At 43.6% G+C, this 144,179-nt stretch overlaps 3 protein-coding genes across 5 annotated transcripts; all 3 read right to left on the reverse strand.

Annotated features, from left to right (window-relative positions):
- Nucleotides 1–12,030: 12,030 nt before the first annotated feature.
- lrit3a (info leucine-rich repeat, immunoglobulin-like and transmembrane domains 3a) lies at nt 12,031–63,798 on the reverse strand. Its single transcript, XM_068007138.1, has 4 exons — nt 63,683–63,798; nt 58,052–58,521; nt 20,306–20,611; nt 12,031–13,082 (listed from the first exon to the last, which is right to left on the reverse strand). Exons 1-4 carry the CDS (start codon nt 63,796–63,798, stop codon nt 12,031–12,033), a joined length of 1,944 nt encoding a protein of 647 aa, XP_067863239.1.
- A 41,232-nt stretch (nt 63,799–105,030) lies between these two features.
- rrh (retinal pigment epithelium-derived rhodopsin homolog) lies at nt 105,031–118,877 on the reverse strand. Its single transcript, XM_068007153.1, has 7 exons — nt 118,546–118,877; nt 117,915–118,105; nt 111,548–111,647; nt 110,161–110,314; nt 106,679–106,847; nt 105,325–105,503; nt 105,031–105,239 (listed from the first exon to the last, which is right to left on the reverse strand). The coding sequence occupies exons 1-7, from the start codon at nt 118,715–118,717 to the stop codon at nt 105,134–105,136; spliced, it is 1,071 nt and encodes a 356-aa protein (XP_067863254.1). The 5' UTR covers nt 118,718–118,877; the 3' UTR covers nt 105,031–105,133.
- Nucleotides 118,878–122,050: 3,173 nt separating this feature from the next.
- On the reverse strand, nt 122,051–143,074 carry gar1 (GAR1 homolog, ribonucleoprotein). Of its 3 annotated transcripts, none has more exons than XM_067991026.1 (7): nt 142,585–143,074; nt 131,552–131,803; nt 130,550–130,704; nt 128,709–128,768; nt 128,146–128,290; nt 126,160–126,225; nt 122,051–122,419 (listed from the first exon to the last, which is right to left on the reverse strand). In XM_067991026.1, the coding sequence occupies exons 2-7, from the start codon at nt 131,787–131,789 to the stop codon at nt 122,403–122,405; spliced, it is 681 nt and encodes a 226-aa protein (XP_067847127.1). In that variant the 5' UTR covers nt 131,790–131,803; nt 142,585–143,074; the 3' UTR covers nt 122,051–122,402. The 3 variants fall into 3 exon arrangements, with proteins under 3 accessions (XP_067847127.1, XP_067847133.1, XP_067847141.1); XM_067991032.1 differs by lacking the exon at nt 142,585–143,074 and adding an exon at nt 142,451–142,578; XM_067991040.1 differs by lacking the exon at nt 122,051–122,419 and having other exon boundaries at nt 126,152–126,225.
- Nucleotides 143,075–144,179: the final 1,105 nt, after the last annotated feature.

The following is a 144,179-nucleotide window of genomic DNA, read 5'->3' on the forward strand; positions in this document are numbered from 1 at the left end:
TCTGGCCCTGTCAGAATTTTATGCTTCAATGAGATCCCCTCTCATTCTTCTAAACTTGAGTGAATACAGGCCGAGTCAACCCAATCTCTCCTCATACGACAGTCCTGCCATCCCAGGGATCAGTCTGGTGAACCTTCGCTGCACTCCCTCTATGGCAAGTATATCCTTTCTTAGGTAAGGAGACCTAAACTGCACACAATACTCCAGGTGTGGTCTCACCAAGGCCCTGTATAACTGCAGTAAGACATCCTTGCTCCTATACTCAAATCGTCTTGCAATGAAGGCCAACATACCATTTGCCTTCCTAACTGCTTGCTGAACCTGCATGTTTGCTTTCAGTGACTGGTGTACAAGGACACCCAGGTCCCTTTGTACATCAACATTCCCCAGTCTATCATCATTTAAATAATACTCTGCCTTTCTGATTTTCCTTCCGAAGTAGATAACTTCACTTTTATCCACATTATACTGCATCTGCCCTGTATTTGCCCAGTCACTTAACTTGTCTAAATCGCCTTGAAGCCTCTTTGCATCCTCCTCACAACTCACGGTCCCGCCTAGTTTTGTGTCATCAGCAAACTTGGAAATATTACATTTGGTTCCCTCATCCAAATCATTGATATATATTGTGAATAGTAGTTAAACTTAATCAGTTATTAAACGTTCCTCTAATTGAGACGTACCTGCTCCATCTCCACGGTGGGTGGCTCCGTTCTCCAGAGTGCCCAAGGCCTGTAAAAACTGAGCCTCTTGCCCAAAGCTCCCTCCTGGAATCTCTATCCACTCGCCCTGTTCCTGATCCTCACCACCCCCCCAACCCCAAGCAATGATAGACCTTCCTCGCTCCCTGCTTCTTGCTGTTGCCTATTGCCCCAAGCTCCCATATCTTACTCTCCGCTGCTGACCCGCCCCCAAGAAAAGTCTTATTTCTGACCATAAACCAGAAACCTGCTTTACTTTCTTTAAAGCACTTACTGGAACTGGTGTTTTCGACTTCCTCCCAAAATGGGCGCAAAGTTGACAGAGCGGCCTCATGCCCACCCCAAGCCAGCATCGGGAGGCCCAAAGTAGTTTCAGGTTCATTTGACTGCAGCCGGTGAGCGGCAGACACGAAACGGGCGTTTCACTGCAGCTCACTGGGTGTAGGAGGACAGGAAATCAGCCAACTCCTACCCTGAACCGGCCATCAGGTGGGCCTGGGTGGATGGAGGGGAGCCAATCCTGGAGGGGGGCGAGCACAGGCTGACAGTGGGCCACAGTATTTTTGTGGAGCTAGGGGAAGCACTCCTCTTCTTCGAAAAGAGAAAAGTTTTGGTGGCCTTTTGTCGAGCTGTCCCTTTAAGGACAGCTGGTTAGGCTGCTCTGCCTATTTGTACTTGAAAATCGCAATCAGAGTCCTACTACGGCGTAGGACCCCGATATACATATTTAAACAGCCTCTCGGCCGAAACGGACAGGTGTGGCTGAGTACCCATTTACAGGCTCACCTGAAAATTGTATAGGCAGACCTGAAGTGTCCAATGGACGGCAATGGTGCCTCCTGACTTTCAACTGCTGGCTGCAAGATTTCAGGCAAGAAACGGGCAGGTGGCAGTTAGAATGTGTCCCCTCTGTGTTTCCACTAAGTTGTGAAAGCACAATCAGTGTTTTAAAGACAGAGAGAATGAGAAGTTAGAGAGAATGTGACCTGGTATGTTCCAATCCAGACATCAGTCCAATCTCAACCCACCCCTGGCCTGTTTACAGTCATCAGACATCCCTCCCCCAGCAAGTAAGGGAGAGTGTACAGAACATGACCGGACAGATGGTCTGAGAGAGCAGGGCAAAGACCAAGGGAAGTCTAGATTAAACTGCATTTATTTCAATGCAAGAAGTCTGATGGGCAAGGCAGATGAACTCAGGGCATGGATGGGTACATGGGACTGGGATGTTATAGCTATTACTGAAACATGGCCAAGGGAGGGGCAGGACTGGCAGCTCAATGTTCCAGGGTACAGATGCTATAGGAAAGATAGAGCAGGAGGTAAGAGAGGAGGGGGAGTTGCGTTCTTGATTAGGGAGAACATCACGGCAGTAGTGAGAGAGGATATATCCGGGGGTTCGCCCACGGAGTCTATATGGGTAGAACTGAAAAATAAGAAGGGAGAGATCACTTTGATAGGATTGTACTACAGACCCCCAAATAGTCAACGGGAAATTGAGGAGCAAATATGTAAGGAGATTACAGACAGCTGCAAGAAAAATAGGGTGGTAATAGTAGGGGATTTTAACTTTCCCAACATTGACTGGGACAGCCATAACATTAGGGGCTTGGATGGAGAGAAATTTGTTGAGTGTATTCAGGAGGAATTTCTCATTCAGGATGTGGATGGCCCGACTAGAGAGGGGGCAAAACTTGACCTCCTCTTGGGAAATAAGGAAGGGCAGGTGACAGAAGTGTTAGTGAGGGATCACTTTGGGACCAGTGATCATAATTCCATTAGTTTTAAGATAGCTATGGAGAATGATAGGTCTGGCCCAAAAGTTAAAATTCTAAATTGGGGAAAGGCCAATTTTGATGCTATTAGACAGGAACTTTCAGAAATTGATTGGGAGAGTCTGTTGGCAGGCAAAGGGACGTCTGGTAAGTGGGAGGCCTTCAAAAGTGTGTTAACCAGAGTTCAGGGTAAGCACATTCTTTATAAAGTGAAGGGCAAGGCTGGTAAAAGTAGGGAACCTTGGATGACTCAGGAGATTGAGGCCCTAGTCAGAAAGAAGAAGGAGGCATATGACATGCATAGGCAGCTGGGATCAAGTGGATCCCTTGAAGAGTATAGTGATTGCCGGAGTAGAGTTAAGAGAGAAATCAGGAGGGCAAAAAGGGGACATGAGATTGCTTTGGCAGATAAGGCAAAGGTGAATCCAAAGAGCTTCTACAAATACATAAAGGGCAAAAGAGTAACTAGTGAGAGAGTAGGACCTCTTAAGGATCAACAAGGTCATCTATGTGCGGAACCACAAGAGATGGGTGAGATCCTAAAATAATATTTCACATCGGTATTTACGGTTGAGAAAGGCATGGATGTTAGGGAACTTGGGGAAATAAATAGTGATGTCTTGAGGAGTGTACATATTACAGAGAGGGAGGTGCTGGAAGTCTTAACGCGGATCAAGGTAGATAAATCTCCGGAACCTGATGAAATGTATCCCAGGACGTTATGGGAGGTTAGGGAGGAAATTGCGGGTCCCCTAGCAGAGATATTTGAATCATCGACAGCTACAGGTGAGGTGCCTGAAGATTGGAGGGTAGCAAATGTTGTGCCTTTGTTTAAGAAGGGTGGCAGGGAAAAGACTGGGAACTACAGACCGGTGAGCCTGACATCCGTAGTGGGCAAGTTGTTAGAGGGTATTCTGAGAGGCAGGATCTACGGGCATTTGGAGAGGCAGGGGCTGATTAGGAACAGTTAGCATGGTTTTGTGAGAGGAAAATCATGTCTCACGAATTTGATTGAGTTTTTTGAAGGGGTAACCAAGAAGATAGATGAGGGCTGTGCAGTAGACGTGGTCTACATGGACTTTAGCAAAGCCTTTGACAAGGTACCGCATGGTAGGTTGTTACATAAGGTTAGATCTCACGGGATCCAAGTTGGATTGACGGCAGAAGACAGAGGGTGGTTGTAGAGGGTTGTTTTTCAAACTGGAGGCCTGTGACCAGCGGTGTGCCTCAGGGATCGGTGCTGGGTCCGCTGTTATTTGTTATTTATATTAATGATTTAGATGAGAATTTAGGAGGCATGGTTAGTAAGTTTGCAGATGACACCAAGATTGGTGGCATTGTGGACAGTGAAGAAGGTTATCTAGGATTGCAACAGGATCTTGATAAATTGGGCCAGTGGGCCGATGAATGGCAGATGGAGTTTAATTTAGATAAATGTGAGGTGATGCATTTTGGTAGATCGAATCGGGCCAGGACCTACTCCGTAAATGGTAGGGCGTTGGGGAGAGTTATAGAACAAAGAGATCTAGGAGTACAGGTTCATAGCTCCTTGAAAGTGGAGTCACAGGTGGATAGGGTGGTGAAGAAGGCATTCAGCATGCTTGGTTTCATTGGTCTGAACATTGAATACAGGAGTTGGGATGTCTTGTTGAAGTTGTACAAGACATTAGTAAGGCCACACTTGGAATACTGTGCACAGTTCTGGTCACCCTATTATAGAAAGGATATTATTAAACTCGAAAGAGTGCAGAAAAGATTTACTAGGATGCTACCGGGACTTGATGGTTTGACTTATAGGGAGAGGTTGGATAGACTGAGACTTTTTTCCCTGGAGAGTAGGAGGTTTAGTGGTGATCTTATAGAAGTCTATAAAATAATGAGGGGCATAGATAAGGTAGATAGTCAAAATCTTTTCCCAAAGGTAGGGGAGTCTATAACGAGGGGTCATAGATTTAAGGTGAGAGGGGAGAGATACAAAAGGGTCCAGAGGGGCAATTTTTTCACTCAAAGGGTGGTGAGTGTCTGGAACGAGCTGCCAGAGGCAGTAGTGGAGGCGGGTACAATTTTGTCTTTTAAAAAGCATTTGGACAGTTACATGGGTAAGATGGGTATAGAGGGATATGGGCCAAGTGCAGGCAACTGGGACTAGCTTAGTGGTATAAACTGGGCAACATGGACATGTTGGGCCGAAGGGCCTGTTTCCATGTTGTAAACTTCTATGATTCTATGATTCTATGAAGATCCCATGTTGTCAACCCGGGTCCCAGTTTGAAGCCAATTTTAAATGCAAAAAGTATTAAAGATACTGGGATAGAATTTCTGCAGGTGGAGGTGGGGGTATGGGTGAGGGTTCCCTTGATCTCTCACAGTAACTTCAGTCGAATATCAGTGGATTTCAACGATCTTCCACTGAAATTAGGGTAGACGATTGGGTAACCCCCATGGAGAATACTGATGACTGTGTTTGTCCTTATAGTTAGAAAGTACAGTAAAAGTGGGATTTTGCACTTAAAACACAGCTATCAGACTCTGTTCTCCCTTTCCAATGCCACCAAAGGATGGGATTCCCGTTTCCCAGTGCAACAGATTCTGTCAACTCCTCAGCGCTACCAGAACCTATCACACCCCCTCCCAAGTGCTACCAGCCCTGGGACAATCTGTCACCAGTCCTGACATATGGATAGATCCCTCAGCCTCCAGTGCTGACAGACCCTGATACCTCTCCCTGACTGCCGCAAACCCTGGGATACCTTTCTCCCCACTCCAGCCAGATCTCTGGAATCATCTAGTGACCCAAGCTCCCCTGGTGCTACCAAACCCCAGATTCCCCTCTGCAGTAGTCTCATACCCCAGGACAACTCCTTGCTCTGCCCCCTGCATTGGTAGCTGTCGCTGACTGCCAATTTTTGATTGGATTTTTTAAAAATACTGATTGATAGCTATTGTTCCTTCCAGTTATGTGAAACATTCTTTACCAGTTAAGTACTAACTGGCTATTGTTTTAGGAATTACAAAATTTGAGCCAATTAGGTGTGTGAGACACAGAACATTGCATATACATAGGTGTGACACAGGAAGTGTGATGGCTAAACATGCACTGTTAGTCAATGTCCTGTGGTGTTGCACAAGATAATTTGGAGAATATGGTCACTCCCTTACTTGTACCTCTCTGTCGCTCCTCCTCTACTTCTATCTCTCTTTTCTGCACTTCTGCTTCCCTCCCCATAACTATTCGTTTTACTACTCTCGATGTCATTTTCTTTTCTTCTTTTCTTTGGATGGGAGGTGGTGGACGGTATGACCTGGTGAGGCAGGGAAAGAAGAACCAATGGCTGCTCGCTGCATATGGTGTGGTGGTTCTGAGGAAGATGTGGCTTCCGGTGGCTTCCTTTCTATTCCTTCTGCGAATCCAGGATTGCCCTAACCCTTTCACTCCCATTTGAACTACCCACTCAATCCCTGTATCTTCTCTTTCCCCCTGCTGCGCTGTAATTCACCTCTCACTTCATGCTGCATGTAGTCCTCCCCATTCCCACTAGCTCTCCTAAGGGCATGTGGCGTGAGGCCAGAGGCACTCTGACCCTCAACCCTCCTCCCTACCCTTCCTTCTTATCTGTTACCACAGTGGTTTTTTTGAAAATTGAATTAACATGGACTTAAACTTTATGGTCTTGAAATCCTGCAGGGCTTCTTCTGATTTCCTGGCATAACATCAGTGGGAGCCCAGTGAAACTCCAAGAGAAAGAGCATAAGAGGCTGAAAACTTCCATTCGCACTGTTTCTCTGGGGGTTCTGCCGATCTCCCATTGAAGTTACAATGAACATGCAGCTCATGAAGTCAAATGTTTGGTTACCCCTGCATACTCCTGTGGTATTGCCTGTGGTAAGTCACATGATGCGTTGTTTTACAAGGAAAGGAGTGTTAAACCAATGCAATGCACCATGTATTATTCTGCTGCTAAGGGGAAGCTGTATTCTATTAGGAGTCACAAAGTCTAAATCAGCTTTAATTGTTGTGTGGTGAAGGAACTGTGGATATTGGAAAGGTTCATCAGTTTCAGACTGCTGGTCAGAATATTAAATTATTATCTTTCTCTTTTTTAAACATAGATATACAGTATAGATATTTCATACTTAGGGGCAGTTATGCCAAGTGATTTATTGATAGTGATACATTCCAACATCTGATTTGCCACCGAGCTTTGTTGCGATAGCTTCAATTTATTGTGAATCAGAACTCCCCAGATCGCCTTCATTTTCCCGATACATTATTTTCTTTCCATTTTAGTAATAGTCCCTTCCTGGGGTTTTTTGGTCCCCATGTGAAGCACTTTGCATTTCTCTACATTGAATTTCATCTGCCACTTGTCTGCCCAATTCCCAAGTATATTCAAAACCTCATGTAACTTATCCTGTTTAGCTTTGGAGTCTACCACCTTGATTACCTTTATATCATCAGCAAATTTAGCCATCATGTCTGTGACTCCTAGCCCCAGATCATTTATTCTTTCAAAGTTGGGACAAACTGGATTAATTCACCAATCTCACACTCCCAGAGGGGAACCATCCCACTAACCATCCACTGCTGCGTCTGAGGCCCTGGCAGTGGCGCTGGGGTCCTGGAAACATTGCCCACAATTTGAAGGCAACTATATGATTTTAAAAACATTCAGGAGTTTAGTTATCATCCATATTCTGAAGTTTTAACATATTACCCCTAAGTAGCCACTCTCCTTTTGAAGTAAGTATTTATAAAAGTATCACAGTGTCCTCATACTGTGTTATAAAATTAAACATCCAAAAATTATTGATGCTAGTAGATTTCCAGCAATGTTACTCACAGTGAGTCAGCGGATGCTACGTTTTATAATGTTGGCCCACTGAGCCCTGATAGTAACCATCCCTCTCACTCTTGGCAGAATGAAAGATGTTCCTGTTCCACTCAACAGTATGGGGGGAAAATTTGATAGGGTCCGTTTTTGGATGTAAGTAGCATGATGTGCTATTACCCAGTGCCCAATGGCCCCTGCGCAGGCAAGACGCAAGTTTCAGCCCACCCGAGGACTTACCTGCAATCAGCCTTCCATTCCAAGCCTTGGATGTGGAATCAATGCAATTCACAGTTTCCACCACCAGAGGGAGCTCAAGCACTTAAGGGGAGGAAGTTTCTTAGAAATCTCTTAAAGGTAGCTGGTACCTGTTATTTGCTGAAAATAACAGTCTACTGTCTGCACGGAGTCTGAACGGAGATCAGACTTCGCACACGTAAAACACAGATGCAGATCCCATCCCTGTGTACACTGATGAGTTATGTTAAAACATTGAATAAAGGTTGCGCACTACTAAATCCCACATCCTCCAATCTGCACGCCAGATCTCACCAATCTGCCGATCTGAGTTGGTACCAGGCCTGCGAGAGTGCATGCACCAAGGTTCTCTGCTGGTGCACCAGAGTCCTTGGTGCAAGAGGTGGACAGAAGGAGGGACATCCTATATCCGCAATGGGTGGGGGGGGGGCAAGAGGCCATCCAGACAGAAACCTAAAAGGCAGTGGGAGGCAGCGGGGGGGGCGAAGTCAATGCCAGGCGCACAACATCATGAACATGGATGCAGTACAGGAAGAAGTTCAATGCTTTGACATGAGTGGTCAAGTTGAGTGAGGTCAACGGTCAAGTGGCGTCACCTACCAACTGCACCACGCACTACACCCCCATCACCCACATACCAACAAACTTTTTCCATCAGTACTCAACTCTTCCAATCAGATGCTTCCTCTCACCCTTACACATTACCACTGTTGCAAGCCGCCCACCCACAACTCACAAGCCACACACACTGGCAGCTATTCAACCATGACAGGCACATTACCCAGGCACATGTCCTGCTTTCTTGCAGGAGAAGGTGGCACATATCAGGAGGCAGCAAATGGCAGTGGCATTTAGCCCCTTGAGCCTGGTCTGCCATTCAATGAGATTATGGTGGACCTGTGACCTAACTCCATATACCCGCCTTAGCCCCATATGCCTTAATACTCTTGGTTCATAGAAATCTATCAATCTCAGATTTAACTTTCACAAGTGAGCTAGCATCAACTGCCGTCTGTAGAAGAGCGTTCCAAACGTCTCCCACCCCTTGCGTGTAGAAGCATTTCCTAACTTCACTCCTGCACGTCCTGGCTCTAAATGTTAGGCTACGTCCCCATGTCCTAGTATTCAAGTCTAGGAGACCTCCAAAAACGGTTACAAATGTCTCGGCAGCCAGAAGCAACAATCCAGCCACTAACCTGTAAATCCTGCATGGACCCTTTAAATAGCGCTGGCGGGGGGGTCCTCCAGGCACTCTAAGACATGTTCAGATGGTCGGGGTTAAGACTGTGCGTTGAGTTGAGCGTTAAGCCCCAAAATGGTGTCTATCACTTTAAATCAGCGTTGCACACTGATTGAAGCCATTTTCTCCCTACTTTACATGATTCCAGCATTTGTTATCTGCGCCTGCGCTAACTCCTATACCAAGTTGGCGTCCAGTGCACATCACACTGGAAACATGCGTGCACATCCAAGACGCCACCTTGGATGTTGGAGAGGCCGTGTAGCTCCAAAATAACGGGCGCTACACTGCCCAATTTAGCGCCCTATGTGTGTCTCTCTCTGCTTCAATGGGCTCTCTCTCCAACCCTTCCTTTAACAGGGTCTTCCGCTCCTTAACAGATTCTACGGATAGAAATTGGTATGCGTTTACGCCTGAACATACCAATTTAGCAGTGGGACTTCTGCGGTCAATCCTGGGCAGAAGCCTTAAATAAGCATTAGGCCCCTTGCATATGTTAATGAGAAAGCCTGACGCCTGTTTTAGCATCCCTCAAACTGGGTTTCCCTTAATGCAGTCGGCATTGAGCCTTCTGCATTCAGGATAATCAGGTTTACATAAAGGGACTGTTGGAGGCCACCATCAAAAAGGTAAGTTTCTTAAAAAATTCTGCTCTGAGTGTGGATCCAGGGGGAGTAGGAGTGCTCCTCCCAGCTCCACATCAGCCCTGAAGACCATTGCAGTACTCCGAGCAGACCCCTCCCAATCAGTCCCCCTTCGATCGCCTCCTCCCACCCTCCCCCCAGGACCTACCTACTGAAGTTGTTCTCCATTTCACCGGTGAGCTGCCTGAGGATGCACAGCTTGCCAGTATAATTTAAATGAGGTCTGAGGCCCAATCCTCGATCGGGTCTTGAACCTATCTGTTCCAGGATTGTTTACAGTGCCCAGTTTACGCCAGCAGGCCAGTGCTCTTCAATTTCTACCCCTTTCTCTCTACATACTGCAACAATGTATCTGTCTATTTTCTCGTGCCCTTGTTCAAAAGGGTTTCTTTCTCTCCACTGAATAGGTTGTCTTTTTGCCATTTCTGCTTCAGGAGAGTATTTCTCTGTCTCTGTCTGCCTCATCAAATTTGTCTCCAAGAAAGTTTCTCACCTCCTCCCGATAGGTTTTTCCCTCTCTAATGCCCATTCTGAACAGGGTCTCTTTCTCTCATTCATCCATCTCATAACAGCATATGTCTGTATATCTCTTCTCTCCACATTCTCTGGGCTACAGCGCTGCTGAAATGAAGTCAGAAGTTCATTCATCAGAGACGAACTCCTACACATGTCCATACTGCTTTTCATCGCCTTCTCCTCCTTTACATTTCTTCTTCTTACCTTCTTCACTTTCAATTTTCTTTTCAATGCCCTTTCCTCCATTATTTGTTATCACTGTCCTACCTATCCTTATTTCCCCATTTCTTTTCAGTTTCCCTTTGTCTCTCTCCTATCTTATTCTTCTGCTCCATCTCTCTCCTCTGTTTGTTCCTGCAACATTCTTTTCCCCTATTACCTGCAGCTTTCACATTGCCACGTGGGAAGACTATGGGATGGGGGGGGGGGGTAGGGAGCGGGGTGAGTCATGGAAAAAGCACGGTGAAAGGATAGTTTTGTTGGAGGATGCTTCTGGGAATTGCATCAAGATTGGAAGGCAAATTAACAAACTTGAGCAGATGGACTCCTGGCATGGTTGAGGGGAATGGCTATCTGGTGGCTCCTGGGAATTCCGCCACCAAGGAAGCAGATGGACAAACTATAGCAAACATCTGCACATGCTGGTGATGGGGTGGGGGGGGGGTGGTGATGAGATGGATATGGCCACACAAAGGCTCCTCTGCAAAAGAAAGTCAGAGTAGCTTCTAGTAATTCCCATCCTAGGATTGAGATAAGGAAAATTCAATGCAAATTTCGCATAGCTATTTGCTAGGAGAAGGTACTTCCAACTTGGAGCAAAATCTGCCCAGAGTCAAAGATATTCAGAAGGCCTGGCAAGATATATTATGCTACTTGTGAAATTGGGTCGGGACATTTTTGAAATAAGGTTCTGGATACGTTTGTGTGATTTTTTGGGGGGAAATTGTTGATGTATTTATGTAATAAAACTTATCTTTAGGCGTGAGCTGGGTGAGGAACTGTCATGGCAACTTTATCTCGGATAATTTATTTTGCTGGAATACGATTAGAGAAAATTGATGTTGGGGAAAAAGATTTAGTATAATGTGATTGGTAAATAATGAAAGTATAACAATAGTAGAAAATATACCAAATTAACAAGGAGAAAAACACACAGAGCTCGAGAGTCCAGCACTACCAGGAGTAAGTCCGCCGGAGTCCAGTGGAGGGGGTGGACATTTGGTTGGGAGCCGGTTGTGCCTGGTCCCGGCTTTTCCTTCCAGTTTTCATTGAGCCCTGTTTGGGGCAGAACCTCTGTCCACCCCAAAAATGTCCCATGACATCAGAAAGGCCAACCAGTTGGAGGGAATTTCCACACCAGGAATTTCCTTGTCCCCGATCTCTTTTCCAACAAGCTCCTTGTACCCAGGAAGCCAACGCACCTGTGCTCGGAATGGCAGATGTGGGCCCCATCTGGGGGGTCAAGGCTTGAGTCCCAGTCCAGGCCCCAAAGCAAACTGACAGTTCTAATTGTTAGATTGGCCTCCTTATAAGGTGAGTTGATGGCGCAGGGTAAAAAAAAAATTGTTGGCCATTGGCACCAGCAGCTGTATTAGTAGCTGGCCAGCACAACATACTGCCCACACTTTCTGGCAGATGCCAAAGATACACGCATAGTGGCACTGACACTATCAGTGATATTTAAATTAAGTGAGGTCCCCCGACTCCGGATACTTTGGCAGGGTTAGAAGTGGAGATCACCGACAGATGCTCCCGGCACTTCCGCACATTTTCAAGGTCAGAGACTTAAACACTTAACCAGTGAGGAAGAAGAAAATCGACAGTCTTGATGCTCACAATGTAAATGATGGGCACAACAGACACAAGAAATTTTATTATAAAGATGTACCTTGTGAAGATTTGCATTCAGTATGAAATAACGCTTCATATATTGAATGAGGTTTGAAAACCTATTTTTATATAAATGCATGTTTCTCACTGTACCATGTACACATTAACAGACAAACAACCACCTGCAAAAATCACAAAAATGTTATTTTATTTACATTGGTCAGTGTGTTGCCCAAATTAGCAAAGATACTCAGACCTAGAACTGTCACTTTTGAAGGTCACCTGTGAATCTATGCTGGATCTTGAGAACAACAGTAGTCTTTGGGATTCAGTATTACGCTGAGCCCACAGATCATTCACTCTCCTCACTGGCTGTGGTTTGAATGACAGTGTTTCAAATTTCACATAAGAATCTTTCATTAGCTCCTGTTCTCCTCTTTCTTTCCTTTTGCAGTGGACTTTGACGACTGCATAGCACAGCATAAAAAGAAGTCCTACTGCAATAACACACCCTATGCTAACAACAATAATAATCAACAGGGTTTGATGGCCACTTGTGTTGGTTTCTCCCTCTGTTGAGAAAACTACACATTGTTCTTTTTTGGGTTGGATTCCCTTCGGGCATATGCATGCCATATATTTTGTGTTTGGCGTCAACCCGCCTATTGAGATTTTGCTTTTGCTAGGGTCTATATCGATTTTCTGCACATCTTTTTCGCCATACTTTGAGTAGACTACATTTAAGGCAGTGCCACTTCTATAATCTGAAACCTTCCAGGTCACGAAGACTTTCTGATCCGTCTCACTGATAACTCTCAAATTTTTAATAATAACATTTTGTTCTGGTGCTTCAGTCATATTTAAAGACGGAACTTCTTTTTTGTTCCCATTGACTTGTTGAGTTTTTCTGTTTGAATTTTCCTCTACTTGCACCTTGGTAAGCTTATTTTCATCTGCCACAGGCTTGGCTTGGTCAACATATGTGACCTTTTTCTTAGCTGATGCTGTGGTGGAGATAGGCGACAGTGTTTCAGTTGTCAAACTTTCCATCTGTTGTTCCATTTTCACTTGGGTTGAATTCTTTTGTTCTGAACTCAATTTCTTAAAAATGTTCCTCCTCTGGGGAGAAGCTGTAGTAACGGTTCCTACAACAGTGAGAGTGATGGATGCTTCTGATGCTCCCGCCAAATTTTTTGCTTTACATCTGTAGTCACCAGCATCCTTAAAGGAAATTCCTGTCAAACTTATTATCGACCATCGGATCCCGTCTGCTGGCGATTCTTGTATGACTGAAAGAAATGACATTTTTAATGTAGTTGAGAAATGAATTAGCACAGCATAATATCACTCTCTCCAAAAATACCTCTAATTGGAGTTTTCAATCGAAGGGTTTTAATGGGCCGGAAATTGCTCCGAGCAGCGAACCAGCAGTGCTCGCCACTCATTCGATTTAAAGTCACCCACTAAGTTACCGCATTCTTTGTGGTGGCAACTTCCTTGTAATCCAATTTCAAGAAACTTCAGCATTCTTTCCCGGGCTGTCTGAGTGGTGAAAGGAGTGCTAAGGTCCCTCAACCAATCAGCTTGAAGCAAGCCACGCTGTGAGAACCAGGAAGTGCAGTTCATTCACAAACCGCGCAAACTAACAACCAGGAAGTGCCAGACAAGGTTAGTAAATGCACAATAAAATGAGATAGAGAAAGCAAAATAAAGACAGGGCAAGATTAAAAGACTAAGATAAAAGTGACGGAAAGCAAAAGTTTTTTAAAAATTTAAAATTTTCAGTGCCAGAGAGGTTGTTTGGCAGTCATTAATATTTACCACATTGTTAAAACTTAGTTTAGACTTAAAAAAACTCAGTGAACCTGTTTTGTGGTGAAATTAGTACGTTTCCAGCTGGGAAGTGCAGCAAGTTGGCGCTGGTCTATTGATTCCATTGATTGCAGCCGCGAAGTCCCTTTAATGCGAAACTGACAGATCACCGGTGAACCAGGAAGAGCAGGTTCCAGATTTCCACGTTTGACTGCGCATGTGCAGTTGCTGGAACGTGCTCTTCGATTTCATCTCTAATATCGCCCGTTATTTTAAAAGCAATTTCCAGCCCATTATTTTTGTCATAGCTAAACACAACTGAACCAAAATTCAAATTATACTTGATATAGTCCTATTAAGTAATTAAAAAATAAACAAATATTGAGACTCATCCTACTGAAATATTATTATTTAACATACTGAATTTCTAGTATAAAAAAAATTCTAAGAGGGTACAAATACAACATAATGAAATAGTAAAATAATGACAGACAAACTGAAGACAAAAATATTGTTGCAGCTATTGCAGAAAAGTTCAGATAGGGGCAATGGAGGAATGTGCAATGCCTGTCCTGCAGACCAAACTTGGCTCACTTCCCAATTTCATAAGACCCATGGAGCAGCTCTTTACTGGTTTCGGTAGCCAAACCTTTAGCCACTTCCCCTAACTTCTTTCTCACTTCCTGCTTGGTGTCCTCTGATCTCCTGAAAAGTGCCTTGAGATTTTTCTTACGTGAAAAGCTTTATAAGTGTGAGTTGTTCATAACAAGTGGACTCTTGTAAAAAAAAAAAAGGTTGTGATGTAAAGAATGTACTCTGGGTGGGGGACTTCAATGTCCATCACCAAGAGTGGCTCGGTAGCACCACTACTGACCGAGCTGGCCGAGTCCTGAAGGACATAGCTGCTAGACTGGGCCTGCGGCAGGTGGTGAGCGAACCAACACGAGGGAAAAACTTACTTGACCTCGTCCTCGCCAATCTACCTGTCACAGATGCATCTGTCCATGACAGTATTGGTAGGAGTGACCACCGCACAGTCCTTGTGGAGACGAAGTCCCGTCTTCGCACTGAGGACACCATCCAACGTGTTGTGTGGCACAATCACCGTGCTAAATGGGATAGATTGAGAACAGATCTAGCAGCTCAAAACTGGGCATCCATGAGGCACTGTGGGCCATCAGCAGCAGCAGAATTGTATTCCAGCACAATCTATAACCTCATGGCCTGGCATATTCCTCACTCTACCATTACCAACAAGCCAGGGGATCAACCCTGGTTCAATGAGGAGCGTAGAAGAGCATGCCCGGAGCACCACCAGGCGTGCTTAAAAATGAGATGCCAACCTGGTGAAGCTACAACACAGGACTACATGCGTGCTAAACAGCGGAAGCAACATGCTAAAGACTGAGCTAAGCGATTCCACAACCAACGGAGCAGATCAAAGCTCTGCAGTCCTGCCACATCCAGTTGCGAATGGTGGTGGACAATTGAACAACTAACGGGAGGAGGAGGCTCTGCAAACATCCCCATCCTCAATGATGGCAGAGTCCAGCACGTGAGTGCAAAAGACAAGGCTGAAGCATTTGCAACCATCTTCAGCCAGAAGTGCTGAGTGGATGATCCTTCTCTGCCTCCTCCTGATATCCCCACCATCACGGAAGCCAGTTTTCGGCCAATTCGATTCACTCCACATGATATCAAGAAACGGCTGAGTGCACTGGATACAACAAAGGCTATGGGCCCCGACAACGTCCTGGCTGTAGTGCTGAAGACTTGTGCTCCAGAACTAGCCGTGCCTCTAGCCAAACTGTTCCAGTACAGCTACAACACTGGCATCTACCTGACAATGTGGAAAATTGCCCAGGTATGTCCTGTCCACAAAAAGCAGGACAAATCCAATCCAGCCAAATACCGCCCCATCAGTCTACTCTCAATCATCAGCAAAGTGATGGAAGGTGTCGTCGACAGTGCTATCAAGTGACACTTACTCACCAATAACCTGCTCACCGATGCTCAGTTTGGGTTCCGCCAGGACCACTCGGCTCCAGACCTCATTACAGCCTTGGTCCAAACATGGACAAAAGATCTGAATTCCAGAGGTGAGGTGAGAGTGACTGCCCTTGACATCAAGGCAGCATTTGACCGAGTGTGGCACCAAGGAGCCCTAGTAAAATTGAAGTCAATGGGAATCAGGGGGAAACTCTCCAGTGGCTGGAGTCATACCTAGCACAAAGGATGATGGCAGTGGTTGTTGGAGGCAAATCATGTCAGCCCCAGGACATTGCTGCAGGAGTTCCTCAGGGCAGTGTCCTAGGCCCAACCATCTTCAGCTGCTTCATCAATGACCCTCCCTCCATCATAAGGTCAGAAATGGGAATGTTCGCTGATGATTGCACAGTGTTCAGTTCCTTTCGCAACCCCTCAGATAATGAAGCAGTCCGTGCCCGCATGCAGCAAGACCTGGACAACATCCAGGCTTGGGCTGATAAGTGGCAAGTAACGTTTGCGCCAGACCAGTGCCAGGCAACAACCATCTCCAACAAGAGAGAGTCTAACCACCTCTCCTTGACATTCAACGGCATTACCATTGCCGAATCCCCCACCATCAACATCCTGGGGATCACCATTGGCCAGAAACTTAACTGGACCAGCCACATAAATACTGTGGCTACAAGAGCAGGTCAGAGGCTGGGTATTCTGGGGTGAGTGACTCACCTCCTGACTCCCCAAAGCCTTTCCACCATCTACAAGGCACAAGTCAGGAGTGTGATGGAATACTCTCCACTTGCCTGGATGAGTGCAGCTCCAACAACATTCAAGAAGCTCGACACCATCCAGAACAAAGCAGCCCGCTTGATTGGCAACCCATCGACCACCCTAAACATTCACTCCCTTCACCACCGGCGCATCGTGGCTGCAGTTTGTACCATCCACAGGATGCATTGCAGCAACTCGCCAAAGCTTCTTCGAAAGCACCTCCCGAACCCGCGACATCTACCACCTAGAAGGACAAGAGCAGCAGACACATGGGAACAACACCACCTGAATGTTCCTCTCCAAGTCACACACCATCCCGACTTGGAAATATGTCGCCGTTCCTTCATCGTCGCTGGATCAAAATCCTGGAACTCCCTACCTAGGAGCACTGTGGGAGAACCTTCACCACACGGACTGCAGCGGTTCAAGAAGGCGGCTCACCGCCACCTTCTCAAGGGCAATTAGGGATGGGCAATAAATGCCGGCCTCGCCAGCGATGCCCACATCCCATGAACGCATAATAAAAAAAATGATAATGAGCAACTTATGAGGGAACATTAATAAGCGCAGGATATATTTCTTGTAAAGTATAATCATTTTTTTAGTTAGTACAAAAATTTACACTCTTCTATCTGGTAGGAGAAATTTCATTTTCAATCTCCTTCCCTAATTTCTATGGAGATTCAAATTTTGGGCAGTAAAGTCAGCAGAGCTGCTCGACGACACACTCAGTGAGTTTTGAATTTTAAAATTACTGATTCTTTCCATGAGAATTTCTTGTTGACAAATCTCATATCAGCTGTGCACCTCTCTGCAACTTTCAGCCTGGAAATAGCAGGTCTCCATGGAATTGCGACTGGAAAACTAAACATAAAGAGGGTTAAATTGGTCTCGGGAGGTAACGCAAATCAGGTGACAGCGAATCGGCAGCCCGTTTTACACTATTTGTCTTCAATGGAAAAGAAAATCAGGCGGATTGTAAAACAGGCTGACAATATGCTATTGCCTATTTTGCGTTAGCTCCTTAAACCAATTTCACCCTCAAAATGTTTCCTATTAAATTGCAAGCTGGTAAAGTGGCTTGTTAGCCCTTGCTGTACAGGTGTCTCCAGCCAATTTTATACTCCATGGCCAGACATTTTTAAACATTTCAGCTCACATACTGTGAACTTGGAAAGCCATTTAATACCACAATAATAATTTTACTGAGTTGTTAGGGCGAACTTTATTGTCGTGATATATTAATGAAATATATATATAAAACTGTAGTAAACAATGGTAAAACCAAAGAAAATCTGTCTCTATTCTCTATTATCCTTATTTTCTAATATTGACAGAGAGTTTCCCCTTGTTTGCGCTAGTTATATCAGCGCAATCCGCCGAACCAATAAAAAAGATCGGGGAATTTTAAGCATAAGTGAGTTATACCCAAAACTCATTTCCGCTTGAGTTTCCGCGATCTTTAGCAGTGGTTTAAAAATCACTGCGCCCGACGCCAGCCCCGCCCACAAAACTGGCCACGCCCCCAGATCGAGGATGGCGAGTTTCCGGCGATTTTTAAAAATTCGTTCATGGGATGTGGGCGTCGCTGGCGAGGCCGGCATTTATTGCCCATCCCTAATTGCCCTTGAGAAGGTGGTGGTGAGCCGCCTTCTTGAACCGCTGCAGTCCGTTTGGTGAAGGTTCTCCCACAGTGCTGTTAGGTAGGGAGTTCCAGAAATTTGACCCAGCGACAATGAAGGAACGGTGATATATTTCCAAGTCGGGATGGTGTGTGACTTGGAGGGGAACGTGCAGGTGGTGTTGTTCCCATGTGCCTGCGGCCCTTGTCCTTCGAAGTGGTAGAGGTCGCGGGTTTGGGAGGTGCTGTCGAAGAAGCCTTGGCGTGTTGCTGCAGTGCATCCTGTAGATGGTACACACTGCAGCCACAGTGCATTGGTGGTGAAGGGAGTGAATATTTAGGGTGGTGGATGGGGTGCCAATCAAGCAGGCTGCTTTGTCCTGGATGGTGTCAAGCTTCTTGAGTGTTGTTGGAGCTGCACTCATCCAGGCAAGTGGAGAGTATTCCATCACACTCCTGACTTGTGCCTTGTAGATGGTGGAAAGGCTTTGGGGAGTCAGGAGGTGAGTCACTCGCCGCAGAATACCCAGTCTCTGACCTGCTCTTGAAGCCACAGTATTTATGTAGCTGGTCCAGTTAAGTTTCTGGTCAATGGTGACCCCCAGGATGTTGATGCTAGGGAATTCGGCGATGGTAATGCCGTTGAATGTCAAGGGGAGGTGGTTAGACTCTCTCTTGTTGGAGATGGTTATTGCCTGGCACTTGTCTGGCGCTAATGTTACTTGCCACTTATCAGCCCAAGCCTGGATGTTGTCCAGGTCTTGCTGCGCGTGGGCACGGACTGCTTCATTATCTGTGGGGTTGCAAATGGAACCCCACTGTGCAATCATTAGCAAACATCCCCATTTCTGACCTTATGATGGAGGGAAGGTCATTGATGAAGCAGTTGAAGATGGTTGGGCCTAGGACACTGCCCTGAGGAACTCCTGCAGCAATGTGCACATTTGCGGCCATTTGAGGAGGGTCTTCAAATTAAGCTCATTTTCTTGGGCGCACAGTCACTAGTAGGCACGTTTTAAAAGTTTATACGTATTAAAAAATATTTAACTTACTAAGAAACTGACTAGTGTACACCAACAAAACTGTTTAACGATTCAGTATAGTTTTTCTTAAGTCATTTTTAGTGATTTAAAATCAGGTTACTCACAGGTGGAGGACTGGACACTTCTATTAAAATGTTTACTTTTTGTGATAAACCCATTTTCAGCCGAATTAATAAAATTGCACCAGGTTATCACTTTTAAATACATCTTAAATACATCAATGAATATTCTTTAATGCAAAGGAAAAAAAAACAATGATTACGTTCTACTATGCTGCCCAATTGTGCTGATTCATGGAAGATTTTACGTTTGTGATTATGCAAATACATTTTAGCGGAAATTTGAACTGTAACCTAACTGGTGCAATTTCAAGCGCATTTTGCGCCCAATTTCCCGATTGTGCCCAAAGCGGAAACTCTACCCCCTTATTTCTCATTTACTTTGTCTTCTCAGATAAACTTACCCGTTTTGTCTGCCTTCGTTGACTCACAGTTATATATGGAGCCAGTACTCGCATCTTTAAAAACTAGTGTCAAAGTATATTTTTTCAGCCAATAAAGGAATGGGTTTGACCAGATTGCTTCATTAAAGCAAGAATCAGATGAGAGGAGGGGTATTAATTAGTAAGTTTTAATTTGCTCTCTTTTTTTCGGGTGGTTATCTTATTATTTTCCTATTTTTCTTCCTTTTACTCTCCCCAAGCTATCCACTACAGCACATCAAGAGAGCAGGCAAATGGATCACTCCTGGGCCTCCTCCAATACTTCTTTGAACAATAGGACCTGTGGTTGACCTTCTGTCTGTTCTTTCCATTCTGGAGATGCCTGACTTCCTCTCAGCACCTCTCCACATTGAAGATTGGGAATTCAGTAAGAATCTGCATCCACAACCTCACAGCACAATGCATTAGTGCTCCAACACATTCATTTCATTCTCAACTCTGGCCTCTTATGCATCCCCCCTTCCTTCACCCCACCATTAGCAGCCGTGCCTTCAGCCATCTAGGCCCTAAGCTCTGGAATTCCCTACCTAAACTCTTCTGTCTCTCCATCTCTCCATCCTCTTTTAAGACGGCCCTTAAAACTTACCACTTTGACCAAGCGTTTAGTCACCTAATGGCTCCTCCTGTGGGTCAGTGTCAATTGTTCTGGATCTGATTATGATCCTGTGAAGCACCGTGGGGCAATTTACCACATTAAAGATGCTATATAAGTGCAACTTGTTGGTAATTTTGACTTGTATACTCTAAATATACATTTACAATGCATGAGTGAATTACCTGTATAATTAACTGGTAAGCCATCTGCCCTGAACCAGACAAGCAATGGGGTTGGATAGCCTGTTGAATCACAGCGGAGCAAAACATTACTTCCAAGTGGTGATGTAATTTTGGTTGCTGAAGTTATGACTGATGGTTTGAGGCACTGTTCAAGTTCAACTCTCTGGAATAAAACACCTGCAACATTTTCAGGCTCACTGCATGTCACGAGTGGATCCATGAGAATTACTGACGTTTCCTCTGACTTAGAAAGTTCAATTAACTTTGATATCTTACAGTCACAGAACCATGGGTTGTCTTGGAAACCTAAAGAAGAGAAAGATATTTAAGGCCATTGTTCTTTGTTAAAAATGTAAAATAAACACATGGATTTTTTTTCTAAAGTCCATAAAATCCTTGTTTTGTGACCCATTCCCAAGAATATTTACTCAAACTAAAATTTGTTATTGAAAAAAAATCCTTCAGTAAAGATATTTAATTTTCATGTATGCAGAATTATTATCTAGTTTTCCGGAGATTTTAGCCTGCCCAATCAAAAAGTACACTTGTTTCATTTGGCTATTGCATGTAATAAATCTAACAAGGTCTGTACAGGACCATTCAACAATACTTTTTTAATTAAATGCTTTCTTTATTCCACAGGAGCTGGCCAGCATTACAACTTTATAGAGTTTCACTTATGTTTGATTTTAAAATAATAATCAGTATGATGGAGACACCGAACACTCTGAGTTACCACGTTCCCAGCCTTTCCAAAAAAAAACAACCTACAAGTGAGGAGCAATTGCAGCCAGAAAGGGCTAAGTATTTAGTTAAGCATTAATTTAAGTAATTATCAACTGAACTCTAATTTACATTTTTTACTATATAATGGCTTTAGGGGTCGAACAGACACTTTCAAAACATATTGGGCCTGAATTTTCTGTCAAATTAATGGCAAGGCTAATGGCGCTCGCCGTTATTTATGAATAAATGGTACAGCAACTAATGTGGCTAAATGTGAATATGTAAAAGTTGCTGTCTGAGTTGTGCAGCTCCGCCTTTAGCTTCATGAAAGCAGCATCTTGCCCTTAGCCCCCACTTTTTTAGGAACTTGCTGTATTTGTTCATTAATTGCCTATTAATTTCGTCATATAAGTCTTGTCATTACAAGCATATGTACCCTTTTAACAACGTGATAAGTGTTAATTACTGCCAATCAACCTCTCAGGCACTGAAAATTAACTATTACAAGTGTAATAAACACAGGAAGGACTGAGAAGGAGGGTGAAGTAAATGCCGCTTTCATGAAGCTAAAGGCGGAGCTGCACAACTCAGACAGCAACTTTTACATATTCACATTTAGCCACATTAGTTGCTGTACCATTTATTCATAAATAACGGCGAGCGCCATTAGCCTTGCCATTAATTCTCATTCCTTCAGGATTTGGATTTTTCAGGGAGATTTTTAAAGTGTCAAATTTTAAATTTTACATTTTTTTTCTTACTTTTCCTTTGTCTCTTTTTTCTCTCTCTTAATCTCTCTTAATTTTCCCTCTCTTTAATTCTCTTTCTTCCTGATTTGACTTTGAATTCACCCTCTTTACTTCACCCTCCTTCTCAGTCCTTCCTGTGTTTATTTCCCAATCCTGAAATCTCATTAATTAAGGAGATACACAGTTGCTTGCCCTGTTCACTCAGGTCCCAGATGCCCTGTTTCCCTCACTATACCATTATCAGCTCGCACTTTCAGTAACTTTGTGGGCAAAAATGTTTTGAGCTGAAGTGTGCAGGGGCAAGTCTAAATAACGGCAAACACCGTTAGATGCCCTGCTACAACAAATTCTGGCCCATTAAATAAAAATAATAAATTAGAGTGAGTAAATTGAAAAAGTTCTATAAACAATAACTTAAAAAGAATTTTGATTGGATTAAATGTATAAATAGGTATGGCAGGATCATTGTTATAGGAACACAGGAACAGGAGTAGGCCACTTAGCTCCTCGAGCCTGTTCCTCCATTCACTGAGATCATAGCTGATCCATGACCTAACTCCATATGCCCACCTTAGCCCCATATCCCTTAATACTTTTGGTCAACAAAAATCTATCAATCTCAGGTTTAAAATTAACAATTGTGCTAGCATCAACTGCCATTTGCGAAAGAGAGTTCCAAACTTCTACCACCCTTTGTGTGTACAAGTGTTTCCTGACTTCACTCCTGAAAGTCCTGGTTCTAATTTTTAGGCTCTGTCCCCTAGTCCTGGACTCCCCAACCAGCGGAAATAGTTTCTCTCTATCTACCCTATCAGTTCCCCTTAATATCTTGAAAATTTTCATCAAATCACCCCTTAATCGACTCAAGGAATTACAACCCTAGTTTGTGTAATCTCGCCTCGTAATTTAACCCTTGGAGTTCAGGGCCTAAATTTTATCAATGAGGCGGGGTCTCAGCGGGGGGGTCAATAAGCGGGTGGGAAACCGTGCATGTTCCTGAGCGATTGTGACTCAATTGAAGCCGCTTCATTCAACTTCCGGGTTTCGCGTCCTCAAGCTGAGCAGCGGGCGTACTGCGCACCGCATGGCGCGATTTAAAGCCCACTATTTACAGGGCCAATGCAACGATGCATTTTGAAGGAGAAAGGAGTAAGAATGGAAGGACATAGAGGAAAGGCAGCACCCAGGTTCTTGGACACTGCCCTGGAGATACTACTGGCTGTGAGAAGCAGGAGGGAGGTGTTATACCCACCTGACAAGAGGAAGAAACCTGGTTCTACCACCAAGAAGGCATGGCTGGAGGTTGCAGAACAGGTCAGCAGCAGGAGCGCGGTGCCCTGATCTTGGATGCAGTGCAGGAAGCGATTTAATGACCTAACCAGGTCAGGAAAAGTGAGTACACTTACTGACTCACCTGCATTCTGTGGTGAACATTACCTCCCCTCACACTGCCCTGTGAAGCCTACTCCATCACATCATTCCTCATACCACTTAAGGCTCAGTGTCAAGTTACCTTCACTTTCTGTGCACTTCTTCACCACCCCCCCCCCCCCCTCCAATTTGTGCACCACCTCTCCCACTCACCCCAATCCTGATGCAATGCGATCAGTCTATCTGATAGTCAACCTTGTAAGGATTTTGGACATTGGGTCAAACCCCATTTTACTCTTTTGAACTACTGGATGATTCAAAATAAAGGGTTAGCCAGTCCCTTTAAGGATTTGTACATTCATTTGGATAGTCCATTTACAGTACATTTGAAAGCAAGGGATAACTTGCCTTTGACATTACAGTATAAATGCACAATTGCAAAACAGCAAAGCGTAGGCCATTTAAACTGGACAGTTGGACATCAGTTTAACACTGCAAGAGCATTGCAGTACAGAAATTAGATAGGCTGCGACTTTCAGTAACAACTTTTTTTTTTATTCGTTCATGGGATGTGGGTGTCGCTGGCGAGGCCAGCATTTATTGCCCATCCCTAATTGCCCTTGAGAAGGTGGTGGTGAGCCGCCTTCTTGAACTGCTGCAGTCCGTGTGGTGAAGGTTCTCCCATAATGCTGTTAGGAAGGGAGTTCCAGGATTTTGACCCAGCGACGATGAAGGAACAGCGATATATTGATAAGGAGAAGCTTCCAGAAGGTTTTCAATGTCAACAACAACTGCGAAGGACAAAGAACTGATAGGACACCTGGCTTCACGTACAGAGAAGGATGTAAGGGGTTCATACAGTCCATGAGTGGTTCAACCAGCCGTCCATTTTAATGCAATGGACAAATTGGGCCTTCTCGTAACTTGGTTCACACCCATTTGCTCAGAAGCATATAAAGATAAGACATAGTAGCAGGCAAAACAACAGACAACATCGGAGAAGCTGGAAGAAACTTCAAGAGTTAACGACTGCAGCATGAGTTCCTCCAATGAGACTTTATTTCTGAACTTTGACAAAAAGACTTTGATTCTGAGCTTTGACCAAACCACTTTGTCTCTAAACTTTGATGAAAAGACAAACCTTGATGAGAAGAACCTCAACACATCACACAACACATCACTCAACGACGCACCTGTTACCACAGCAACTGACACCCTACTTCCAGACCTAAACGACTGCTTTGATGCATAATGTCGTATATTCTACTTGCTCGCTTTGCTTCATGCCTGCTTATGTGCTCTTTTAAATCATTAAATAAAGAACGTTGTGAACCCTCACTTGTAATATTGGGTAGAGTAATCCTTGTATTGCTTGAGTTGCTTTATACTTGCTATGTGCTCCTTTTAAATCACTAAATAAAGAATCACTTTGATTCACAAAACTACTGCGTCAGGTGACTTTCTTTGTCTGAACTACCATCCAGGTCCACGAACCTCCGGGAAAGACCCTAAATTACCTACATAATGGTGCCCGAATGAACAGGGACTTGACATAGTTCAACAAAGAAAGCGTACCAGTGCATGTGAAAAGACCACACAGAACAAAAGCTGAAGAAAAGATCCTTGGCCAACGTCCAGAGAGACGCAGGAGGATATAACAAGCAGGGTGAAGAAAATTACTGGAGCCACATTTAGACAGAAAACAGGAAACAGAGTTTTCTGGGCAAGAATGGGTGGAAGGCATAAACTGAGAGAAATTATTCTGCAGCTTAGGTAAGGCGGGTGGAATATAAAATGGAAGCAGCGGTTCAAAAATACATAGCAAAGAAGTTGCCAAAGAGTGAGGAATGGTTCCCGATTGAGGACCATCGGGTAGACAGACCCCTTCAAAGTATATGATGATATGAGGATACATATGTTCGCAGAGAGGCCGAAATTTTTTAAAAAGCTAAAGCCGTATGGCTCTTAGCCTTCAGTAAACAAAAAAAAGCGATGATAAACACAAGGCAGGGTTAGAAGCAAAAGTATTGGATTTAAAACGGGACCTAGAAGAGGTAAAGGCACAGTTGGTGAGCGCTATGACAGAAAAGGCAGGTTTAGACACTGAAGTATCAGAACTAAAGCGGGCATTGGAAGAGGCAGAGAAAAAGTTAGAAGAGACACTTGATGATGCGAAATGAGAGGGACAAAACAATGAAACACATGTCCAAACTCTACAAGGTTATGTAGAGTACTTTCAGACCCAGGCAGTCGTGAAAGAAACTGAATTAGGTCGCATGCAGGAAGTTCAAAGTGAGACATTACAGCACTTGCACAAAATAGTTATGGAACGAGATGATCTAAAAGCAGCCATACAAGTACAGAGCATCAATAAAGAACTTTGTAGAGGAACAGAAATATCTCATTCCCATTATAGACATAAGATAGCTGAGTTAGAAAAAAACCTGCAAGTAAAACAAGGAATTATCTGCACCATGAAGGGAGATGCTAGTGATAGTGATTTAGATGACCAGGATTGGGGTGAGTTAAAGAAAGATCTGCATGGTAGGCTTATCATCAAGATTGCAGCCCATGGAATAAAGGGGGCAGTAGCAACATGGATACAGAATTGGCTAAGTGACAGGAAACAGAGAGTAGTAATGAATGGTTGTTTTTCAGACTGGAGGGAGGTGTACAGTGGTGTTCCCCAGGGGTAGGTGCTGGGACCACTGCTTTTCTGTATATTTATTAATGACTTGGACTTGGATGTACAGGGCACAATTTCAAAATTTGCAGATGACACAAAACTTGGAAAGGTAGTAAACAGTGAGGAGGATAGTGACAGACTTCAAGAGGATGGACAGGCTGGTGGCATGGGCGGACACGTGGCAGATGAAATTTAATGCAGAAAAATGCAAAGTGATACATTTTGGTAGGAAGAACAAGGAGAGGCAATATAAACTAGAGGGCACACCTCTAAAAGGGGTACAGGAAGAGAGAGATCTGGGGGTATATGTTGAAGGTGGCAGGGCAGGTTGAGAAAGCGGTTAAAAAAACATTTGGGATCCTGGGCTTTATAAATAGAGGAATAGAGTACAAAAGTATGGAAGTCATGATGAACCTTTATAAAACATTGGTTCGGCCACAACTGGAGTATTGTTTCCAGTTCTGGGCACTGCACTTTAGGAAAGATGCGAAGGCTTAGAGAGGGTGCAGAAAAGATTTACTAGAATCATTCAGTTACATGGATAGACTGGAGAAGCTGGGGTTGTTCTCCTTGGAACAGAGAAGGTTGAGAGGAGATTTGATAGAGGTACTCAAAATCAAGAAGGGTCTAGACAGAGTAGATAGAGAGAAACTGTTCCCATAGGTGGAAGGGTCAAGAACCAGAGGACATAGATTTAAGGTGATTGGCAAAAGAACCAAAGATGACGTGAGGAAAAACTTTTTACACAGCGAATGGTTAGGATCTGGAATGCACTGCCCGAGGGGGTGGTGGAGGCAGATTCAATCATGGCCTTCAAAAGGGAGCTGGATAAGTACTTGAAAGGAAAAAATTTGCAGGGCTACAGGGATAGGGCGGGGGATGGGGACTAGCTGGATTGCTCTTGCATAGAGCCGGCACGGATTCAATGGGCCGAATGGCCTCCTTCTGTGCTGTAACCTTTCTATGTTTCTATGATTCTATCAACCATGGGATGAGCGACCCCCCTCCTACGGTACCAGTGCCCCTCCAATGGCACCTATGGAGCAGGTCAAATACAATGTAGATGCCCAAGGCGTAAGAGGAACTGTGGCCAGCAGATTGACTGTCCTTTATACCCCACAGTAGCTACAGGAAATGTCCAAGCCAATTCCCAAATTTGATGGAAAGGGAGATGTGGTGAAACATACAACAAGTTGCAGAGGTTAGTGGGATGGACAATGCTGAAAAGGTTTGCTTGTTGCTGTGTACCCTGGGATCAACGGTAAATGGCGCACTCCCTCAGGGTAGAAAACATGGCAGAGGAACCTGGGCAGAAACTCAGTCGTCCGTACTCACTCCCATTGGCTTTAATAGGGGGGATCCCAGCGAAGTATTGGCTAAGTGAAAGCAAGAACACAATGAGCATCCTGAGGTATATGCCAATGGCTTATGACAATACTATGATAGGGTCTATGGGCTAGGACTAGATCGAGCTGCCCCGGCAGACCGTCCCACTAAGGCTAGTTTTTTGAGGACTTTGATTAGTCACACACAACCGTGACTGCGAGCGACGTGGGCGGATTTTGACCCAGAAAATGAAGCCCAGGCTGACCCTTTAGTTCTGAGACGGATGGTACTGAGATGGGAGAACAGAAATGTGATGGGTAAACCAAAACAACCAGTATGTACCATGCAAGCTGCAACGTGGAAAATGAGGGTCCTCAGAGAGAGGGAACCAGAATAAATCCCTGGGCTGACAAACAATGTTACAATTGTGGGAAAATAGGATGTTGTACTAAACTTTGTAGAGCACCCCCTCGCCGGAACCCTGCCCCACAAGGGGAGCAGAACTCGGAGGGAGAAAAACCAGCCAAGCTGTATCCCAGTTTGGCAGACTTAGAAAACTGTATTACCACAGCGTTAAAAGGGGTAATACTACCTACTGCCCCTCCTGCTGCAGTACAAGGGGTGCCCAATGCTCCTATCTGCGTAATCGATCAACAAGGGATTCCAGCAGTTAATTTGCACCCCCCCCCCACCCCCTAAGGACAGAGACAGGCCTCTCCTAAATATTTTTGCCCGTTACAGTATGACTTACATGGACGACCATATATGACCCCTGAGGTTAGAGGCCGCTGCGGCATATATTTGGTTGACACGGGAGCATCCAGAACTATAATTATAACGTATTGAAGCAGACAAATGATCTTAACTCTACCTGAACATGTCTCCCGTGGCCTCTGAAACATGCCATGGAAATGGAGGTGAGTTGCAGCCGACCGCCATTTGGACCTTGACACCAGTGATTGACACGTGAAGAAAAGATAGGTTTTTGCAGCAGGGCAATCAGTTCTCTCAGACAAACCTTTAGCTGGGAGTTCTTTGTGTTTAGGCTGAGATTTCTTTGTTCATACTCAGAATTCCTGTGTTCACACATATTTACCTACATTTTGGACCCCCTCAAACTGACACCATCAGGATGGGGGGGTTGCAATGGATTTATTCAGCACTACATCTGAGGAGGAGGCACATCACCATTCACGGCAGGCATGGAGTGCAGTCCTGGGAGTTGTAGCTCCACAAGACAGAGGTGCACCACAAGAATCTGCAGAAGAGCAGAGAGGACACCAATGGGAGGCCGAGGTCGCAGGAGGCACTACCCTCGTGAGAGTGTCTACAGGCACAGGCTGAGCTTCCTGGACCTCTCTGAGGAGCAGTGCCTACACAGGCTCAGATTGAGTCGCCAGGTGGTCGCAGACATCTGCAGGCTCCTTCATGCAGTGCTGCTCCTGGATGGTCCTGGTGGCCACGCATTGCCCGTCGGAGTTAAAGTCACCACTGCCCTCAACTTCTTCGCCTCCGCATCCTTCCAAGGCACCACCGATGACATCACTGGGCTCTCTCAGTCATCTGCACACAAGTGCATGAGGCAGGTCACCGACAGTTTGTTTCACAGGGCCTCGCAATATGTAACTTCCCCGTGGACGACCTCAGTCGACTGCTTTGATGCATAATGTTGTATATTCTGCTTGCTCGCTTTGCTTCATGCCTGCTTATGTGCTCTTTTAAATCATTAAATAAAGAACGTTGCAAACCCTCAGTTGTATTATTGGGTGGAGTAATCCTTGTATTGTTTGAGTTGCTTAATGCTTGCTATGTGCTCCTTTTAAATCACTAAATAAAGAATCACTTTGATTCACAAAACTACCGCGTCAGGTGGCTTTCTTTGTCTGAACTATCATCCAGGTCCACGTACCTCTAGGAAAGATCCTAAATTCCCTACACCCTAGGATGCATTTCATTAAATGTCAGCCTGACCCAGAACAATGCATCCATCGGGTGACTCCATCACCCTCATTCACTCACATGTTTGTACTTTGTCCCCTTGTGGGAAAAGAGAGCGCAAAATGCAAGGTCGAGGAGTCAGACTGGAGGGTGGCCTCCACAAATCGTGACCCTTACAGAAGAGAAGGAGGAGGTCTTAACAAATTAGCAGAATGGTGGAGTCCCTGGCCGCCAGGGCTCCTGCAAACGTCTGGTGACAGAACTTTAATATCCCTCACACACAAAATGGATTGATGTTATCAATGATTGACCTGTTGCACACCTCAGTATTCTCATTGCAACATTACTTCTGTGATGAATCATAATATTGCTGCATGTTCTCTTCCAGGGCAGTCAAGGAGTTATGACGTGGATGAGGGTGATTCCTCAGAGGAGCTCCCTGCCTCTGAGGGTGCACGGTCACATCTTGGCGAGCCATCTACCAGCGCAGATACTCACACCTCAGTGGGTCCTATTAGAGAGGTAGTTGGTTTGTCAGCTGGTGAGTCACCACAAACAAATGAACAAGAGCAGACACTGGTGGCAGGGGCAGCGGTGGAGAGTCCGCATCGATGGGCACACTCCTCTCCAAACTCTACTCAGCTTGGCACAGATGCTGATCCCCGGGGGCCATCCTTGAAAAGGAGAGTTATAGAATCTTAGAATCATAGAAATTCAGGGCACAGAAGAAGGCTATTCGGCCCTTCATGTCTGTGCCGGCCGAAAAAGAGCCATCCCGCCTAATCCCACTTTCCAGCTCTTGGTCCGTAGCCTTGTAGGTTGTGGCACTTCAAGTGCACGTCCAAGTACTTTTAAAATGAGTTGAGGGTTTCTGCCTTTACCAACGTTGTAGGCAGTGAGTTCCAGACCCCCACCAACCTCCGGGTGAAAAAATTTCTCCTCAACTCCCCTCTAATCCTTCTACCAATTACTTTAAATCTATGCCCCCTGTTTTTTGACCTCTCTGCTAAGGGAAACTGGTCCTTCCTATCCACTCTATCTAAGCCACTCATAATTTTCTACACCTCAATTAAATCTCCCCTCAGCCTCCTCTGTTCCAAAGAAAACAACCCCAGCCTATCCAATCTTTCCTCATAGCTAAAATTCTCCAGTTTAGACAACATCCTCCTTTGTACCCTCTCCAGTCCAATCACATCTTTCCTGTAATGTGGAGACCAGAACTGTATGCAGCACTCTAGCTGTAGCCTAACTAGTATTTTATACAGTTCTAGCATATATTTTTTGCCTCGGCTAATAAAGGAAAGTATCCCGTATGCCTTATTAACCACCATATCTACCTGTCCTGCTACCTTCAGGGATCTGTGGACATGCACACCAAGAATGATAGAGATACAGACGCACCCTCGCCACTGGAAGACTTGCCCCACTCAGTCTCCACATTGACGCAGAGGATGGAGGACTCCACCTCCTGCATCAGTGGACTAGTGGCGCAAGTAAGTGCAGGAATGTCTGCAATGGAGAGAATGGCAGCCTCCATTGCGCTTCATGCATGGCTCACACATGATGCCAGTCAGGCCCTGGCAACGTCCATGCGGACTCAGGGTGAACAACATGCTGCCACCTTAAACAGGCAGACAGAGACATTAGCACTGGCCTTACAAGGCATCACACATGTCCTCCAAACTGTCGTCCAGCGGAGTTGTAGGAGTGATGTGGCCCTGGCCCGGAGAAGGATGATGGCAAAAGGGGACATAGAAGTGGGGATGCCACACAAAGTGCTCCCGCATCTCACCTGTTGCCCACTCCTCACCCAGTACCCAAAATGCTGCTTCCTCTCCAGGTGGCCAAGTCAGCCCCTGCACAGGTGCAGGCGGAACAGTCTTTGATGGGGCCTTCACGGGCTCCAAAACCCAGAGGTCGTAGGCTGAAAGCATCTAAGCAGTCAGGGCATGATTCTGAGCAACGTGCCACTACCTCTGCTGCAGCCATGGGGGATACACCACATAGAAGCGGTAGGAAGTGGAAGGCTAAGGTTTTGTGATCACAAAGGATATGCACAAGGGTGTCTGACAGACTGTCATATTTTCCATTCATATTTGATTTTGGTTAAATGCATATTAAATGTTATGATTCTCACCACCACTACCATGTCTTTCCCATTCTTGTGTCCCTTTTGTTAAAGTGCCCTTTCATGTGCTTCATCATGAATGGCGAGACTTGATGCCACCCATTGGGTGTGTTCACATTGGGTGTATGTGTGGGAGGGAAAGTAGAGAGTGAGGAGGACATAAAAAACCTACAAGGGGATATAGACAGGCTGGGTGAGTGGGCGGAGATTTGGCAGATGCAATATAATATTGGAAAATGTGAGGTTATGCACTTTGGCAGGAAAAATCAGAGAGCAAGTTATTTTCTTAATGGCGAGAGACTGGAAAGTACTGCAGTACAAAGGGATCTGGGGGTCCTAGTGCAAGAAAATCAAAAAGTTGGTATGCAGGTGCAGCAGGTGATCAAGAAGGCCAACGGAATGTTGGCTTTTATTGCTAGGGGGATAGAATATAAAAACAAGGAGGTATTGCTGCAGTTATATAAGGTATTGGTGAGACCGCACCTGGAATACTGCATACAGTTTTGGTCTCCATACTTAAGAAAAGACATACTTGCTCTCGAGGCAGTACAAAGAAGGTTCACTCGGTTAATCCCGGGGATGAGGGGGCGGACATATGAGGAGAGGTTGAGTAGATTGGGACTCTACTCATTGGAGTTCAGAAGAATGAGAGGCGATCTTATTGAAACATATAAGATTGTGAAGGGTCTTGATCGGGTGGATGCGGTAAGGATGTTCCCAAAGATGGGTGAAACTAGAACTAGGGGGCATAATCTTAGAATAAGGGGCTGCTCTTTCAAAACTGAGATGAGGAGAAACTTCTTCACTCAGAGGGTGGTAGGTCTGTGGAATTTGCTGCCCCAGGAAGCTGTGGAAGCTACATCATTAGATAAATTTAAAACAGAAATAGACAGTTTCCTAGAAGTAAAGGGAATTAGGGGTTACGGGGAGCGGGCAGGAAATTGGACATGATTTTAGATTTGAGGTTAGGACCAGAGCAGCCATGATCTTATTGAATGGCGGAGCAGGCTCGAGGGGCCGATTGGCCTACTCCTGCTCCTATTTCTTATGTTCTTATGTTCTTATGCAGGACTGGTTTGTGCAAGGGGGACGGGTGATGGGGTGGTGTTGGTGGTTGTGGTGGTCATTCCAGGAGGTCTGAATCCTTGACTATCGTCACTTTGCAGATCTCCCTATGAGAATCTATCAAATATGAGTGACTCCCTGACATCACAAGCAGCCAGGTGAGATGCTGCACTGCCGATGGGTTGCCCATCGTCCCCCTCCTCCCCCTCTTCTTCAATGTTGATGGCAGGTGTGGCTGCTTCTTGAGCGCATGGGAGCTCCTCCACCTGTAACCCTCTCTGTTGAGCAATGTTGTGCAGGATGCAACACACGACTATTATTCTGCACACCCTCGCCGCTGAGTACTGCAGGGCTCCCCCAGATCGATCCAGGCACCTGAAGCGCATCTTCAGCAGTACTTGATTTGTTCAATGACAGACCTGGTGGTGATGTGACTGTCATTGTACCGCTGCTGTGCCTTGCTGGTGGGATTCCTTACAGCTGTCATGAGTTAGGTCTGCAGGGGATATCCCTTGTCACCAAGGAACCAGCCCTTAAGTCTGTTTTGTGCTTGGAAGAGGGCTGGGACGTTAGATTCATGCAGAACGAAGCAATCATGGCAGCTGCCAGGGAATTTGGCACACACCTGCAGAAACCTCCTCCGGTGGTCGCAAACCAGCTGCCCATTGATGGAGTGATATCCTTTTCTGTTGATGAACAGTCCTGGCTCATGTGGAGGTGCTCAGATTACTATGTGTGTGCAATCAATTTTGCTCTGTACCCGTGGGAAGACAACCAGAGAGTGGAAACCCACTGCCCTCTCAGTCTGGCTGATGTCGTCGATGGGGAAGTTGATGTAGTCAGACGCCCTGGCAAACAAGCCATCCGTGACCTGTCGTATTCACTTATGTACAGACGACTGCGAGATCCTAGTGATGTCATTGGCGGTGCCCTGGAAGGATCCAGAGATGAAAAAGTTGAGGGCAGTGGTGACTTTAACTGTGACGGGCAATGCATGCCCACCAGGCCCATCCAGGAGTAGCTCTGCATGAAGGAGCCTGCAGATGTCTTCGACCACCTGGCGGCTCAATCTGAGCCTTCGTAGGCACTGCTCCTCAAAGAGGTCCATGAAGCTCAGCCTCTGCCTTTAGGCCCTCTCACGAGGGTAGTGCCTCCTGCGACCTCGGCCCCTCCATTGGTCCCCTCTCTGCTCTTCTACAGGTCCTTGTGGTGCACTTCTGTCTTGTGGAGCTGCAACTCCCAGAACTACACGCCGTGCCTGTCTTGGATGCTGAGGTGCCTCCTCCTCAGATATACTGCTGAATACATTCATTGTGCCCCCCATCCTGATGTTGTCAGTTTGAGGGGGTCCAAAATGTTGGTAAATATGTCTGAACACAAGAATTCTGAGTGTGAACAAAGAAATCTCAGTCTAAACACAAAGAACTCCCAGCCAAAGGTTTGTCTGAGAGAACTGATTGACCTGCTACAAAAACTCACCTTTCCTTCACATTTGTCAATCACTGGTTTAAAGGTCCAAATGAGGGCCGGCTGTAACTCGCCTCCGTTTCCGTGGCGTGTTTCAGAGGCCACGGGATACACATTCAGGTAGAGTTAAGATCGTTTGTCTGCCGCAATACATTATAATTTAATTCCTTTAACTACATCAAATACCTTAATTGCCGCTTTAAATGTCATCCTACCGGCTTTAAGTGCCGGTGGGACTTCCCGGTTTCTGAAACACATGCTCCCAGATGCATCTGGGTGAAACGTGGAAGTCGGCAGGTTGGTGCTGGGATTTGTTCCCACTCCAAACTTAAAAATGTTTTACTGCCCCCTGCCCCTAACCCACCCGTTCTTCAGGGTTAAAATTTACCCTCAGGTATCATTCTAGTAAATCTACGCTGCACTCCCTCCAATATATGCTTCCTATGCTGCAGTGCCCAGAACTGAACACAGTACTCCAGGTGTGGTCTAACCAGGGCTTTGTATAGCTGTGGCATAACTTCTACCCCCTTGTATTCTAGTCCTCTAGATATAAAGGCCAGCATTCCAATAGCCTTTTTGATTATTTTCTGTATCTGTCCGTGATTTTTAATGATCCATGTACATGGACCCCTATCTCTCTTTGGAGCTCCACTGTTTAGAGCTTTTCACCTTTTGGAATGTAATCTGATCTATTCTTTTAAGGTCCAAAGTGAATGACCTCACACTTGCTTACATTGAAATCCATTTGCCACAGTTTTGCCCATTCACTTAATCTCTCTGTAATTTTATGCTTCCATCCACACTGCTTACAATGCTGCCTAGCTTTGTGTCATCGGCAAATTTAGATATGTGACTGTCTATCCCATCATCTAAGCCTGGAGTGATATGTGCGACATGCATGATGTGGACCTGACTGGACTCACAAATCATGCAGGCTGAATACATATGCATGAAATGTATGAAGGTTGCATTCCTCAGCAGAAAGTTGCACAGCTTGATTGTCAACTGGATACATTTCACAATATTTGGGAGGGAGAAAGTTTTCTAGAGCAGATGTTCCAGATGGTCACACCTCAGATTGATAGGAGTGGTGAACCTGGTAAGGGAGGCTGAGCAGGAAACAACAGGTGAAGATAGAAAGAGGATCATCAGAAAGGATATATTGGCCTTGGAGTGACTGCAGCGCAGATTCACCAGAGTGACACCGGAGATAAAAGGGGTAAATAATTAGATTGCATCAACTAGGTTTGCGTTGCCTTGAGTTTAGAAGGTTGAGGGATGATTTAATTGAGATCTTTAAAATGAAAATGGGATTCAATAAGGTAGATACAAAGAAAGTATTTCCTCTGCGAGAGGAATCCAGAACAAGGGGGCATTATCGTTTTTTTTATTCGTTCATGGGATGTGGGCGTCGCTGGCAAGGCCAGCATTTATTCCTCATCCTGAATTGCCCTTGAGAAGGTGGTGGTGAGCCGCCTTCTTGAACCGCTGCAGTCTGTGTGGTGAAGGTTCTCTCACAGTGCTGTTAGGAAGGGAGTTCCAGGATTTTGACCCAGCGACAATGAAGGAACGGCGATATATTTCCAAGTCGGGATGGTGTGTGAGTTGAAGGGGAACATGCAGGTGGTGTTGTTCCCATGTGCCTGCTGCTCTTGTCCTTCTAGGTGGTAGAGGTCATGGGTTTGGGAGGTGCTGTCGAAGAAGCCTTGGCGAGTTGCTGCAGTGCATCCGGTGGATGGTACACACTGCAGCCACGGTGCGTCGGTGGTGGAGGGAGTGAATGTTTAGGGTGGTGGGTGGGGTGCCAATTAAGCGGGCTGCTTTGTCCTGGATGGTGTCGAGCTTCTTGAGTGTTGTTGGAGCTGCACTCATCCAGGCAAGTGGAGAGTATTCCATCACACTCCTGACTTGTGCCTTGTCCCAAAGTGGAAAGGCTTTGGGGATTCAGGAGGTGAGTGTCTCGCCGCAGAATACCCAGCCTCTGACCTGCTCTTGTAGCCACAGTATTTATATGGCGGATCCAGTTAAGTTTCTGGTCAATGGTGACCCCCAGGATGTTGATGGTGGGGGATTTGGCGACGGTAATGCCGTTGAATGTCAAGGGGAGGTGGTTAGACTCTCCCTTGTTGGAGATGGTCATTGCCTGGCACTTGTCTGGCGCGAATGTTACTTGCCACTTATCAGCCCAAGCCTAGATGTTGTCCAGGTCTTGCTGCATGTGGGCACGGACTGCTTCATTATCTGAGGGGTTGCAAATGGAGCTGAACACTGTGCAATCATCAGCGAACATCCCCATTTCTGACCTTATGATGGAGGGAAGGTCATTGATGAAGCAGCTGAAGATGGTTAGGCCTAGGACACTGCCCTGAGGAACTCCGACAGCAATGTTCTGGGGCTGAGATGATTGGCCTCCAACAACCACTACCATCTTCCTTTGTGCTAGGTATGACTCCAGCCACTGGAGAGTTTCCCCCTGATTCCCATTGATTTCAATTTTACAAGGGCTTCTTGGTGCCACACTCGGTCAAATGCTGCCTTGATGTCAAGGGCAGTTACTCTCACCACACCTCTGGAATTCAGCTCTTTTGTCCGTGTTTGGACGAAGACTGTAATGAGGTCTGGAGCCGTGTGGTCCTAGCGGAACCCAAACTGAGCATCGGTGAGCAGGTTATTGATGAGTAAGTGCCACTTGATAGCACTGTCGACGACACCTTCCATCACTTTGCTGATGATTGAGAGTAGACTGATGGGGCGGTAATTGGCCGGATTGGATTTGTCCTGCTTTTTGTGGACAGGACATACCTGGGCAATTTTCCACATTGTCGGGTAGATGCCAGTGTTGTAGCTGTACTGGAACAGTTTGGCTAGAGGCGCGGCTGGTTCTGGAGCACAAGCCTTCAGCACTACAGCTGGGATGTTGTCGGGGCCCATAGCCTTTGTTGTATCCAGTGCACTCAGTCATTTCTTGATATCAAATGGAGTGAATCGAATTGGCTGAAGACTGGCTTCTGTGATGGTGGGGATATCAGGAGGAGGCCGAGATGGATCATCTACTCGGCACTCCTGGCTGAAGATGGTTGCAACCACTTCTGCCTTGTCTTTTGCACTCACGTGCTGGACTCCGCCATCATTGAGGATGGGGATGTTTACAGAGCCTCCTCCTCCCGTTAGTTGTTTAACTGTCCACCACCATTCACAACTAGATGTGGCAAGACTGCAAAGATTTGATCTGATCCGTTGGTTGTGGAATCGCTTAGCTCTGTCTATAGCATGTTGCTTCCGCTGTTTAGCATGCATGTAGTCCTGTGTTGTAGCTTCACCAGGTTGGCACCTCATTTTTAGGCACGCCTGGTTCTGCTCCTGGCATGCTCTTCTACACTCCTCATTGAACCAGGGTTAATCCCCTGGCTTGTTGGTAATGGTAGAGTGAAGAATATGCCAGGCCATGAGGTTACAGATTATGCTGCAATACAAATCTGCTGCTGCTGATGGCCCACTGCACCTCATGGATGCCCAGTTTTGAGCTGCTGGATCTGTTCTGAATCTATCCCATTTAGCACGGTGATTGTGCCACGCAACACGTTGGATGGTGTCCTCAGTGTGAAGACGAGACTTTGTCTCCATGAGGACTGTGCGGTGGTCACTCCTACCAATACTGTCATGGACAGATGCATCTAGGAAAATAGAACATTGGAACAGGAGTAGGCCATTCAGCCCCTCGTGCCTGCTCCGCCATTTGATAAGATCATGGCTGATCTCTGATCTAACTCCATATACCTGCCTTTGGCCCATATCCCTTAATACCTTTGGTTGCCAAAAAGCTATCTATCTCAGATTTAAATTTAGCAATTGAGCTAGTATCAATTGCCGTTTGCGGAAGAGAGTTCCAAACTTTTACCACCCTTTGTGTGTAGAAATGTTTTCTAATCTCACTCCTGAAAGGTCTGGCTCTAATTTTTAGACTGTGTCCCCTACTCCTAGAATCCTCAACCAGCGGAAATAGTTTCTCTCTATCCACCCTATCTGTTCCCCTTAATATCTTATGAACTTCGATCGGATCACCCCTTAACATTCAAACTCTAGAGATTAAAACCCCAATTTGTGTAATCTCTCCTCATAACTTAACCCTTGAAGTCCAGGTATCATTCTCGTAAATCTACGCTGCACTCCCTCCAAGGCCAATATGTCCTTCCGAAGGTGCGGTGCCCAGAACTGCTCACAGTACTCCAGGTGCGGTCTGACCAGGGTTTTGTATAGCTGCAGCATAACTTCTGCCCCTTTGTACTCTCATCCTCTAGATATAAAGGCCAGCATTCCATTAGCCTTATTGATTATTTTCTGCACCTGTTCATGACACTTTAATGATCTATGTACCTGTACCCCTAGGTCCCTTTGGACATCCACTGTTTTTAACTTTTTACCATTTAGAAAGTACCCTGTTCTATCCTTTTTTGATCCAAAGTGGATGACCTCACATTTGTCTACATTGAATTCCATTTGCCACAGTTTTGCCCATTCACCTAATCTATCAATATCGCTTTTTATTTTTATGTTTTCATCTACACTGCTTACAATGCCACCAATCTTTGTGTCATCGGCAAACTTAGATATGAGACTTTCTATGCCTTCATCTAAGTCGTTAATAAATATTGTGAATAATTGAGGCCCCAAGACAGATCCCTGTGGGACTCCACTAGTCACATCCTGCCAATGTGAGTACCTTCCCATTATCCCTACTCTCTGTCGTCTTTCGCTCAGCCAACTTCCTAACCAAGTCCGTACTTTTCCCTCGATTCCATGGGCTTCTATCTTGGCTAATAGCCTCTTATGTGGGACCTTATCAAATGCCTTCTGGAAGTCCATATAAATAACATCCATTGACATTCCCCTGTCCACTACTTTAGTCACCTCTTCAAAAAATTCAATCAGGTTTGTCAGGCACGACCTACCTTTCACAAATTCATGCTGGCTCTCTCTGATTAACTGAAAATTCTCGAGGTGTTCAGTCACCCTATCCTTAATTGTAGACTCCAGCATTTTCCCCCCAACAGATGTTAGGCTAACTGATCTATAATTCCCTGGTTTCCCTCTCTCTCCTTTCTTAAAATCTGCAACAGGTAGATTGGTGAGGACGAGGTCAAGTAGGTTTCTCCCTCGTGTTGGTTCGCTCATCACCTTCCGCAGGCCCAGTCTGCCAGTTATTTCCTTCAGGACTCGGCCAGCTCGGTCAGTAGTGATGCTACTGAGCCACTCTTGGTGATGGACATTGAAGTCCCCCACCCAGAGTACATTCTGTGCCCTTGCTATCCTCAGTGCTTCCTCCAAGTGGTGCTCAACATGGAGCAGGACGGATTCATCAGCTGAGGGAGGGCGGTAGGTCGTAATCAGCAGGAGGTTTCCTTGCCCATGTTTGACCTGATGCCATGAGATTTCATGGGGTCCGGAGTCAATGTTGAGGACTCCCAGGGCCACTCCCTCCTGACTGTATATCACTGTACCGCCACCTCTGGTGGGTCAGTCCTGCCGGTGGGACAGGACATACCCAGGGATGGTGATGGAAGAGTCTGGGACGTTGGCTGAAAGATATGATTCTGTGAGTATGGCTATGTCAGACTGTTGCTTGACTAGTCTGTGGGACAGCTCTCCCAATTTTGGCACAAGTCTCCAGATGTTAGTGAGGAGGACTTTGCATCTTAAAAGCAAAATACTGCAGATGCTGGAAATCTGAAATAGAAACAGAAAATGCTGGAGAAGCTCAGCAAGTCAGGCAGCATCTGTGGAGAAAGAAACAGAGTTAACATTTCAGGTCGAAGACCTTTCGTCAGAACTGGAAGGTGTTAAAAGAGTTAAAGTTTTTGAGCAAGTGCAGAGCCAGGGAAGGGGGGGTGGGTAGAGCAAAAGGGAAGGTTTGTAATAGGGTGGAGGGCACGAGTGATTAAATGACAAAAGGAATGATGGAGCAAGGCAAGGAAGGTGCTAATGAGACAGGTTAAGAACCAAAAGATTGATCAGGAGTAGCTGTAAATGGCATTAGCAGAACCAAATCATAACCACTGCTCCCATTTTATCGGTCAGCTAGTGCTGGTAATGGTTCTGCTGCTGCCATTTACAGCTACTCCTGATCAATCTTTTATTTCTTAACCTGTCCTATTATCACCTTCCTTGCCTTGCACCATCACCCCTTTTGCTATTCACTCTTCCCCTCCACCCTATCACAGACCTTCCCTTTTGTTCTTTCCTCCCCTGCTCAAGGACTTTAACTCTTTTAACATCTTCCAGTTCTGATGAAAGGTCTTCGACCTGAAACATTAGCTCTGCTTCTTTCTCCACAGATGCTGCCTGACTTGCTGAGTGCTTCCAGCATTTTCTGTTTTTATTTGACATTATCTTAAAGTTGGAGCTGGTCCATTTAGGAGTAAAATCAGGAAGCACGTTTTTGCACAAAGGGTAGTGAAAATCTGAAACTCTCTCCCCCAAAAGGCTGTGGATGCTGGGTCAATTGAAATGTTTAAGACTGAGGTTGATAAGTTTTTGTCTGGTACGGAGCAAAGGTGGGTCAATGTGGGCAAAAGACACATTTTTAATTCCTTTTAGGTAGTCATAGGAGGGGAAAACTATCTTCAAAAACAATCTCCATCATTAACAATCTCCATGATGGTCCAGTGAATTTATCCACAAGATCACAAGCTAATTACCTATGAAGAAGGCCATTCGGCCCTTCAGTCCTAAATTTGCCTTTTACTAGATTGAACCTGTGGTCCCTTGTTCTACTCTCGCAATTTAATTTAAAGTAATTGTCCAGATACTTCAGAAAAAAGTATTTAATTGACTGTAAAATGTGCTGAGGTCGTGAAAGACGCTATACAAATGCAAGTCTTCCTTTCTATAATGTTTACCATCTTATATACCTCTATAAGATCATCTCTCAGATGCATTCTTTTCTCATAACATAGACCTCTAATACTAGGGATCACTTCTTTGGCTGTTCTTTGCACTGCCTCTAACAGTTGAATGACTCCATTGTGTCTAAGTTTACACTGTTTCTCCAGGGTTTCCATCAATCTTACACTGAATTTCAGGCAATAATCTTCAAGTTTATTCCGAATAATCAATTTCATTATTTTACACAACATTACAAGATCATAAGATAATATGGAAGAGAAAGGCCATGTGATTCTTTTTAGTTAATCCATCCAGAATAATTGGCAAAAGAACTAGACGGGAAATGAGGAGAATTTTTTTCACACAGAGGGTTGTTAAGATCTGGAACAGACAACCTGAAAGGATGGTGGAATCAGATTCCATAGGGACTTTCAAAAGGCAATTGGACATGTACTTGAAGAGCGCTAATTTGCACGGTTATGGGATGTGGGATTAAATTGGATAGCTTTTTCAAAGAGCCGGCACATACACAACGGGCCAAATAGTCTCCTTCTGTGCTGTAAGATTCTATGATTCTAAGCACCCTACAGTCTTCCCATTACTGCATTGGGTTGATTCTCAAATCCATCCAGGATTTTTGCCTCCACCACTCTGCCAGGGTCTATTCTCTGCGTGAAGAAGAGCTTCCTGATTTCAGTCCTAAAGTTCCCTTTTGTCCCCTTGTCCTGCTCCCAGAATTTAATTTAAATTAATGTTCTGGATTTAATTTTGCATGCTAGTCGCTCTCTTATATACCTGTGTAAGATCACCATTGGACAGCTCCTTCCCAGACCGAAGAACCTGAGAGTCTCCAGTCTTTCATCATACCTTAGACCCCTAACACCAGGAATCAACCTCATGGCTTTTCTCTGCACTGCCTGCAGCTCTCAAATGTCCCTCTTACGTCTCGGCAATCAGAACTTAATGCAGTAGTCAAGATGTGGTTCGACCAGAGCACTGTATAGTTTGATCATGATGTCCATATTTTGGCTAAGTAGTTCAATGTTTTTTTGGCTTTGCTGATTGCTGCTTTGCATTGGTTGGACATGTTTAGTGTAATTCATCCATAGTTATATCAACACCATTCATGGAGTATGTGTATTGATTAGTTTTCCATCCTTTGTGCAGTACTTTACTCTTGTCTGCATTAAATTTCATCTGCCATTTATCTGCCCACTTACTTCTTTTTCCGAATTCAATCTGTCATTTTTGAGCTGCTTCCTTCAATTCCATTGGCCCTCTTAATTTGTATCATGAGGAAATTTGACCACTTTGCTTTGAGTTTCTGAGTTTAGGTCATTTATGTAAGTCAAAAACAATGATTGTCCCATCACCAAGCCCTGGGACACCACAGTCAGAATTTCCCTTCACCCTCCTCTAATGAGCACTCATTTCTTTCTACCCTTCATAGAATAGAATCATAGAATGATACAGCACAGAAGGAGGCCATTTGGCCCATCGTGCCTCTTTGAAAGAGCTATACAATTAGTCCCACTCCCCTGCTCTTTCCCTGTAGCCCTGTAAATTGTTTCCCTTTAAGTATCTATCCAATAGTAACTTTTGAAAGTTACTATTGAATCTGCTTCCGCCACCATTTCAAGCAATGCATTCCAGATCACAATAACACACTGTGTAAAAAAAAAGTCCTCATGTCGCCTCTAGTTCTTTTTTCAATCATCTTAAATCTGTGTCCTCTGGTTACCGACCCTTCTGCCTCTGGAAACAGTATCTCCTTATTTACTCTAGCAAAACCGTTCATGAATTTGAACACCTCTATCAAATCTTCTCTTAACCTTCTCTGCTCTAAGGAGAACAACCCCAGTTTCTCCAGTCTATCCACATAACTGAAGTCCCTCATCCCTGGTACCATTCTAGTAAATCTCTTCTGCACCCTCTCTAAGGCCTTGACATCCATCCTAAGGTGTGGTGGCCAGAATTGAACACAATACTCCTGTAAGGCCTAACCAGTGTTTTGTAAAAGTTTAGCATAACTTCCTTGCTTTTGTACTCTATGCCTCTATTTATAAAACCAAGCAACCCATATGCTTTTTTTAACTAGTTTTTATCCATTCCCAGGGTTTCTCCTGAATCCTCACTGCTTTGAGTTTGAAAATAGCCTCTTATGAGGGACTTTGTCAAATGCCCTTTGACGTAAGACTGATGGGTCTATAATTGTCTGTTTTTGATTTGTACCCTATTTGAATATGGATACCACATTAGCCTGTTTCCAATCTACTGGTACCTCCTCAGAGTCCAGTGACTCCCTCGTAATGACTGTCAATGCCCCACTAATCTCCTTCCTCCTTTAGCACTATAGGAAAAATGCCACCTATACCTGAAAATTTACTGCTTTTTAGCCATTTTAGCCTGTGTAGGACATCTATCTTGTTTATAACAGTCATTAATTTTGTCTGAGGAGGGCATGTTGCTTATGACATCCCTGCAAATATTGGAGGAAAGTAATCATTCATAATGTTTACTATCTTTTGCTTATCATTTGTTTTGAGACTGTTTGCATCTTTTAAGGTTCTCACCTCTGCCCTGATTGGCCTTTTACTGTTGAAGTACTGAAAGATTTCTTCCTCTTTTGCTTTGCGTCTGCAGCTATGCTTTATTTTGTCTCTCTTTCCCCTTCTGATTACCCTTTTAACATATTTCTGCAAGTTCTTGTATTCATCCTCGTGAAGCCCCACTCCCATTCTCCCTGAAGGATCTGTAGAGAGCTGTTTTAAAATTCCAAGATCGTTCCTGGGCTGGCTGCTCCCTTTGGAACTCTTTGCTGTGCAACTCTATCCTTGGCCATCCTTTGCCCTTTCTCCCCCATTCTCTTCTCTTCCACTGTTTTAAGTTCCCCTGGCTCAAAGAGTGAGTGCATTTCAGCCTTAGCTACAAGTTCAAGTTCCAAGTTTAATGTTACCTGGGCCCACTGCCCATCTTCCCACCATGTTTACATCAGTGAGCACTGGATCTTTGCTCAAATTTGGCTTCCAAATTCCCGGACTTCTCTGCTTTCAAGACTATACTACTCCACTGGGCTACACTGAATGACTCAGTTGCTGTGGCTCTGATCTGCTATTCAATTGTTTAAGTTTTAAGGCAGCTTTGTCTAGCCTACAGCCCATCCCCCACCACTGCTGTTACCCACTGAGCTTATGACTGTCCTACTGGTCTTTCAGCTTTATTTTGCGACAGTGTGGGTCCTGCCCAGAAATTCACTCCGCCGCTTCTGGATCTTATAGTGACCTCCAACTTCGCCACTGTTTCTCTGCCCCATGATCGATTCTGCACACTTCTTGGCTCTTCATTCCCACATAAATACCTCCAGCAGTGCGTCCTCTGATACTCTACTCTTCAAATAGCTTTTGGACTCACTCGCCCTCCACACCTGTCTCCGAACCTGGACATCAGTTCGTCGAATCTTCAAGCTGACTCCACCCTATCTACGTCAACTTTATCACACCACAGAAAGCCTGACTTTAAGCTTGGACTCCCTCCTATAGTCTCCTCTCTATTCCCCATTTATTACCACGACACATCTATCCTAACCTTGCTATGTAACCACGCCTATGTAACTTGAGTTTCCCTGTGTCCATTCACGTGCGCATTTTGGCTGTCCTCTTTCCTGTCCATAGAACCATAGAAAAGATACAGTACAGAAGGGGGCCATTCAGCCCATCATGTCCGCGCCGGCTCAAAGAACAACCAGGTGCCCATTGTAATCCCACCTTCCAGCACCCGGACCGTAGCCCTGCTGCTGACAGTACTTTAGGTGCAGGTCCAGGTACTTTTTAAAAGAGTTGAGGGTCCCTGCCTCTACCACCAATTCGGGCAGCGAATTCCATATACCCACCACCCTCTGGGCAAAAAAGTTTTTCCTCATGTCCCCTCTAATCCTTCCGCCAATCAGCTTAAATCTATGTCCTCTAGTTCTTGAACTCTCCGCTAGGGGAAACAGGTACTTCCTGTCTACTCTATCTGGGCCCCTCATAATTTTGTACACCTCAATCAAGTCTCCCCTCAGCCTCCTCTGCTTCAAGGAAAACAACCCCACCCTATCCAATATCTCCTTGTAGCTGCAATTTTTAAGCCTTGGCAACATTCTTGTAAATCTTCTCTGTACTCTCTCCACAGCAATTACGTCATTCCTCTAATGTGGTGACCAGAACTGCGCACAATACTCCAGCTGTGGCCTTACCAGCATTTTATACAGTTCCATCAATACATCCCTGCTTTTGTATTCTATACCTCGGCTAATAACGGAGAGCATTCCATATGCCTTCTTCACAACCTTATCTACCTGTACTGCCACCTTCAGGGACTTGTGAACATGCACTCCAAGGTCTCTCACTTCCTCCACCCCTCTCAATATATTCCCGTTTACTGCGTATTCCCTTTTACTGTTTGCCCTCCCTAAGTGCATTACCTCACACTTCTCCGGGTTGAACTCCATTTGCCACTTTTCCGCCCACTCCAACAACCCTTTGATATCTTCTTGGAGTCTACAGCTATCCTCTTCACTATCAACTACACGGCCAATTTTTGTGTCGTCTGCAAATTTGCCAATCATGCCCGCTCCATTCAAGTCCAAATCATTAATATATACCACAAACAGCATGGGACCCAACACTGAGCCCTGTGGCACACCACTGGAAACGGATTTCCATTCGCAAAGACGCATGCCTCCTTTCATTTCTCACCTCTCAGGTACTCTGCCCCTCCCAAACCCTTACACCAACCCTTCAGCACTCCTCAACCTTTCAACTCTCCTGCCTCCGTCCCAGGCTTGATTCCCTCTTAGATAAGCCTACAGCTTCCCTCTATGCATCCCTTGGCATCCTCTGAAGGGCCCATCAAGGCACTCGTCGCTGCCTCCTTACGAGTAGCAACCCCAACCGTTCCATCCTACCCTCGCACCAGTTTTCCCGACCAGTGCGCCCGCTGAAGGCTAATCTTGACAATCCCTTTCCCATCCCACTCACCCCTCCCACGCTGACCCTGTGGACTCTGCCAGCAGATCAGCTATCAGCGCTCCTCTCCGCATCTGCCTCCAGAATGCCCTTTCACTTGTGAACAAGGCCCTTGCCATCCATGAGCTTATTGTGGATGATTTCATCAACATCATGGATTTGACGGTAACCTGGCTGATGAGTGATGACACCTTCCCCCTTAATGAAGCCTCCCCGCCTGGCTAAATCTTCCACCACTTGCCCCGCCCAGACCGCCACGGTGGCGGTGTGGCCCTTATCACCAAATCACACTTTGGTCTGTCCCTCTACTCCTCTGGCACCTTCTCCTCCTTTGAGCATCTCACCTTGTTCCACCCCTCTCGTCTCTCCTTTAAACTCCTCATTCTCCACCGCCCGCCCAAGTACCATGTCAAGTTTCTCACCAAGATATCTTCGCTGCTTTCCTCCCTCAGCCTCTGCACCGAGCGACTTCTCATCCTCGGTGATTTCAACCTCCATCTCAACTCATCATGCCCTCTCTCCTGAGTTCACTGCCATCTTATCCTCCCTTAATCTCTCCCTCCATATAAACTCCCCTACCCATATTCACGGCCACCCCCTCGACCATGCCATCTCACATGGCCTCTCTACTCCCATCGTGTCAATTACGGATAAGGCCATCTCGGATCACATCCTTGTATGCCTCTCCACCCACATCCCCTTCTCCCTCCCAATGCCACTTCCTTCTGTGTCCGCCCCTGGGAAAAACTCCCCTCCTCCCAGGTCACTTACAATGGCACTTTCAAATTCCAAACTGTCTAATCTTTGCCTCTCCACTCACCACAACATTTCTGCAGCTACCTATCTGCTCAATCACCTCCTCACCTCCACTTTGATGCCCTTGTCCCCATTAAAACGATTACTCTCTCTCACCCTGGTAATTCCCCCTGGTATGGCCCTCATCTCTGCTCCCTTAAGTCCAAAGGACGCAGACTTGAACGTTTATGGTGGACAACTGGTTTAGCCATTCATCGCCAGATCTGGCTGGACCACATAAAGGATCACCCTGGAATGCAAAGATAACCCCTGGCTTTTCTTCTCCACTACAAACTGTTTTTAAAACCCCTCTTCCCTGCCCCATCCACCCTCACCTCCAACGAAAAGTGCGAGGAGCTCATGGACTTCTTTGTCACTAAGATTAAGACCATCCGTTCAACTGCCTCTGCCGCTTCCCTCCCTTCCCCAGCCCACCAAGTCAAACTTCCCCTAAGGTTCCCTTGTGCTCTAGCCCCGAACTCTATTCTTTCTCTAGTTTCTCTCCTATCTCTCCTTGTGCCCTCTCCGAGCTCGTCTTCACCATGAGACTCACCTCCTGCTTCCTCGACCCTATTCCCACTAAACTGCTGACCACCCAACTTCCCTTCCCGGCCCCCATGTTAGCTAATATTGTTAATGGTTCCCCCTCCTCAGGTACTGTCGCCCTCCCCTTCAAATCTGCCATCATCACTCCCCTCCTCAAAAAACCCACCCTTGGCCCCTCTGTCCTTGCAAACTACGGCCCCGTCTCCAACCTCCCTTTCCTCTCTAAAGTCCTTGAATGTGTTGCTGCCTCCCAAATCTGTGCCCACTTTTCCCGCAACTACATGTTTGAATCCCTCCAATTAGGTTTCCGCCCGTGGCTCATACTGAAACGGCCCTTATCAAAGTCACAAATGACGTCCTATGTGACTGTGACCATGGTAAACTATCCCTTCTCACCCTTCTCAACCTGTCTGCAGCCTTTGACATGGTTGACTACACCATCCTCCTCCAATGCCTCTCCTCCGTCATCCAGCTGGATGGGACTGCGCTCACCTGGTTCCATTCTTATTTATTCAGTCATAGCCAGAGAATCGCCTGCAATTGTTTCTCTTCCCGCTCCCGCACCATTACCTCTGGAGTCCCCAAGGATCTATCCTTGGCCCCTTCTATTTCTTATCTACATGCTGCCCCTCGGCAACATCATCCGAAAACACAATGTCAGATTCCACATGTACGCTGACTACACCCAGCTCTACCTCACAACCACTTCCCTCGACCGCTCCACTGTCTTTCATTTGTCACACTGCTCGTCCGACATCTAGTAATGGATGAGCAAAAAATTTCCTTCAACTAAATATTGGGAAGACCAATGCCATTGTCTTTGGTCCCCACCACAAACTCTGTTCCCTAGCCACCGACTCCATCCCTCTCCCTGGCCACTGTCTGAGACTGATCCAGACCGTTCGCAACCTTGCCGTCCTATTTAACCCTAAGATGAGCTTCCGACCACATATCCACTCCATCACCAAGACCGCCTACTTCTGCCTCCATAATATCGTCCATCTCCGCCTGTGTCTCAGCTCATCTGCTGCTGAAACACTCATCCATGCCTTTGTTACCTCCAGTCTGGACTTTTCCAATGCTGTCCTGGCTGGCCTCCCATCTTCCACCCTCCATAAACTTGAGTTCATCCAAAACTCTGCTGCCCGTATCCCAACTCGTACCAAGTCCTGTTCTCCCATCGCCCGTGTGCTCGCTGACCTACATTGGCTCCCGCTCCCGGAACGCCTCAATTTTAAAATTCTAATCCTTGTTTTCAAATCCCCCCATGGCCTCACCCCTCCCTATCTCTGTAACCTCCTCCAGCCCTACAACCCTCCGAGATCTCTGCGCTCCTTCAATTCTTGCCTCTTGCGCGTCCCCAATTTTAATCGCTCCACCATTGGCGGCTGTGCCTTCAGCTGCCTAGGCCCTAAGCTCTGGAACTCTCTCCCTAAACCTCTCCCACTTTCTACCACTCTCTCCTCCTTTAAGATGCTCCTTAAAACCTACTTCTTTGACCAAGCTTCTGGTCACCTGTCCTAATATCTCCTTATGTGGCTCGGTGTCAAATTTTGTTTTATAATGCTCCTGTGAAGTGCCTTAGGAGATTTTATTGCGTTAAAGGTGCTATATAAATGCAAGTTGTTGTTGTTGTTGTTGTTGTTTCTCTTAATTTCACTTTTGATTTTTTTTTGTTAATCCCTTTTAAGCTCACGCTTGCTTATTAAACTAATGGGTTTTAGGTATCTATTTGTCTTGCACTCTGAGCATTATGACAAGGAATCTCCTCCTAGCAGCAATCCTCTACCTGCATCTCCAACCTGATTTCCTGGATTAGGGGTCAACAGGTATATATGGGGACTCCCAGTGGGATTCCCACTGCCAAGAGTAGGGCCCGCCATTGCCTGGCTGCAAAATTCTGGCACTGCAGTAGCAAGACCGCCACTAAAGAATTAGAGGAGCTAACTCAGCAGTTAAAGAGGCAGAAGCACCCTGAAGATCAGCACAACAACTGCCTTGTAGACCTTGGCAGAGAATGAGCCCTACAAATTTAAGAAAGTGGGGGCCAGAATGGATGGAGTGGATGCTGCTACAAAATCCAATCTCTGGGCAGGGTCTTCAGGACTGTTGCCACCTCTTCCTGGTGCCTACCACCACCTTCCCCATGGTAGCCACAGGAACATAAGAACATATAAGAACATAAGAAATAAGAGCAGGAGTAGGCCATTCGGCCCCTCGAGCCTGTTCTGCCATTCAATCAGATCATGGCTGATCTTCGACCTCAACTCCACTTTCCCACCCGATCCCCATATCCCTTGATTCCCCTACAGTCCAAAAATCTATCCATCTCAGCCTTGAATCTATTTAACGATTCAGCATAGCCCTGTAGGGTAGAGAATTCCAAAGATTCACAACCCTCTGCATAAAGAAATTCCTCCTCATCTCAGTCTTGAATGGCTGACCCCTTATCCTGCAATCATGCCCCCTGGTCCTAGACTCTCTAGCCAGGGGAAACAATCTCTCAGCATCTACCCTGTCAAGCTCCCTCATAATCTTATATGTTTCAATGAGATCACATCTCATTCTTCTAAACTCCAGAGAGTATAGGCCCATTCTACTCAACCTCACCTCATAGGATAACCCTTTCATCCCAGGAATTAATCTAGTGAACCTTCATTGTACCACCTCCAAGGCAAATATATCCTTCCTTAGACAAGAAGACGAAAACTGTACGCAGTACTCCAGGTGAGGTCTCACTAAAACCCTGTACAGCTGTCGTAAGACTTCCTTATTCTTGTACTTGGAAGTGGCAGTAACAAAGATGGAAGCAAGGAAAATCCATCAGAGACCTGGCCGTGTCCCCCCATCGGCATTTACATGCAGTGGGTGGGGAAAAAGTGGTCAGCAGTGGTCCCTGGTAGATTTTCCTTGCTTCCACCTTTGTTACTGCCACTCCCAAGTACAAGAGTACGAAAGTCTTACTACAGTTGGACAGGGCTTTGGTTAATTTTTCTGGAAGACATCTGACCTGCATTTATGTCATCCAGAAAATTAACCAAAAGCCAATAAAAATGTGTTTTTTATATTTCTATCCATCTTTGTTTTCTCCCAGCTTACTCCCTATGCTTCTGCCCCTCTAACGTCATTCCTCTCTCTATCTCCTGTTATGTTTGATGTTACTTAGTTTGCATCAAGCATTACCTATGTTCCCAGTAGTTGAGACATCAGGAATGAGGAGTCATAGATACAAGATTAAATGTAGGAGACTTAGAACAGAAGCCAGGAGAAATTTCTTGATGCAGAGTTGTGAGACTGTGGAATTCATGTCTAGGGTTAGGTACAAATGAGGGACAAATGATGTCTTCATTCAAGATTAGATTGGATTGATGGATAAAGGAAATGGGGTTGAAGGGATATGGGAACATTGTGAGTAAATATGATTAGAGCTAGTTGCTTGCACGGAGGATAAATGCCAACATGGACTGATTAGGCCGAATGGCCTGTCTCCATGATGTAACTTCTTGTATTTCTAAGTCACCGATGTCACAACTTCCTCCAACTGAAAGATTGAAGCCATTGTTTTCAGCCCCTGCCACAAAACTCCGTTCCTTTACCACTCACTCCATCCCGCCCCAGGCCTTTTCTCAGGCTGAACTAGCCAGTGCGCTATCTTAGCATCCTGTTCAACCCGGAGGTGTGCTTCAAATCTCACGTCCTATCCATTACCAAGATTTCCACCTCCACAACTTTGCCTGCCTCTGCTCTTACCTCTTCCCTCTGAAATCCTTACCCATGCTATTGCCACCTCTCGGGATCTCAGGACCCAAGGAAATTCAGAGCCAGGAAATGTAGAATAAAGGCAATGGAAAAAAAGCCAAAGCAAGCAAAAGGAAGATAGGGATAAGAGTGGAGAAAAAAAGAAAATATTGCATAATTTATACTGCATTAAAGGGTATGGTATTGGCTTTATTTTCGCAGTAATGTAGCCAGATGTCATATTTTTACTGCCTGCTTGCATTGATATGACGCTGGGAAAAGTAGACCTCCATGCGTGAACTGCAGCACAGAGCACTGTTCACTTTTAATGAAAATAGCTGACAAGACCATTAGTTCTTTTTTATCATTAGAATGTGAATGGTGGCATAGCAGACTACCAGAACTTATAACTTCGAAAACTTATTCTTTTAGTTGGGACTTGGTATTAGATGATTTTATGCTATAGCTGATGATCATCATAATTAGTAATGAGATCACTTCTTTCAGGTAACTTTTGATAGTTTACTGGCTGGAAGTGCAACTCTCTGTAGTTACCAGGAGCTGCAACTCAGCTGATCCAATGATAATTGAAGAAAATAGATGACTTGAAAGTATTAGGATGGCAAACTTGGATTAAAGCATGGACAGGTGATCCCCTGAGACCCATATGATGGAGAGAGCTTGCCACTTTTTACTATATTTGTATTTATCATACAAGACAACATTTTAGGTATACAGGTCGTGACTGAAAATCTCACACCCAGGATTCATTCAATGTCAACATAAGTACAAAATGATTGTTAAAAACAAAGTGAGGGAAACAATTACTAAAAACAAATTAAATTGCCTGTACAGCAATGTGCACAGCATTCGAGACAAAACGGGGGAACTAGAGGCAATAGTTCGCAGCGAAGAGTCAGATGTGATAGGGATAACTGAAACATGGTTATATAAGGAACAGGACTGGCAGAATATATTGCAGGACATAATGTATTTAGAAAGGATAAGGAAGGAAGAAGTGGGGTGGTGGGGTAGCTGTTCTATTCAGAGACTACATAATCACAATAGAAAAAAGGGACATAAGTAACATTAGAATCATAGAATCATAGAAAGGTTACAGTAAGGAAGGAAGCTATTCAGCCCATCGAGTCCACACCGGCTCTATGCAAGAGTAATCCAGATAGTCCCACTCCCCTGCCCTAACCCCGTAGCCCTGCAAATTTTTTCCTTTCAAGTACTTATCCAATTCCCTTTTGAAAGCCATGATTGAATCTGCCTCCACCACCCCCTCGGGCAGTGCGTTCCAGATCCTAACCACTCGCTGTGTAAAAAGATTTTCCTCATGTCACCTTTGGTTCTTTTGCCAATCACTTTAAATCTGTGTCCTCTGGCTCTTGACCCTTCTGCCAATGGGAACAGTTTCTCTCCATCTACTCTGTCTAGACCCTTCATGATTTTGAGTACCTCTATCAAATCTCCTCTCAACCTTCTCTGTTCCAAGGAGAACAACCCCAGCTTCTCCAGTCTATTCACGTAACTAAAATCCCTCATCCCTGGAATCATTCTAGTAAATCTTTTCTGCACCCTCTCTAAGGCCTTCACATCTTTCCTAAAGTGCGGTGCCCAGAACTGGACACAATACTCCAGTTGTGGCCGAACCAGTGTTTTATAAAGGTTCATTATGACTTCCATACTTTTGTACTCTATGCCTCTATTTATAAAGCCCAGGATCCTGTATGCTTTTTTAACCGCTTTCTCAACCTGCCTTGTCACCTTCAACGATTGGTGCACATAAACTCCCAGATCTCTCTGTTCCTGTACCCCTTTTAGAGTTGTGGCCCTCTATTTTATATTGCCTCTCCTCGTTCTTCCTACTGAATTGTATCACTTCGCATTTTTCTGCATTAAATTTCATCTGCCATGTGTCCACCCATGCCACTAGCCTGTCTATATCCTCTATCACTATCCTCCTCACTGTTTACTACCCTTTCAAGTTTTGTGTCATCTGCAAATTTTGAAATTATGCCCTGTACACCCAAGTCCAAGTCATTAATATATATCACAAAAAGTAATGGTCCCAGCTCCGACCCTCGGGGAACACCACTGTACACCTCCTTCCAATCTGAAAAACAACCGTTCACCACTACTCTCTGTATCCTGTCACTTAGACAATTCTGTATCCATGTTGCTACTGCCCCCTTTATTCCATGGGCCACAATCTTGATGATAAGCCTACCATGCGGCATTTTATCAAACCCCTTTTGAAAGTCCATATACACCACATCAACTACCCTCTCTGTTACATCATCAAAAAACTCTATCAGGTTAGTTAAACACGATTTGCCTTTAAAAAATCCGGTCTGGCTTTCCCTAATCAATCCACACTCGTCCAAGTGACTATTAATCCTGTCCCGGATTATTGTTTCTAAAAGTTTCCCCACCACTGAGGTTAAACTGACTGGCCTATGGTTTCTGGGTTTATCCTTGCACCCTTTTTTGAACAAGGGTGTAACATTTGCAATTCTCTAGTCCTCCGGCACCACCCCCATATCTACGGATGTTTGGAAGATTATGGCCAGTACCTCCGCAATTTCCATCCTTACTTACTGTTGGCTACAAAACAGAAAACAGAGAGTAGGGGTTAAGGGTACGTACTTTGACTGGCAAAAGGTGGGAAGTGGTGTTCCCCAGGGATCGGTACTGGAACCACTGTTGTGCACAATTTACATTAACGAGTTGGATTCAGGAATCAGAAGTACAATTTCAAAATTTGCAGACGACACCAAATTGGGGGGTGTAGTTAATACAAAGGAAGAATGCATCAAAATGCAAGAGGACATTAATAAACTTGTAGAATGGGCATGTAATTAGCAAATCAATTTCAATATAGATAAGTGTGAGGTGGTGCATTTTGGTAGGAAGAATAAGGAGGCCACATACTGCTTGGATAATAAGAGTCCAAATGGGATAGAGGAGCAAAGGGACCTGGGGGTACAGATACACAAATCACTAAAAGTAGCGATGCAGGTTATTAAGGCCATAAAAAAAGGCAAATCGAACATACGAACATACGAATTAAGAGCAGGAGTAGGCCATTCGGCCCCTCGAACCTGCTCTGCCATTTGATAAGATCGTGGCTGATCTGATTGTGACCTCAACCCTACTTTCCTGTCTACCTACTATAACCTTTGATTCCCTTGTTAATGAAGAATCTATCTGACTCAGCCTTAAAAATATTTAATGACCCTGCCTCCACCGCTCTCTGGAGAAGGGAGTTCCACAGACTCACGACCCTCTGAGAGAAAAGATTTCTCCTCATCTCCATCTTAAACATAGAAACATAGAAAATAGGAGCAGGAGGAGGCCACTCGGCCCTTCGAGCCTCCTCCGCCATTCAATATGATCATGGCTGATACTCTATCTCAATACCATATTCCTGCTCTCTCCCATACTCCGATGCCTTTTGTGTCTAGAAATCTATCCAGCTCCTTCTTAAATATATTCAGTGACTTGGCCTCCACAGCCTTCTGTGGTAGAGAATTCCACAGGTTCACCAACTTCTGAGTGAAGAAATTTCTCCTCATCTCAGTCCTAAATGTCTTACCCTGTATCCTGAGACTGTGACCCCTTGTTCTGTACCCTCCAGCCAGGGGAAACATCCTCCCTGCATCGAGTCTGTCTAGCCCTGTCAGAATGTTATAAGTTTCAATGAGATCTCCTCTCATTCTTCTAAACTCAAGTGAATACAGGCTGAGTCGACCCAATCTTTCCTCATACGACAGACCTGCCATCCCAGGAATCAGTCTGGTGAACCTTCGCTGCACTCCCTCTATGGCAAATATATCCTTTCTTAGGTAAGGAGACCAAAACTGCACACAATACTCCACAAAATACTAAATGGGGGACCCCTTATTTTTAAACTGTGGCCCCTAGTTCTAGTCTCTCCCACAAGGGGAAACATCCTCTCAGCATCTATCCCTTCTAGTCCCCTCAGGATCTTATATGTTTCAATCAGATCACCTCTCATTCTTCTAAACTCCAGTGTATACAGGCACAACTTGCCCAACCTTTCCTCATAAGATAACCCCCTCATCCCAGGAATCAGTCGAGTGTACCTTCTCTGAACCACCTCCAAAGCAATTATGTCCTTTCTTAAATAAAGAGACCAAAACTGCACACAGTATTCTAGATGTGGTCTCACCAATGCCCTGTACAACTGTAGCAAAACATCTCTACTTTTATATTCCATTCCCCTTACAATAAATGACAACATTCCATTTGCCTTCCTAATCACTTGCTGTACCTGCATACTAACCTTTTGTGATTCATGTACCAGGACAACCAGATCCCTCTGTACCTCAGAGTTCTGTAATCTCTCTCCATTTAAATAATATACTGCTTTTCTATTCCTCCTGCCAAAGTGCACAAGTTCACATTTTCCCACATTATACTCCATCTGCCAAATTTTTGCCCACTCACTTAACCTATCTATATCCCTTTGCAGGCTCCTTATGTCCTCTTACTTTCCTACCTACCTTTGTGTCATCAGCAAATTTAGCAACCATACATTCAGTCCCTTCATCCAAGTCATTGATATAGATTGTAAATAGTTGAGGCCCAAGCACTGATCCCTGTGGCACTCCACTCATTACATCTTACCAACCTAAAAATGACCCATTTATGCCTACTCTCTGTTTCCTATTAGCTAACCAATCCTTTATCCATGCTAATATGTTACTCCCTACACTATGAGCTCTTATTTTGCGTAGTAGCCTTTGATGTGGCACCTTGTCAAAAGCCTTCTGGAAATCCAAGTACACCACATCCACAGGATCCCCTTTATTCCTCGGAGAACTCTAATAAATTCGTCAAACAATTTCCTTTTCACAAAGCCTGATTGGATTGAGATTTTCTAAGAGCCCTGCTATAACCTTCTTATGAATAGAATCTAGCATTTTCCCTATGACAGATGTTAAGCTAACAGGAATCAAGCACTGGGGTTCATTTCTAGAGGGATAGAATTGAAAAGCAGAGAAGTTACATTAAACTTGTATAGAACCTTGGTTGGACCACACTTGGAGCACTGTGCACAGTTTTGGTCTCCATATTATAGACAGGATATAGATGCATTGGAGGGGGTGCAAAAAAGATTCATAAGGATGATGGCAGTACTAGAAGGATATACTTATGAGGAAAGGCTGAACAGTCTGATGCTCTTCTCTCTAGAAAATTGAATGGAATTTTACAACACCAAGTTATAGTCCAGCAATTTTATTTTAAATTCACAAGCTTTCGGAGATTTTCTCCTTCCTCAGGCAAATGTGCCTGAGGAAGGAGAAAATCTCCGAAAGCTTGTGAATTTAAAATAAAATTGCTGGACTATAACTTGGTGTTGTAAAATTGTTTACAATAGAAAATTGAAGACTGAGGGGTGACCTGATTGAGGTCTTTAACATAATAAAAGGGTTTGATATGGTAGATGTAGAGAAAATGTTTCCACTTGTGGGGGAGTCCAAAACTAGAGGTCATAAATATAAAATAGTTGCTAATAAATCCAATAGGGAATTCAGGAGAAACTTCTTTACCCAAAGAGTGGTAAGAATGTAGAACACACTACCACAAGGAGTAGTTCAGGCAAATAGCATAGTTGCATTTAAGGGGAAACTAGATAAGCAGATGAGGGAAAAGGGAACAGAAGGGCATGTTGATAGGGTTAAATGAAAAAGGGAGGGAGGAGGCTCGTGTGGAGCATTAATGCCGGCATAGACCAGTTAAGCCAAATGGCCTGTTTCTGTGCTATAGTTTCGATGTAACAGCCCCGTTTTCCTTTAACCTTTCCTGAAGTCAAAAGCCCCTGATGTTTGAACTGAGTCTGTATTTATAACCATGTGACAACTCATCAAATAAGAGGGGTCATTTTCAATGTCGCTGCCTGGGCGGTGACCTGGCGGAACAAACCACCTGCCCTTTATAGAATCCAACTGATTTTCATACCATTCATTTCAATGGCATGAATATCGGGTGGATTCTACAATAGGTGGGTGATCTGCTTCATTAGGTTTCCGCCCAGTTGGCTAAGTTGAAAATTACCCCCAACATCTTTGTTGGAGATATTACAATGAGCGATGCTCTCGTGTGACTGATTAAGGTGGCCATATCAAACTTCTCTCCATATATTAATGTTAAATGGGTCAGTGTTGCCATTAAAACAGCAAAGTGAGGAACTTGAGATCAATGCTTTAAGCATTTGTATGATAACATCACTCAACCAAATTTCCAGTCTTCTGTCAGTCACATTTGAGCTTGCGCTCACACACACATAGCACTGATAAGGCTTTACAGACTTTACTAAAAAAAAATAAGAGAAAAGTGCTTCACTTTAAAGCAGAACATCACATTAGACAAGTAGCTGCTTGGCTCAGTTAGCAATACTGCTGCTATTGAGTTAGAAGGTTGGGGGTTCAGGTCCCACTCTAAAACTTTAAGCACTGGGCCTGTGTCCAATGCACTAGATTGCCTGGAGGCAGCAAGTATCAGATAATCAGGAGGATTAGAGTACATCCCTGTAAAGGAACCCTCTTCATTTTTTAAATTTAAATGGAAGGAAAATCAGGCTAACTCCTATACAGGTGTGCACACCAACCTGCCCAATTTTTCCAATATTTGCTGCACCCAGGCAATCCACGCACCTGGATGCAAACCCAGTAAAATCTCCCCTATAATCTACACTGGCATTTCAATGCAGTAATGAGGGAGTGCTACATTGTTAGAGGTGTGTTTTTCAGATGAAATGTTAAACTGAGGCCCGATCCGACGGCAATATTCGAAGAAGAGCATGGAGTCCTCCTGGTGTCCTAACCAACATTTATCCCTCAACCAACACCACCAAAAAACAAATTAACCTTTCCTGTAAAATGCCTTCTGGAGGTTTAGGTGCATGATGTCATAAGGCTTACCATCGTCCAATTGGGATACCACTTTCTTAATGAAGTCAAGCAATTTGGTCAGGTAGGATCATTCCCTTCTGAATTGTTATTTTAGTTATATTTATAATTTTATTCCAACTCATCCAGAACTCCGTCACCCACATCCTTTGCTGTGCTAAATCCTGCTCATCTTATACCCATGTCCTCATCGACTCCATTGGCTTTCAATCCCCAACATATTGATGTCAAAATCTTTGTGCTCATTTACAAATTCTTCCATAGCCTGTTGTAAAGCACCTTGGAACATTTTACTATGTTAATGATGCTATATAAGAGCAAGTTGTTGTTATTTGTTCTTGTTTCTGTCTTTTATCAGAAGGCATTGACAAGTACTTACCTAGGATTACTCTCTGTATCGGATCCTTATCGAACACTTGATATCTTTTGTACGCAGGCCAGATGTCCAACAAGTCAGACGGCAGTGTGGTTAGTTTGTTACTAGATATATCTATGTTGGTTATATTCCTGAGGTATCGAGCTGCATTAGCAGGAATGGTTGATAGCATGTTATTGTGCAAGTCAAGAGTTCGAAGATTTGGCATTTCCTGCAGTGAACTCCAAGGAAATGTAGACAGCATGTTTCCATCAAGGCGCAATTCATGGAGTTCCTTTAAATTATAAAAGCTACGAGGATCTATGGTATTAATGGCATTGTACGTTAACCAAAGATATCTTAAATCCACAAGATAATAAAATGCTTCACGTGGAAGTCTTCTAACAACAGTTTTTTCAACACGAAGTTTAACAGTATCCACTGGAACATTGACAGGGATCTCGGACATATCTGGGTCATTGCATAATAAGGACCTGAGAAAAGAGAAAATGTTCACTTTACTTCCTAGAACATCCTTCACGTTATTTCATTTTCAGTTAATAGTTAACACTATTATAAACTATTAAAGAGAAAGGACTTTAATCTGAACTATGGAGTGCAATATACATCATGGGGTAGAGTTTCCACTTTGGGCGCAATCGGGAAATTGTGCCCAAAATGCGCTCGAAATTGCACTGATTAGGTTACAGTTCAAGTTTCCAATAAGAATAACTAGCATAATCACAAATGTAAAATCTTCCATGAACCAGCACAATCGGGCAGTGTAATAGAACATAATCATTTTTTTTCCTTCCATTAAAAAGTATTCATTGATATATTTAAGAGTGGTAACCTGGTCCAGTTTTATGAATACAGCTGAAAATGGGTTTATCACCAAAAGTAAGCATTTTTAATAAGGGTGTCCAGTCCTCCACCTGAGTAACCTGATTTAAAATCACTGAAAATGACTTTAAAAAACTGTACTGAACCATTTACTAATTTCATTGGTGTACACTAGTCAGTTTCTTAGTAAATTTAATATTTTTTGATATGAAAAAACTTGTCTACTAATGCCTGTGTGCCTAAGAAAATGAACGCAATTTGAAGAGCCTTCCCTAACCAGGACAATCAGCGGAAACGCGCAATGTCGACCTGGGGGCGTTGGCAGTTTTGTGGGCAGGGCCTGATTTGGTTCAACTGATCTTGACCAGCGTAAAAGATCGCGGAATCTTGAATGTGAATGGTTTTGGGTGTAACAAATTTATGTTAAAAATTCCCCAATCTTTTGCGCTGATTTGGCCAATTCTACCCGGTTTACGATTATATTACTGGCGTAAAGGAGAGGTAACTACCCCCATGCATCTATTAGTTTCTGGATCAAGTTTTGTGGCTTCTTCTGTTTATTAACATCAAATCTGGATTGACAATCTTTTGCCTCCACCTTTACCTCAATGATAAAATCAACATTTTAATTCTGTAATTTAAAATTGCATGTGATTTTTTTTTTACTTCTGTTATGAGTAATTATTTTTATTGTCTTATTAAGTCACGTGTGGAAGTAGTTCACAGGCCACCTAACAGTAACCACACTGTAGGACAGGGTATACAAGAAGAAATAATGGGGGTTTGTGAGAAAGGAACAGCAATAATCATGGGTGATTTTAATCCATATATAGATTGGAAGAATCTGATTGGCAAAAGTAGCCTGGAAGATGAGTTCATAGAGTGCTTTCGGGACAGTTTCTTAGAGCAGCACATTCGAGAGCCAACCAGAGAGAAGGCTATTCTAGATCTGGTAATGGGTAATGAGACAGGATTAATTAATGACCTCATTGTAAAGGAGCCTCTAGGTAGCAGTGATCACAATATGATTGAATTTCACATTTGGTTTGAGGGAGAGAAGAGTAGGTCTAAGACTAGTGTTTTAAACTTAAATAAGGGCAATTATGAAGGCATGAAGACTGAGTTGGCTAAAGTGAACTGGGAAATTAGGTTAAGGGATAGGTCAGCAGAGATGCAGTGGCAGACACTTATTGAGATATTTCATAACATTCCATTGAGAAAGAAAGACTCTAGGGGAAGGATGTACCATCCGTGGCTAACTAAAGAAGTTAAAGATAGTATAAAATTGAAAGAAAAAGCATACAATTCTGCGAAGATTAGTGGCAGGTCAGAAGATTGGACAGAATATAAAAAACAGCAAAGAATGACTATAAAAATAATAAGGAGGGAGAAATTAGAGTACGAGAGAAAGCTAGCTAGAAATATAAAAAGATAGTAAGAGTTTCTACAGGTACTTAAAAAGGAAAAGAGCAAGTAAAGTGAGTGTTGGTCCTCTAGAGAGTGAGTCTGGGGAATTAATAATGGAGAATAAGGAAATCGAGGATGAATTGAACAGATATTTTTTGTCCATCTTCACTGTAGAGGATACAAATAACATGCCTGAAATAATTGCGAATCAGGAGGTGAAAGGGAGGGAGGAACTTAAAACATTTACAATCACCAGGGAAAGGGTTCTGAAAAAAATATTAGAACTAAAAGTTGACAAGTTCCCAGGTCCTGACAGACTTCATCACAGGTCTTAAAAGAAGTGGCTGCAGAGATAGTAGATGTATTGCTTTTGATTTTCCAAAATTCCCTAGATTCTGGAAGGGTGCCATCAGATTGGAAAACAGCGAATGTAACTCCTCTATTCAAGAAAGGAGGGAGACAAAAAGCAGGAAACTACAGGCCAGTTAGCTTAACATATGTCATAGGGAAAATACTAGAATCTATTATTAAGGAGGTTATAGGAGGGCACTTAGAAAATCTCAATGCAATCAGGCTGAGTCAACACAGCTTTGTGAAAAGGAAATCGTATTTGACTAATTTATTAGAGTTCTTTGAGGAAGTAACAAACAACGTGGATAAAGGGGATCCTGTGGATGTGGTGTACTTGGATTTCCAGAAGGCATTTAACAAGATGCCACATCAAAGGCTACTACACAAAATAAGAGCTCATGGTGTAGGGGGTAACATATTAGCATGGATAAAGGATTGGTTAGCTAACAGGGAACAGAGAATAGGCATAAATGGGTCATTTTCAGGTTGGCAAGATGTAATGAGTGGACAGCTACAATGATCCCTGCTTGGGCCTCAACTATTTACAATCTATATCGATGACTTGGGCGAAGGGACTGAATGTATGGTTGCTAAATTTGTTGATGACACGAAGGTAGGTAGGAAAGTAAGTTGTGAAGAGGACGTAAGGAGTCTGCAAAGGGATATAGATAGGTTAAGTGAGTGGGCAAAAATTTGGCAGATGGAGTATAATGTGGGAAAATGTGAAGTTGTCCACTTTGGCAGGAGGAATAGAAAAGCAGTATATTATTTAAATGGAGAGAGATTACAGAACTCTGAGGTACAGAGGGATCTGGGTGTCCTAGCACATGAATCACAAAAAGTTAGTATGCAGGTACAGCAAGTGATTAGGAAGGCAAATGGAATGTTGTCATTTATTGTAAGGGGAATGGAATATCAAAGTAGAGATGTTTTGCTACAGTTGTACAGGGCATTGGTGAGACCACATCTAGAGTACTGAGTGCAGTTTTGGTCTCTTTATTTAAGAAAGGACATATTTGCTTTAGAGGCAGTTCAGAGAAGATTCTCTCGACTGATTCCTGGAATGAGGGGGTTATCTTATGAGGAAAATTGGACAAGTTGTGCCTGTATACACTGGAGTTTAGAAGAATGAGAGGTGATCTTATTGAAACATATAATCCTGAGGGGACTAGAAGGGGTAAATGCTGAGAGGATGTTTCTCCATGTGGGAGAGACTAGAACTAGGGCACACAGTTTAAAAATATGGGGTCTCATATTTAAGATGGAGATGAGGAGAATTTTTTTTCTCTCAGAGGGTCGTGAGTCTGTGGAACTCCCTTCCCCAGAGAGCGGTGGAGGCAGGTTCATTGAATATTTTTAATGTTGAGTTAGATAGATTCCTGATTAACAAGGGAGTCAAAGGTTATAGTAAGTAGAGGGGAAAGTAGGGTTGAGGTCACAATCAGATCAGCCATGATCTTATCAAATGGCAGAGTAGGCTCGAGGGGCCGAATGGCCTACTCCTGCTCTTAATTCGTATGTTCGTATGTATTTAATGCAGTTATTAATTGATCTCATGCATTTTTTCCTCCTTCACCTGTTGTGTCTTGTGAGTTGCAAATTAGGCAGTTTATGATTGATTTAAAAAAAACTCAAGACAGCTCAGTAGTCCAATATGCTGTGTGACAGAATGATTGGCCATGAATTTACACTCACGGGACCTATATTTCTTTACAAAGGACATAGAAGAAAGCATTTTTCAGAAATTAACAATATCATTTTAAGAACTACTGAAAATAAATAAAGGGGAAACAGATATCTGGAAAGAGCAGTCTAACATATAAATAAAACAAAATTAACAAGTCAAAATATATGAATTTTAAACACAAGAGCACCACATGGCAACACTCCTCTGATTTCAGCAATAGATAAATAAGGGCTATTTCCACACTCCCAGTAGGGAGCTGTGCTTGTAAGGAGTTCTAGTCGGAGAACTGGGGCCATTGTGTAGCCATACCTCCAACCCACATTCCCTCCTAGTGCGGCTCCCAGGAGAGCAGGGTCGCGGAATTAGAGAGAAGTAAGTCAAATCTGATGCGAGAAGGAACACACAGAAGCTGGAAAACAAGGTGTTTTTTCCCACTGTTACAAAAGTGCAAGTTTCATCTATTTTTCCTAGAATAGTAAACAACAAAATGGGGCGCCCACATGCTATTTAGAATCCTTATGGACAATATTATGAGTTTGTGCTCCCGACATGGAGCTTTGCCTGCTGACCGCATAAATAAAATCATGGAGAGCACGTGCCCAAATTCCCAATATACACTTCTGGTAGACAAGACTCCGTGCCAAGGACGCAGCTAGTAAAATTATCTGTTGTGCCTTATAGTACTGTAGCATAAGAACTGCACACTATACGAAAGAAATTAAAGTCATGGAAAATTTGAATGTAAATATATTTATAATTAATATTCATATTTGATATGTTCTTATAGTTTATGACATCATCTGAACTCTTTGAGCAGATTCTTTATTCTGAATGTGGGCTATATATAGAGTACACTGAGGCACATCGTATATATGAGATATAAATGCTAATTGTATTGACTAGTATGGCTGCACAGAACTCATTTGCGGCAGCTGAGCTTACCAGAAAAAAAACCTCTCCAGCATAGCTCTCAGCCCTGAGAAATGTTAGCATTCAGTGTTTCACCATTTTTTGTGGCTGTACTACACAGTGAAACAGTCAAATGTGCTCTCAATGCAACTCAGATTTGTAAATACACATCTGCCTTATTGACATTGTGCTATCAGTTACTAAAATCTGCAATGCAAGCTCTTTGCAACATATACTTTGTATTCAGTAACACTTTGCTGCCGAATGAAAATTAAATATATACTCACACTGTTGGAGAGCATCAATAGTATACATTACTCAAAAGATTTTTTAAAATATGACTTTTGAATATTGCATTGCAGAAGTGTTTAAAATTTAGTGCATTACTTTGCATTTTACAGATCATTGTCTAGCGATAGGACTATTCTTATCCAGCTGTCTATTCTTAATTGACTTACCTGACCCCAATGCCATCACTTCTACCGTGGTAAATACAGGTACACTGGGAAGGACAGAAGGAAGATACTTTTGTAAAAAATGTGGCCAACAAGCAAAGAACAGCAAGCAAATACATGGTTCAACGTCAACAAAACTAGGCACAAATAAGGCTTTTAGTCCCTATTTCTATGCATCTTCTATTCCAGTACATGGAGGAATCAATTTGGTAACAGAGGATTACATGAGATTAGTTGAGATTTGTAGGTCAAGTAACCTTCAGGCATCCCTGGGAAGAGCTTAGTTTTCAGTCTAGCGTACTTAGTGAGGTATCGTTTCATTACTTAACTGTAAACAACCTACGCTTGGTTCTGTGTAGTATTCTGATTGTGTTTTTGTTACTGGTACTTTCTCAGTGTATCAGATTTAAATTTAATTTTTAGATTACAGAGTAATCAATTCATAATTTATAATTGAAATTGGTATATTGTGAGAAAAAGCACTACATTCTGAAGGTTTGTACAAAATAAAAAAGATTTGTTAAGTACATTGTTAGAGTGAATTCAACATTTCTAACTATCTACAAAAAAAATACAGAATGAAAATGTTTCCCTGAAATAGATGGAAAATGGTTTAGCCCCAATAGTTGGCATGTCAGTCGTGACTCAGTTGGTAGCACTCTCACCTACTGAGTCAGAAGGTTGTGGGTTCAAGACTCACTCCATGAACTTAAGTACAAAATTTAGGCTGCAGTACTGAGGGAATGCTGAACTGTCAGAGGTGCTGTCTTTTGGATGAGAGGGTAGACGGAGCCTCAGTACTTCATTGGCTGTAAAGCACTTTGGGACGTTGTGAAAAGGCATTATATAAAGGCAAGTCTTTTTCTATAAAATAATGAAAGGGCTGGATAACGTCCCTTTTGATAGATTATTCCAGTTTAACAGGTTGGGGAGGACCAGGGGGACACGAATTTAAACTATGGAAGAGTAGGAATAGACTGGATGTTAGGCGGTTTTTCTTTTCCCAGCGAATTGTGAGCCTCTGGAATACACTGCCGGCTGGTGTGGTGGGTGCTGACTCTCGGCCTTCAGGAGGGAACTGGACCAGTTCCTAACTGGGGCAGAGGTCGCATCATATAGAAGGTAAATGTCTTTATGGATAACACTTGGTCCATGCGATCTCCTGGAATGGTTTTGATTGCCTGAGCAGGTCAGAGAGGAATTTTACAGAGAATTTTTTTTCCTTATTGGCCCTGGGCTTTTTCTCTTTTTTGCCTTTCCCAAGAGGTTACATGGCTGTGGGGTGGGTGTGAGGGTGTGAGGTTGGGGGAGGAAAGAAATGTTTAGCTACGATACTTTGGCCATCACGGTGTGGGGCAGGCTTGATGGACCATCTGGTCTTTTCTTGCCCATCAATTTCGAACTAATTATGGTGCATGACTGAGGAAGGTCCACTTGTAAATAGGCGAGTGAACTAATTAAAGTACTCCTTGAATCAGCCCTTTTGGCCTCCATTTCACAACAAAGCCGACTCAACCATACCACAGTAACTTACATACAAAATAAAACAAGATGAAGTATGGGTTCCATGAAATTTCTGATGTAAGAGGTAATATACAACACACAAACAGATAAAAATGTGAGTGTAAAAATTAATTTTAAAATATACACTAGTTTATTATTAAAGAAAATATGAGACAATTGATCTTAAATAAAACAAAAACTAAGAATCAAAAGAGGATATCATTAAGAATGACCTAAAAAGTTGAAATTTCACATACCTTATGCAAATTTTTAAAGCTGCTGCATCATTTAATGGTTACGTTTTTCAAATTCAAGTCTAACTGATGAGTTGAAAATCTTCACCTCTGTCTCTGCTGGCTGTAAATATTCGACATGAAATCAGTCACTTCCTACTGGGCTCAAACCCATGGGGCAAAACTGTCCACAGTCTTGTACCAAATTGGTACTCTCAAGCCAGAGATGGTTGGTGTGGGAAATAGAAAAATGTACACATGTGCAAATGGAACTGATCTTCTGACTTGCACTCTTTGGTTTTTGACCTGGGTGTACCTAGTATCTAATACCCGCTGATTACAAACACAACTCAGGAGTTATGAATGTAATATAACATTTTCTACGCTTGCCTGTACTTGATATTCCACACTTTCTCAAGCATGTAAAGTTATCACAGTATGGTCAGATGTGTCATTCTGATTTATAAAGGCCATTACCTGAAATATCTTAGCCTCGATTTTAAACCCCCACCCGATGGGCGAGAGAAGGCCGGGGGTGGGGGGAGGGTGGGTGTTAAAATATCAGGATTGGGCAACCCAACCTCACTCCTGCCCCTTTAAACTTTAAAGTGCATAATTCAGGGCACAGACAAGGCTCCCGCAAAAAGCAGATGGGAAACTAATTACCGTACCAAAGTGGCGGCCTGATGACATCATTGGCGCCCCAACTTAAATTTAACAGGACCGTCCCTAAGGGTCCCCGGCTACGGCCTCCTACCTCTGGCCAGGCTGACCATCTGGCTGGCTGCCGGGCGGGAGGTATCACTGCAATATGTTAATTTGGCCCCGCCATTAAGATCAGCAGGGCTTCCACGTTCCCGGCGTTGCCGGGTTCTTCAGTCATTTTCGGCCTTCCCCCGCACCTTCCTCTCCTCCCCCTTGTGTTCTATACATGGCATCAATAGCTATTCTTAAACCAGCTAGTTCACTTCTTTACAATAAACTAGGGATAGTGTTTGTACAACCCAACATGCTCATATGTGAATAAATTTAAGAAGTATGTGAATAAATGTAAGATAGTACACGCTCAGCAATTGAAGTTTGACTTTTACTTTACAGATAGAAAGCTCATATAATTCATTACGACCTGCAAAACCCATGAGGTGCAGTTGACTCACTGTTACAAATTCGGGTCTGCCATAGATACCTTCTCGGGTTCAGTGATGTCAGTCACTTTTGTGAGCTTTTTATGGGACTTAACTCACAATGCTCTACTTACTTGTACAATAGCATAATCCAAAGGTGTAGCTTTAATACCGCATTGTAACCTGAACCGGATATTTGTGCCTTTCGCACTAGTACTTCTTAAATTTCTCCAAAGGTGGACTTGATAAGGCAATGCTTGATACAAATAATTAAGCGGCTTTATTTCGCAGTGAGTGAACAATCAGAGCAGCAGTTAAGGTCAGATTCATTTAGTTACATCGGCACAACTTATCTTTGCATAGTAATACAAAATAAAAAACATGCCAAGCTTCCCCACATCTTACTTGACTTAAACAAGATGTCTTCTAACCATCTTCCAGTACTTCTAACATTTTCACCCCAGCAAAAAACTTCATTGCTTTCCTTTTAAGAAATCTTGACTGCCCTCACAGCCTTCCTGTTGCAAAGCACCTCTCCCTTTTCGCAGGCAACAAGAATCAAACAACTTTCCAACACAATGGGACACAGATATTCTTTGATAGAAAAGCTCATGAATTCTTATTGTTTATTACTCTTATTCTTTAGACCTATTGTCGTAAAAACCCATCTGGTTCACTAATGTCCTTTAGGGAAGGAAACCTACCATCCTTACCCTGTCTGGCCTATATGTGACTCCAGACCAACAGCAATGTGGTTGATTCTTAATCGTCCTCTGAAATGGCCTAGCAAGCCACTCAGTTGTAAAATCTCGTGACAGAAAGTCACAATAAGAACAAAACCGGACGGACCACCCGGCATCAGACCACTAGGCACCGGACACGACAAAGGCAAACCAAGCCCAGTCGACCCTGCAAAGTCCTCCTCACTGACATCTGGGGACTTGTGCCAAAATTGGGAGAGCTTGTCCCACAGACTAGTCAAGCAACAGCCTGACATAGCCATACTCACTGAATCATACCTTTCAGCCAATGTCTCAGACTCTTCCATCATCATCCCTGGGTATGTCCTGTTCTACTAGCAGGACAGGCCCACCAGAGGTGGCGGTACAGTGATATACAATCAGGAGGGAGTGGCCCTGGGAATCCTCAACATTGACTCCGGACCCCATGAAATCTCATGGCATTAGGTCAAACATGGGCAAGGAAACCTCCTGCTGATTACTGTCCTCCCTCAGCTAATGAATCATGCCTGCTCCATGTTGAACACCACTTGGAGGAAGCACTGAGGGTAGCAAGGGCACAGAATGTACTCTGGGTGGGGGACTTCAATGTCCATCACCAAGAGTGGCTCGGTAGCACCACTACTGACCGAGCTGGCCGAGTCCTGAAGGATATAAGTGCCAGACTGGGCCTGCGGCAGGTGGTGAGCGAACCAACACGAGGAAAAAACTTACTTGACCTCGTCCTCACCAATCTACCAGTCGCAGATGCATCTGTCCATGACAGTATTGGTAGGAGTGACCACCGCACAGCCCTCGTGGAGACAAAGTCCCGTCTTTGCACTGAGGACACCATCCAACGTGTTGTGTGGCACTATCACCGTGCTAAATGGGATAGATTCAAAACAGATCGAGCAGCTCAAAACTGGACATCCAAGAGGAGCTGTGGGCCATCAGCAGCAGCAGAATTATATTCCAGCACAATCTGTAACCTCACGGCCTGGCATATTCCTCACTCTACCATTACCAACAAGCCAGGGGATCAAACCTGGTTCAACGAGGAGTGTAGAAGAGCATGCCAGGAGTAGCACCAGGCGTACCTACAAACGAGGTGCCAAACTGGTGAAGCTACAAGACGGGACTACATGCATGCTAAACAGCGGAAGCAGCATGCTATAGACAGAGCTAAGCGATTCCACAACCAACGGATCAGATCAAAGCTCTGCAGTCCTGGCACACCCAGTCGTGAATGGTGGTAGACAATTAAACAACTAACGGGAGGAGGAGGCTCTGTAAACATCCCCATCCTCAATGATGGTGGAGTCCAGCACGTGAGTGCAAAAGACAAGGCTGAAGCGTTTGCAACCATCTTCAGCCAGAAGTGCTGAGTAGATGACCCATCTCGGCCTCCTCCCGATATCCCCACCATCACAGAAGCCAGTCTTCAGCCAATTCGTTTCACTCCACGTGATATCAAGAAACGGCTGAGTGCACTGGATATAGCAAAGGCTATGGGCCCTGACAACATCCCGGCTGTAGTGCTGAAGTCTTGTGCTCCAGAACTAGCTGCGCCTCTAGCCAAACTGTTCCAGTACAGCTACAACACTGGCATCTACCCGACAATGTGGAAAATTGCCCAGCCATGTCCTGTTCACAAAAAGCAGAACAAATCCAATCCGGCCAATTAGCGCCCCATCAGTCTACTCTCAATCATCAGCAAAGTGATGGAAGGTGTCGTCGACAGTGCTATCAAACGGCACTCACTCACCAATAACTTGCTCACCGATGCTCAGTTTGGGTTCCGCAAGGACCACTCGGCTCCAGACCTTATTACAGCCTTGGTCCAAACATGGACAAAAGAGTTGAATTCCAGAGGTGAGGTGAGAGTGACTGCCCTTAACATCAAGGCAGCATTTGATCGAGTGTGGCACCAAGGAGCCCTAGTAAAATTGAAGTCAATGGGAATCAGGGGGCAATCTCTCCAGTGGCTGGAGTCATACCTAGCACAAAGGAAGATGGTAGTGGTTGTTGGAGGCCAATCATCTCAGCCCCAAGACATTGCTGCAGGAGTTCCGCAGGGCAGTGTCCTAGGCCCAACCATCTTCAGCTGCTTCATCAATTACCTTCCCTCCATCATAAGATCAGAAATGGGGATGTTCGCTGATGATTGCACAGTGTTCAGTTCCATTCGCAACCCCTCAGATAATGAAGCAGTCCGAGCCTGCATGCAGCAAGACCTGGACAACATCCAGTATTGGGCTGACAAGTGGCAAGTAACATTCACGCCAGACAAGTGCCAAGCAATGACAATCTCCAACAAGATAGAGTCTAACCACCTCCCCTTGACATTCAATAGCATTACCATCGCCAAATCCCCCACCATCAAAACCCTGGGGGTCACCATTGACCAGAAACTTAACTGGACCAGCCACATAAATACAGTGGGTATAAGAGCAGGTCAGAGGCTGGGTATTCTGTGGCGAGTGACTCACCTCCTGACTCCCCAAAGCCTTTCCACCATCCACAAGGCACAGGTCAGGATTGTGATGGAATACTCTCCACTTGCCTGGATGAGTGCAGCTCCAACAACACTCAAGAAGCTTGACACCATCCAGGACAAAGCAGCCCGCTTGATTGGCACCCCATCCACCACCCTAAACATTCACTCCCTTCACCACTGACGCACCGTGGCTGCAGTGTGTACCATCCACAGGATGCACAACATCAACTCGTCAAGGCTTCTTCAACGGCACCTCCCAAACCCGCGACCTCTGCCAACTAAAAAGTCAAGGGCAGCAGGCACATGGGAACAACACCAGCTGCACGTTCCCCTCCAAGTAACACACCATCCCGACTTGGAAATATATCGCTGTTCCTTCATCGTCGCTGGGTCAAAATCCTGGAACTCCCTTCCTAACAGCACTGTGGGAGAACCTTCACCACACGGACTGCAGCGGTTCAAGGCGGCGGCTCACCACCACCTTCTCAAGGGCAATTAGGGATGGGCAATAAATGCCAGCCTCGCCAGCGATGCCCACATCCCATGAACGAATAAAAAAGAAAAGACTCTGGTAGAAACAACTCCCATTTTGTTATATTAACCACCTTTGGTCTAGGTGTCTTTATAAAAAAAATTATGAGAATACTTTTTGCTCATAAAAATATTAAAATTAAATCTTTATTTTCAAATCCTTTCTGTGGAAAAATGGTCAAAAAATCCTGAAACTCGACACTTACATGCAGGGTGAAGTCCTGCTGTGCTGTGTTAGCTGATGAAATTCTTCTGGATGCTATTTTAATTAAGGCTTTACGGGAACCATTCTGTGACCCAACACTCACAGGGAATACATCCTACGATGTGGTAGACGCACAACCTGAGATTTTCTGTCAATAATGACTTCAATTTCCTGAGGCATGCTCCCTGGAAGTGCTGGATCATGAAAGCGCCCTCATAAAAATACCTGACAAAGGAATTTCATTCTAATACATTGCTAAGTTAAAATCACTTAACAATCTTTTCATTCATGTAGTGAAGTCACTTCCCTGCGTGTATTTTTAGCTTTTAACTTATACGTTCCTGACTTGGCTATAAAAACAAACATTTTTTTAAACTTTAATTTTTAGGATGATTTTATGTCCTAGGGCAAGGAACATAGAAGTAAATTCAGCAGTTCTGTGCTCCCAGCCTTGATCAATGGGAGTGCCAGTTAGAGAATGAGCACTACTGTTAATCCTCTCTTCGACCCACACTGCCAAATGAGGCTCTGCGCTAGGAGTGTGGTTTTGCTGGATTTACCCTACACTGACATCAAAATGTATAAAGATTGTATACCCATGTGATTAATATAATTGACAAGATACAATAGATAATTTTTGTTCTATTTCTTTCCAATGTTCTCCTCTTCCCTCCTGGAGATGCTGACTCTCGATAGATGTGCTTCCAAAGGTGTGAGAAGCTTTCCAGCACCTCAACCAAGTGACCATTCTTCGTATTTGAGTGTCAATATTCACACATGCACATCTCCCAACAGGAGTCCCTGATTAATGATCTACAGCAGGATCTGTGGTAGATTATTCCCTTCCTCAGCCGAGGAACGCTGACACCAATAGTGTTGATCCGACTGAGATTGACTAACACAGCACAGACCAGGGATCGAAACCTGGACATCTGCTTTGTGTGACTGAGTACTATTGGGAATATATATATGGTCTTAGGGAGCCCCTGCTCGGCTATTCACTTCCCAGTTCTGAAAGATTCGAGTCAACCCCAATTGGTTATGGTGGCACGAACTTTATTAAGAAGAACAGTTTAATACACTCAGTGTTTAAGCAGCAGTTTACAGACTAGAAACTGGAGATATATTACCCGCTTCCACTTTGGGTAGAGCACGTGTCCTGCCTCTCGCCTCTCGCAGTCCTCACAGCCTCCATCCTCTTGGATCCCGCATTCTGCAGACTTCTTCCTTTCTTCCAACCCTCCAGCCAGAAGATGAGAGATTGTTCACTCATTCTGCACTGAAATTTGGACAAAATTCTTTTTTTTAAACAATCTTTGATGCCTATTTATGAAATCCTATGTTTACCAGGAAATTATTGCCTCTATATTAATAGAATGCATCACATCTGCTGTAAATTTCCTTCTACTATTACTCAGTAGTGCACTCTTCAGTTACGAGACTACTCAGATGGTTAGAGAAGGCTTTGTTTTATAGCTGCAACTTTCAATTGGATGGTAGATCTGGGCTCCTGCCAACACGTCCACCTTAACAAACCAAGTCTGCCATTCCTGAGGGATCCTCTACGCTGAACCTTTGTTTGAGCTGTGTCTTTATACACTGTTTAGCAGGAAGTCCTGTGGTGAGCTAACTAAACATCCTCAGCACAATTGTAAACAATTTTACAACACCAAGTTATAGTCCAACAATTTTATTTGAAAATCACAAGCTTTCGGAGGCTTCCTCCTTCCTCAGGTGAATGTCAAGAAATCCTCGAACCTCAGCACAGATAGAGAGGCCAGACTCAGTCCATCAGCTTGACAAAAGGGATCCCGATGGTCCGGCACCTGACCTGACAGCATTGACTTGCTGAGACAATGGCAAGACATTTAACCTCATCTATATGGATGGGCTAGTGATGCTACCTTGCTGAGCACTTGATCTCTCCGGGGGCTGAGACAATGGCAAGGCATTTAACCTCATCAAGAGAATGGGCTAGTGATGCTACCTTGCTGAGCACTTAACCTCTCTGGGAGAAGACGGCATGCCCGTTCCCAGTCGTCTCAAATAAATGTAAGGAATCTTACAACACTAGGTTATAGTCCAACAGTTTTATTTGAAAATCACAAGCTTTCGGAGCTTACCTCCTTCGTCAGGTGAGTGAGTGAACCCTTCACTCACTCACCTGACGAAGGAGGTAAGCTCTGAAAGCTTGTGATTTTCAAATAAAACTGTTGGACTATAACCAGGTGTTGTAAGATTCCTTACATTTGTCCACCCCAGTCCATCACTGGCATCTCCACGTCATGTCTCAAATAAAGAGTGGGCTGTGGGTCTACAATACACATCCCCCAAGCTAATCACCTTAATATACTGAGTGTCTGTGGCGATCCCCAGTAAAAGTCCCTGGTACAGACTTATAATTTGTACAATTACATACTAAATATATTTCATGATACATACATTGCGTAAAAACAATTCCTTGATATTGGTTACACTTTTAGCACACACCCGCATAATCGAACAGTGTCATACTGGGACCGGGAAGTTGGCTTTTCCAAGCTATCCGAGGGGCAGTTTTATTATTTAGTAACAACAACTGGCATTTATATAGCACCTTTAACATAGTAAAACATTACATGGCACGTCACAGGAGCGTAAGCAAACAAAATTTGACACCGAGCCACATAAGAAGATTTTAGGACAAGTGACCAAAAGTTGGTCAAAGAGGTAGGTTTTAAGGAGAGTCTTAAAGGAGGAGAGAGGTAGAGAGGTGGAGAGGTTTAGGAAGAGAATTCCAGACTTTAGAACCTAGGCAGCTGAAGGCATGGCCGCCAATGGTGGAGTGATGAAAATCAAGGATGCGCAAGAGGCAAGAATTGGAGGAGTGCAGTTGGAGGGCTGGAGGAGGTTACAGAGATAGGGAGGGGTGAGACCATGGAGGGATTTGAAAACAAGGTTGAAAATTTTAAAATCGAGGCGTTGCCGGACCGGGAACCAATGTAGGTCAGTGAGCACAGGGGCGATGGGTGAATGGAACGTGGTGTGAGTTAGGATACAGGTAGCAGAGTTTTGGATGAGCTCAACTTTACGGAGGGTGTGGGGTTGGAGGCCAGCCAGGAAAGTATTGGAATAGTTGAGCCTGGAGGTAACAAAGGCATGGATGAGGGTTTCAGCAGCAGATAAGCTGAGGCAGGGGTGGAGACAGGCAATGTTACGGAGGTGGAAGTAGGCGGTCTTGGTGAAGAAGAGGATATGGGGTCGGAATCTCAGCTCAGGATTGAATAGGATGCCAAGGTTGTGAAATATCTTGTTCAGCCTCAGCCAGTGGCCAAGGAGAGGGATGGAGTCGGTGACTAGGGAACGGAGTTTGTGGTGGGGACCAAAGGCAATGGCTTCGGTCTTCCCAATATTTAATTGGAGTAAATTTCTGCTCATCCAATACTGGATATCGGACAAGCAGCGTGACAAATCAGAGGCAGTAGCGGGTGCGAGGGAGGTGGTGGTGAGGTAGAGCTGGGTGATGTCAGCGTACTTGTGGAATCTGACGTGTTTTTGAATAATATCACTGACGGGCAGCTTGTAGATGAGAAATAGGAGGGGGACAAGGATAGATCTTTGGGGGACTCCAGAGGTAACAGTGCAGGAGCAGGAAGAGAAGCCATTGCAGGTGATTTTCTAACTACGACTGGATAGATAAGAATGGAACCAGGCGAGCGCAGTCCCACCCAGCCGGACAATGGAGGAGAGGCATTGGAGGAGGATGATGTGATCAACCATGTCAAAGGCTAAGACAGGTCGAGAAGGATGAGGAGGGATAGTTTACCACAGTCACAGTCACATAGGATGTCATTTATGACTTTGATAAGTCCTGTTTCAGTGCTGTGACAGGGCTGGAAACGTGATTGGAGGGGTTCAAACATGGAGTTGAGGGAAAAATGGGCATGGATTTGGGAGGCGTTCAAGGACTTTGAAATGGAAAGGGAGGTTAGAGATGGGGTAGTAGCTTGCAAGGACAGAAGGGTCAAGGGTGGGTTATTTGAGGAGGGGGTGATGATGGCAGATTTGAAGAGGAGAGGGTCAGTAACTGAGGGGAAGGAACCATTAACAATATCAGGTAACATGGGGGCCATGAAGGGAAGTTGGGTGGTCAGAAGTTTGATGGGAATAGGGTCAAGGGAGTAGGAGGTGGGTCTCATGGACAAGATGAGCTTGGAGAGGGCATGAGGAGAGATAGGAGAGAAACTAAATAAAGTTGTGGGTTCAGGGCTAGTGCAGGGGGTACCTTAGGGGAAGTTTGGCTTGGTAGGCTAGTGGAAGGGAGGCAGCTGAAGATGGTCTCAATCTTAGTAACAAAGAAGTCCATGAGCTCCTCGCACTTGTTGTTGGAGATGAGAGTGGAGGGGGCAGGGGAGAGGGGTTTAAGAAGACGGTTTGTAGTGGAGAAGAGAAACAACATCAGGTATGTGAAAGTTGTTCTTCACATTTCACTGAACAAATCTTAGTAGATGTAACCAAAATTTATGTTTATGGTGCTGATACTGGAACTAAGTGTGGGGTCCGCACACTACCAGTTGGGTGTGTGCAGATCTTGTATCAAACACCTTCTGTCAGGTTTATGGCTTTTTGGAAAATTGAGGCTAATATGTATTCTTTTAATTCCCTCAACATATGTCTATGGATGTTGTTTATATGGACTTCCAGAAGGCATTCCATAAAGTCCCTCATAAGAGACTGTTAGCTAAAGTTGAAGCTCATGGGATTGAGGGCAAATTATTGACCTGGTTAGGAAATTTGCTGACCGGCAGGAGACAGAGAGTAGGGATAATGGGCAGATACTCAAATTGGCAGGATGTGACTAGTGGTGTCCCACAGGGATCTATGTTGGGGCTTCACTGTATTCATTGTATTTATTAACGACTTAGATGATGGGATAGAGAGCACATATCCAAGTTTGCCGATGACACAAAGATAGGCAGCATTGTAAGCAGTGTAGATGGAAGCATAAAATTACAGAGAGATATTAATAGATTAAGTGAATGGGCAAAACTGTGGCAAATGGATTTCAACGTAGGCAAGTGTGAGGTCATCCACTTTGGACTTTAAAAGGATAGATCAGAGTACTTTCTAAATGGTGAAAAGCTCGAAACAGTGGAGGTCCAAAGAGACTTAGGGGGGGTCCATGTACATGGATCATTAAAATGTCATGGACAGGTACAGAAAATAATCAAAAAGCCTATTGGAATGCTGGCTTTTAAATCTAGAGGACTAAATTACAAGAGGGTAGAAGTTATGCTACAGCTATACAAAGCCCTGGTTAGACCACACCTGGAGTACTGTGTTCAGTTCTGGGCACCGCACCTTAAGAAGGATATATTGGCCTTGGAGGGAGTGCAGCGTAGATTTACTAGAATGATACCTGGACTCCAAGGGTTAAATTACAAGGCGAGATTACACAAACTAGGGTAGTATTCCCTGGAATTTAGAAGATTAAGGGGTGATTTGATCAAAGTTTTCAAGATATTAAGGGGAACTGTTAGGGTAGATAGAGAGAAACTATTTTCGCTGGTTGGGGAGTCTAGGACTAGGGGACATAGCCTAAAAATTAGAGCCAGGACTTTCAAGAGTGAAGTTAGGAAACATTTCTACACACAAAGGGTTGTAGAAGTTTGGAACTCTCTTCTGCAAACGGCCGTTGATCCTAGCTCAATTATTAATTTTAAATCTGAGATTGATAGATTTTTGTTAACCAAAGGTATTAAGGGATATGGGGCTAAGGTGGGCATATGGAGTTAGGTCACAGATGAGCCATGATCTCATTGAATGGCAGAACAGGCTCTAGGATCTAAATGGCCGACTCCTGTTCCTATGTTCCTACTCTGGTCATATTATACATTATGCTGTAGAGTTGTAATTTTCAAAAACTGCAAGTTTAGGCTAGCTCATTAGTGTAGCTGGTTGATGAATCAATACCCTGTGCCACAAAACGATGGAAATAACCCATACCTAAGAAATTAACAGGCATTGAGTTCCCAGCTAGGACATTTGCCTGATACAAAGAAAATCACCGAACAAGTCAAGGTGAACTGTTCTCACCCACTATTGACATCACAGCAAAGCACTGGGGACAAGTTGCTACCCAAACTTCTTGGCTATGGAATAATTAATTGCAGGGTGGGAAATCTGAAAATAGTTTTTATATGAGAGCTAACAGTTGAGCTAACAATTAAACAATGACAGTGCAAATTCACTTATTTGCATTTAGTTGTAAAAAAAACAGTACAAGGAGTGCTTTACTGTTGTAAAAACAATAGTTTCCACATGCGCCACACTATCAATAAAATACACAGATTGACCGTACTCCAGAGTATTAACAAGTGGCGGAGTTGGTCTCTATCTGTTCGTGATTCTATAGTGCTGAGTTTGTGAGGCATTGCTGACAACCCAGGGCCTTGCTAGTGGTCCACATGGCTTAGGGTTTCAGGTGCGCACCCAAGTCACTGCGTGCCACAATTTGCAGCAGGCTAAAGGGGGCCAAAGGGAAGCAGCAGTTGGCCAGTGACAGCTTCTGTGTGAAGAAGGAGTTCTGATAGTGAGGTGCCACATTGAAATTCACATTGTTTGGCAAACTCCACCCCAGGCATTCATCCAAAAGGTGCATGACTGATCCATTGGCCTGGCCTGGCCTTCTGAAATTGAATTCTTCAGGCTAGATTACTGTTCCCAACATTAATCAAAACTTTTTTTTTTAGGAGAACGTTGATGTTTAATTGCATTTTCTCCCTGTATTAGTTTCTTTTGCTATTGAAGGTGCCATTATTGCATCTTAACATGTTCTTTTTGCCACACTTTCATATAATATTGCTGTGAAAGAACCTGCAGCTAACAAAGTATTGAGTATACTAATTTCTTTAAAAGAAAGATTTGCATTTATATAGCGCCCTTCATGCCTCAAGACATTCCAAAGCCGATGAAGTACTTTTGAAGTGAAGTCACTGTTGTAATATAGGAAACACGGCAGCCAATTTGCACATAGCAAGGTCCCACAAACAGCAATGAGATAATGACTACATAATCTGTTTTAGTGATGTTGATTGAGGGATAAATGTTGGCCAGGGCACCGGGGAGAACTCCCCTGCTCTTGGAAATAGTGTCATGGGATCTTTTACGTCCATCTGAGAAGGCAGACGGGGCCCCAGTTCAATGTCTCATCCAAAAGTCAGCTCCTCTGACAATGCAGCACTGCCTTACTACTGAACTGGAATGTCAGCCTAGATACACTGCATGGCTTAGATGAGGGAAATGTGTTCATAAGACAACAAATGCAGGTGCAATGACTGCCTGTGATGTTATATCCAGACCTGCATTTACAAACCCCAAAACCTGTACCTGGGCAGATTAGAAGAGACTTCCCTTTATAAGCAGGGCTGTCACTGAGCTATTAGATCTACTCCAGGCTGACCTGCAGATAATTGCTGGAACGGGAACAGCTCTCCCAGTAGCTGTGAAAGTTACCACAGCATTAAGCTTTTCTGCTACCAGATCCATCCAAGCCACCACAAGGCATATCTGCTGGATCAGCCTGTATGCAGCCCTCAAACGTATCACACAAGTGACAGATGCTACTTTTGATATGGGCAATATGTTCATCATTTTCCCTGTAGAAAGGAGGCATCAGCTGGATAGGGCACAGAACTTTACCTGGTGAAAGGATTCTCAAGAGTACAGGGTATGCAGATATCAAATGCTCGTCATATTAACCCCACTGACTAGCATCAGCCTTGATTCAGTGGTAGGACTCCCACCTCCGAGTCAGAAGATCATGGGTTCAAGCCCCATTCCAGTGGCAGAGAGGTTTAGGGAAAGAATTCCAGAGCTTAAGGCCTAGAGAGCTGAAGGCATGGCCGCCAATGGTGGGGCAAAGGAAATCGGGGATGCGCAAGAGGCCAGAATTGGTTCTCAGAAGGTTGTCAGGCTGGAGGAGGCTGGAGAGATAGGGAGGGGCAAGGCCATGGAAGGATTTGAACACAAGGGTGAGAATTTTAAATTTGAGACATTGCTGGACTGGGAACCAATATAGGTCAGTAAGCACAGGGTGATGGGTGAATGGGATTGATGCGAGTAAGGATACGGGCAGCAGAATTTTGAGTGAGCTCAAGTTTACTGAGGGTGGGAGATGGAAGGCCAGTCAGGACAGCATTGGAGTAGTTGAGTCTGGAGGTAACAAAAGCATGGATGAGGGTTTCAGCAGCAGATGGGCTGAGGCAGGGGTGGAGACGGGTGATATTTATGGAGGTGGAAATAGACATTCTTGGTGATGGAGAGGATCTGGGGTCGGAAGCTCATCTCAGGGTCAAATAGGACACCAAGGTTGTGAACAATCTGGTTCAGCCTCAGACAGTGACCAGGCAGGGGGGATGGCTAGGGAACGGAGTTGATGGAAAGATAGAAACATAGAAAATAGGAGCAAGAATAGGCCATTCAGCCCTTCGGGCCTGCTCCGCCATTCAAAATGATCATGGCAGATCGTCTAACTCAGTACCCTGTTCCCGCTTTTTCCCCATACCCCTCGATCCCTTTAGCATTAAGAAATATATCTATCTGCTTCTTGAATACATCTAATGACTTGGCCTCCACTGCCTTCTGTGGTAGAGAATTCCACAGGTTTTCCACCCTCTGAGTGAAGAAATTTCTCCTCATCTTAGTTCTAAATGGCATACCCCGTATCCCAAGATTGTGACCCCTGGTTCTGGACTCCCCAGCCATCGGGAACATCCTCCCTGCATCTAGTCTGTCTAGTTCTATTAGAATTTTATATGTTTTGATGAGATCACCTCTCATTCTTCGAAACTTGAGTGAATATAGGCCTAGTCGACCCAATCTCTCCTCATACATCAGTCCTGCCATCCCAGGAATCAGTCTTGTAAACCTTCATTCCACTCCCTCCATGGCAAGGACATCCTTCCTCAGATAAGGAGACCAAAACTGCACACAATACTCCAGATGTGGTCTCACAAAGGCCCTGTATAACTGCCGTAAGACATCCCTGCTCCTGTGCTCAAATCCTCTTGCAATGAAGGCCTTCCTAACTGCTCGCTGCATCTGAATGCTCGCTTTCAGCGACTGGTGTACAAGGACACCCAGGTCTCGTTGCACCTCCCCTTTTCCCAATCTATCACCATTCAGATAATAATTTGCCTTTCTGTTTTTACAACCAAAGTGGATAACCTCACATTTATCCATATTATACTGAATCTGCCATGTTCTTGCCCACTCACCCAACTTGTCTAAACCACAATGGAGCCTCTTTGCATCCTCCTCACAGCTCACATTCCACCCCAGCTTTGTGTCGTCTGCAAATTTGGAAATGTTACATTTAGTTCCCTCATCCAAATCATTGATATATATTGTGAATAGCTGGGGCCCAAGCACTGATCCCTGCAGTACACCACTAGTCACTGCCTGCCACCCGGAAAAAGACCCGTTTATTCCTACTCTCTGTTTCCTGTCTGTCAACCAATTCTCAATCCATGCCAGTATATTCCCCCCAATCCCATGTGCTTTAACCTCATGTGTGGGACCTTATCAAAAGCCTTCTGAAAATCCAAATACACCACATCCACTGGTTCTCCCCTATCTATTCTACTGGTTACATCCTCAAAAAACTCCAGTAGATTTGTTAAGCATGATTTCCCTTTCATAAACCCATGCTGACTTTGTCCAATCCCGTTAATGCCCTCCAAGTGTTCTGTTATCACATCTTTTATAATAGACACTAGCATTTTTCCCACTACTGATGTTAGGCTAACTGGTCTGTAATTCCCTGTTTTTTCTCTCCCTCCTTTTTTAAATAGTGGGGTTACATTTGCCACCCTCCAATCTGTAGGAACTGTTCCAGAGTCTATAGAATTTTGTAAGATGATCACCAATGCATCCACTATTTTCAGGGCCACTTCCTTTCATACTCTGATGGCAGGGGCCGAAGACAATAGCTTCAGGCTTCCCAATATTTAATTGACGGTGGAGCAGGAGCAGCTCCGAGGAAATTCCTGGCCAATATTTGAACAACTAATTGATTGTCTCCTGGCAGTTTCTCTCAGGGAGAGGCCGAGCTACTCATTTCAAATACAAACATGCTGTGCGATTTTTGTCAATTACATGCCTGATTGTTAGAAGATAGTTATTTAAATTTATCAAATCCCCAGTAATTGTTTTTTTTTGGGGGGTGGGTGGAGGAGTTCATTAACCTGGACATGAAATCAAAGAGTTTTCTCTAGAGCCTTTGAAGACAGTCTATATGGAATTTCAAAGAGCATTAGTTAAGGCAGATAACTCCTATAGTTGATGAAAAGGGAGAAGAAGAATTGCTATGTAAGGAAGTTCATTATAATTAGTTTAGCACAGAATTGCAAACAATGTATTATTTTCTGCTCTATGGGGAGTTAGTAAAGTTTAACAAGTACTGTGAAAGTATATGCTACATTTCTGCTGTTTATTTGCTTGTTTATTTACTGTTCAATAAATCTGTTTGACAGTTAAAGCCTAAAACAAGGTCTAGTGCAGTGTCATTTTGCCACTTCTCGAAGTTGAGAAGTGATATAAAAGAGGGCGCTCTGTTCATTATCCTGGGCAACTTATCAAACTTACTGAGATATCATGGCAAATGTAAAGATGATTGAGGACGTAGGAAGTGGTGACTCACCTATAAGAACAACCAGAAATATCTAGTGTTAAAAACACCCAAAACCATAACACCTGCATCCATGCAGCTTACATTGGAGAGTGACCTTCCATTCCTTTGCTGCACCTCCTTCATTAGCATCTTTAGTGCTTCTTCCTTTAAAGGGGCAGTCCCCCACAATTCCAATCAGCTAAACTGCAGCTTATCTGTAAATCCAGAAAGAAGCATTCCCCTTTCTGTGTGGGCAGCAGTCCCAGAAGACCTGCTGCCTTGTCAAAAAACCTACTCCACTCTCCCAATCAATCCCACTTCTAACCTTGCTGGCAGCACCCCTTTCCCAAGTAGTGGGAGACTATCATGATTAGGAGAAGGAGCTAGCCTCGCAATTTGCATCCCTTCCTGCTGCTGCTACAAAAGAATACTACCGTAGGCAGGCACAATCTTATGCGGTAGATTTTCCTGGTCCTGTACCCGAGTGTATTGGATCACCTGGGCCCACCAAATACATTAAAATCAAATGGGGCTGAACGCACGTCCATAAGGGAGCACCACTGATTTCCTGTCTTTTAATATAAATGGACAGAAAATTGGGCCGGCTCCCTTACAAGCATATGCTCAGAAAAATCTACTCCTGGAATCTATCCCTTTAAGTCATATGCATCCTCACTGGAAAATCTGTAAAACAAATGTAATAAAATCCTCATCCCAGTTTCAGTTTATGTCAGCGCCCTGCCCTCTGCTGGTGAAACATGAATTTTATTTGAAACAGGACGTGAATTCAACCTGTACTTCCCTTATTACACTGTGATACATAAGTTACTTAACTAATCAGTAAGATCCAATTTCAATATTCTAAATATAAATAACTCCAATTTTATTATATAGTTTAAAAAAAAATTCTTTGTAGAAAAATGAACAAATGTAACCTTCAAACTCCTGTGCAAAATTTCTGCCTTTGGTACTTGGTTTTCAAGCATGAGGTTCCAAAATTACTTCACAATCTTTTATTTTTCTTCCTTACCATTACATGAATGTTTACTTTCTCCATCGCTTCTATTATAATAAAATATTCTTGAATATGTCACCGTATCTATAAAATCAGTCATAAGCTGTTAAATAATTCACACATTTAAAGCTCTATATTTTCTCCTTGATGTATTCCACTTGACAGGATAACCATAGATATCATATTTCAAAATTATCCATTAATTTCTCCCATTTATATGTGTATTAGTCATCTTGGTGCAATGCTCAGACATTTGAAGACTTGGTATTTGGGACTTAATACTAATATTCTGCAATCTAACTTGTTAACCCATAAAAATGGCAAATGTTAACAGAATAAATATTAATTTTTGCACATTTGTTGAAAATTATACATCCATAAGTCCAGTTCCTTTCTAAGTTCTCTCTACCATTCTCATCAATTCCATTTCAATTATTATAAGAAATGGAATAGCAGAGTGGGCTTAGTGAGGGACAGTTCATTGGGAGCAGATCTCCAGGTGGGTGGGACTTCTGCCCCCTATGGAGATGCCTCCCTGACCATGGCTGTCTTTCTGGCCTTGGGGGTCATTAGTACACAGGAGGTGGGCTCTCTGGAGTTGTGCTGAAAAGAACACAAGAGCTTTAACCAGGCAGGCTTCAGGGCATGCTTCCTATAAAAGCACTTTAAAAAAAAAATGGGGCAGAAATTGCTTGCAAAATAATGGTGAGAACAGAGCTTACTGTTGTTAGTGACGAAATGGAGGAGCAAATTCCTGCGTTCACACATGCGCAATGAAATGCGGAAATCCGGAACTAGCTCCTACTGTTTCGTCGGCGATATAACAGCTTTGAATTAAAGGGATATCGCTGGCTGCAATCAGAAAAATCATTGAAAAAGCACCAACTTGCTTATCTGCCCAGCTGGAAGGTAACTAATATCGCCACAAAACAGGTACACTTAAAAATACCAAGTCTAAACTAAGTTTTAACAGTGCAGTAAGTCTTAATGACTGCCAAACAACTAAAAATTAACTTTTAATAATGTGGAGTCTCATTACTCCTTATTTTAATAGTTTTTGGTCATTAAATTAAAAACTTTTTTTACTTTTCCCTACTGTCTCTTTTATTTGATTCAATTATTTCTTACCCTTTCTTTCTTTCGCTGTTTATAACTGTTTTACAATGATTTTAATGTTGTATCTTTCACTTCCTGGTTTTAACATTGGAAACCTGAAGAGACAGTTAACGCAGCTTGTCAAAAATGCAGAGGGGAGGGTGTGCTCCTCTCACTTCTCCCATGGTCCTAGCTTCGCTTGAACTGACGCTGGGCTCTTCTCTGCTTCCTATTCGAGGAAGTGCCCGAAGAAAAGACCGCGGTAAGTTAGTGGGTTAGTATAAATCTATGGAGCGGTGAGCTCTGTTGGTTTGCTGCTCCGAGCAATTTCTGCCCCAATGTTACTTTCCTCTCGTTAATTTTTTCTCCCTTTTCTGCCAACTGAAAGCTGGATGCCTGGGTTAAACTGGCATCACTTACATCCAGATATCAAACAGCGCAAACTGTGTGTGGGGGGATCAGAAACATAGCAGAAGCTCTAGTCCACTAATTTGCATAACATTTACATATGCCTGTCCAGATATTATATACTGATTGGACCAGCCACCAAGAAATGGGAGGTAGGAGCACATCGAGTCGGCGATGCTTTTCACCAATCCTCCACCTGTCCCAGATCCCTCCTGAAGAGTCAGAATGGAGGTAATTGGCAGAAAGCCTGGACTGCTGTATGGACAATGTGACAAAGCAATTAAGAATTTTGCACTATTTAGTCAGAAGTTCAGCAGGAGGCCTTTTGAGAATGATCTGGGGTCGGGTAGAACATCCATCTGCTCACTGGTTCTGCCCATCCCAAATTCTGGGAATGGTTTATTTGCTGAGATCGGAAGAGTGCTGCACCGTTAACGGCGCAACTATGGTGCTGACCTCAGGTAGGGGGGGGAGGAAACTTGCTGCAAGGCCCAGCGTGCAGCATCTTAAATAATTGGCTGTTTTTTCTTTAATTGGTTGGTTTTGGTACCACAATCTGTTATTAAAAGCAATGGGAAACACCAGCCTTTAAAATTTTAAATGCCTTCAACGCCCTCAGGCATCCCGTGTGACCTACATTACTAAGGATAAGAGTGTAGGGGTTGTATCATATTGACGTTATTTCTGCATTTGCACTTGCTTGCCCATTTGTGGACAGGTGTATTATGTGCCCGGTCCCAAAAGGGCCAGAAATTTTGATGGATTGGTTCCTATGGGTTTAGAGGCCCCAGGTTGTTTATTCACAAGATAAAACTGGAGGATGAGCTCTCATGTTTCTCCTGGAAGCAATATTCAGAGTGTTAGCAGAGTATAGCACGTGGCCGATAGTTTTAAATGAGGTCTTTTATTAATGCTATGAATGCTGGGGTATCCCATCTCCTTCTCGCTTTATCTCATTCTTCAGCCAAAGCAAAAGATAATTCATGAGATCACATCCCTCAGATGGGAGGGTGAGATATCACACTCTCATACATAAGATTCTCACCGAATGCAAACTTTGCAGAGCAAATATGTGTTCTGTTTAATTATGTGTGTCAGTCTGCTAGCGTAAACATTATACTTTGGAATTCTTTCAGATGCCTTCAATATGCTAAAAAATGTCCTCTTTATATCTCCTGATGGCTCAATGGGTAAGTCCATTGCTTGGTGTGTACTCATCCTTACAGACCAGAAAGATTCCAATCTGAATCGCTAATCTATGCAGAGCTATCTGATCTGCAGTCATGGCATTGGCACTATAATTGGCTTCAGCATTCCTGGACTAGAAAGAGAGAAAATCTGCCAAGTTTCCTTCTCTTAATTTCTATCTAGTGGTCTTTGCTGAAAAACGCACGTGGACATTGCATGAAGACCGATTAGGCTTAGCTGTGAAAGCACCTCCACCCCAACTTCCACCCCCACCCCCACCCCCACCTCCACCGATCTTCTTTCATCTTCTGCCACTTCGGACTTGAGATACCGTATTTGTGAAATATTGTATTTGAGATAATTTAAAATCAATCCACATTAATATGGACATAAGCCATTGCCTTGGGACTTTGTAGTTTGCAATTATTTGCCAGATCACACTCAGTGTTACTGTGAAACTTGTACTGTAAGAACCCATTTTCACAAATCCCTTTTGTTATAACAGTTTTCTAGTTCTATTAAACGCTTGTAAGTGCATCAATTACAGTTAACTTTCCAGTGAGTCCGCAGACAATATCTGTCTAATTTTATTTCCATCTAAACATTCCCAACATGTTCTGGTACTTATTTTTAAATTCAGAGAACAAAAAAAAATACACAGAACAAAAACCACTACAAAGGACACTGGAAAAATAAAAATATAAAGAAATCCAAAAGAGCCTCTGACCCTTTAAGAGCTCCATCATGTGTGGAGCGCACAGCGTAATCCTGGTCTAAATGTACAGGGAATTGTACTAGACGCCATCACCATCTTTTAACATGTATTGTAATATTTAAATGAAGCTCACGTACATTTTGTGTGAGAGCACATCAGGCTGTCCCTCACACATGTGCTCCATGCCATGGGGATTGATTTCATTGTGTTAAGCCAAGTCCTGAAGACCGCCTTCATGCCATGAGAGCTTTTAGGATGTCCCATCTCAAATTCTTGAAGCTAATACGTAAAACAAGGAAATACCATACGAGAAGAGGGAGCATTTCTTTGAGAATATTCTGCCAAATTATCTCACATTGTAAGGGAATTTCAACAGTAAGACAAACATTTCAGGGCTGTGGATGGTGCAATATATTTACTTTAAACTCCTCCTCCCTGTCCTAAAGCTCCAATCATTTCAGGTTAATAGCTTATTTTTTTCCAATATACTCATCTCATGCTGAGGTCCAACAGACTTACCTGGATGCCATCAGATATCAGAAGACTTGCAATTATATAGCATTTCATAACCTCAGAAAGTCCCAAAGCTCTTCACAACCAAGAAAAAATATTCTGTTTTATCTCTAATCTGAAAATATTTTGTTTTTTTTAAAAAAACAGTACAGAACTCAACTTTATAAAGCGACAGAATGTTTAGCATCTTCAATAGGATTGCACAATTGCCTAAATTTTCCAAGTTTGTATCGACGGCAAGTTATCTCGTCTGCCACCAGTGTGTATCAGAAAAATCACAAGCACGTTGCAGCAATTTCCCAAATTACGGTGGCAGCTTGCAGGGTACCTCACTGTTGGCACAGAATCGTTAAATTTACACCTATAAATTATCTAAGTGGATCCCCAATGGCTCAACTGATTAAGTTAGTAGAAAGATACAAACCAGGAAGTTCTTCCCAATATCTCCTCCCTCTCTCTCAGGTGGTTAAGAGTAAATCAGTGGAGAGGTACAAAAGTTTCTGTTACATATTTCAGTTCTGCAAAGATTCTGTAATTTATAAACTGACCTTGATGTGAATGGCTGTCAGAAGGGATAATAGACTCCATGTCTGAATGTACAATAACAGCTATCACAGGATGGCTATAATGTGCTGTGCTGAAAGCTTTCACTGTAAAGGGGCATTTCCGCTCATGTTCATATAAGCATGTCATTAGATTATTTTTTCCCTGGGCTAACTTGAAGTACTTACACTGATAAACATCATGGCATCTTTGGCAATTTGTCTGATCGCCTTTCAATGGCTACGATTGACATTACCTTGGATTTGCTGAACTACAATTCTGCACAAAATAGGGTACAAATGGACCACTTAACATTCAACTTTCAGGACTTCAGATAATGTAAAGATGTCACAATTCTTTTTTCAATTTTTTAATAATGTCAATCTTCTAAATGCATAATATTCAATGTATAAATTAATATTTTAGTAAGATTTAGCAAGAATGGCTACATTTTATAAAATGTTCACTTAAAATAGAAATAATGCTATACAAATTGACCATGCATTTGGGATCAGCTGTTAGTTTCATGGTAGAGATGATGATAGAACTTAAAAGGAAACCTATTAAGATGCTAAATTTTACAGCTAACTTTAAGGGTGTAAGAGAATGCAGGAGCACAGCAGAGTGAGTTGGGAACAAGAGTGAGCTGGGAACAGAGTGAGGGCTTTAAAATGGGAGTTTGGTGAGGTTGCGAATTCAGTGATAAACAGTGGGCAAGTAGTATACAAATTGTGTTTTTATCAAACTGAGATTCACACTCAGTTTTTTTTAAAAAAGAAAGTGAAGCTAATTGTCAGTTAACTGTAAGTGAGTCACTGGCTAGGTGTTAATTAGATATGGTGTGGCTGGGTGCTCAGTGACCTGTTGAAACTGGGTTGTGTTTGAAAGTTCCTTATTAGCAGGAAACCTACAAGAGCACAAAGCACAGCAGAGTGAGCTGGGGACAGAATGAGGACTTTAAAATGGGAATTTGGTGAGATTGGGAATTGGGGGGGGGAAGTAGGTGCTAAGTAAATTAACTGAGGGACAAAATAAAAAAAGTGAGGGGGAGGTCAAAGAATTTAATTGAAGGGGATTTGTTTTGGTCTTTTTTTTCTCCTTAAGGTCAATGGGGGGAAAAAATTGGATAAGTGCCGTTTTTGGGCGCTGGTAGCGTGATGTGCTTTTACCCCGTGCCCAATGGCCCCTGCCCAGGCAGGACGTAAGTTTCAGCACACCTGAGTACTCACCTGCAATCAGCGTTCCATTCCAGACGATGCACGTAGAATCAATGCAACTCGCACTTTCCACCACCAGGGGAAGCTCAATCTCTTAAAGGGAAGATGTTTCTTAGAACCATAGAAAAGACACAGCACAGAAGGGGGCCATTCGGCCCATCGTGTCCGCACCAGCTCGAAGAACAACCAGGTGCCCATTCTAATCCCACCTTCCATCTCCCGGTCCGTAGCCCTGCAGCTTACAGCACTTTAGGTCCAGGTCCAGGTACTTTTTAGAAGAGTTGAGGGTCCCTGCCTCTACCACCAATTTGGGCAGCAAATTCCATACACCCACCACCCTCTGGGTAAAAAAGTTTTTCCTCATGTCCCCTCTAATCGTCCACCAATCAGCTTAAACCTATGTCCTCTAATTCTTGAACTCTCCACTAGGGGAAACAGGTACTTCCTGTCTACTCTATTTGGGCCCCTCATAATTTTGTACACCTCAATCAAGTCACCCCTCAGCCTCCTCTGCTCCAAGGAGAACAACCCAAGCCTATCCAATCTCTCCTCGTAGCTGCAATTTCAAGCCCTGGCAACATTCTTGTAAATCTTCTCTGCACTCTCTCCACAGCAATTACATCCTTCCTGTAATGTGGTGACCAGAACCGCGCACAATACTCCAGCTGTGGCCTTACCAGCGTTTTATACAGTTCCATCATTACATCCCTGCTTTTGCATTCTATACCTCAGCTAATAACGGAGAGCATTCCGTATGCCTTCATCACAACCTTATCTACCTGTACTGCCACCTTCAGGGACTTGTGCACATGCACTCCAAGGTCTCTCACTTCCTCTACCCCTCTCAATATATTCCCGTTTACTGCGTATTCCCTTTTACTATTTGCCCTCCCTAAGTGCATTATCTCACACTTCTCCGGGTTGAACTCCATTTGCCACTTTTCCGCCCACTCCATCAACCCTTTGATATCTTCTTGGAGTCTACAGCTATCCTCTTCACTATCAACTACACGGCCAATTTTTGTGTCATCTGCAAATTTGCCAATCATGCCTGCTACATTCAAGTCCAAATCATTAATATATACCACAAACAGCAAGGGACCCAACACTGAGCCCTGTGGCAGACCACTGGAAATGGATTTCCATTCGCAAAGACATCCATCAACTTTTACCCTTTGTTTCCTAATACTGGGCCAATTTTGGATCCAATTCGCCACATTTCCCTGTATCCCATGCGCTTGTTTTTTATTCGTTCAAGGCCTGCATTTATTGCCCATCCCTAATTGCCCTCGAGAAGGTGGTGGTGAGTCGCCTTCTTGAACCGTTGCAGTCCGTGTGGTGAAGGTTCTCCCACAGTGCTGTTAGGGAGTTCCAGGGTTTTGACCCAGCGACGATGAAGGAACGGCGATATATTTCCAAATCGGGATGGTGTGTGACTTGGAGGGGAACGTGCAGGTGGTGTTGTTCCCATGTGCCTGCTGCCCTTGTCCTTCTAGGTGGTAGAAGTCACAAGTTTGGGAGGTGCTGTCGAAGAAGTCTTGGCGAGTTGCTGCAGTGCATCCTGTGGATGGTACACACTGCAGCCTCAGTGCGCTGGTGGTGAAGGGAGTGAATGTTTAGTATGGTGGATGGGGTGCCAACTAAGTGGGCTGCTTTGTCCTGGATGGTGTCGAGCTTCTTGAGTGTTGTTGGAGCTGCACTCATCCAGGCAAGTGGAGAGTATTCCATCACATTCCTGACTTGTGCCTTGTAGATGGTGGAAAGGCTTTGGGGAGTCAGGAGGTGAGTTACTCACCGCAAAATACCCAGCCTCTGACCTGCTCTTGTAGCCACAGTATTTATGTGGCTGGTCCAGTTAAGTTTCTGGTCAATATGGTAACCAGTCTGCCATGTGGGACCTTATCAAATGCCTTACTAAAATCCATGTAGACAACATCCACTGCACTACCCTCATCAATCCTCCTTGTCACTGCCTCATAGAATTCAATCAGATTTGTAAGGCATGACCTTCCCTAAACAAATCCATGCTGACTATCCCTGATTAAACCACACCTTTCCAAGTGACAGTTTATCCTATCTCTCAGTATTGATTCTAATAGTTTGCCCACCACTGAGGTGAGACTGACTGGCCTATAATTGTTCGGCCTTTCCCTCGTACCCTTTTCAAACAACGTTTGCAGTCTTCCAGTCCTCCGGTACCTCCCCTGTATCTAGTGAAGATTGGAAAATGATCCTCCGAGCATCCGTTATTTACTCCCTAGCTTCCTTCAATAGCCTAGGAATCAATCCATCTGGTCCTGGTGACTTATCAGCTTTCAAGGATTCTAGTCCCTCTAGTACTTCCTCTCTCATTATATTTACCTTATCCAATATTTCACACCTCTCCTCTTTAACTACTGCATCCGGATCATCCCTTTCCTTTGTGAATACGGAGACAAAATATTCATTTAAAACCCTACCCACATCCTCTGCTTCTACTCACAAGTTACCCTTATCATCCCTGATAGGTCCCACCTTTTCCTTAGCTATCCTCTTGTTCTTAATATACTGATAAAACATCTTTGGGTTTTCTTTAATCTTACTAGCTAATATTTTTTCATGTCCTCTCTTTGCTTTCCTTATTTCCTTTTTTACGTCATCCCTGTACTTTCTATACTCCTCTAGGCTTTATGCAGTATTTAGTTTTCTGTGACAGTCATAAGCTTTCTTTTTCTGCTTTATCTTGCCCTGTATACTTCTAGACAACCAGGAGGGCTCTAAATTTGGCAGTGCCACCCTTTTTCTTTGTCTGCATTGTACCCGTAGAATTTCACTTTTTAGTGCCTCCCACTGCTTGCCACTGATTTCTCCTCAAGTAGTTGTGTCCAGTGCACTTCTGCCAAATCACCTCTTAGTTCTGTAAAATTTGGCTTCCCCCAATTTAAAATGTTTACTCCTGATTTAACTCTGCCCTTTTCCATAATAATGCTAAAACTAACTGAATTGTGGTCACTATCCCAAATATGGTCACCCACTGTTACTTCACCCACTTGCCCATCTTCATTTCCCAGGACTAAATCTAGAATTGCATCTCCTCTTGTTGGGCTTGTCACATACTGGCTAAAAAAGTTCTCCTGGACACTGGCCCTCTGTGCCCCTCAACACTGTTTGAATCCCAGTTGATTTTAGGGTAGTTGAAGTCCCCTACTATTATTGCCCTCTTATTTTTGCATTCAGAAATTTGCCTACATATTTGTTCTTCTATCTCTTTGCTATTCGGGGGTCTACAGTACACTCCCAGTAGTGTGACTGCCCCTTTTTTATTTCTTAGCTCAACCCATATGGCCTCGATTGATGATCATTTAGCATATGGTCACTTCTCACAACTGTAATTGATTCTTTAACCAATAATGCTACCCCTCTCCTTTTTTATCACCCACTCTATCTTGCCTGAAAACTCTATATCCAAGGATATTGAGCTAACAATTATCCCCCTCTTTAAGCCAGGTTTCCGTTATAGCAATGATATAGCTTCTCTAATCTCTCCACATAACTGAAGTCCCTCATCCCTGGTACCATTCTAGTAAATCTCTTCTACACCCTCTCTAAGGCCTACATATCCTTGCTAAAGTGTGGTGCCCAGAATTGAATGCAATACTCCAGCTAAAGCCTAACCAGTGTTTTATAATGGTTTAGCATAACTTCCTTGCTTTTGTACTCTATGCCTCTATTTATAAAGCCCAGGATCCCGTATGGTTTTTTAAACTGCTTTCTCAATCTGTCCTGCCACCTTCAACGATTTGTGCACATATACCCCCAGCTCTCTCTTTTCCTGCACCCCGTTTAGGATTGTACCAGAATAGTTTATATTGCCTCTCCTTATTCTTCCTGCCAAAATGTTACACTTCACACTTCTCTGTGTTAAATTTCATCTGCCATGTGTCTGCCTGTTTATGTCCTCTCGAAGTCTATTACTATCCACTTCACTGTTTACTGCACTTACAAGTTTTGTGTCATCTGCAAATTTTGAAATTGTGCCCTGTACACCCAAGTCCAAGTTATTCATACATATCAAGAAAAGCAGTGATCCTAGTACCAACCCCTGGGGAACACCACTGTATACCTCCCTCCAGTCCAGAAAAACAACCGTTCACCACTACTCTCTGTTTCCTGTCACTTAGCCAATTTCGTAACCATGCTGCCACTGCCCCTTTTATTCCAAGGGCTTCAATGTTGCTGACAAGCCTGTTATGTAGCACTTTATCAAATGACTTTTGAAAGTCCATATACACATCAACCCTCCCTGTTACCTCATCAAAAAACTCAATCAAGTTAGTTAAACACGATTTGCCTTTAACAAATCCATGCTAGCTTTCCTTTATTAATCCACACTTGTCCAAATGACTATTAATTTTAACCCACATTACCTTTCTAAAAGCTTCCCCACCACCGAGGTTAACTGACTGGCCTGTAGTTACAGTGTTTATCCTTACACACTTTTTTGAACAAGGGTGTAACATTTGCAATTCTCCAGTCTTCTGGCACATTTGATCACATTTGATATTTTGGGGTAAGGTAGCATAGTGGTTATGTTACTGGACTAGTAATCTGTAGTTATGAGTTCAAATCCTACCACGGCAGGGGACTTTAAATTCAATTAATTAAATAAAATCTGGAATAAAAAAAAAACTAGTATCAGTAATCGTGGCCATGAAACTACCGGATTGTCATAAAAACCTATCTGGTTCACTAACGCCCTTTAGGGAACGAAACCTGCCATCCTAACCCAGTCCAGCTATATGTGACTCCAGACTCACAGCAATGTGGTTGATTCTTAATGGCCTAGCAATCTTGCTGCAAAAAGTCATAATAAGAATAAAACTGGACAGACCACTAGGGACCAGACACAACAAAGGCAAAATAAGCCCAGTCAACCCTGCAAAGTCCTCCTCACTAACATCTGGGGACTTGTGCCAAAGTTGGGAGAGCTGTCCCACAGACCAGTCAAGCAACAGCCTGACATAGTCATACTCACAGAATCATACCTTTCAGCCAACATCCCAGACTCTTCCATTACCATCCCTGGGCCACCAGAGATGACGGTATAGTGATATACAGTCAGGAGGGAGTGGCCCTGGGAGTCCTCAACATTGACGCTGGACCCCATGAAATCTCATGACATCGGGTCAAACATGGGCAAGGAAACCTCCTGCTGATTACCACTCTACCGCCCTCCCTCAGCTGATGAATCAGTCCTCCTCCATGTTGGGCACCACTTAGAGGAAGCACTGAGGGTAACAAGGGCACAGAATGTACTCTGGGTGGGGGACTTCACCAAGTAATGGCTCGGAAGCACCACTACCGAACGAGCTGGCCAAGTCCTGAAGGACATAGCTGCCAGACTGGGCCTGCGGCAGGTGGTGAGCGAACCAACACAAGGGGAAAAACCTACTTGACCTCGTCCTCACCAATCTACCTGTCACAGATGCATCTGTCCATGACAGTATTAGTAGCGAAGTCCCATCCTCATACTGAGGACACCATCCAACATTTTGTATGCCACTACCACTGTGCTAAATGGGATAGATTCAGAACAAAACTGGGCATCCATGAGGCACTGTGGGCCATCAACAGCAGCAGAATTGTATTCCAGCACAATCTGTAACCTCATGGCCCGGCATACTCCTCACTCTACCATTACCAACAAGCCAGGGGATCAACCCTGGTTCAATGAGGAGTGTAGAAGAGCAAGCCAGGAAGCAGCACTAGGTGTACCTAAAAATGAGTTGCCAACCTGGTGAAGCTACAACACAGGACTACATGCATGTTAAACAGCAGAAGCAATATGCTATAGACGGAGCTGAGCGATTCCACAACCAACGGATCAGATCAAAGCTCTGCAATCCTGCCACATCCAGTCGTGAATGGTGGTGGATAATTAAACAACTAACGGGAGGAGGAGGCTCTGTAAACATCCCCATCCTCAACGATGGCAGAGTCCAGCACGTAAGTGCAAAAGACAAGGCTGAAGCATCTGCAAGCACCTTCAGCCAGAAGTGCCGAGTGGATGATCCATCTCGGCCTCCTCCCGAGATCCCCACCATCACAGTCTTCAGCCAATTCGATTCACTCCACATGATATCAAGAAACAGCTGAGTGCACTGGATACAACAAAGGCTATGGGCCCCGACAACATCCCAGCTGTAGTGCTGAAGACTTGTGCTCCAGAACTAGCCATGCCTCTTGCCAAACTGTTCCAGTATAGCTACAACACTGGCTTCTACCCAACAATGTGGAAAATTGACCAGGTATGTCCTGTCCACAAAAAGCAGGACAAATCCAATCCAGCCAATTACCGCCCCATCAGTCTACTCTCAATCATCAGCAAAGTGATGGAAGGTGTCGTCGACAGTGCTATCAAACGGCACTTACTCACCAATAACCTGCTCACCGATGCTCAGTTTGAGTTCCGCCAGGACAACTCAGCTCCAGACCTTATTACAGCCTTGATCCAAACATGGACAAAAGAGCTGAATTCCAGAGGTGAGGTGAGAGGGACTGCCCTTGACATTAAGGCAGCACTTGACCGAGTGTGGTACCAAGGAGCCTTAGTAAAATTGAAGTCAATGGGAATCAGGGGGAAAACTCTCCAGTGGCTGGAGTCATACCTAGCACAAAGGAAGATGGCAGTGGTTGTTGGAGGCCAATCATCTCAGCCCCAGGATATTGCTGCAGGAGTTCCTCAGGGCAGTGTCCTGGGCCCAGCCATCTTCAGCTGTTTCATCAATGACCTTCCCTCCATTATAAGGTCAGAAATGGGGATGTTCGCTGAAGATTGCAGAGTGTTCAGTTCCTTTTGCAACCTCTCAGATAATGAAGCAGTCCGAGCCCGCATGCAGCAAGACCTGGACAACATCCAGGCTTGGGCTGATAGGTGGCATGTAACATTTGCGCCAGACAAGTGCCAGGCAATGACCATCTCCAACAAGAGAGTCGAACCACCTCCCCATGACATTCAACGGCATTACCATTGCCGAATCCCCCACCATCAACATCCTGGGGGTCACCATTGACCAGAAACTTAACTGGACCAGCCACATAAATACTGTGGCTATAAGAGCAGGTCAGTGGCTGGGTATTCTGTGGTGAGTGACTCACCTCCTGACTCCCCAAAGCCTTTCCACCATCTACAAGGCACAGGTCAGGAGTGTGATGGAATACTCTCCACTTGCCTGGATGAGTGCAGCTCCAACAACTCTCAAGAAGCTCGACACCATCCAAGACAAAGCAGCCCGCTAGATTGGTACCCCATCCACCACCCTATACATTCACTCCCTTCACCACTGGCGCATTGTGGCTGCAGTGTGTACCATCCACAAGATGCACTGCAGCAACTCACCAAGGCTTCTTCGATAGCACCTCCCAAACCTGCGACCTCTACCACCTAGAAGGACAAGGGCAGCAGGCAATTGGGAACAATACCACCTGCACGTTCCCCTCCAAGTCACACACCATCCTGACTTGGAAATATATCGCCGTTCCTTCATCGTCGCTGGGTCAAAATCCTGGAACTCCCTATCTAACAGCACTGTAAAAGAACCTTCACCACACAGACTGCAGCAGTTCAAGGTGGCGGCTCACCATCACCTTCTCAAGGGCAATTAGAGATGAGCAATAAATGCTGGCCTTGCCAGCAACGCCCACATCCCATGAACGTATAAAAAGGAACGCGAATTGGAGAGGTTACTAGAACCCAGACAAAATGGCCAAATTTTAAGATGACCAACTTCACGCATATGAGAAGTCTGGGCAGAGTGGACCTGGAAGGTTTGAATATGGCTAGAAGAATGGAGGAACTATGGACTCCCTTCAAGGAGGTGATCTTGAAGGCAGTGGGCCAATGAATACCCATGCAAGGCTAAGGTACCAAGCTTAAAGGCACTCCTGTCTGGTTGAACGGGACTACCAAGCAACTCATAAAGAAGGAAAAAGAAGCATTTAAGGCCGTGAAGGAAAAAGGCACAAAATTAACTCAGATTCAATATCAAAAGGCATGCCTGGAGTATAAGAAGGGCATTAAAATTTCAAACTGAGCATGGCAAGAGAAGTGAAGGATAATGATAAAAAGATTTTTAATTATATTAAGATAAAAAGAAAAATGACGGATGGAGTGGGACCACTGAAAGTGGGATCGGGTGAGGGCATAACAACTGATGCTACATAGGCTGCAAAAGCGCTAAATAAGTTTTTTGCCTGTCTTTACCAAGGAGACGATAGGTAACTTATTTGATCTAGAAAAGGAACTAGAGGATGTTGCAGAGGTAAGTTGTAACACTATTCACATTAGTACCAGCATAGTTGTCAAACAGTTGTGCAAACTTAAGGTAAATAAAGTTCAGGGGCCGGATGAGATGCATCGGAGGATCCTTATGGAACTAAGGCAGGAATTGCAGGAACTCTGGCACAAATCTTCCAGAAATCATTGAACACTGGTGAGGTGTTTGGGGACTGGAGAAAGGCAGATGCTCATAGAGCCTTACAGCACAGAAGGAGGCCATTTGGCCCATCATGCCTGTGCTGGCTCTTTGAAAGAGCTGTCCAATTTAGTCCCACACCACAGCTTTTTCCCCATAACCCTGCAAATTAGTCCTCTTCAAGCACATGTCTAATTGCCTTTCGAAAGTTTCTATGGAATCTGCTTCCACCACCCTTTTAGGTACTGCGATCTTAACAACCTTCTATGTGAAAAACATTCTCCTAATTTCCCCTCTAGTTCTTTTGCCAATTATTTTAAATCTGTGACCTCTGGTTACTGACCCACTTACCAGTGGAAACAGTTTCTCCCTATTTGCCCTATCAAAACCGTTCATTATCTTGAATACCTGATAGAGGTCTTTAGGATTATGAAGGGGTTTGATAGGATAGACATGGAGAATATGTTTCCACATGCGGGGGAGACCAAAACTAGGGCCGTAAATATAAGATAGTCACTGATAAATCCAGTAGGGAATTCAGGGGAACTTCTTTAGCAAGAGAGTAGTTAGAATGTGGAACTCGCTACCACAAGGAGTGGTTGAAGGGAATAGCATAGATGCATTTAAGGGGAAAGCTAAATAAAAACACGAGGGAGAAAGGAATAGGTTAGATGAAGAAGGGTGGGAGGAGGCTCATATGGAGCATAAACACCAGCATAGACCAATTGGGCCAAATGGCCTGCTTCTGCGCTGTACATTCTATGTACTTCTATTAGGTCTCCCCTTAACCTGAGAACATAAGAACATAAGAAATAGGAGCAGGAGTAGGCCAGACGGCCCCTCGAGCCTGCTCCACCATTCAATCAGATCATGGCTGATCTTCTCTGCTCTAAGGAGAATAATCCCAGCTTCTCCAATCTCTCCACATAACTGATGTCCCTCATCCCTTGTATCATCCTGGTAAACCTCCTCTGTACTCTCTCCAAGGCCTTGACATCCTTCCAAAAGTGTGGTGCCCAGAATTGTACACAATACTCCAGCTGAGGCTAGTGATTTGTAAAGGTTCAGCATGACTTCCTTGCTTTTGTATTCAATGCCCCTATTTACAAAGCCAAATATCCCAAACACTTTCTTAACTGCCTTATCAACTTGCCCTGCCACCTTCATAGATTTGTGAATATGAACTCCCAGGTCCCTCTGCTCTTGCACCCCCCTCAAAATAGTATCATTTAGATTATACTGCCTCTCCATGTTGTTCCTCCCAAAGTACATCACTTCACATTTATCCGCCTTAAATTGCATCTGCCATGTATCTGGCCATTTCACCAGTCTGTCTATGCTCTCCTGAAGTCTGCCACTATCCTTCTCACTATTTACTACATGGCCAAGTTTTGTATCATCCACAAACTTAAAAATTGTACTCAAGTCCAGGTCATTTAGATATAAAAAAAACAATGGTCCTAATACCGATCCCCTGGGGGACCCCACAGCATACTTCTCTCCAGTCAGAAAAATATCCGTTCATCACTACTCTCTGCCTCCTATCCCTTAGCTAATTACATACCCAAGTTACCACAGTCCCTTTAATCCCATGTGCTTCTATTTTCCGAATAAGTCTGCTATGTGGTACTTTATCAAATGCCTTTTGAAAGTCCACATACACAACATTTACTGCACTACCTTCATCAACCCACCCTGATACTTCATCAAAGAACTCAATCAGGTTAGTCAGACATGATTTGCCTTTAACAAGTCCGTGCAGGCTGTCCCTTAACCTATGCTTCTCCAAGTGAGAATTAATTTTGTCCTTGCCAATGATCTCTAGTAGTTTTCCCACCACTGATGTTAGACTGATTGGCCTGTAGTTACCAGGTTTATCCCTCGCCCCTTTTTTAAATAGGGGTGTAAAATTTGCAATCCTCCAGTCCTCTGGCACCAATCCTAAATCTAAGGAGGATTGAAAGATTGTGGTCAGAGCTTCTGTTATCTCCATACTTGCTTCGCTCAGCAACCTAGGATGCATCCCATCTGGGCTGGGTGACTTGTTAACTTTGAGTGATGCCAACCTATTTAGCACCTTCTTTCCATCTATTTTTATCCAATATCTCTACTCCCCCCTCCTCTACTGCGACATTGACTTCATCCTCTTCTTTTGTGAAGACAGATGCAAAGTACTCATTCAGTACCTCAGTCATGCCCTCTACCTCCACAAGAAGATTTCCTTTTTTGCCCCTGATCAGCCCCGTCATTCCTTTAACTATCCTTTTACTTTTTATATGTTTATAAAAGATTTTTGGGTTTCCTTTTATATTACCCGCTAATCTTTTCTCATTTTCTCTCTTTGCCCTTCTTAAATGTAGGGGGCATGATTAAGAAATTTGTGGATGACACAAAGATAGGCCTTGTGGTTGATAGTGAGGAGGAAAGCTGTAGACTGCAGGAAGATATCAATGGACTGGTCAGATGGGCAGAAAAGTGGCAAATGGTGTTCAATCTGGAGAAGGGTGAGGTAATGCATTTGGGGAGAGCAAACAAGGCAAGGGAATACACAATAAATGGGAGGATACTCAGAGGTGTAGAGGAAGTGAGGGACCTTGGAGTTCATGTCCACAGATTCCTGAAGGTAGCAGGACAGGTAGATAAGGTTGTTAAGAAGGCAAAGAGAATGCTTTCCTTTATTAGCTGAGGCATAGAATATAAAAGCAGGGATGTTATGCTGGAACTGTATAAAACATTAGTTAGGCCATAGCTTGAGTACTGCACACAGTTCTGGTCACCACATTACAGGAAGGATATAACTGCACTAGAGAGGGTGCAGAGGAGATTTACGAGGATGTTGCCAGGACTGGAGAATTTTAGCTATGATGACGATTGGATAGGTTGGGGCTGTTTTCCTTGGAACAGAGGAGGCTGAGGGGTGATTTGATTGAGGTGTACAAAATTAAGAGGGGCCTAGATAGAGTGGATAGGAAGGACTTATTTCCCTTAGCGGAGGGGTCAATAACCAAGGGGCATAGATTTAAAGTGATTGGTAGAAGGATTAGAGCGGAAATTAGGAAAATGTTTTTCACCCAGAGGATGGTGGGGGTCTGGAAGTCACTTCCTGAAAGGGTGGTAGAGGCAGAAACCCTCAACTCATTTAAAAAAAAAACCTTGATGTGCACCTGAAGAGCCGTGACCTGTAGGGCTACGGACCAAATGTGGGAAAGTGGGATTAGGCTGGGTGGCTCGTTTCTCAGCTGGCGCAGACACAATGGGCTGAATGGCCTCCTTCTGTTCTGTAAATTTTCTATGATTCTACGATTCTATATCTTTTTTCAATTTCCCCCTGCACTCTCTGTATTCTGTCTGGTTTGCTATTGTATTCTGTACCTGACATTTGTCATAAACCTCCTTTTTCTGTTTTATTTTAACTTCTATTTCCTTTGTCATCCAGGGAGCTCTAGCTTTGGATGCCCTATCTTTCCTCCTTCTGGGAATATGCTTGGTTTGTACCCGAACTATCTCCACCTTGAAGGCCTGCCATTGCTCATTTACTGTTTTCTTGGGCAGTCTTTGTTTCCTGTCCACCAGTGCTAAATCCCTTCTCAAATCACTTCCAGTTGGGTATTTTCATTGTTGATATTTCTTTGTCCTTTTCCGTAACTACTTTAAACCTAATTATATTATGATCACTATTACCCAGATGTTCTCCCACTGAAGCACACTCCACTTGCCCTACTTCATTCCCCAGATCTAGATCCAGCACTGCTTCCTTCCTCGTTGGGCTAGAAACATATTAAGAAAGTTCTCCTGTACACATTTTAAGAATTCTTCACCCCACTTTTTCTTTACACTGGTTTTTTCCCCAGTCTATATTAGGGTAATTGAAGTCGCTTATTATTACTGCTCTATTATTTTTACATTTCTCTGAAATGTTACTCCTACTTTTTAAAAAAGGTAGTAAAAGTGACCCAGGAAACTACAGACTATGTCTAGCAATTCCAACGAGAGGTCATCAACCTGAAACATTAACTCTGTTTCTTTCTCAACAGATGCTGCCTGACTTGCTGAATATTTCCAGCATTTTCTGTTTTTATTTCAGATTTCCAGCATCTGCAGCATTTTGCTTGAGTTTGATGTCCATTGTGGGTAAAATTGTGGAAATCCTTATTAAAGATAAGATCATGGAGCATCTGGATAAAAATAAAATCATAAAAGATAGCCAATATGGGTTCATGAAGGGGAGGTTTTGTCAATCTAATTTATTGTTTTTCTTTGAGGGTGTGACAAAGGATTGAGGATTGAGCTGATAAAGTAGGGTTATCCTGCCACTTTATAAATGATTGGTGCGACCAATGTGTACAGTTCTGGTCACCAAAGTACAAAAAGGATATTGCAGCTATTATAAGGATACAGAAGAGAGCAACCAAAATGATTGAAGGGATGGAGGGATATGATTATGAGAAGCGATCATGTAAATTGGGCATGTTCTACTGCAAAAAAGATTAACAGGTGATATGATTGCTCCTTTTAGGATTCTAAAGAGACTAGATAATATAGACCATGATTTGCTGTTTCACCTTGTCTAGAATAGAACCAGAGGACACGATTTGCACTTGAAGGGGGGTAAATTCAAAACTAATTTGCGAAAACATTATTTCAGTGAGCAAATGGTCAATCTATGGAACAGATTCCTCAGGGAGATGGTGAAAGCAGATAGTATCGATTCATTCAAATGCAAATTAGATAGATTTGTTTCAGAAAATATTTTGGAATATATGAGTAATTTAAGACATGGTGCATGTAGCATGCTTGGGAGGGACAAGTGACTTTGGACCTATGGTTCAAAAAACTCTCCACCACTGGGAGTTTCCTCGCCTCATGTCTGGGTCTGTTGTAAACTAATTGATAGAGATTGATTGCCATGATTAGTCAACAACTCCATTATTGTTGTATCATGCAACTACCAGGATGGTAGAAGGTGAACTAGATGAACCACAAGAATTGCTAGATGAAAAAAGACCATGGGCGCTAAATTGGGCCATGTAGCGCCTGTTGTTTTGGCACCACGCAGCCTCCCAAAGTGCCAAGATGGCGTCTTGGATGCGCACGCACGTTTCCAGCATTCCATGCGCCGGACGTCATCTTGGTATAGGAGTTAGCGCAGGCGCAGATAACGAATGCTGGAAGCATGTAGAGAGAAAATGGCTTCAATCAGTGTGCAACGCTGAGTTAAAGTGATAGACACCATTTTGGGACTTGACGCTCAACTCAAAGCACAGTCTTAACCCCAACCATCTGAACATGTCTTAGAGTGCCTGGAGGGCCCCCACCAGCGCTATTTAAAGGGACCATGCAGGATTTACAGGTTAGTGGCTGGATTATTGATTCTGGCTGCCTAGTCAATTGTAACTGTTTTTGGAGGTCTCCTATACTTGAATACTAGGACTGGGGGACATAGACTAACATTTAGAGCCAGGACATGCAGGAGTGAAGTTAAGAAACGCTTCTACATGCAAAGGGTGGGAGAAGTTTTGAACCCTCTTCCCCAAACAACAGTTGATATTAGCTCACTTGTGAATTCTAAATCTGAAATTGATAATTTCTGTGAGCCAAGGGTATTAAGGGATATGGGGCTAAGGTGGGTATATGGAGTTAGGTCACAGGTTTACCATGATCTCAATGAATGGCAGAACAGGCTTGAGGGGCTAAATGCCTCTGCCACTTGCTGCCTCCTGCTATGCACCACCTTCTCCTGCAAGAAAGCGGATGTGTGTCTGGGTGATGTGCCTGTCATAGTTGAATAGCTGCCAGTGTGTATGGCCTGTGAGTTGTAGAAGGGCGACTTGCAACAGTAGTAATGTGTAAGGGTGAGAGGAAGCATCTGATTGGAAGAGTTGAGTACTGATGGAAAGTGTTTGTTGGTGTGTGGATGATGGGGGGTGTATTGCATGGAGCAGTGGAGTAGTTGGTGTAGTTGGTAGGAGACGCCACTTGACGGTTGACCTCACTCACCTTGACCACTCTTGTCAGAGCATTGAACTTCTTCCTGCACTGCATCCATGTTCATGATGCTTTGCGCCCGGCATTGGCTCCATCCCCCACTGCCTCTTGGGTATATGTCTGGAGGGCCTCTTGCACCCCCCCCACCCCCCTCCGGCGGATATAGGATGTCCCTCCTTCTGTCCACCTCTTGTACCAAGGACTCTAGTGCATCAGCAAAGAACCTTGGTGCATGCACTCTCGCAGGCCTGGTACAAACTCAGATCGGCAGACTGGTGAGGTCTGGCATGCAGATTGGAGGATGTGGGATTGAGTGGTGCGCAATCTTTACTCAATGTTTTAACATAACTCATCAGTGTGTAAACATAGGGACGGGAGCTGCATGTGTGTTTTACGTGTGCGATGTCTGATCCCCGTGCAGACAGCAGACTGTTATTTTCAGCAAATAACAGGTACCAGTTACCTTTAAGAGATTTCTAACAGACAGCCTGCCTTTAAGAGATTGGAGCACCCCCCGCTGGTGGAAAGTGCAAATTGCATGGAATCCTCGATCAACGCTGATTTCCAACCCAGATTGCAGGTAAGTCCTTAGGCCTGACGAAAGTCTCGTCCTGCCTGCGCAGGGGGCATTGTGCACGGGGTAATAGCAGATTGCACTACCCCCACCCAATAACAGGCCCTATCCTATTTTTCCCATGTTCCTATGAAAGCATTGAAGTGAGAGGAGCTATTTACAGGAAAGGATGTGAAGGAAAAACAGGAAAGTTTTAAAGTTTTTTTTAAGACCCAAAAGCAATTTATCCTTTAAATAAGCCATCGGAGAAATAAGAGTAAAACCAGTATGGATGACTAAGGAAGGCATTAGAAAGAAGAAGAAAGCGTTAAAAATATTAACATGTTGAAGAAAGAAACAGGACAGTGACATCTATAAAAACAGGCTGGCTGAGAAAGGCCAAGAAGTTGATGAGATGCTAAGAAAGGACAGGAAAAAACACAAGCTGTCAACATAAAGGAGAACAAAAAAGCCGTCTTCAAACATGTCAGAAGCAAGCAATGGATGCAGAGAGACTTGCGGCCACAAAGAAATGACATTGGAGATGATGATTGAGAACAGGGAAGTTGCTGAAATACTAAATCACTACTTTGCAACAATGTTTCTAAATTAAATGGGGGGAAAAGTGACTAAAATGAAGTTATAGTTGAACAGTGGGTGTAGACTAGGAACCTATAAGATCACAAGCAAGGTTTGAGAAGGTGCAGAAGTTCAAGGTAGATATGCCCTAGTCTCTGTTAACATTTACTCCATGGTTCTGGCTCGGGATTGTGAGCCCTTTCATTGGTACTTTCCACAGTTCACTGGACTCAGATCTTATTCCAGATGATTGGAGTGTAGCAAATGTGACTCCTACTTTTAAAAAGAGGGTTAAGAATGAACAGTCAAATTACAGACCTGTAAGCCTTACCTCAATCATGGGCAAATTATTTCAAACTATGATGAGCAACAGTATAAATGACAGGGGTTAACTAGAGATAGCAGCATGATTTTAGAAGTAGCAGGTTGTGCTTAGCCAATTTATTGGATTTCTTTTGAGGCGTTTACAGATCTGGTGGATGATGATGGGCTAGTGGGTGTTATCTACCTAGATTTCAAAAGGCATTTGACACTGTACCACATAATAGACTAATTCATAAAATAGACAGAAAAGTATTAGGCTGCCTTGATGTATGGTTGGAAAGTAGACAGCAAAGACTGGTGGTGGTGCATGGGAGGTAGCAGAAGGATATCGGTTGACACTGGAGTTCTGCAGGGCTCGGCGTTGGGGCTGCTATTACCTATAATTTTTATAAATCACTTGGAGGTTAGAACATTGTCCAATGTGTCCACATCAGTCCAAGTTGGGTGCAGTGACCAATGATGCTAAACAGTGTGCGATAATCCAAAGTGATCTGGACAGAGCAGAAAGTGGCAGATGGAATTTGACACACATAACTATAAAGTCATAACATTAAGTAGAAGAATCAAGAATATGAAATACATATTTAATGGTAACATGCTTGAGGCAACAGAACAGGAAAGAGATCTAGAAGTTTTAGTAGATAAGATTGTTAAAACCAGTGTCCTCAGGTGGTCAAGAAATCAAATAAAATGTTGTGATTAATATGGGTGTGACATAATGGTCAAATTTTTAAGTTGTATCTGGCCTTGATGAGCCTGCATTTAGCATTGTGCTCAGCCCCAGTTTTAACTTGGGGGACAATCATGCAGGCGGGGGGCGACGTGAATGGCAAACCGTCCTGACCTCGGCAGCGTGAGACCCACGAGATTTTAAGTCCCAGGCCTCATCAGGTTAACAATGGAACCTGCTGGAAAAGAGCATGATCTTGGTGGGTAAGTCCTGCAGGTAATTTTAACTGCCCACCCAACCGGCTTCCATCAGGCGGGCAGAGTTAAAATCATCCCTTTCAGTTTTGGTTACTGTATCACAGAAAGGATATCGAGTCATTGGAAATAATCCAGAGGGGTCTACGAGGCTGATTGCTCTGAGATGGGTGTGTTATGAGGCAAGATTTTCAACCATGGAACTTTACTCTCTTGTGAAGAGAAGGACGAGGTGGGTGCACTTGATAAAGGTCTTTAAAATTTTCAGGGCTATGGAGAAATTAGATCCAGGAAAGTTCTTCTGTCAGGTGCAGGATTGCAGAATACAGTTTAAAGTTAAGACTATCGTAGGAAAAAGAAACATTTAGGCAACATTTTTTCAGTAGGAAGATAAAAGAAAGGTGTAATAGATGCCAAGTAGGGGTGGTGGAACTGAATATTATGAGGCAAAATACAGCAGATTTAAGTGTAGAGTATTATTCTGCTAAAGGGGCCTGAGAGATGGTCATTGGCAGAGTGTGGCTGATGGTTAAGTCCTGTCGAGTCTGGCAGCGTATCATTGCAATGATGGCTCTCCGAAACCTGAAAAGCAGGAGAAGCATACATGAATATATTCTGGGTAAGCAACTTGCAAAAAGTGCCTTTCTGTAATGAAGTAAACACTTACTTCTTATTTGCAATGACATAAATGCAGGGATTATAGAAAGTGGAAGACTTGGCAAAAAGTGGAGCTACAATTGCCATCGCAGGTGGAATGAGTTTTGGGTTCCCAAAAGACGACCATAAACACACAATTGAGTATGGAGACCAAGCCACAAGGAACATCACAATCATCAGAATAGACATCTGTGAAAAAAGGAAAAAAGTTATATTTATTTCATTTATATTAATTATATATCTTTTGTCCACTGTGAGGTACTATCAAACATAGTTTAGGGGTTGGGGGATTGGGGTGGGAGACCCGGGCCATAAACTTTCTAGATAAGGAGGAGAAAGTGGTCAATGATGGAGGATTGAGGCACACCATGTTTTAACTGTGTAGAATGGGAGGAGAAGCCTTTGGATATGTATTGACTGTGCTGAGACAGCAAAGACCAGCGGGGTGGACTACAGAGGAAAAACAGTGAAGGAGAATGGAGTAGTTTGTATATTATAAACTTCAGAAAGGACAGCATGCCATGTTTGCAGTCACATGAGATGTGGTTGGTGACTTATGGTCAGGGCTTTGTGCTGTGGATGGGTGGAAACCAGACCAGAAGGACTCAAACAAGGCGTAGGGAGAGAGGGACAGAGTTGAGGGTAGGATTTTTCAGAAGGGGATGATGACAGCAGTTTTGAAGGTGGGCAGAACGTTATTGAGCTAAGATAGTAAGGCCACACTTGGAATACTGTGTACAGTTCTGGTCACCCTATTGTAGAAAGGATATTATTAAACTAGAAAGAGAGCAGAAAAGATTTACTAGGATGCTACCAGGACTTGATGGTTTGACTTATAGGGAGAGGTTAGATAGACTGGGACTTTTTTCCCTGGAGAGTAGGAGGTTAAGGGGTGATCTTATAGAAGTCTATAAAATAATGAGGGACATAGATAAGGTAGATAGTCAAAATCTTTTCCCAAAGGTAGGGGAGTCTATAACGAGGGGACATAGATTTAAGGTGAGAGGGGAGAGATACAAAAGGGTCCAGAGGGGCAATTTTTTCACTCAAAGGGTGGTGAGTGTCTGGAACGAGCTGCCAGAGGCAGTAGTAGAGGCGGGTACAATTTTGTCTTTTAAAAAGCATTTGGACAGTTACATGGGTAAGATGGGTATAGAGGGATATGGGACAAGTGCAGGCAATTGGGACTAGCTTAGTGGTATAAACTGGGCGACATGGACATGTTGGGCCGAAGGGCCTGTTTCCATGTTGTAAACTTCTATGATTCTATGATTCTAAGACTTAAATCTGCATTAGATTTCACCACTCTACTTGAATTTTTTCTAAGATATTGTAATTGAATCGTGAAGGAGTAACTTTCTTACCTTAGTCACATCCAGTTGATCTGACCAATCCAAGGTTATATTTTCCAGACCATCATGGTGTGTAAATCTTTTCATTGTCTTTGACACGTTGTAATAGCAGAAGAGCATGATCGACAGTGGCACCACAAAATTAACTGCAATTACTGTCATGGTATAGGAAACAAACAGCCTGGGAACAAAGCCAGATAATGAATCAGACCAATTCTCAATGTTTGGTTGATGTTGTAACTATCCTCTGAATAATTTAGTTGACAGATAGTTATGCCTCATTTTGTAAACCAAATAATGCGAACTCCATACCGACAGATTGCTTTGGATCCACCTCAACCCCCAGATCTAAAATCCAGATTAATTCAGAAATATGAAGAGAAAGCAGAAGCTGGGAATCAACATGAAAAATACCTTAAAAAAAAACATTAGCACTCCTGCCCTCCCATGTGCTCTTACTCTCCCTACTATCTTGCCTATACAATCTGACTGAAGAGCTGTGGAAGAAGATAAAGAACTGGAAAACAGAAAGAAAATGCTGCATATGTGTGTGCATGATTTACCTGCATTGTGGCTAAAATAGCAATAAAAGCTCCACATGAGAGGGAGTGATAGGCAGAGGCAGTGCAGGCCATATTGTTCTAATATAGCCAACAGCTGTTTGCATACTGAACAAGATATAAACAAGCTATATACTCCAGAGCAGTATAAAGGCATTTGATTATTAGTTTTACTCTAAAATTAATTTTACAACTGACAACTAGTTATCAGAGCAGATGCACTGTATGCATAAATGGATCCTGCAGTTGGTAAACACCTTGAGAATTTTCTAATCTTAACTAGTTCTGATGTAAAAGTATCCCACCTCTAGGAAGGAATTCATGCAGTGACCTAACTGGAAGAATTAATAGGCTAGAAATAACTGTTGGTGATATCAGAAGATAAATCTTCAATGCATTCATATGAAATTTCTCTGTCTGCTATTTTAATGGCGATCTTAACCCGTTTTATTGTAAGCAGGTTATCACCTCTGTCAAAATAGTGAACAGGGGAATGTCATACAAATATGTTAAGTATCTGTATGCTAATATCGCTAACAGTAATCTCTAGCTTTCTATATTTGCAAGTTCAGAATATGGTGGCTAGCATATATGTAGTCTTTCCGATCCTAAACATATAAGAGTGAGCTAGCATTAAACGTACAAGAGTGAGCTAGCATTAAACATACAAGAGTGAGCTAGCATACTCTCCTTTCCCCTCTTGAACCTAGATTTGAATCCAGACAGATGATGGAATGAAAGTCTCAACTTTTTGTGGTCTCTAAAAAGGCTTACATGAAATAAGTTTTGGGAATTACATTTAGTTTAAGGGATACAGGTCGATAGCATAAAAATACCCCTAATTTTCCACTGAACTTCCAGTCTCTCAAGTCAAAATGATGACAACTGTGGGAAATGGAACAATCCACAACGATACAGCAGGGATATTGAGTGGCCACTGCTATAAATGGCACGTGGGGATATTGGCTGGGACAGAATCAGGCTTGACTGTGAAGCTCCAATAGTCCTTTAACCCTCACTGTCACGGTTCAGAAATTAAGACTGATGACTTGGGTGAGGTACTGGAGTGTAATCAGCAGAACCATACCGCAGCATGTGTCAGCACCTTTGGTGAAAAGAGAAGAATATGGGAGATAGGGAAAGAAATTATTTTTCACCTAAATGTAGAGAGAATTTAATTAAAAGCATTCCCCCACAGTAATATTTCCCATTAATTTTTATATTTGTGTTGATTTTATTTTCAATGTCTGAAATAGAGGATTTTTTTTAAAATCAAGCTGACAAGTCCCCTGGACCTGATGGCTTGCATCCTAGGGTCTTAAAGGAAGTGGCTACTGAGATAGTGGATGCATTGGTTGTAATCTTCCAGAATTCACTAGGTTCTGGAAAGGTCCCAGTGGATTGGAAAACCGCAAACGTAACACCCCTATTCAAGAAGGGAGTGAGACAGAAAGCAGGTAACTATAGACCAGTTTGCCTAACATCTGTCATTGGGAAAATGCTAGAATCCATTATTAAGGAAGTAGTAGCAGGATATTTGGAGACTCATAATACAATCAAGGAGAGTCAACATGTCTGACAAATTTATTAGAGTTCTTTGAGGAAGTACTGGGCAGGTGTATAGAGGGGAACCAATGGATTCTGTATATTTTGGATTTCTAAAAGGTATTCGATAAGGTGCCACATAAAAGATTACTGCACAAGATAAGAGCTCATGGTTTTGGGGGTAATATACTGGCATGGATAGAGGATTGGCTAACTAACAGAAAACAAAGAGTCGGGATAAAAGGGTCATTTTCAAAATGGCAATCTGTAACTCGTGGTGTGCCGCAGGGATCAACGCTGGGACCTCAACTATTTACAATATATATCAATGACTTGGATGAAGGAACAGAGTGTCTTATGGCCAAATTTGCTGATGATACAAAGAGAGGTGGAAAAGCAAGTTGCGATGAGGACACAAAGTGTCTGCAAAGGGATATTGACAGGTTAAGCAAATGGGCAAAAATTTGGCAGATGGAATATAATGTGGGAAAATGTGAAGTCGTCCACTTTGGGAGGAAAAATAAAAAAGCAAAATATTATTTGAATGGAGAAATACTACAAAATGCTGCGGTACAGAGGGATCTGGGTGTCCTCATACATGAAACACAAAAATGTCAACATACAGGTGCAGCAGGTAATCCGGAAGGCAAACGGAATACTGGCCTTTATTTCTAGGGGGATGGAGAATAAAAGCAGGGCAGTCATGCTACAACTGTAAAGGGTGCTGGTGAGACCACACCTGGAGTATTGCGTACAGTTCTGGTGCCCTTATTCAAGGAAGGACATACTTGCATTGGAGGCAGTTCAGAGAAGGTTCACTAGGTTGATTCCGGGTATGGAAGGGTTGTCTTATGAGGAAAGATTGAACAGGTTGGGTCTATACTCATTGGAGTTTAGAAGAATGAGAGGAGATCTTATTGAAACATACAAGATTCTGAGGGGACTCGATAGGGTAGATGCTGAGAGGATGTTACCCCTCATGGGGGAATCTAAAACTAGGGGGCATAGTCTTAGAATAAGGGGTCGCCTGTTTAAGACGGAAATGAGGAGGAATTTCTTCTCCCAGAGGGTCGTGAAACTCTGGAATTCTTTACCCCAAACAGCTGTGAAGGTTGAGTCATTGAATACATTCAAGGCTGAGTTGGACAAATTTTTGATCAGCAAGGGAGTCAAAGGAAATGGGGAAAGGGCGGGAAAGTGGAGTTGGGGTAAAAATCAGATCAGCCATGTTCTCATTAAATGGCGGAGCACGCTCGAGGGGCCAAATGGCCTACTCCTATCTCTTATGGTCTTATGGTCTAAGCATTAATATGAAGCTTAATGCTGATTTATAAGATCAATGTTTTAATTAAAACAAATATGAAGAGAAGAAAGCAAAAGAAAACTTACGAGTCATTATTCCTCCAATTAATGGTACATGTAGCTCCTGTTGGATCTGGAGCATAGCTCGCCCAACCCATTACTGGCATCAGAGCCCAGAATAGGCCATTTACCCAGGCAACTATGATCAGAGTTGTGTAGGTGGCACTGGTCATCTTCCTTCCTGTTGAAAACATTTATTGATAAATGGACCACTTTTGATTACGCAGCTACAGGCATCTCAACAGATTTACAAAACAAGACATGTTGCAAGATGACATAAACTGAATGTTATCTGAATCCCAAGATTGTGTTGCAGCATGCAAATCACTTGAATTCAATCATTATTTTATACAATACAATTTTGGTAAAATATTTTCTCAGTGCTAGGTGCAGCAAAATTGTCAACTTGTTTATAAAAAACAGGTTTGTGATTTTACTACACCTAGTGTAAAGGAAATCTTTATCCATAGTGATTTGGTTATCTTTATACTCAGGAAAGGCAAGGGACCTATGATGTCTGCTTCTATATTACACAATTGTTTATCGGAAGACAGTGGAAGTGGCTGTTAGATCAGATGGCAGGACGAAGTTACAGAAATGTAACTCGGGTATGTCATATGGTGGATACAAGAAACTGTTGCTGTGATACTGGGGGACTGCATACCCATTGCAGATTACATGAACACAGTACGCACAACTAAGAAACTGCACTAAGGAAAAGTATTGGAGAGGTTACTTCTTTCATGATTTGTTTTATTTTGTTGTGTTGTACAATATGACTGTTTTCCCATAGTTATGTTCTTACTATTTTGACAGATAAAATTAATTGAAATCCACACAAATTAAAAGAAAGGTGATGTTCTATAACAGTCCATTTGTGCTCAACTGCATTGTGCTTGGGAAATGGCAGCATATAGTTTTGTGTCTAGGATTTCCCCATATGTTGAGTTACTCATATCAGCTGTGCCTTTGGGGGAAGACACCAAAAGGAAAGCAGGCACATCCCCCACAGGAAGGGAAAGAAAAATGACAATACAGTTCAATTTGGGCCACTCTCACAAATCCCAGAAGCTGCACTGACAGAGGCCTGGGAGCAGGTCTCTTACCCACACTCTAGTGCAAGGAATGATGTTTGACCCATAGGGACCTAAACAGAGAGAGAAAATAACATATTGGTACAAATGGGGAGCGAAGCAAATAAAATTACAAGATTCCATCTATGGTCTGTATTATACCTCTATGCTCAACTGTTAGCACTGGACCATTCTTATTTTGATATATATTGGCTCTGTTCGTATTTCTGTTTCAATAGCGGTTTTTGGAAAGGATAAGATAAAGAATGAAAATGTTACAGAATTGACAGCAATATAAATATCTTGACTATTCCATAACTAAGCTATGACTATAGCGTTACCTATTTCAGGCTTGCTAATCATCAGGTAGCGGTCAATAGCAACTACAGTAAGTAACCCAATACTCGCCATCCCGAAAAAGATATTTAGAGCTGCATAAGCCTGAAAGAAAGCAGACATGGTTAAAACAGACTAAGGAAATGCATGCAAGCTAACGGAAACATTTGTTTGGGGATTGTTGGTGGTGACGTCCTTCAGATGATATGCTAAAATGACTTCCATCTGGCTATTCTGCTAGTTCAGGTGGAAGTTATTATGCCACTCTTCAAAAAGTATGGAGATCTTTTTTTTATTCGTTCATGGGATGTGGGCGTTGCTGGCCAGGCCAGCATTTATTGCCCATCCCTAATTGCCCTTGAGAAGGTGGTGGTGAGCCGCCGCCTTGAACCGCTGCAGTCCGTGTGGTGAAGGTTCTCCCACAGTGCTGTTAGGTAGGGAGTTCCAGGATTTTGTCCCAGCGACGATGAAGGAACAACGATATATTTCGTGCAGGTGGTCTTGTTCCCATGTGCCTGCTGCCCTTGTCCTTCTAGGTGGTAGAGGTCACGGGTTTGGGAGGTGCTATCGAAGAAGCCTTGGCAAGTTGCTGCAGTGCACCCTGTGGATGGTACACTGCAGCCACAGTGCACCAATGGTGAAGGGAGTGAATGGGGTGCCAATCTAGCGGGCTGCTTTGTCCTGAACGGTATCGAGCTTCTTAAGTGTTGTTGGAGCTGCACTCATCCAGGCCAGTGGAGAGTATTCCATCACTCCTGACTTGTGCCTTGTAGATGGTGGAAAGGTTTTGGGGAGTCAGGAGGTGAGTCACTCGTCGCAGAATACCCAGCCTCTGACCTGCTCTTGTAGCCACAGTATTTATGTGACTGGTCCAGTTACGTTTCTGGTCAATGGTGACTCCCAGGATGATGATGGTGGGGGATTCAGCGATGGTAATGCCGTTGAATGTCAAGGGGAGGTGGTTAGACTCTCTCTTGTTGGAGATGGTCATTGCCTGGCACGAATGTTACTTGCCACTTATCAGCCCAACCTCCCAAAGTTCTTCAAGTAATCCATTGTATGTGAAATGCTTTGGTATGTCTCTGAGAGATATGATCTCAATGCAAGTCTTTCTACAATTCAATTTTGTTCATTTCAACATTCCCCTATGCTATTTATTAAAAACCATTATAGTATTTCTGTGAAGAACATCAGTGGAAATAAAACTATGTTTTCAGTAAAGATACAATATATGATGAAATATATCTTCTTTCATTTTAGTACCACAAGCAAAGGTAAAATAAATTACAGCAGTCAACTTTTAAAAAAAAATTCATGCCGCTGTTGTTTGTTATTTGTACCCGAACATTCAACTTTGGCGGGAGCGTAAAACGGGCGCTAACGGGTTGGCCACCTGTTCAAATCAATGGAAACAAAAATTAAGCGATGGGCACAATGGGCAGCTGATCCAATATCGCCAATTTTATGCCCCGCAGAAGCTGAAAGTTCCACCCTTTGTGGCCAAACCAGTGCTTTATAAAGGTTCGACATAACGTCCTTGCTTTTGTACTCTATGCCTCTATTTATAAAGCCCAGGATCACAAATGCTTTTTTAACTGCTTTCTCAACCTGTCCTGCCACCTTCAACGATATGTGCACATATACCCACAGGTCTCTCTGTTCCTGCACCCACTTTAGAATTGTACCATTTAGTTTATATTGCCTCTCCTCGTTCTTCCTACCAAAATGTATCACTTCGCACTTCTCTGCATTAAATTTCATCTGCCATGTGTCCACCCATTCTACCAGCCTGTCTATATCCTCTTGAAGTCTATTACTATCCTCCTCACTGTTTAAAATACTTCCAAGTTTTGTGTCATCTGCAAATTTTGAAATTGTGCCCTTTACACCCAAGTCCAAGTCATTTATATATATATATAAAAAAGCTGTGGTCCTCGTACTGACCCCTGGGGAACACCACTGTATACCTTCCTCCAGCCCGCAAAACAACTGGTCACCACTACTTTGTTTCCTGTCACTTAGCCAATTTCGTATCTATGCTGCTATTGCCCCTTTTATTCCATGGGCATCAATAACATACCTATTATGTGTCACTTTATCAATCGCCTTTTGAAAGTCCATATACACATCAACCACATTGTCCTCATCAAAAAGCTCAATCACCTTAGTTAAACATGATTTGCCTTCATACAAATCCGTGATGGCTTTCCTTTATTAATCCACACTTGTCCAAGTGATTATTAATTTTGTCGCAGATTATTGTTTCTAAAAGCTTCCCCATCACCAAGGCTAAACTGACTGGCCTGTAGTTGCCGGGTTTATTCTTACACCCTTTTTTGAACAATATCTCAGCTACCTCTCTTTTTACTGTGACTTTGGCATCATCATCTTCCTTGGTAAAGACAGACGCAAAGTACTCATTTAGTACCTCAGCCGTGCCCTCTGCCTCCACGCGTCGATCTCCTTTTTGGTCCCTAATCGGCCCCAGCCCTCCTCTTCCTATCCGTTTAATATTTATATGCCTATAGAAGACTTTTGGATTCCCTTTTATGTTAGCCACCAGTCAATTCTCATATTCTCTCTTTGCCCTTCTTATTTCCTTTTTCACTTCCCCTCTGAACTTTCTATATTCAGCCTGGTTCTCACTTGTACTATCAACCTGACATCTGTCATATGCCCCCTTTTTCTGCTTCAACTTGCTTTCTATCTCTTTCATCATCCAGGGAGCTCTGACTTTGGTTGCCCTATCTTTCCCCTCATGGGAATATACCTAGACTGTATCCAAACCATCTCCTCTTTAAAAGCCGCCCATTGTTCGATTACAATTTTGCCTGCCAATCTTTGATTCCAATTTACCCGGGCCTGATCCGTTCTCAACCCACTGAAATTGGCCCTCCTCCAATTAAGTATTTTTACTCTAGATTGCTCCTTGTCCTTTTCCATAACCAATCTAAACCTTATGATACTATGATTACTGTTCCCTAAATGTTCCCCCACTGACATGTGCTCCACTTGATCCACCTCATTCCCCAGAACCAGATCCAGCAATGCCTCCTCCTTCTTTGTTGGGCCAGAAACGTACTGATCAAGAAAGTTCTCCTGAATACACTACAGAAATTCTTCCCCTTCTTTGCCCTTTACACTATTACTATCCCAGTCTATATTAGGATAGTTGAAGTCCCCCATTACCACTACTCTATAGTTCTTGCACCTCTCTAATTTCCCTGATAATTTGCTCCTTTATATCCTTCCCACTAGTTGGTGGTCCGTAGAATACACCCAATAGTATAATGGCACCTCTATCATTTCTTAACTCTAACCAAATAGATTCTGTCTTTGACCCCTCAAGGACATCCTCTCTCTCCAGCACTGCAATATTCTCCTTAATCAATACTGCCACTCCCCCCTTTTTTTCCTTCTCTATCTTTCCTGAACACCTTGTATCCAAGAATATTTAGTACCCAATCCTGCCCTTTTTTGAGCCAGGACTCCGTTATCACCACAACATCATATTCCCATGTGGCTATTTGCATCTGCAGTTCACCAACCTTATTTACCACGCTTCATGCGTTTATACACATGCACTCTAAACCTATCTTTGACCTTCTTGTATTCTCTCTTAGTTTGATCCCACCTAATACTGTACTATTTCTTACTCGAGTGCTATCTGTCTCTCCCAATCCTTTGTGCACCTTGTTTCTCTTTTCCAATGCTACATCCTGGTGGCCATCACCTTGCCAAATTAGTTTAAACTCTCTCCCACAGCACTAGTGAACCTCCCCACAAGTACATTGGTCCCAGCTCTGTTGAGGTGCAACCCGTCCATCATGAACAGGTCCTTCCTGCTCCAGAACTGGTCCCAAGAATCTGAAGCCCTCCCTCTTTCACCATGTCTCTATGTGGAGATGCCGGTGATGGACTGGGGTTGACAATTGTAAACAATTTTACAACACCAAGTTATAGTCCAACAATTTTATTTTAAAATTCACAAGCTTTCGGAGGCTTCCTCCTTCCTCAGGTGAATGTCAAGAAATCCTCGAACCTCTCGCATTTATAAATCACAGAACAATACCTGGTGATTACAGATAGTCTTTTCAACTGCCCGTTGCCAAGGCAACCAAAGTGTTCAGACAGATAGATGTGACCTACAGGGCCACCGAATATACAAACGGCCAGAACAAAAAAAAAGAGGCAGAAACATAGAAACATCCGGAAGGAAAAGACAGCAATTGACCCGTTATATTAAAAACAGATAACTTTTGTTCGCTGGTGGGGTTACGTGTAGCGTGACATGAACCCAAGATCCCGGTTGAGGCCGTCCTCATGGGTGCGGAACTTGGCTATCAATTTCTGCTCGACGATTTTGCGTTGTCGTGTGTCTCGAAGGCCGCCTTGGAATACGCTAACCCGAAGGTCGGTGGCTGAATGTCCTTGACTGCTGAAGTGTTCCCCGACTGGGAGGGAACCCTCCTGTCTGGCGATTGTTGCGCGGTGTCCGTTCATCCGTTGTCGCAGCGTCTGCATGGTCTCGCCAAAGTACCATGCTTTGGGGCATCCTTTCCTGCAACGTATGAGGTAGACAACGTTGGCCGAGTCACAGGAGTATGAACCATGCACCTGGTGGGTGGTGTCCTCTCGTGTGATGGTGGTATTTGTGTCGATGATCTGGCATGTCTTGCAGAGGTTATCGTGGCAGGGTTGTGTGGTGTCGTGGACGCTGTTCTCCTGAAAGCTAGGTAATTTGCTGCGAACGATGGTCTGTTTGAGGTTGGGCGGCTGTTTAAAGGCGTTGTCTACCTCATACGTTGCAGGAAAGGATGCCCCAAAGCATAGTACATTGGCGAGACCATGCAGACGCTGCGACAACGGATGAACGGACACCGCGCAACAATCGCCAGACAGGAGGGTTCCCTCCCAGTCGGGGAACACTTCAGCAGTCAAGGACATTCAGCCACCGACCTTCGGGTAAGCGTACTCCAAGGCGGCCTTCGAGACACACGACAACGCAAAATCGTCGAGCAGAAATTGATAGCCAAGTTCCGCACCCATGAGGACGGCCTCAACCGGGATCTTGGGTTCATGTCACGCTACACGTAACCCCACCAGCGAACAAAAGTTATCTGTTTTTAATATAACGGGTCAATTGCTGTCTTTTCCTTCCGGATGTTTCTATGTTTCTGCCTCTTTTTTTTTTGTTCTGGCCGTTTGTATATTCGGTGGCCCTGTAGGTAACACCTATCTGTCTGAACACTTTGGTTGCCTTGGCAACGGGCAGTTGAAAAGACTATCTGTAATCACCAGGTATTGTTCTGTGATTTATAAATGCGAGAGGTTCGAGGATTTCTTGACATTCACCTAAGGAAGGAGGAAGCCTCCGAAAGCTTGTGAATTTTAAAATAAAATTGTTGGACTATAACTTGGTGTTGTAAAATTGTTTACCATGTCTCTAGCCACGCATTAACTGGCCTTATCTTCCTATTTCTGTACACACTAGCACGTGGCACTGGGAGTAATCCTGAGATTACTACCTTTGAGGTCCTGCTTTTTAACTTTTTTTCTAATAATCATCTGTGCAGAACTTAATCAAAAGTCTTTTTGGAAATTCAAGTAGACAGTATAAACTGTGGTAGTTACTCCCTTAAAAAAAAACTTAGTCAAGTTAGTGAGGCATGACTTGGTACCACTAAACTCATGTTGCTTATCCCAAATAATTGTGGTATTCTCTTGTGTGTTTATTGAAAGCTACTCAATGTAAATAGGATATTTATTAGCAGTACCCTGAGGAAGTATAAAGGCCCTATAACACACAATGATATGGATGGAATGAGTGAGGGAGTCTGGAATTCACTGTTAATCAACATAACTCAAACAAAATCACTTATTTTGTTTATTTCTTACTTTATATCATTTTCACAAGAATACAAAGTGTATATTGAAGAGATGTATGAAAATTATTATTCTCGGTCCCACCCCCCACCATGAGGTAAGCAAAAGCATACTTTTTATACTCTTGTAAGAAAAAAAATTATACATGTCCTTCAGTTGTAGATTGAAGTCGATGTACTTTTGTTACAATTAATTGGATTACGTTATTTTGGATTAGGTGACTTCAGGTGATAGTATTTAATTATTTTTTCTGGTTCACTACAGTAAAAGAATTATCACAGCGAATTGAAAGGGGGGGGGGGGGGAGGGGGAGGGGAGGGAGAGAAGATGGAGGAGAGAGATGGGGAGAAAAGGAGGTACAAGTTGCCGAAACAATTCTACAGTGAGGAAACTGTAATAATGAAGAGAAATTAACAAATTTTACAAATACTACAGAAATGTTTTTTCTCCCTTATATTAACAATGGATTTCTGTCAGCAAACTAACCTGACAGCCCGAATGGCCAAACTTCCAGCTACCATGCAGGTCTGAAGCGGCCGACATTGGGTAGCCAATGGCACTCACCCCAATGTCAGTGAAAGCTAGGTTCACGATAATTGCGTTGGTTGCTGTGCGGAACTCCTTGAACTTAACAAACATAATTAACACTATTATGTTGCTGAGTAGACTTAATATTCCTGCAATGAAACACAATGACAAGTTGCTCATTAATGTTTCCACTGTAGGTCAAAATAAACGTCACATTTAAGATTTGCACAACTGCAGCTTGTTACAGGAGCTTTTTAACAATGACACCAAGCCTTCACATATTGTAAATGGGGAAAAGGAAACAACAAAGTTGATTTTCTGACACAATCTTCAACTTATTGCCATTATCATGAGTTAGTGAAGTATATTTCATAAATGTGTGCAGTATTTCTTGTTCCACAGCACAATTCATTTCTATGTACAAAACTTTGTTTGACTAATTAAATTTCATTATTGACCCAAAGTAAAAATTTTAATTGAATACTCTTTTTGCATCTTAAGCAGCAACATATTTCAATCCTTTTAACCAGCATTTTGTGCACTGTTCATATCTGTTTATTACTACTTTTAAACAAGAATAATTAAGTACCTGCAGTTATCAAATAAGCCGCAACAATGTTATGCTCTGACTGAGAGAAGACAGATTTGGGATCCATTTCAGTGGAGTCTGTGGAGGAATTGAAGGTAGTATTCCTGGAGAGGTTTTCCAAAGCATCCTCCATCACGGTGGTTAGAAAACTCTTATGATTCCAATACAACATGAGATTCTGTTTTTATCTATTCAATGGTAAAATTGGAGACAAAGGCCCATCACCAAACCACAAATGCTCTCAGTCACTGTAGCTGCCTAACGGTTAATTGGATGAACCAGCGAAAGGGATTTAAAATCTGGAACTCAAACCCCTTGTTACTTGAACAATGAGCACCAAAGATCTGGTACTTTACTGTGCAGAGAATTACTTGAATGGGATTTAAGTCATGTGCTGCTTTTCGCTGCTTACAATAAATAAATTGTACTTCCAGCACCCATCCTGAGTAGGAGGTTGTTTCAGGTATCTTCACACTGAACCGACAAAGGCTCACTCAAGTGTTGTATAAAGAATTGAAAAATAGGAGTTACAGCAAAGTATCCAGGACTCTGAAAATTCTTTCCAATCACATCATCATAGTAATCCTTCCACACTATGTCCATATCTATCTTCGAGGTGATGCTAGCTCGACCTGCAAGTTGAATCTACCTCTCCCCTTGAACAAAATTACTATTAAGTACATTACGGAGCTGTGCGTGGAAGATAATTGTGTGAAAGTCACTACCAACTAGAAAAGAATATCTGACCCTGCTAGATTCAAGCTGTACTAAGTTTCCCCATATTTCCATCCTGCTTTCATTCTCCCATTCCAGCCACCAAGATCACTAGCCTGTCTCCCATTCCAGCCACCAAGATCACTAGCCTGTCTGCTCTTCTCCACCATGCTCCAATTTCTTCATGTGCACAATGTCCCTTTCATGTCTCCAAACTCATTCCACACCTTAAAAGTCCCTTTCCATTTGATCCATTCTTTTAAAGATTGGTGATCTCCCTCTGCTTTGGTTTTCCTGCCTCTGATCATCAGTTTGCTCTACAGCACGATTCTCCCTCCACAACCTCTTTCTCTATAGGATGAAATCACATTGTGATTCTAGTAACATATTTTATTTTAAACAGATTAATGCTTTTGTGTAGTGGAGAGAGAATTCCACATGTCGCGTACAGGAGTTCATCCTAATATCTGAGCTTCTCCGTTGTCCTGCCCACTTCTTGCCTCCTGAATTCCCCCTTCAACCATTGCTACATCTGACAGCGAAAGTTGGGAATGTAGCATGATGTTGGAGCTTCATAAGCATGAGCAGTCTTTAGCATACAAACCCTATAGTCACTAGATTGATTCCTGGGATGACAGGGTTGTCCATTGAGGAAAAATTGAGGAGAATGGGCCTATATTCTCTGGCGTTTAGAAGAATGAGAGGTGATCTCTTTGAAATATATAAGATTCTGAGAGGGCTTGACAGGGTAGGTGTAGGGAGGATATTTCCCCTGCTGGAGTCTAGAACTAGGGGGCATGGTCTCAGGATAAGGGGTCAAACATTTAGGACAGAGATGAGGAGGAATTTCTTCACTCAGAGTTGTAAATATTTGCAATTCTCTACCCCAGAGAGCAATGGATGGTAAGTCATTGAGTATATTCAAGACTGAGATCGATAAGATTTTTGGACTCTAAGGGAATCAAGGGATGTGGGGATCGGGCGGGAAAGTGCAGTTGAGGTCAAAGATCATCCATGATCTGATTGAATGGTGGAGCAGGCTCAAGGGGCCCTATGGCCTACTTCTGGCTCTTATTTCTTATGTTCTTAACCCACTCCCTGCATTGATTTAACAGCACATGGCAATGATGGAAGGAAATGTAGGTGTGAGCAACAGGAAGGGAGTCTTAGATATGAAGTAGCATCTCGAGAGGCAACTTAACCAGAAAATAATTGCTCTGCGGCTAAAATTGTGAAAAATTGTTTAGTAATCTGATGAATTTTGGGTGCAAATTATCCTAGAAAGATGACAAAATCTAATTTTGGCAGAATTTACTACTCCTCCCCTTCTCCAATCTTTCCAGTGACAGTCAAAGGATAATAGTACTGTATTTTCCATTTCAAAAGTGCATCTCAATAAATGCTTTTCATACGTATAAGTGTTTAAATTATTTGTAACCATTAGAGACTGTCAAAAGTTAGATCCCATTACCAAACTTATTCTGATAAAATTTTTCAATTTTCATGCAGTTTCAGGCTGGAGACAGAAATAATTCAAACTTAAAACAGTGCTGCATGATTGGTTCAGCCGGCACATGACTAACAGTTCACTTTGAAGTCTGAATGGTGAGATATTCAAAATCCAGGAAATCATGTTAGCAATTTTCTGGGGCATAAAAATATTCTGTTCTGTTCAAATAAATCAGTTTCAAAAGAAGTGATTAGTTTAAAACTCTTGAAAGTGGGAGGGGTGGGTGAGGAATTGGCATGAATCTCCAAAAAACATTATAATTAGGCTCCCACAGTAGTTAAGAAAAAAAACTTTAAAAATTTTTTACAAAGGATGAGCTTAGCCCTTATGTATTGGAATCATTTTATTATTTTGTCCCCTCATGGAGTTAGATTGAAGGATGTCTACTGTCAATATGTAATGATATGACTGTTACTTATATGTTCATTAGTCTTCTATTTAATAAATTCACGTAATATATTTTAACTTAAAATGAGGTCTGATAATGACACTCTACTGCTTTTGAAGACTGGAATGAGATCTTAAGGAGACAAGTCTAATAACCAAAAGCAGTTACTAGACTGGGTTTTCTCCCAAGCATGTTACCAAAAGCTTACCTAGATTTTAAGGCAAGGCTATAGAGAAGTAATGGGGAGTTGGGACTCAGCCAGGAGAGTGATGTTATAAGAGTCAAAATAATCTAGGATAAGGTTAGAAAAGGCCTAGAAACACAACAGCAACCATATTAAAAGGTATACTCATTGCTAGTCCTAATTGTAATAGGGGATCCATTAGCTGCCAGCATTTTAAAATGTGGTTAACAATTTCGAGCATAGGTTTTCAAAGGTCTGCTAGTCAGATTTCTGCCTAAATTCGACATACCAGACCTAAAGAAGCCATCAAACACCTGAAAAATTCCCCGACCAGAGATAAGTGCTGCCAACTGTAAAAAGCATTCTTTCCCACTTTCATGGTGTGATGCAAACACAGGGTCTAGACAAATCTATTTTTTTTCTGCATTTGCTGACGTACCAGCATGTAGTTTCTGTTACTGTATACTAATTAACATTTTCTGTACTGTTTTCATTTGTGTAGCTGACACTGTTTTTTGAAAGTCAAGGACCCTAGGAGTGTCAATATTTTACAGGGGAATCTCCCCATTCCCCCAGATTGAAGAGTTTGAAAACCACCACTTTAGGTCGGAGTACAAACGGAATAGTCACAATAATTACCTCCTTGCTTGGGATACTTGCACAGGGTTTCAGTCAGCTGGTTTTCAACTAAAAATTACATGCTCACAAGTTTAGGTAAAAACATTTATTTTAAAACAAATATCGTATTGAATCATCTTAAACTGTGCTATTTTGTAGACCAAGTACTTTTATAATCAGTAGAACATTGTACAATTTCTTTAGTTCAATACAAACTACTTTTGTGTTCAGAACATTTATACCACACATACAAATGTGATTTATTACTATGTAAATAATACAAAAAAAATACTATCCTACATGCAATAAACCACAAGTTTAAAAAAAAACTTCAATTTAATGCAGTTCATATCTGGGAAAATAATCTCCATCTTCTGAACTTGCAGAAGCACTAAAAACAGTAAATTTGTAGGTTGCTGCCCAATCTTCAAATATGTGCAAGTTCACCTTCCTCCTCCACCTTTTAAGAAAGAAAAGGATATAAATCACAAGCTCAGTAACAGAGCAACATAAGACAAGCTATGAGCAATGGAACACTTTGCACATCCACAACAGTGACCCCCACTGGAAAATGAACATGTATATGTTCCTTCCTATGTTTGGGCTTGGCTGACAACCTGCTGAAATTCAGTTCAGCATGGCTACTTGGTCCAGAGGATCCCACGGAACTGTACACAAGCAAAAATAATCTTTAAGAGGAGAGGGGGAAATGAACAAAAATAAAGAGCTACACTACATTATGATGTGTAAAGATGCTGGCACTTGAGCGTCTCTGAAGCGGCCAACTTGATAAATAAAGGATTTTCAGAAGGCATTCAATAAAGGTGTCTAAGAAGCTCGTTCGAAATATCCAGGTAAACGAGAGAAGCAGCATGGATAGAAAGTCTGACGGACTGGAAAGTGTTAGGATAAATGGTTGTTCGGACAGGAGAAGGCTCGGAAGTGTTGTACCCCAGGGGTCAGCACTGGGTCCATTTTTGTTCTCAGCATATATAGACGATTTGGACTTCAGTATAGGGAACATAATCTCAATTTGCCGACCACACAAAAGTAGGAGATTTGGCAAACAGCAAGGAGGATTATAAAAGATTTACAGATGGACAGGTTAGTGGAATATACAGACAGGTGGCAAATGCGATTTAAAGTGTGAACTAATTTATTATGGGGAGAAAAAAAAACAAGAAATGGGAGCATACACTCAATATAACAATACTGAAGGGTGTGGATGTACAGACAGACCTGGAGGAGGGTTCACGTACATATTTCCTTGAAAATGTAAGTACGGGTAGATTAAACCATTAAAAAGGCCAATAGAATTTGGGGTTTTATAAATGGGAGCATAGAGTACAAGAATAAAGTAATTATGAATTTATACAAAACATTGGTTAACCCACTGTGCACAGTTTTGGATGCCTCATTATCGAAAGGGACAATAGAGTCAAAGACAGCACTCAGCATAGACTCACCAGGATGATGCCAGAAGAGGAAGCCTTAATTATAAAATCATAGAATATTATTATTTTTGTATGATTTGGTCCATAGCCCTGCAGGTCACGTCTCTTCAGGTGCACATCCGGGTATTTCTTAAATGAATTGAGGGTTTCTGCCTCTACCATCCTCTCAGGCAGTGAATTCCAAACCCCACCACCCTCTGGGCGAAAAATTTTTCCTAATTTCCACTCTAATCCTTCTACCAATCACTTTAAATCTATGCCCCCTAGTTATTGAACTCTCTGCTAAGGGAAATGGGTCCTTCCTATCCACTAGGCCTCTCATCATTTTGTACACCTCAATCAAATCACCCCTCAGCCTCCTCTGTTCCAAGGAAAACAACCCCAGCCTACCCAATCTGTCATCATAGCTAATATTCTCCAGTCCTGGCAACATCCTCGTAAATCTCCTCTGCACCCTCTCCAGTGCAATTCCATCCTTCCTGTAATGTGGTGACCAGAACTGTGCGCAGTACTCAAGCTGTGGCCTAGTGTTTTATACAGTTCCAGCATAACATCCCTGCTTTTATATTCTATGCCTCAGCTAACAAAGGAAAGTATTCCATATGCCTTCTTAACCACCTTATCTACCTGTCCTGCTACCTTCAGGGATCTGTGGACATGCACTCCAAGGTCCCTCACTTCCTCTACACCTCTCAGTATCCTCCCATTTATTGTGTATTCCCTTGCCTTGTTTGCTCTCCCCAAATGAGTTACCTCACACTTCTCCGGACTGAACTCCATTTGCCACTTTTCTGCCCATCTGACCAGTCCATTGATATCTTCCTGCAGTCTACAGCTTTCTTCCCACTCTCAACCACACGGCCTATCGTTGTGTCATCCGCAAATTTCTTAATCATGCCCCCTACGTTTACGTCCAAATCGTTAATGTATACCTCAAAAAGCAAAGGACCTAGTACCGAGCCTTGCGGCACCCCACTGGAAACAGCCTTCCAGTTGCAAAAACACCCGGCAACCATTACCCTTTGCTTCCTGCCACTAAGCCAATTTTGGATCCAATTTGCCACATTCCCTTGGATCCCATGGGCCTTTACTTTTTTGTCCAATCTGTCATGTGGGACCTTGTCAAAAGCCTTGCTAAAATCCATGTAGACTACATCAATTGCGCTACCCTCATCCATCCTCCTCGTCACCTCCTCAAAAATTTCAATCAAGTTAGTCAGACATGACCTCCCCTTAACAAATCCGTGCTGACTGTCCTTGATTAGTCCATGCCTTTCTAAGTGACAGTTTATCCTTCAGAATTGATTCCAATAATTTGCCCATTTCCAATAGGCTGACCTATTGCTCGGTCTATCCTTCGCTCCCTTTTTAAAACAACAGTGCAACATTAGCATTCCTCAAATCCTCCGGCATTATGCCTGTATCCAGTGAAGTTTGGAAAATGATTGTTAAAGCCTCCACTATTTCCTCCCTGGTTTCTTTTAACAGCCTGGGATACATTTCATCTGGCCCTGGTGATTTATCCACTTTCAAAGATGCTAATCCCTTTAATACTTCGTCTCTCACTATGTTTATCCCATCCAATGTTTCACACACTTCCTCTTTAATTTCAATCCCTGCATCATCCTTCTCTTTTGTGAAGACAGATGCAAAGTATTCATTAAGAACCATACCCACATCTTCCACCTCCACACAGAGTTTACCTTTTTGGTCTCTAATAGGCCCTATTCTTTCCTTTGTTATCCTCTTGCTCTTAATGTTTTTATAAAACATCTTTGGGTTTTCTTTGATTTTACCTGCTAATATTTTTTCATTAATTATGAAGAGACTCGAGATACTAGGGCTATTTCCATAGGAAGGCTAAGTGAAGAATTGTAGAATTTTCTGAAATTATTCAGGGTTTTGATGAAGTGAATCCTAAAGACTATTTTTTCTGGTTTGGGGGGTCAGTGACGAGGGATTGTCAATTTAAAAATCATCACTGAGTGACGAGCAAGAATTGGAGAAATTTCTTTATGAAGAGGATTGTTGGAATATTGAATGCTTTGCCACAGGGAGTGGTAGAGGTAGAGACCATTGCTTCTTTTACTCTAGTAATGAGCTGGCACCGATGCAATAGGCCAAATGGCCTCCTTATGTGTTGCAAACTTCTATGCTTCTTTACTCAAAAATAGCACAGCTATTTAAAAAATTATAGACTTTTTTTAAAATCCCCCTTTTCAAAATTAGCTTATCCATAATGCTACAACATACATTTATTTATGTATATATATTGAGAGAAGAGAGAAGGCAGGATCATTCACATAAATAATCTAAGTGCTTAAAATTATCAGGATCCCAAGTTCCAGTGTTAATTATACCTGATCCTTCAGCATTCCTTTTGGTTTTAATCAAATATCCAGCACCACAAGAATGAGAAAGGATTCGGCATCAGGGAGTTAAGCCATAGAGCAGTACGGTGACAAAATCTATAAAGGACTTGCAATTTCCAATTGAAGCCTGAAAAAAAGGTGGTATGAGGGCTGGGCAGACTAAACGCTTATAGTGCAGAATAAGTCATGGAAATTTAGAAAAATAAACATTTCTACACCAGAGCTGTAAAAAAAACTAGGCATCGTTTCCAAAATAACAGATGAATAAAGAGGATGGCCACCTAGCATATTTGTACAACTAAAATGAGAAAAATAATTGCACGATAATGAAGTATAATGCATGTCTTTGACATTTGCTGGTGCTTTTCATTTACCTCTAAAGCCACGTCCTCCTCCTCCACCACCTCTGAAGCCACCTCCCCTGCCTCCTCGGAAGCCACCTGGATAAGAACCAAAAATGTACCGATTAGATCTTGTGTGTCAAAAAGCTCATCTATCACCAACAGTTCTTAGATTTGGAAATGTGACATACCTGCGGAACATTCAGCTTGTTCAATTATTAAAATAACTTAAGTGCTTAAATTTTACTATTACAAATAAAAAAATACTAAAATAATCAACGTGTCTTTCCCAAGCAACCCATCACTTCTGAGCACAGCTCAACCTCAACTTTACCTACAAAGCTCCACTTAACCAAACTGCTACAAGCAGGAGCAAGTGTCAGTGTTGGGGCTTTGCAGGATCACATTACAAAATGGTGAACCCCTGGGCAAACTGTGATCACTGCCAAGGGAGATCCACTAAAATATGGATTTATTTATATTAGAAAATTATAAATATTTGTAAAACTCATTCTGTCTCACATTTTCTAGCTTTTTATCCCTGTAAAGTACACAAGTAAGTTCATACACATTCAGAAAATAAGTTCAAGTAAAATCTATTTTCAAAGAAATAGACATCAAAACAGTGCACTTAAATGTTTTGGAGAGTTATGGCTCTTTATCAGTATTCCTAGATGAAAAGGCCATTATATTAACAAATTTGACAGTCAAGTTACTGAACAGATTTTAGTTTTACCTGTTAACTACAGAAATTACATTTCCAAAAAGAAATGAGATTAAAAAAGTATTTTCTGATTTGCAATGACATTGCTGAAGGCAAAAAGATGGATTGGCAGCACGAGAGTGTAAATTGCACAACAGCCACATCATCTCTCATACATCAAAAAATGAATCTAAGGAATTGTGAAATGGCTTCAAGAACGCCACAGAAAATTCTGATGGAACTGAATACATAATCAGTATAGTCCGCTTAGGGCTTACTTGTAGCCCAAAAATCTACTGTTGGGGAGCAGTGAAATGTGAGGGATGAAGAATTGAAGAAATGCAGGTATTCTGGGGTCAAATATCTACAATTTTCTCAACTCTGCCAAACAAGAATGAGACAAGATTAGACTCCTCATGGATTGGCAGGTAGTTCAATACCATCTCTCTTTGGACCCCACAACTTCCTGAAATCCATTTATTTTTGTGCATCGCCCCTTTTAAAAAATAAAACCACATTACTGTACCAGCAAGAAAAACATTCACAATTTGCATTAAGAATCCCTATTACATACATACACATCCATAACATATTTTTCTTTTAAATTGTTTTTTTAATTGCAATTGTTCTTTGTTACCACACATTGACATATTAAATTCAGAGCATACAGTACATAGTATTGTATACGTAGTAAAGCTCACTCACAACTATAATGTAACTAAGTGACTGGGGTTGTGCATGACCCTGGGGCCTGACTAGTGCATGGCAGCAGCATTATTGTGGACTGTTATAGTCACCTGCTGTTCCAGGAGCTGCAGTTACCTTATCTGGGTGCTTGGTGTATGACTTCTGTGGATGCTGTTCTTGCACTCTCATTCCTAACATTCATTTTGCTGTTTTCCATATCCTCTGGCACAAACATTAACTGTTTTGACAGAATGGGTTAGCAGCCTTTCATTATCACTGTACTTGCTCCCACTGGCTGAAATACTACACAGGGGAAACATATTAATTCTAGCATCTCCTTTGTTTTGCCATTCATTTAAAACAGCAGCTTCATGTGTATTTATGGTCATCCCGCACTCTGCTTCAATTCTCTTAGTTTCATGTATCTCTGCCTGCCGTACACAGCACAACAAATCTGCTGCTCTCGCCAAAGCAGCCTCCGAAAGCTTGTGATTTTAAATAAAGCTGTTGGACTATAACCTGGTGTCGCAAGACTCCTTACATTTGTCCACCCCGGTCCATCACCGGCATCTCCACATCATTGTTAATGATGGTATTGACACATGTCCAATTAATGGAATACTTCTTACCGCCTCGTCCTCCAAATCCACCACCTCGTCCACCACCACGACCACCACCACGTCCCCCTCGACCTCCCCTCCCTCGGCCCTTTTCACCAGGTGGCCGAGGCAAAAATCGCTGAAGAGGGAGTAGTTTTGTTGGATCGACATAAAACTGCAAAAAAAAAAAAATCAACCTGAGTGCACCCAAAGAGCTAAGTTTCACATTATACATATATATTTTTTAAAAGTTGCTTTTATTGTGCTCCCCAAGAGAAAGAAAGAGAACCCAATAAAAAAGTAATTTTTACATTCATTGACTTAACCATTTTGGAATTGTGTATGACATTCACATGATATTTACAGGATCACACAAATATCATATATTGGTAAGACAGAATTTGCTAGGTGGTTTGTACATGTTGGCTAATCCGAATGGGAGACAACTTTCGACTTGAACTGGGGAAATATCTGGTAACCGAGGCCCTTTTCCTAGGGGTCTACACAATATCCCCTTCCCATTTTGATAATTTTCAAAGCAGAAGAGCTTCATGAAAAATTTCTTAGTTGTCAATCTTCACAAGAAAACCTACCTTCTGTAGTTTCTTAAAGGAAGCAGCTTTCATGTTGTCTGATAATTTAACTGAAAAATACTATTAATTTCAGTTAAGGGAAAAGTAGATGGCATTATTTTCATGCAATTATAACCAAACGTGAGACTACTCCAATCATATACCACGTAACACCAATACTGTAGTTTAAATACAAGTGAACATGCCGCCCATTTGTAAGCTCACATCTGAAAAGATCAATAGGACTGTGCAGGTGTTTTGTTTTCACCACAGCCCCTTGCGCCCTTCCCCAAGACATACATCCTGCAAGCAATCTACTCGGAACCATCCCAGGAATAACCGTCCTTACAATTTTTCTCCCACCCGTGGGGATTGCTGACATTCATTCACCCTTTCCCGAAAGCAGCACAGCTGAGATGAGGGACCCAACCAGAAGGGTGGGTAAAGAGAGAAAGAAAACGGAAATGGAGATGTGTGCATTTAAAATATACGAGCCTGTGAGAATGACAGAGTGTATGCGCTTGAGTGCACAAAGGAAGGAAAGGATTCAAATTGCAACAACTCATGTTCACACTTCAACACCCAGTGTTAACTTAAATTATTTTTCCCAGAAAACTGAATTTCTTAATGTTAATTCAACTTTTCATATTAATCTTGAGAAACACTTTATTCCTTTAAACTTATAGATGTTGCATCAATGACTATAAAACCTAATTTTTCACAGTCTCCGGCAGATCCTGGAGAGTAGAACGTTTATCCACATTGCACTTGGTGATAAGAGAACGGAGAAGGCTGGGTAGCATTGTTTTCAACCCTCAGACCCGGGACCTTGTCTAGCCCAATTTAACGTTACAGGTTCTCCTTTTTCTGGTTGTAAAAGTCTCTGGTGAAATTAGTGGGGGTTGGGCTGAGCAGAGAAGAGAAGGGTCCCACGTGGTTTATCGTGGTAGTGGGCTCATACTACAACCCTCCACATAATTCTACATAAATCTCAATCCAAGCATGGTAAGTAAGTTCAACTGAAAACACAAGTGCAGTAAGGGCTACTTTTCCTGAGACTATGGCTAAGGCATCAAGCCTGAGAACCTTCTGATGTCAAGAAGCTCGACACCATCCAGGACAAAGCAGCCCGCTTGACTGGCACCCCATCCACCACCCTAAACATTCACTCCCTTCCCCACCAGTGCACCGGGGCTGCAGTGTGTACCATCCACAGGATGTACTGCAGCAACTCGCCAAGGCTTCTTCAACAGCACCTCCTAAACCTGCGACCTCTACCACCTAGAAGGACAAGGGCAGCAGGCACATGGGAACACCATCACCTGCACGTTCCCCTCCAAGTCACATACTATCCAAACTTGGAAATATATCACTGTTCCTGCATCATTGCTGGGTCAAAATCCTGGAACTCTCTTCCTAACAGCACTGTGGGAGAACCTTCACCACACGGACTGCAGCGGTTCAAGAAGGCGGCTCACCACCACCTTCTCAAGGGCACATAGGGATGGGCAATAAATGCTGGCCTTGCCAGCAACGCCCACATCCCATGAACGAATATAAAAAACAATGACAGTGGACGGCAAAGTGGAAGCGTTCCCCAGCATTGTCTTGACCATTTGTATGTTTTCATTTAGGATTCTTGCCATCAAACAAAACAAAGAGAAAAAGTAATTATGCCCACATCCAACCTTGTGTGCAGCCAGGTAATATGATGTGTTCATATCACCGGCACCTCCCCATAGAAACACAAGCTATCAAAGAAAACGTTGGCTGGTACAATGCCTTCAAATGCAGCTCAAGAATGTTGTATTGTATTCACACTAGTTCAGGTTCTAACCCAACACTAACTCACAAAAGGATACAAAATCTCTGAGCTGTCCAAATATTTCATCAACTTTTCCAATCTGTTCTTTGTTTTCCAAGTAAACTGGCGCATTGAAATAAGGGACCTTATTTTCTTCTGAGGTGCATTTGCAAACAATGTCATCTTCACAGGGATGCATGAAATGTCCCAATTCTATACAAAAATACCAATAGGTTAGACAAGTATAATCTCATTAAATCTACACATCAGAATTCATGTGAAACTATGATATACATGGGACTGCACAGCATTAAATGTTTTCTTCCCAACATTTTTGTTAATTTTTCATTTGAACCCAGAGGTGAAAGGAGTGCACTGACTCACTGCACCACCCAGATCCCCCAAGTCAATTTGTTACTTTAAGAGCCTTCTTTAAAGGATTCTTAAAGCAGTGTAAATATTGGAAACAGACTAGACCTGATCAAACACTTTAAACAAGTGTGAAGTATTCCCCTGCTCATTAAAAAAAAACATCCGTGCAATCAATTTCATTTATCATCAGTCTGTATTTGTGCTATCCAAGTCTGGACGCAAAAGGTTTGTAAACTCATTCTATATGGGCAATGTGTTATAGTAATTAAAGTTTGTATTAGCAATATGGTACTTGCAGTGTTGTAGAACATTTCACGCTGGATTACAACAGGTCATTACAATTTGTTGCAGGAAATCAAGAATAAAAGGGAAACCAGAATTCCTTCAACAAAAATAGAGCACAAGTCCTTTCCAACACTCAGCTCTGATTCACTACTGGAGGTGCAGCATAAAATCTGAAGCATTATATAACTTACTGCTGTGCAGCATTTGAATTATCTGTGTAATCAAGAAAGACCAAATAGCTGTTAACCTCTTTAGCCAGTGTGCCTCACTAATCTCTCTAAAAAATGTAATCTTTATGCCTAGTGGATTAATGACTAAGCTAATACTCCAAATATTTTTGTGAATTGCACTTAACCCTTTGTTTAGGACATACATTTTAGCCAAATGTATGGTTCTTACATACCTACTACCCTATCTGGAGGGCCCTGATCATATCCTCTATTGAAGCCTCCTCGCCCACCACCTCGGAATCCTCCACCACCTCGGAATCCTCCACCACCACGTCCTCCTCTTCCTCCACCGAAGCCTCCTTCTCTTCCTCCTCCACCGAAGCCGCCTCCTCTTCCTCCCCCACCGAAGCCGCCTCCTCTTCCTCCCCCACCTCCTCTTCCTCCCCCACCCCAACCTCCACGGAAAGACATTTCAATCTAAAATTCTGAAAAGGAAAAAGATTACATTTCATCAGTCAGTACACATCAACAGTAAATGCAGGTCAGTTCCATTCACTGAAGGACAGTAACACAGCACGCAGTCATACATCCCAGGGTTCAGTGTTCACCATGACTGGGTTGCTAAGGGGCAAGCAGATGCAGCTGAAATTCTGCACCTCCAAATGGTAAAACTATTGTTGACTAGGTCTGGTCAGCGTCTGTCTGTACTGTCAGGAAATGCATTCATATTTAAGTGGTAAACAGTGCAAATATATTGGGTGATTTTAATTATACGAGACAGACCAGGATACCGGAGACGTATACTGTCACAGTGGCAATGCGTTCAACACATTCAAGATTTCAACCTAGTCAGTATGTTTCTAGTCCAATATGAATGAAGCATGGCTTGGATTAACATAGTAGGTACAGTGCAGGAGACCAGTCAGCCCATCATGCCTGTGCCAGTTCTTTGGAAGAGCTTTCCAATTAGTCCCATTCCCCTGCTCTTTCCCCATAGCCCTGTAAAATTTTTCCCTTTAAGTGTTTATCCAATTCCATTTTGAAAGTTAGTATTGAATCTGCTTCCACCATCCTTTCAGGCACTACATTCCAGATCATTACAATTCACTGCGTAAAAAAATGTTTCCTCATGTTGCCTCTGGCTCTTTTTCCGATCGCCTTAAATCTGTGTCCTCAGGTTACTGACCCTTCTGCCACTAGAAACAGTCTCGCCTTATTTACGCTTTCAAAACCATTCATGATTTTGAACAACTCTATCAAATCTCCCCTTAACCTTCTCTGTTCTAAAGGAGAACAAACCCCAGCTTCTCCAGTCTCTCCACATAACTGAAGTCCCTCAGCCCTGGAAGCATTCTAGTAACTCTCTTCTGCACCCTCTCTAAGGCCTTGACATCCTTCCTAAAGTGTGGTGCCCTGAATTGAACACAATACTCCAGCTGAGGCCTAACCGATGTTTTCTAAAGGTTTAGCATAATTTCCTTGCTCTATGGCTCTATTAATAAAGCTAAGAATTCCATATGCTTTTTTTTTTAAAAAAGCCTTCTCAACTTGTCCTGCTACCTTCAAAGGTTTGTGTACGTGCACCCCCAGGTCTCTGTTGCAGCACCCCCTTTAAATTTGTACCATTTAGGTTATATTGCCTCTCTCTCATTCTTCCAACCAAAATGTATCACTTCACACTTCTCTGCATTAAATTTCATCTGCCATATGTCTGCCCACATCCTCCTGAAGTCTGTTACTATCCTCCACATTGTTTACAACATTTCCAAGTTTTGTGTCACCTACAAACTTTGAAATTATACCCTCTATACCCAGATCATTAATATTAAATCAAAAAGAGCAGTGGACCTAAAACTGACCCCTGGGGAATATCCCTCCAGTCTGAAAAACAACCGTTCACCGCTACTCTCTGCTTTCTGTCCCTGAGCCAATTTTGTATCCACGCTGCCACTGCCCTTTAATCCCATGGGCTGTAATTTTGCTAACATGTCTATTACGTGGTACTTTATATGGACTTTCAAAAGGCATTTGATAAACATCAACTGCACTATCCTCATCAACTCTCTCCGTCGCTTCATCAAAGAACTCAACCAAGTTAGTCAAACACGATTTTCCTTTAACAAATCCGTGCTGACTTTAATTGATTAGCCCATACTTTTCCAAGTGCCAATTAATTTTGTCCCGGATTATTGTCTCTAAAAGTTTGCCTACTACTAACGTTAGGTTGACTGGCCTGTAATGGCCAGGTTTATCCCTCTCCTCTTTTTTGAACAGGGGAGTATCATTTGCAATCCTCCAGCACCATCCCCATATCTAAGGAGGATTGGTAGATTGTGGCCAGAGCCTCCACAATTTCCACCCTTACTTCCCTCGGTAACCTAGGATGCATCCCATCTGGACCAAGAGACTTTTCTACTTTGAGTACTGACAATCTTTTAAGTACCTCCTCTTTATCTATTTTTATCCTATCCAATATCATTAGCACCTCCTCCTTTACTGCTACGATGGCAGCATCCTCTTCTCTAGGTGAAGACAGATACAAAGTATTCATTTAGTGCCTCATCCATGCCCTCTGCCTCCACAAATAGATCTCCTTTTATGTCCCTAAATCAGTCCCACCCTTCTACTAGTTATATGTTCATAAAAGACTTTTGGGTTCCCTTGTATGATAGCCGCTAATCTATTCTCATATTCTCTCTTTGCCCCTCTATTTCCTTCTGTACTTTCTGTATTCAACCTGGTTCTTTATTGTATTATGAACCTTACATTCATCATAAGCCTCCTTTTTCTGTTTCATTTTAATCTCTGTATCCTTAGTCATCCAGGGAGCTCTACCTTTGGATGCTCTTCCTTTCCCCCTCATAGGAATGGTCCTACTCTGTACCCGAACCAACTCCTCCTTGAAGGCCTCCCATTGTTCAATTACTGCTTTGCCTACCAATTTTTGATTCCAATCCACCTGGGCAAGATCCCTTTTTAACTCACTGAAATTTGCCCTCCTCCAGTTAAGCATTTTCAGATTTGAATTAGTTCCAGGAAATACAGTAGAGGAAACTGATGATTCCACAACCAGCTACTTTGTTACACCTCTCCCCATATCCTGTACACTCACCCCAAACATCAACTGCGGATTCCTTTATATCGAAGATTAAGAACCTATACACAGCTGCCTCCACCACTACCTCGTCTTGCTCTTACACTATACTCCTGCCCCTACCCCTAAACCATACCATGTCTCCTGTCCTTGCCAATCTTGATACCCAACTTCAGTTTCTTTTCCATTAAGATAGAATTAGGAACCTTAATATAGATAGGGCAGCCAATCTGGATGACATCCACCCGAAGGAACTGAGATAGGACAGTACTGTGTGAGCCCCTTGCCTGTATCTTTAACAGCTCGCTGGAGTCTGGGCCTGTTCCCTTAGACTGCTGGGAGGCTAATGTAGTTCCAACCTTTAAAAAAAGACAAGACAGATCCAGGTAACTATAGACCCATTAGTTTGATGTCAGTAATAGGGAAGATGCTCGAGGGAATCATTAGAGATGCAACATACGACCACTTAAGACAGAGAAGGAAATATCAGGGACACCCAATATGGCTTCAAAGAAAGGAGGTCCTGTCTTACTAATTTGATTGTATTTGAAGAACTCCCCAAGATAGTGGATGAGGGGAAACCAGTAGATATTGTCTACCTAGACTGCCAAAAAGCTTCTTATAAAAAAGGTACCACACAAGAGGCTGTCCCTGTAACCTTCAAAATGCACTCGACCCATCTGCCCTCCTTAATTATTACTCCTTCTCAACCTCCATTTCCTGTCTAGGTCTGTCCAACATGTTGCCTTCCAGGTTCATGCCCAACTCTCCCTAAAGTATGTTTGAACCCCTTTACAGCAGCTTCCACTCAGCACTGAAACTACTCTTACCAAAGTCCTGAACTACATCAGCTTTGACTGTGATCATGGTGCATTAACCCTCATCCTCTTGGACCATGTGCAGCATCTGCCATTCTCCATCATCCAGTTTCATGAGACAACCCTATCATGGTTCCATTCCTACCTACCTGAACATAGCTACTCCATTTCCAGTAATTGTTTCCCTTCCCTCTCCCATATCGTTAATTCTAGAGTTCCCCCAAATATCTAATCTCTTGATCTACATCCCGCCATTTGGTGACATCATCCACAAGCGCAGGATTAGCTTCTACATGTGTTGATGTACAACTATATCTTTTCGTTGCTTCTCAACCCCCTTAGCTCCCTGTGCTGACAGAATGCTTGTTTGACATCAAATTCCGGATGAGCCACTTGACCAGACTCCACTCTCTCGACCTGATGCCATCCCTTTCCTTGGGCATTCCTTCAGGCTGAACCAGACCATTAACAAACTTGGCATAATATTCAATCCTGAGCTAAGTTTTAAACCCACATCCTATCCATCAGCAAGATCACTTCCTTCCACCTCCACAACATTTCCCACTTCAGCCCTTGCCTCAGGTCTCACGTATTTCCTTCACCACACCATCAGTAGTATGATATTCAGTCATATTGGTCGTGCTTTCTAGAACTCTCCACAGACCTTTTTTTCTCTCCACTTCTTTCATAGAATGGTTACAGCACAAAAGGAAGCCATTTGGCCCATCAAGCCTGTGCTGGCTCCTTGCAAGAGCAATCCAGTTAGACCCATTCCCCTGCAAATCTTTTCCCTAAGTATTTATCCAATTCCTTTTTGAAAGCCACGACTGAATCTGCTTCCGCCACCCTTTGAGGCAGAGCATTCCAGATCATAAATACTCGCTGCGTAAAAACGTTTTTCCTCATGTCGCCATTGGCTCTTTTCCCAATCACCTTAAATACGTGTCCTCTGATCTCAACCCCTCCGCCAATATGGTCTAAAGGCTGACAAGTCCCCTGGACCTGATGGCTTGCATCCAAGGGTCTTAAAAGGAAGTGGCTACGGAGATAATGGATGCATTGGTTGTAATCTTCCAGAATTCACTAGATTCTGGAAAGGTCCCAGCGGATTGGAAAACCGCAAACGTAACACCCCTGTTCAAGAAGGGAGTGAGACAGAAAGCTGCATATAGACCAGTTAACCTAACATTTGTCAATTGGAAAATGCTAGAATCCATTATTAAGGAAGTGGTAGCAGGACATTTGGAGACTTATAATACAATCAAGGAGAGTCAACATGGTTTTACAAAGGGGAAATCGTGTCTGATAAATTTATTAGAGTTCTTTGAGGAAGTAACGGGCAGGGTGGATAAAGGGGAACCAATGGATGCAGTATATTTAGATTTCCAAAAGGCATTCGATAAGATGCCACATAAAAGATTACTGCACAAGAGCTCATGGTGTTGGGGGTAATATACTGGCATGGATAGAGGATTGGCTAACTAACAGAAAACAAAGAGCCAGGATAAAAGGGTCATTTTCAAAATGGCAATCTGTAACTAGTGGGGTGCCGCAGGGATCAGTGCTGGGGCCTCAACTCTTTACAATATATATCAATGAATTGGATGAAGGAACAGAGTGTCTTGTGGCCAAATTTGCTGATGATACAAAGATAGGCGGAAAAGCAAGTTGCGATGTGGACAGAAAGTGCCTGCAAAGGGATATTGACAGGTTAAGTGAATGGGCAAAAATTTGGCAGATGGAATATAATGTGGGAAAATATGAAGTCATCCACTTTGGGAGGAAAAATTAAAAAGCAAAATATTATTTGAATGGAGAAATACTACAAATTGCTGTGATGTGGAGATGCCGGTGATGGACTGGGGTGTACAAATGTAAGGAATCTTACAACACCAAGTTATAGTCCAACAGTTTTATTTGAAAATCACAAGCTTTCGGAGGCTTTCTCCTTCGTCAGGTGAGTGTCGGATTCATTGAAAGGGTATCTAAGGTTTCTCTGTCTGAACACCATTCAATTCATTTGATGGCCTTGATAACGGGCAGTTGGAAAGATTATCTGTAATCACCAGGCATTGTTCTATGACTATATATGCGGTAATTTTCAATGAGTCCGACACTCACCTGACGAAGGAGAAAGCCTCCGTAAGCTTGTGATTTTCAAATAAAACTGTTGGACTATAACCTGGTGGTGTAAGATTCCTTACAAATTGATGTGGTACAGAGGGATCTAGGTGTCCTCGTACATGAAACACAAAAAGTCAGCATACAGGTGCAGCAAGTAATCTGGAAGGTAAACAGAATATTTGCCTTTATTTCTAGGGGGATGGAGTATAAAAGCAGCAAAGTCAAACTACAACTGTACAGGGTGCTGGTGAGACCACACCTGGAGTACTGCATACAGTTCTGGTGCCCTTATTTAAGGAAGGGCATACTTGCATTGGAGGCAGTTCAGAGAAGGTTCACTAGGTTGATTCTGGGTATGGAAGGGTCGTCTTATGAGGAAAGATTGAACAGGTTGGATATATACTCATTGGAGTTTAGAAGAATGAGGAGATCTTATTGAAACATACAAGATTCTGAGGGGACTTGATAGGGTAGATGCTGAGAGGATGTTACCCCTCATGGGGGAAATCTAAAACTAGGCGGCAGAGTCTCAGAATAAAAGGTCGCCCGTTTAAGACGGAAATGAGGAGGAATTTCTTCTCCCAGTGTCGTGAATCTTTGGAATTCTTTATCCCAAAAAGCTGTGGAGGCTGAGTCATTGAATACATTCAAGGCTGAGTTGGACAAATGTTTGATCTGCAAGGGAGTCAAAAGATATGGGGAAAGGGCGGGAAAGTGGAGTTATGGTAAAAATCAGATCAGCCATGATCTCACTAAATGGCGGAGCAGGCTCGAGGGGCCAAATGGCCTACTCCTATCTCTTATGGTCTATAGGAATAGTTTCTCTTTATTTACTTTATCTAAACCCTTCATGATTTTGAACACTTCTATAAAATCTCTTCTCAACCTTCTCTGCTCTAAGGAGAACCCCAGCTTCTCCAGTCTATCCACGTAACTGAAGTCGCTCAGCACTGGAACCATTCTAGTAAATATTTTCTGCACCCTCTCTAAGGCCTTCACATCCTTCCTAAAGTGCGGTGCCCAGAATTGGACAATGCTCCAATTGCGGCCAAACCAGTGTTTTATAAGGGTTCAACATGACTTCCTTGCTTTTGTACTCTATGCTTCTATTTATAAAGCCCAGGATCCCATTTTTTTTTTAAAACCGCTTTCTCAACCTGCCCTGCCACCTTCAAAGATTTCTGCACACGTACCCCCAGGTCTTTCTGTTCCTGCACTCCCTTTAGAATTGTACCATTTAGTTTATATTGCCTCTCCTCGTTTTTCCTGCCAAAATGTATCACTTTGCACTTAAGCATTAAATTTCATCTGCCACGTGTCCGCTCATTCCACCAAACTGTCTACGTCCTCGAAGTCTATTACTATCCTCCTCACTTTTTACTACACTTCCAAGTTTTGTGTCATCTGCAAATTTTGAAATTGTGCCCTGTACACCCAAGTCCAAGTCATTAATATATCAAAAAAAGCAGTGGTCCAAGTACCGACCCCTGGGGAACACCACTGTATACCTTCCTCCAGCCCGCAAAACAACTGGTCACCACTACTCTCTGTTTCCTGTCACTTAGCCAATTTCGTATCCATGATGCCACTGCCCCTTTTATTCCATGGGCATCAATTCTGATGACAAGCCTATTATGTGGCACTTTATCAAATGTTTTGAAAGCCCATATACACGTCAACTGCATTGCAATCAACCCTCTCTGTTGCCTCATCAAAAAACTCAATCAAGTTAGTTAAACACAGTTTGCCATTAACAAATCTCTTTGTTTTACTCATTCATGGGATGTGGGCGTCAGAGGCAAGGCCAGCAGTTATTCCCATCCAGGCAAGTGGAGAGTGTTCCATAATACTCCTGACTTATGCCTTGTAGACGGTGGAAAGTCAGGAGGTGGGTCATTTGCTGCAGAACACCCAGCCTCCGACCTACTCTTGTAGCCACAGTATTTATGTGGCTGGTCCAATTAAGTTTCTGGTCACTGGTGACCCTCAGGATGTTGATGGTGGGGGATTCGGTGATGGTAATGTCCTTGAACGTCATGGGGAGGTGGTTAGACTCTCTCTTGTTGGAGATGGTCATTGCCTGGCACAAATGTTACGTACCACTTATCAGCCTAAGCCTGGATGTTGTCCATGTCTTGCTGCACACGGGCACGGACTGCTTCATTATTTGAGGTGTTGCGAATGGAACTGAATACTGTGCAATCATCAGCAAACATCCCCATTTCTGACCTTATGATGGAGGGAAGGTCATTGATGAAGCAGTTGAAGATGGTTGGGCGTAGGACACTGCCCTGAGGAACTCCTGCAGCGATGTCCTGGGGCTGAGATGACTGGCCTCCAACGACCACTACCATCTTCCTTTGAGCTAGGTATGACACCAGCCTTTGGAGTTTTACCCCTGATCCCCTTTGACTTCAATTTTACTAGGACTCCTTGGTGCCACACTCGGTCAAATGCTGCCTTGATGTCAAGGGCGGTCACTCTCACCTCATTTCTGGAATTCAGCTCTTGTGTTAATGTTTGGACCAAGGCTGTCATGAGGTCTGGAGCTCAGTGGTCTTGGCGGAACCCAAACTGAGCAACGGTGAGCAGGTTATTGGTAAGTGCTGCTTGGTAGCACTGTCGACAACACCTTCCATCACTTTGCTGATGATTGAGAGTAACTGAAGGGACAGTAATTGGCCGGATTGGATTTGTCCTGCTTTTTGTGGACCGGACATACCTGGGCAATTTTCCACTTTGTCGGGTAGATGCTAGTTATAGCTGAACTGAAATAGCTTGGCTAGAGGCACGGCTAGTTCTGGAGCACAATTCTTCAGCACTACAGCTGGGATGTAGTCAGGGCCCATTGCCTTTGCTGTATCCAGTGCACTCAGCCGTTTCTTGAATTGATGTTGAGTGAATCGAAATGGCTGAAGACTGACTTCTGTGATGATGGGGATCTCGGGAGGAGGCCAAGATGGATCATCCACTCGACAGTTCTGGTTGCAAACGCTTCAGCCTTGTCTTTTGCACTCACGTGCTGGACTCTGCCACCATTGAGTATGGGGATGTTTACAGTGCCTCCTCCTCCCGTTAGTTGTTCAACTGTCCACCACCATTCACGACTGGATGTGGCAGGACTGCAGAGATTTGATCTGATCCGTTGGTTGTGGAATCGCTTAGCTCTGTCTATAAGCACGTTCCTTCCACTGTTTAGCATGCTTGCTGGTGTTGTAGCGTCACCAGGTTGGCACCTCATTTTTAGGTACGCTTGGTGCTGCTCCTGGCATGCTCTCCTACGCTCCTCATTGAACTAGGGTTGAGCCCCTGGCTTGTTAGTAATGGTAGAGTGGGGAATATGCCGGGCCATAAGGCTACAGATTGCGCTGGAATACAATTCTGCTGATGGCCCACAGCGCCTCATGGATGCCCAGTTTTGAGCTGCTAGATCTGTTCTGAATCTATCCCATTTAGCATGATGGTAGTGCCACACAACACAATGGACGGTGTCCTCAGTGTGGGACTTAGTCTCCACAAGGACTGTGCAGTGGTCACTCCTACCAGTACTGTCATGGACAGATGCATTTGCGACAGGTAGGTTGGTGAGGATGAGGTCAAGTAGGTTTTTCCCTTGTGTTCGTTCTCTCACCACCTGCCACAGGCCCAGTCTGGCAGCTATGTCCTTCAGGACCTGGCCAGCTCGGTCAGTTGTGGTGCTACCGATCCACTCTTTGTGATGGACATTGAAGTCCCCCACCCAGAGTACATCCTGTGCCCTTGCTACCCTCAGTGCTTTCTCTAAGTGGTGCTCAACATGGAGGAGTATTGAGGGAGGGCAATGGGTGATAATCAGCAGGAGGTTTCCTTGCCCATGTATGACCTGAATCTTCATGGGGTCCGGAGTCAACGTTGAGGTCTCCCGGGGCCACTCCCTCCTAACTGTATACCACTGTGCCACCACCTCTGGTGGGTCTGTCCTGCCGGTGGGACAGGACATACCCAGGGATGGTGATGGAGGAGTCTGAGACGTTGGTTGAACAGTATGACTGAGAGTATGTCTATGTCCACAATATTAATCCTCACTTGTCCAAGTGACTATTAACTTTGTCCCGAATTATCTTTTCTAAAAGCTTCCCCACCACTGAGGTTAAACTGATTGGCCTGCAGTTGCCAGGTTTATCCTTACACCCTTTTTTGAACAAGAGTGTAACATTTGCAATTCTCCAGTCATCTGGGACCACCCCCATATCCAAGGATTGGAAGATTATGGCCAGCACCTCTGCAATTTCCACCCTTACTTCCCTCAGCAACCTAGGATGCATCCCATCCAGACTGGGTGACTTATCTACTTTAAAGTACAGCCAGCCTTTCTCGTACCTCTTCTTTATCAATTTTTAGCCCATCCAGTATCTCTACTACCTCCTCTTTTACTGTGACCATCTTCTTCCTTGGTAAAGACAGATGTGAAGTACTCATTTAGTACCTCAGCTATGCTCTTTCCACCTTTCAAATCTTCTCAAAATCAACCTATTCAGCTAAGCTTTCTACCTCATCTACGATCCTCTCTCCCCCTAGATCAGTGTCCATTCTCAACATTCATCTGTGAACTACCTTCGGACATTTTATACATTAGACATGGTATACAAAGTCAAGTGCTTACTGCAATTGGAAAATAGTGACCATAATACAGTTCAAAGTAAAAAAAAAGAGGATAATGAATGGACTGGAAAAAAGTTCAGTGAGATAGAGAGAGCTGGCCTAAATTAATTCACCAATGTATAGGAACATCGAGCCTGTAAAAAACACAATGACTCTACCGCAGGCCATTTTGTTGCTTCCGTAAAAAAAAAAGAACACATTTTAACTCAATTTTACTTCACCCATTTCCTAGCGACACGATCTACCTAAAATAGTTGGAATTACTGCAACAATACCAGACACCAGATGAACTTCAGCGTTCACGATCTGTTATGAACAGGCGCAGAACTCAATTCTCTAAAATAGTGATACACACGAAATTATTTCTCTGGCGGAAAATTAAGCTGCAAAATATATATATATATAAATAAATAAAGTCGCCAGTTTATTGTGGAAACCGGTGCTCGCACAATAACCTTGTAGACGGGAGTGACTGGACTCGGGAGCCGTGCCTCTGAGACGGAGACTAAGCCACGGGTGGTCGTCCGCTCGGTCCAGCTCTCCACGCGCGGTTTCTGTTACCGAGCAGCGCGCGCCGCCATTCACTCACCGAACCCTGGACCGGCTGTAGAACGTCTCCCGGAGCACGCGCTCCCTTCCAGCCACGTGTAGTCACCAACCGCCGCCCTCGCTCGCTGGCTGGCTGGCTGGCTGCACGAAGAAAGACAGCAAAAGACGACCCTTAATTTATATATTGAGGCGTTTTAAGAAAGCCTATGTCTTTATATAAAATTATTCGACATTGCACAGCTCAAAGCCGCCGGTCAGGTTGCAAATTCCAATTCATCTCAACTTGTTTGCAGGTTTTCAATAACTAATTTTTTTTACCACGCTTTTACGACAGCTTTTAGGCACTTCGTCTCCCAACCTGTGACCTGCCGTATCACAAATGCATCTGGACTACAGCAGCCAGCGCGCCCTCTGTAGGTCAGCAAAACAGCGGTGCACCCTCTCCCGACAGGACATGGGCACTGGGCCGGGACCGCCTCCGCGGGGAGTCGGTGAGTATCGCCGCTGTGGCGAGGCCGGGGGACGAGTGCTGCCTCTTTCAATAGCGCGCATGCGCGGGACGCCGCACCTAGGCGCGCGTGCGCATTGTAGATCATCAACTGCTCTCACTGAAAGGGCGGAGCGGAGGCCGAGCACTGAGAACGGAGCCGGAAGGGGGAGAAGGGGGAGAGGGGGGAGGGAGGGGGAGGAGAGGGGGGAGGGAGGGGGAGGAGAGGGGGGAGGGAGGGGGAGGAGAGGGGGAGGGAGGGGGGAGAGGGGGGAGGGAGGGGGGGAGAGGGGGGAGGGAGGGGGGGGGGAGGGGGGGGAGGGGGGGGGGGGAGGAGGAGGAGGAGGAGGGAACCCCCCCCCCAGACCTGGATCACACTCTCCTCCTCTCCCCCCCCATGAGACCTGGATCACACTCTCCTCCTCTCCCCCCCCATGAGACCTGGATCACACTCTCCTCCTCTCCCCCCCCCCCAGACCTGGATCACACTCTCCTCCTCTCCCCCCCCATGAGACCTGGATCACACTCTCCTCCTCTCCCCCCCCCCCAGACCTGGATCACACTCTCCTCCCCCCCCCCCAGACCTGGATCACACTCTCCTCTCCCCCCCCCCCCCCAGACCTGGATCACACTCTCCTCCCCCCCCCCATGAGACCTGGATCACACTCTCCTCCTCTCCCCCCCCATGAGACCTGGATCACACTCTCCTCCTCTCCCCCCCCCAGACCTGGATCACACTCTCCTCCTCTCCCCCCCCATGAGACCTGGATCACACTCTCCTCCTCTCCCCCCCCATGAGACCTGGATCACACTCTCCTCCTCTCCCCCCCCCAGACCTGGATCACACTCTCCTCCTCTCCCCCCCCATGAGACCTGGATCACACTCTCCTCCTCTCCCCCCCCCCCAGACCTGGATCACACTCTCCTCCCCCCCCCCCCAGACCTGGATCACACTCTCCTCTCCCCCCCCCCCCCCAGACCTGGATCACACTCTCCTCCCCCCCCCCATGAGACCTGGATCACACTCTCCTCCTCTCCCCCCCCATGAGACCTGGATCACACTCTCCTCCTCTCCCCCCCCCAGACCTGGATCACACTCTCCTCCTCTCCCCCCCCATGAGACCTGGATCACACTCTCCTCCTCTCCC

The sequence above is a fragment of the Heptranchias perlo genome, chromosome 1, assembly GCF_035084215.1.
Source record: "Heptranchias perlo isolate sHepPer1 chromosome 1, sHepPer1.hap1, whole genome shotgun sequence".
In the NCBI taxonomy this organism is placed as follows: Eukaryota; Metazoa; Chordata; class Chondrichthyes; order Hexanchiformes; family Hexanchidae; genus Heptranchias; species Heptranchias perlo.

What these genes read in the sequence shown, in the direction of transcription:
- lrit3a (XM_068007138.1), bottom strand. Translation starts at nt 63,798, where the DNA reads ATGTATTTGCTTGCTGTTCTTTGCTTGTTGGCCACATTTTTTACAAAA. An exon ending in GATACAGAGAGTAATCCTAG is followed by an intron (nt 20,612 to 58,051) that starts GTAAGTACTTGT and finishes TCTCTTCTTTAG; the next exon opens with GTTTCCAAGACAACCCATGG. An exon ending in CTTACCAGTTAATTATACAG is followed by an intron (nt 13,083 to 20,305) that starts GTAATTCACTCA and finishes CATTTCTTTCAG; the next exon opens with TCATACAAGAATCGCCAGCA.
- rrh (XM_068007153.1), bottom strand. Translation starts at nt 118,717, where the DNA reads ATGTTGTATTGGAATCATAAGAGTTTTCTAACCACCGTGATGGAGGAT. An exon ending in TTGGCCATTCGGGCTGTCAG is followed by an intron (nt 111,648 to 117,914) that starts GTTAGTTTGCTG and finishes GCTTTCTTTCAG; the next exon opens with GCTTATGCAGCTCTAAATAT. An exon ending in ATCAACTGGATGTGACTAAG is followed by an intron (nt 105,504 to 106,678) that starts GTAAGAAAGTTA and finishes CTTTTTTCACAG; the next exon opens with ATGTCTATTCTGATGATTGT.
- gar1 (XM_067991026.1), bottom strand. Translation starts at nt 131,789, where the DNA reads ATGTCTTTCCGTGGAGGTTGGGGTGGGGGAGGAAGAGGAGGTGGGGGA. An exon ending in CCCTCCAGATAGGGTAGTAG is followed by an intron (nt 130,705 to 131,551) that starts GTATGTAAGAAC and finishes ATTTTTGTATAG; the next exon opens with AATTGGGACATTTCATGCAT. An exon ending in CCTTTAAGAAACTACAGAAG is followed by an intron (nt 128,291 to 128,708) that starts GTAGGTTTTCTT and finishes TTTTTTTTGCAG; the next exon opens with TTTTATGTCGATCCAACAAA.